The 138,431-nt window shown below is 60.9% G+C and overlaps 2 protein-coding genes, 1 long non-coding RNA gene and 1 pseudogene across 3 annotated transcripts; 1 reads left to right on the forward strand and 3 right to left on the reverse strand.

Moving 5' to 3' along the window:
• LOC139030028 (polyadenylate-binding protein 1 pseudogene) overlaps positions 1 to 4,605 on the reverse strand; it is a 10,857-nt pseudogene extending 6,252 nt beyond the window's left edge.
• Positions 4,606 to 22,239: 17,634 nt separating this feature from the next.
• On the reverse strand, positions 22,240 to 83,727 carry ZFPM1 (zinc finger protein, FOG family member 1). Its single transcript, XM_070451414.1, has 10 exons — positions 82,937 to 83,727; positions 58,946 to 59,056; positions 56,345 to 56,473; positions 37,209 to 37,342; positions 29,964 to 30,066; positions 28,204 to 28,413; positions 24,788 to 25,021; positions 24,499 to 24,594; positions 24,270 to 24,416; positions 22,240 to 24,110 (listed from the first exon to the last, which is right to left on the reverse strand). The coding sequence occupies exons 1-10, from the start codon at positions 82,974 to 82,976 to the stop codon at positions 22,363 to 22,365; spliced, it is 2,952 nt and encodes a 983-aa protein (XP_070307515.1). The 5' UTR covers positions 82,977 to 83,727; the 3' UTR covers positions 22,240 to 22,362.
• On the forward strand, positions 45,661 to 47,229 carry LOC139030058 (uncharacterized). Its single transcript, XR_011482377.1, has 3 exons — positions 45,661 to 45,962; positions 46,566 to 46,766; positions 46,861 to 47,229. It is a non-coding gene; the product is annotated as an uncharacterized lncRNA (long non-coding RNA).
• An 8,652-nt stretch (positions 83,728 to 92,379) lies between the features above and the next one.
• ZNF469 (zinc finger protein 469) lies at positions 92,380 to 106,541 on the reverse strand. The gene is made up of 2 exons (XM_020911696.2): positions 106,486 to 106,541; positions 92,380 to 105,196 (listed from the first exon to the last, which is right to left on the reverse strand). Exon 2 carries the CDS (start codon positions 105,069 to 105,071, stop codon positions 93,702 to 93,704), a length of 11,370 nt encoding a protein of 3,789 aa, XP_020767355.2. The 5' UTR covers positions 105,072 to 105,196; positions 106,486 to 106,541; the 3' UTR covers positions 92,380 to 93,701.
• Positions 106,542 to 138,431: the final 31,890 nt, after the last annotated feature.

Below are 138,431 nucleotides of genomic sequence, written 5' to 3' on the forward strand. Positions count from 1 at the left end.
TTCCAAGGAGCAAGCAGCTTTTAATTTCATGGCTGCAGTGATTTTAGAGCCCAAGAAAATAAAGTCTGCCACTATTTCCACTTTTCCCCCTCTATTTGCCATGAAGTGATGGGGCCAGATGCTGTGATCTTTGTTTTTTGAATGTTGAATTTTAAGCCTACCTTTTCACTCTCCTCTTTTACCTTCATCAAGAAGTTCTTTAGTTCCTCTTCACTTTCTGCCATTAGGGTGGTATCATATGCATACCTGAGGTTATTGATATTTCTCCTGGAAATCTTGATTCCAGCTTGTGCTCCATCCAGCCTGGCATTTCACATGATGTACTCTGCATATAAGTTGAATAAGCAGGGTGACAGTATACAGCCTTGACATACTCCTTTCCCAATTTTGAACCCGTCTATTGTTCCATGTCCGGTTCTAATGGCTGCTTCTTGATCTGCTTGCAAGTTTCTCAGGAGGCAGGTAAGATGGTCTGGTATTCCCATCTCTTTGAGAATTTTCCAGTTTGTTGTGATCCACACAGTCAAAGGCTTTGATGTAGTCAATGAAGCAGAAGTAGATGTTTTTCTGGAATGCCCTTGCTTTCTCTGTGATCCAGCGGATGTCACAATTGAGCCCTTCTTTGGGATTGGAATGATAACTGACCTTTTCCAGTCCTGTGGCCATTGCTGAGTTTTCCAAATTTGCTGGCATATTGAGTGCAGCACTTTAACAGCATCATCTTTTAGGATTTTAAGTACTTCAGGTGGAATTCCATCACCTCCACTAGCTTTGTTCATAGTGATGCCTACTAAGGCCTACTTGATTTCACACTCCAGGATGTCTGACTCTGGGCGAGTGATCACACCATCATGGTTATCCGGGTCATTAAGATGTTTTTGATACAGTTCTTCTGTGTATTCTTGCCACCTCTTCTTAATCTCTTCTTCTGTTAGGTCCATACTGTTTCTGTCCTTTATTGCACCCATCTTTACATGAAATGTTGCCTTGGATCTCCAATTTTCTTGAAGAGATCTCTAGTCTTTCCCATTCTACTGTTTTCCTCTATATCTTTGCATTGATCACTGAGGAAGGCTTTCTTATTTCTCCTTGCTATTCTTTGGTACTCTACATTGAGATAGGTATATCTTTCCTTTTCTTCTTTGCCTTTAGCTTCTCTTCTTTTCTCAGCTATTTGTAAGGCCTCCTCAGACAATCATTTTTCCTTGTTACATTTCTTTTTCTTGGGGATGGTCTTGATCACTGCCTCCTGTATGATGTCACAAACCTCTGTCCACAGTTCTTCAGGCACTCTGTCTATCAGATCTAATCCCTTGAATCTATTTGTCACTTCTACTGTATAATCGTAAGGGATTTGATTTAGGTCATACCTGAATGGTCTAGTGGTTTTTCCTACTTTCTTCAATTTAAGTCTGAACTTTGTAATAAGGAGTTCATGATCTGAGCCACAGTCAGCTCCTGGTCTCGTTTTTGCTGACTGCATAGTGCTTCTCCATCTTTGGCTGCAAAGAATACGATCAGTCTGATTTCTCTGTTGACCATGTGGTGATGTCCATGTGTAGAGTTGTCTCTTGTGTTGTTGGAAGAGGGTGTTTGCTAAGATCAGTACTTTCCCTTGGCAGAACTCTATTAGCCTTTGCCTGATTTCATTTTGTACTCCAAGGCCAAACTTGCCTGCTACTCCAGGTATCTCCTGATTTCCTACTTTTACATTCCAGTCCCCTATAATGAAAAGGACATCTTTTTTCAGTGTCAGTTCTAGAAGGTCCTGTAGGTCTTCATAGAACTGTTCAACTTCAGCTTCTTCAGCATTACTGGTTGGGGCATAGACTTGAATTACTGTGATAGTGAATGGTTTGCCTTGGAAACAAACAGAGATCATCCTGTCATTTTTAAGATTGGACTGAAGTACTGCATTTTGGACTCTTTTGTTGACTATCAGGGCTCTTCCATGTCTTCTAAGAGATTCTTGCCCACAGTAATAGATATAATGGTCATCTGAATTAAATTTGCCCATTCCTGTCCATTTTAGTTCGCTGATTCCTAAAATACCGATATTCATTCTTGCCATCTCCTTTTTGACCACTTCCAATTTACCTTTATTCATGGACCTAACATTCCAGGTTCCTATGCAATATTGGTTGGCTACTATCAGAAAACCAGATAAGTATTGGCTAGGATATAGAGAAACTGGAAATTTTGTGCACTGCTAGGAATATAGAGTACTAAAAATAGCTGCTGTGGAAAACAGTATGGTGGTTCCTCAAAAAAATTAACAACAGAATTGCCACATGACTCAGCAACTCTGCCTCTGGGTGTGTACCCAGAAGAATTGAACGCGGCATCTTTAGAGAGATTTGCACACCCCTGTTCACAACAGCCAGGGAGTGGAAGCAACACAAATATCCACTGACAGTGGATAAACAAAATGTGGTATAAACACACAGTGGAATATTATTAAGCTTTAAAAAGGAATGAAGTGCTGGTGGATGCTCCAACATGGATGAACCTTGAGGATGTTATTTATTTGTTTTTATTTTTGGCTGTGCTGGGTCTCCATTGCTGTGTGGGCTTTTCTCTAGTTGCGGTGAGCCAGGGGCTAGTCTTTAGCAGTGGTGCAGGAGCTTCTCATCGTGGCCGCTTCTCTGACTACAGAGCAGAGGCCCTGGGCTCTCAGCACTGTGGCTCCCAGACTCTAGGGCAGAGTCTTAGTAACTGTGGCACTCCGTCTCAGTTACCCTGCAGCATGTGGGATCTTCCTGGACCAGGTATCAAACCCATGGCCTCTGCATTGGCAGGTAGATTCTTTACCACGAAGCTACCAGGAAAGCCCTTGAGGACATTATATTAAGAAAAATAAGCCAGTCACAGACAAATCCTGTATGATTCCACTAGGGTGAGGTCCCTAGAGGAGTCAAATCCTTAAAGACAGAAAGGAGAAGAGTAGGGAACTTCCCTGGTGGTCCAGTGGTTAAGAATCCACCTTCCGATGCTGGGAAAGCAAGTTCAATCCCTGGTTGGGATTGAAAGATCCCACATGCCATGGGGCAAGTAAGCCCCCCAACCCACCCACGCCACAACTAGAGAGAAGCCTGGACATCACAAGGAATGACCCCACCTGCTGCACCTAAGACCTGATGCAGCCAAATAAATAAATAAATATTTTTTAAAAATGTAGACGGGCAGGTGCCAGGGGCTGGGGAAATAGAGATGGAAAGTTGGGTGTTTAATGGGGACCAAGTTTCGGTTTGGAGTGTTGCAAGAGTTCTGGAGATGATGGGATGATGGTTGCACAACAGGTAAAGGTACTTAATGCTACAGAGTTGTTCATTAAAAAATGGATAAGATGGTAAATTTTATGTTGTGTGCATGTTACCAAAGAGAAAAAAGTTTGTTTATGAAAAAAGGAAGCGTGGTCAGAGGTGCTCGGGTGGGCGGTGCATCACTTCCTCTCTTCTGAAACCAGGACTGGCCACCCTCAGGGTGCTGGGTCGCCCCGTGGGGCCATTCGCAGATGCTGGCGGCTCATGGGGCGCTTCTAGTCACTTCTGAGTCGCATGCGCAGGGTGGAGACGGGGTGATGAATAAGACAGGGAGGGGCCCTCCTGGAGTTCCCACCCAGCGAAGCCTGAGTGCTGGGGCAGGGGCCCAGGGAGAATGCATGCAGACCTGGAGCTGACAAGGCCGATGACACTGAGGTTCTGCTCACAGATTCTGTGTTCTGTACAGCGATACTTCCCCAAGAGGAGACGGTCAGGGTTTGCAGGAGGAGGTGGAGGAAGTAGAGAGCAGGCCTGGAGTGGGGGTAGGGGGCGGCTGGCCATGGCAGGTCAGGAGAGAGAGACAGAGTGGGGAGTGGTGCCAGGTTGAGGGGACAGACCAGCCCAATGCAGGAGCCCTTCACTCGTGTGTGCACCATCTGCACCAGTGCTGAATGGGATGAGCAAGCACAGGCACACCTGCCCAGGTGGAGCCCCTCTCGGCTGTGTTAGGGAGGCCTGTCCTGGACTGGGAGTGGGGGGAGTGGGTGGGGCCAGCCGCAGAGAGCTGCTGAGGGGTCTGTGGCCAGGATACCGGGAGCCAGGTGTTCTCGGGGAGCTGGGGCGGGACCAGCAGCCAGAATAAGGGCTCAGGACCTGGCCCCTGCAGGAGTCCAGCCCATGGCTGTAAACTTACTGTGACCCCGGTTCCCTTCTCTCCCCCTGGACACACTAGCTGCAGACCACTCCTTGCCGCCCCCTCTCCCCCGGCATCTCCACCGCCGGGGGTACAGCCCAGTCTCCATCGTGTCCCCACTCCAGGCCCCCAGCACTCAGCCTGGCCCCCCTCCCCTCCTCTCTCTCTCCCCCTCCCTGGCTCTCTCTGGGTCGCCTCTCACCTTGGGGCTTCCTGCTTCAGATCTCACCTGCCATCTTTCTCTACTGGGCCCAGGCTGGGGATCCGGTGGTCTCCTTCCTCTGAATGCCTGCACTGCCCCAGGACGATGCCCGCCTGGCCCCCTCCCTGGGGTTCTCCCCACCTGGAGCCCCGCTGTGGAGCCAGGCGGGGACTGGCCCCAGTCCTGCTGTGGGACCTCAGCAGGTCCCCTGGGCCATGCCTGAGCATGTGGTCCTAAGACAGGAGAGTCCCTGCCTCGTGGGTCATTGTGAGGCTCACCAAGGATACAGATGTAAAGGTGCTCGTAAATCAAGAGCTGTTCCCATGGGTGGGGCCGAGTGAGCCTGTCTTGGGTCAGGTGCTGTGGAGGCAGAGCCTCTGGTGGCCAAGGGGCTTTGCAGGTGAGGGTCCGCTAAGGACTCTGAAGGGGAGAGATGGTCCTCGCATGTCTAGTGAGCCCACTGTCATCACAAGGTCCTGGCAGGCAGAGGCACCCAGTCAGACCAGAGAGGACAGGCTCTGAGCCAGGGACGTGGCACCTCTGAAAGCTGGGAGAGGCAGTGACGGGTTCTCCCGAAGCCTCCAGGAGGGATTATTCTAGTCAGTTCAGTTCAGTTCAGTTCAGTCGCTCAGTCATGTCCAGACTCTTTGCGACCCCATGAATCACAACATGCCAGGCCTCCCTGTACATCACCAACTCCCGGAGTTTACTCAAACTCATGCCCATCGAGTTGGTGATGCCATTCAGGCATCTCATCTTCTGTTATTCCCTTCTCCTCCTGCCCCCAATCCCTCCAAGCATCAGGGCCTTTTCCAATGAGTCAGCGCTTCACATCAGGTGGCCAGAGTACTGGAGTTTTAGCTTCAGCATCAGTCCTTCCAGTGAACACCCAGGACTGATTTCCTTTAGGATGGACTGGTTGGATCTCCTTGCAGTCCAAGGGACTCTCAGGAGTCTTCTCCAACACCACAGTTCAAAAGCATCAATTCTTCAGTGCTCAGTTTTCTTCACAGTCCAACTCTCACATCCATACATGACCACTGGAAAAACCATAGCATTGACCAGACGGACCTGTGTTGGCAAAGTAATGTCTCTGCTTTTTAATATGCTATCTAGGTTGGTCATAAGTTTCCTTCCAAGGAGTAAGTGTCTTTTAATTTCATGGCTGCAGTCACCATCCGCAGTGATTTTGGAGCCCCAAAAAATAAAGTCTGACACTGCTTCCACTGTCTCCCCATCTATTTCCCATGAGGTGATGGGACCAGATGCCATGATCTTAGTTTTCTGAATGTAAAGCTTTAAGCCAACTTTTTCAACTCTCCTGTTTCACTTTCATCAGGAGGCTTTTTAGTTCCTCTTCACTCTCTGCCATAAGGGTGGTGTCATCTGCATATCTGAGGTTATTGATATTTCTCCGAGCAACCTTGATTCCAGCTTGTGCTTCTTCCAGCCCAGTGTTTCTCATGATGTACTCTGCATATAAGTTAAATAAGCAGGGTGACAATATACAGCCTTGACATACTCTCCTATTTGGAACCACTCTGTTGTTCCATGTCCAGTTCTAACTGTTGCTTCCTGACCTGCATACAGGTTTCTCAAGAGGCAGGTCAAGTGGTCTGGTATTCCCATCTCTTTCAGAATTTTCCACAATTTATTGTGATCCACATAGTCGAAGGCTTTGGCGTAGTCAATAAAGCAGAAATAGATGTTTTTCTGGAACTCTCTTGCTTTTTCGATGATCCAGCGGATATTGGCAATTTGATCTCTGGTTCCTCTGCCTTTTCTAAAACCAGCTTGAATATCTGGAAGTTCATGGTTCACGTATTACTGAAGCCTGGCTTGGAGAATTTTGAGCATTACTTTACTAGCGTGTGAGATGAGTGCAATTTTGCAGTAGTTTGAGCATTCTTTGGGATTGCCTTTCTTAGGGATTGGAATGAAAACTGACCTTTTCCAGTCCTGTGGCCACTGCTGAGTTTTCCAAATTTGCTGGCATATTGAGTGCAGCACTTTCACAGCGTCATCTTTCAGGATTTGAAATAGCTCAACTGGAATTCCGTCACATCCACTAGCTTTGTTCATAGTGATGCTTTTTAAGGCCCACTTGACTTCACACTCCAGGATGTCTGGCTCTAGGTGAGTGATCACACCATTGTGATTATCTGGGTAGTGGAGATCTTTTTTGTACAGTTCTTCTGTGTATTCTTGCCACCTCTTCTTAATATCTTCTGCTTCTGTTAGGTCCATACCATTTCTGTCCTTTATCGGGCCCATCTTTGCTTGAAATGTTCCCTTGGTATCTCTAATTTTCTTGAAGAGATCTCTAGTCTTTCCCATTCTGTTGTTTTCCTCTATTTCTTTGCACTAATCACTGAGGAAGGCTTTCTTATCTCTCTTGGCTATTCTTTGGAACTCTGCATTCAAATGGGAATATCTTTCCTTTTCTCCTTTGCTTTTCGCTTCTCTTCTTGTTTTTTTTTTTTTCCTTCATTTATTTTTATTAGTTGGAGGCTAATTTCTTTACAATATTGTAGTGGTTTTTGTCATACATTGACATGAATCAGCCATGGATTTACATGTATTCCCCATCCCAATCCCCCCTCCCACCTCCCTCTCCACCCGATTCCTCTGGGTCTTCCCAGTGCACCAGGCCCGAGCACTTGTCTCATGCATCCAGCCTGGGCTGGTGATCTGTTTCACTCTAGATAATATACATGTTTTGATGCTGTTCTCTCGAAACATCCCACCCTCGCCTTCTCCCACAGAGTCCAAAATTCTGTTCTGTACATCTGTGTCTCTTTTTCTGTTTTGCATATAGGGTTATCATTACTATCTTTCTAAATTCCATATATATGCGTTAGTATACTGTGTTGGTCTTTATCTTTCTGGCTTACTTCACTCTGTATAATGGGCTCCAGTTTCATCCATCTCATTAGAACTGATTCAAATGAATTCTTTTTAATGGCTGAGTAATATTCCATGGTGTATATGTACCACAGCTTCCTTATCCATTTGTCTGCTGATGGGCATCTAGGTTGCTTCCATGTCCTGGCTATTATAAACAGTGCTGCGATGAACATTGGGGTGCACGTGTCTCTTTCAGATCTGGTTTCCTCAGTGTGTATGCCCAGAAGTGGGATTGCTGGGTCATACGGCAGTTCTAATTCCAGTTTTTTAAGAAATCTCCACACTGTTCTCCACTTCTCTTCTTTTCACAGCTATTTGTAAGGCCTCCTCAGGCAACCATTTTGCCTTTTTGCATTTCTTTTCCATGGGGATGGTCTTGATCCCTGTCTCCTGTACAATGTCACGAACCTCCATCCATAGTTCATCAGGCACTCTGTCTATCAGATCTAGTCCCTTAAATCTATTTCTCACTTCCACTGTATAGTCATAAGGGATTTCATTTAGGTCATACCTGAATGGTCTAGTGGTTTTCCCAACTTTCTTCAGTTTAAGTCTGAATTTGGCAATAAGGAGTTCATGATCTGAGTCACAGTCAGCTCCCAGTCTTGTTTTTGCTGACTGTATAGAGTTTCTTCATCTTTGGCTGCAAAGAATACTATCCTGGTAACACCTGCGTTCTCACCCCATCAGGTCAGCACTGGACTGTGGGGGAGTGGGTGTGGCTCTAAACCCTGAAATTTGTGGTCATTGGTCATGACAGCCACGTGGCACATATGCAGGGACAGAGTCCTGGCCTAGCCTGGGCCTCTGGGTGACCCCTTCAGACACCCGCCCCCTCCAAGCTGGAAACATCTTACATATGTGATGAGGCCGCCAGGATGAGATGGGGGTGGTATCCTGCAGTGATGGAGTGGCCATGGCCAGCCTGGGCTAAGGCCTCTGGAAACACTGGAGCTTTCACTGAGGCCCTAGACCTACTAAAGACCCCCACCACCCAGTCCCTCTCTCCCTCTTAAAGGAGTGGAGGAGACGGCTTTGAATGCCAGCGGGAGTCCCGGGGGTGCCCCCTCCCAGCACGACAACCCATCCCAGCTCTGCACAGCCTGGGTCCTTCTAGCCTAACCAGAGCCTGCAGACCCATTTCCAGGGAAACCTGACTCGGGCTGCAGCCCTCTGCCCAAATCCCACTCAATGGGGAAGGTCCTCTGCCCCACACAGCCCCAATTCCCCAGAAATGACCCTTTAATTGAACACTGATAAGTTCAGCTTACAGCAGCTGCAGTGAGGTGTGTGTGACTTTACTGGGAGACGAACATGTCAATCCAAGTGCCCACTTACCTTGCTCTTCATGGCAGGTTCAAGGGAGGGACATGAAAGCACCTCCCCTGCAGTGCTGGATCTGTGGCTTCAAGAGAAAAACGGGAGTTTTCTGGTAGCCTCACAGTTAGCATTTGGCGCTTCCACTACAGTGGGCCCAGGTTCGATCCCTGGTCGGGGAACCATCCCATATGCTGTACAGCGTGACCAGGATATAAATAAATAAAAAAGAAATATGCTTTAAAAAAGAAAAGCAAAGAAAGCATTTCAGGGACTTCCTGGTGGCCCAGTGGTTAAGAATCTGCCTCGCAATGCAAGGGATTCAGGTTTGATCCCTGGTTAAGATCCCACAGGATCCCACATGCCACAGCGTAACTAAGCCCGCCTGCCACAACTACCACGCCCGTGCATCTCAACTAGCAAAGCCTGCATGCCACAGCAAAGATCCAGTGCAGCCGAATAAATAAAAAGCAGTTTGAAAAAAGAAAGGAGTTAAGAAAACAGAGGAGATGCTATGGATGACTCCTGGGGCCACTGGCCTCTGAAGGCCTTCCTCATCTGTTGTGTAGGGTCCAGAACTCGCTCCCCAGCCATCTGCTGCCCCCCACCCTTGTCCTCAAGCTGTTGCCAAGTGCCAGGCTGGGAGTGTAGTTTTAATGAGCGCAGAAGCCTCCTGCCTGACACAGGAGGTGAAATCCACTTACAAATGATGATAATTCACAGTATTAAATACAAGGCCCCCATGAGCTTCACTCAGTTGACAGAGTGTCCCAGGCTGAGGGCTTACAACACAGACATCTATTCTCTCCTGTTGTGGAGGTGACAAGTCTGGAATCAGGGTGTTCAGAGGCCCCAGGGGAGGGTCCTCCTTCCCTCTTCCACTTCTGTGATTGTTGGTGTCCTGGTCTCCTGGCTGCATCTGTCCCATCTCTGCCTCCATGTCTCCTGGCCACTGTGTCTCTGGGTCTCTCTGTGTCCTGAGCTCTTCTTACAAGGACACTAATCCCTGTATTGGATGCATGACCCACCTAACCTGGGATGAGCTCAGCTTAATTTGCAGACATCTGCAAAGGCCCAGTTTCCATATAGGGCCTCATATGCAGGGGCAGGCGAGGTGGAGGTCAGGACGTGGGCGTATCTTCTGAGGGGACACAATTCAGCCCACAGCAGGCCCCTAGTGAGGGGGTTTCAAGGAAGGAGCGGTTACTGCGGTTCCTTTGTGGGATCCTTGGGAATGAATGGGACTTGGGTGTGGGGAAGATGGGAGAAGGGCGCTCTCAAAGGGGCCAGCATACTGGAAGGTATGGGGAAGAGAGGGGTGAGGCTCAGGTTTGTGGGGTGGGGGCAGGTGGGGACAGCTCCACCTGGGGGGAACGCTGCCGGCTAGGTGTCACTCGATGGCCCTTGGGCAAGGTCACTGCTTCTTGGAGAGATGACATGGCCTGACTCCTCTCACCAGGGCAGGTGGGGCTTTCCTGGGCATCGTCTTAGGGAAAGTGACAGGAGGCAGGTCAAGCCACACAGCAGGCAGAGGGGTGTACTTACAGAGCTCAGCTCTGCCAGCCTCACGAGTCAGAACTGCTACTAGCTGCCACGAGCACGTTTAAAGCAAAGCAAGACAGAAGCCCCTTCCCGGATGGGGTATCCACAGAGCTCGGCCAATACACACAGCATGTTGACCAGGCTAAAGAAGGGGGCTCTGGACACATGTGCGGCACTGATGGCCCCGGGGACACACTGTGTGAACAGGTCCAGGTGCCCAAGGCCGGGGGGTGGGATTCCACTCATAGGAAGCGCCCAGAACAGGCATATCCCTACAGATGGGGAGCAGAGGAAAGGCCGCCGGGGTGGGCAGATGGGGAGGAGTGGGGTGTGAGGGCTGGTGCAGAAGTTTCCTCGGGGGAGGAAGCATCGCCTCAAAGTGGAAACGGGGATGTCTGCACAGGATACCACTGAAATGTCAAATGCCACTGAAGTGTCCTGTGAGTGCCACGTCCATTTAAATAAAGGGGTGGGGGGCTAGGGGAGCCTGACAGACGCCGCTTGGTGACTTAACAACACACGGTCCATCGCCGTTGACTCCTGTTCCCCACCCTGTCCTGTCCTCAAGGGGTTTAGCAGCTCCAGCTCATCTCACTGAGACCAAACTGGGATATTCCGGGATTCCAGTCTTAGGGACGGGGGTGGTATAAGGACCATCTCAAGTCAGTCGATGGCTCCCTGCAGGTCGGTCCTGGGCAGCCTCTCCCCTCTGAGCTTGGACCCGGACTCCGCTCTCCTGGGAGCCCAGCTAGGGAAGAGGGCCACCTGGTGGTGGACACTGGTAATTGGCCAGCTCCAGACCAGATGGCCTAGGCCCCTGTTCTCTTGGGGTGCCTTCTGGAAGGGAGGGAGCACTGGACAGGGAGTAGAGATGCAGCGAGTGTTTTGGGGAGGGGACCTTGTGGGGCTGCAGTAGTGGGAAGTTCCTTTGTCTTGCCTCACCGTGGAGTTCCCAGCTGACCATAACACCAGGAGGAGAGAGCCAGCCTTCATGGGTTGTTGGGGTTGTTGGGGCTCGGCTGTCTGAGGGCCTGGGCTCTGATGTCTCAGCCCAGCCTGACCTTGCCTGGAATGCCCCATCCTCTCCCCGGCATCAGACGGCTCCAGGAGTTCTTGTTCCTGTCTGAATGAGTGTTCATCTGAAAACTAAATTTCTGACAGTCTGACATGGATCCAAATGACTTGCCACTTTTCTTTTTTGAATGAACACTTTAAAAATCAGCACTAAAGTATTTTAGACACCACCATTAAAATCAGAGCACAATGACTCCTTCTGTGAGGCTGACGCTGATGGGATACCTATTTTTAGATTCAGAAATTGACTGCCTTTACTGCACTTTGATATTTCCCAAGCTTTTTGTGCTCTTTGCCATGCAAGTTGGCATGGATTCTGGCTAAAATCAGGGTCCATACGTTGTGACTCAGAGCAGCAGGGGTCCTGCTGGGCGCTGCTAGTGACCCTGTGTTTAACCCCTTGATCCTCTGTTTCCTCTTCTGTGAAACGAAGTCAGGGCGGGAAGGTTCAGACGGGAGCAGAGGTTCCGAAGCCCTGACCTGGGACGGGTGCTCTCTGACAACGTTTCTAAGAGTCTGCAATCAAATGGAAAAAACTAGAGCAAAATCGGGGGTTTCATGAAATCAAACCTGCTTCTTGTAAAAGACTGCCTTTTGTTCTGAGATTATGTCCTCCTCCTGACTTTTGTCTTTTTATGTTAGTGTGTTTTTATGAAATACTGAGATGATTAAACAGTAGTTTTAGAAAATGAATGTCAGTATCTGGGAAAGGAAAGGGGGAAGGAAGGAAGAAACAGAAAAGAAAGACCGGAGGTCATTGTTGACAGTTTTGGTTTGTGATTTTTCAAAGGCTGGGGGACCCTGCTCTGCAGGGAAGCTTTATCCTCTCCAGCCTCCAGCTCCGAGACCTAGCAATGACCCCCTGGGACCAGCCACGTGCTGGGCTGGAGGCCCTGGAAAGGAGCCAGTGGTCCAGCCAGGTTGGAGGTCATGTGCCAGGCTGGAGGCCCTAGGAAGGAGCTGGTGGCTGAGCTGTTGGTCCAGCCAGATTGGAGGGGGTGGTCCTGGTGGGCAGAGCAGGGACCCTCAGACTGGGCCACTCAGGGATTCATTGGCTAGCGATACAGCCATGAGCTTGGGGTGGAGTCAAGGAGGGTACCTGGGATTCCATGGGTGACACTGTGTGGGAGGAAGGGGGCAGTGGCCCCCCTAGGTGACACAGGCCCCCTGCTGCCAGGGCTGGGGGCCTGGAGCCCTTTCTGCCTTCCGTGGGGTGAGCCCCAGCTCTGCTTCTGTCCCCTCAGGGAAAAGTGGCTCACCCCCAACTCCGCCTTCACCTGCTGGCTTCAGGTGCTCGGCTGCTCCTCTGCCTGCACACTTAGGGCACGCTCACGCCACTTGGTCTGCCTTGGGTCCAGAAGGACTGTTAGCTCTGCCCTGGGGCTCCATGTGCTTCACTCCTGAGCACCTGCCATGGCTCATCCTGGTCATCACCCGCTGTGGGCGAGCCCTCACCCTCCTGGCTGGCCAGGGCACTGAAGGTCCTGGAGGCCTGCCTGTGGCCACATGTTTGGAAAGTACCAGGGTGGGATCCAGTCCAGGCATCTGAGGCCAGAGTCCCATCCTGTCACTTTTAGATTCAGATGACCTTCAGCTTCTTCCTTTCAGAGAACATAAAAACATCTTAGGGGTGAGGGAAGGAGTTGCAGAGGCATTTCTCCAGAGTTGTAGGAAAGGCCAGCAAGGACAGGAAAAGACACTCAGCAGCATTAGCCACAGGGAAGTGAGCCGGCAGCGAGGCACCACCCACACCCAAAGAATAGAGGTCAGCTAAGCGGGAGGTCGGGTGGTAGCAAGTGTCCATCTAAGAAGAGGAGGAGGAAGCAGACCCTCTCGCTCTGGGGGTGGGTGTCAAACATGGAGACCGGGCGGCAGGTCCCTCAAAAGCCTAGATATCCAGTTGGCATGGACCCAGCATCCCTCACCCGGTCATCTGTCCAAAGACATGAAAGCATACACCCATGTAAACACACATGTGTGGATGTTCGCAGCCATGCTGTTCACGCTGCTAAAAAGTGTGCATCACCTAATGAACGAGCAGAACACATCCATCCACATGGGGGAATATTCTACTTATCCTTAAAGGGACTGAAGCGCTGACATAGGCTGAACCTGGGTGCACCAGAGAGAAGCTAGATGGAAAAGGACACCCGTTAAGTGATTCTGTGTATGGCATGTGACCTATTTCTCAATAAAGCTGCTCAACAATCGGCTGTCCCCCTCACCCCCACCACCAAGGCTGTCCCGAGGTGACCTGGGTGGTGCAGGGTAGGGGCTCGGCCGTCCCTTTGGAGGGTGGGGGAGGCTGCCAGCACGCCCTCAGCCTTGCAGGTGGGGGCCGCCCCCAGGCCCCTGCACACCCCCAGGACGCTGTGCCCTCCGCGTGCTCGTCTCCAAGGAGAGATTCCCCCAGGTGTGCCCTTCCCTTGAGTGGTGCAGGAGGGTGGGGGGCAGATTGCCTGGGGGGACTTGCAGGCAGGCTCGGAGCCCACTTAGGTGCAGGTGGGGGGCTGTGAACAGAGCCAAGGGGACAGATGACGTGGACACGCCAGCCTGGCTCCCGTTCTGCCATCACTGTCCACTTTCCATCTCTCTGTGGCTCTTCCTGTTTATCAGGCTCTGCTTTTCTCTCTCAGACTGAAAAAAAGGGTGCTCCAGTCTCCCTTGGGGTCTCAGGGTTGATACCATGGTCACCGTCAGGGTCGCTATAGAGCACAGAAATGGCTGAACTTGGAGCCAGGAGGTCCAGACTGGGATCGGAGCCCACCTGGGGCCCAGCGTGAGGACAGGCCTGGGACACATGGTGACCATGGTCCTCAGACCGCAGACCTGTTGCCGCCTTAGCTTCCGTGACTGTGGGGCACTTCCCTCAAGGGAAACCACTGGTGCCCGGAGAGGGGAAGGGATTAATTGAGCTGTTCCCAACCCCATGGGGCCAGGTTGTGGGCATGTGGTCATTCTGACATTTCAGGAGCTCTGGGGAGGAGGGAGGCCAGTCTCCCCAGAGCCATCGGGCATCGGGTCAGTGTCCTCCAAGTTCATGCCCACCTGGAGCCTCATGCTGAGCCCTTGCTTGGAAGAAGAATCTTTGCAGAAATGATTAAGGTAAGGATCACACCTTGCCTTCAGGTGTCACCCTGGGTTAGGGTGGCCCTAGAAGAGATGCAGACACTGAGGAGAGAGGGCAGAGGAAGGGGAGTGGCCACAGCCCGGGGCTCGGAGGGCTAAGCAGCACCTGCCTTGGGGCAAGTCGTCCTGGGGAGCAAGCAGAGTGCCCGAAGGCACTGGAGGACAGACCCTCCCCAGAGCCTCGGGAGGGGCACCCGCCCACACCTTCACCTCTGCCTCGGCATCCCAGCCTGTGGTGCTGTGCTCCTGATGCCCCAGGATACTCACGGGGCGGTGGGGCGGAGCGGACCGGGGTGGGAAGCAGGGAAGAGGCAGAGCACTTCTCCCAGGCTGACTTTCTCTGGCCCCTCCTCGCCTCCTGCTGGCACCCTCGGCCCGGCGGTACGGAGTGCCTGTCACTGGCTGTTGTACCTCCCAGAGCCCGTGGGCTCAGTACTTGCAGGGAGCACGCATGCCCTGGCACAGCCGCCCTGTCCCGGGGAGCAGAGTGCTACCACCATCCATCCAAGGACACCGCCACCTCCGTATCTTGCATCCCAGCAGGCGTCCCGCAGCTTCTCAAATGCCTGTCAACTCCTCAAGGCTCCAGAACTCAGTGCCTTGGTACTTAGATGGTCTGGTCATCTCTCTCCAAATGATTCCCAGGCGCTTACACAGGGCTCCTTTGCTCTGAGGAGGCAGACGGTCTGCCACCAACGGGCCCTTTATAGACGCCACCGCTGGGCACAAGTGGCCCTTTGTGGGAGAGCACTTCTCCCCTCCTGGAGAGGTGACGTGGCAGTGGCGGGAAGACTGCAGCTGGGTGTGGTTTCCATGCGGGTGTCCCCCTCCCTGGGCTGCGGTCCCTTGTCCACACAACGGGACCCCCCCGGGCTCTGGGACTGAGGCTGCAAGTGTGTGGTCAGCGTCTGTGAGGACAGACGGACGGATGCTCCGGAAGTAAGGCTGAGACGTGACGGGGCCCTGCTCAGGAGACCTTCGTGGGTAGTTTCGGGTCCCCTTGGGCTGCCGTGTCCCCCCCTTCACCACAGTGTCCTGTTGTGAACTTTCTGCCTTTTCATTTGGGGTGATTTGTACTCAGTGAATGCAGTTTCACCTCTCGGTATATTATAAACCCTGAGACCTCCCTGTCAGTTTTGAGTTTGACTCTCAGAAAGTTTAAGGCCAGCAGGAGGATGGGTTTCCTGCATCTCCACGTGCTCCTCTCCTCCCGTGGACGTGGGCCCCACTGGCGTGGTGTCCCTTTAGCGCTGGGAATGTCGCTCTCCACTTCTGTGTGTCTTCAAATGACGCTTCCGTCACCGTCCCTGGAGGATGTTCTTGCTGCGTGTAGAGTTCTGTGCTGACAGTGTTGTCTCCTGGTTCACTTTTAAACACACCTTGTCTCTGCATTCCGTTATCTGGGGAAGAGCAGTCGGCAGTCAGGCTCAGCACCTGCCCTACATCTGGAATTTGCTTCCTCTGGTGAGCACATCTCCTGTGTGGTTCTGTGAGACTCCCCCATCGCTGTTAGAGTCACGTGGCCTTGGAAGACCAGCACCTTTCGTCTTCAACCTAGAAAATTCCCTTTCATTAAAATCATCACCGGTCTCTTCAAAACAATCTTAAATATTAGTCAACTCTGTTTCAGGTTTTTAAAAAAGACTTAAATGTAAGGCTTAAAATTGTAAAATTCCTAGAATAAAAAGAAAAACTCCTTAAAAAAAACAATCTTTAAATATTGAGAAGCTGTCAAGCCGACAGTGATGGGCACAATTTCTGATCTCCACTTCAGAGCTCCAGTTTTAACCCTGGCAACAAATGCTCATGGGTTTTCCCCACTAGACAGGCTGATTGCTCCGTTTTCGGGAATCACGTGCCCAGCATCCAGTCTTCCAGCCAACAGTGTTCCCTGGAATCATCAGGGGGTCCATCTTGGGGACTCTTTTTGTCCTCCAGGGTTCTTGGGGCTACCAGCTCACTCTTCCTCCATCTTCACATAGAATGTTAAGGAGATGGTGCTCAGTGGGTGAGATTTGATAGACTTAATGGGTTGTTGTTTTTTTTTTCACTTCTCCATCAGGGACATTCTTAGTTGAAACTGCTTTTTGTTGCTTTCTTGAGAGATGGGGTGGGAGGGGCTAGGTCAGCACCAAGGTTCACTTGTCACAGTTGCCTTGACAACTCACACAACTTTGGTCAAAGGAGGACCCTGCTGGCCCTCTGGAAGGGTTGGGGGCACCCGTGGGTCCCCTTCCGCACCCTCAGAGCTGCTAGTGTAAAAGCACAGGAGTGTGTATGTGTGTCCTTACTCCCTCCCACCTGCCGTCTGTTGGGTGGCAGGAGTGTCCTGGAAGGTGAGCTCAAGCCGCTCTCTCCTGGCCTTGGGACTGAGCTCTGCCCACCGCAGGTTAGAGACGTGGCTCAGGGAACCTCTGGGGAGACGGCTGAGCCCGGGCGCGCCCAGGTCCAGACCTGACGCACAGGCTGTGGGTGGTGGTCCTTCTCAGGGTCCAGGGGCTTGCTCTTCTGCCTGCCTGGCAGTCTGCCGTGCCGGCTGGCCCTGCTCCCTCTGCGCCCTGTCCCCTTGGCGTGGCCTCTCCATCTCGAGGTCATCTGGTCAGCAGCACCTTGAGAAGCCCCTTCACCCTGGAGGGAAACAGGCAGAGGTTCTGGGGGTTAGGACGCGACAGCCTCGTGGGGAACAGGTTTCATTCCTCAGTGTTCTTGGACAGATTGGTGGTCTCAGCTGTATTTCTTGCTGTGAGTCTGATCAGAGGGCTGATGATGGTAGAATTCTGAGAGCTGGACCCAGACCCAATTCTGAGGGAGGACCAGAATCAGGCTACAGTGAGCAGCAATGTCTGGCTGTGGTGGGTACCAGAGTCAAGCTCTAGTGAGATAGAGTCAGGGTTTAGTGGAGACTAGTCTGAGGGTTTATGAAAAGTAAAGTTAAGGTTTAGTGAAGAGTAAAGGTAGCCTTTATTAAGGACCAGATTCAGACTGTTAGTGAGCACCAGAGTCAGGCTGTAGTGAGGGCCAGAGTCAGGTTTTAGTGGGGGAACAGAGTCAGGCTATATTAAAGAGCGGCCTCAGGCTTAATTGAAGACCAGATTCTGCCTTTAGTGAGGACCAGAGTCAGGCTTTCGTAATGAACAGTGTCAGGCTTTGTGAGGACCAGAGTCAGGCTATGGTGAGCAGCAGAGTGAGGCTGTAGTGAGGACCAGAATCCAGTGCTAGTGAGAACCACAATCAGGCTTTAGTGGGAAAAAAAGGTGGACCCGGGAGTCACGAAGGGGCTGCTGGGATCCTCGGGTTTGGGGGTCTGCTGGGGCCTCCTCAGACTGTGGGTGGAACCAGGGCCATCGGGGGCTGCCTGGGCCGGAGATGTGGCACACCACCTGACGGGGCGTCGGGCCTCGTTCAGTGTCTCCCACTGGCTTCCTTGCGTCCGAGTGGCGACACCCCTGGCGGAGGACCGGGTGCCGCGTCTGCAGGGGAGGACCCCTCCCGAGCCTGCGTGGCCGGTGCCCTAGGGTTTGGCTCTGCGTCCTGAGGAGCCTCATCGTGGAGCCTGGGGCCTCCTGGCTGTAGCCTTTGCTTTGACTCTCCCAGAGCTGGGTAGGGGTCCTGGGTGGGGGCGGGTCACCCCCGTGTCCCCCTCCAAAATTTGGTCCTCAGTCTCTGGGGGTCTTCTAAAGGCTCTGCATTTTGGAGCCCTTGGAAATACTGGCTGGTGGCCCCATCTCGGAGACAATGAGCTGGTGTCGTGACACCTAGTGGCCTTGTCCCCGGCCTGCTGTGTAAAGTCCTGAGCTATTTTGAATCTCCAGACATGTTTGAATCTCGAGTTTCCATTTCTAATTCCCTGTTGTCAGCCACTGATGTGACCTGACATATTGTCACGTGGACGTCCCAGTGGCTGCCTCCCTCTGCAAGTGCCCTGGTCAGCCTCCCCGGCATGGGGCGGCCCCTACAACAGAGCAGCATAGGACCCTGCCCCCCACCCCGGCCCCAAGCACAGCATCTGGGCTGCCCGTGTGGGCATGTGCATGTGTGCGCACCTCCTGGGTTTTAGGTGCATGGGGAGCCGGTGCTCAGGCTGATGCTGTCGGGCCTCTAGGTCTCATGTCGCTGTGTGCTGGGGGCAGGCTGGGGGACGCCGTCTGTCCCCCATAGGGTTGGGACGGAGTGTGGCAGCGACGGCTGTGAGGTAGCAGAGGGGCTGCGGGCCTGGGCGCTGCCTGAGGGAGGGTCAGACCGCAGCACAACGTCAGGGCGGGGTCCCTTCTCTGGAGGCTGCTGGGCACCTCCCTCCAGGACCACCACTGGCCGTGGTTCCAACCCGCGAGCAACCTAGTAAACCAGACCCTGCAGCATCCCAGCCACCTGTCCTTCTGAAGGGTGGAGGTCTGGGCCCAGCCCCTCCTGACTGCATCCTACCCCAGCGGAGAGGCCCCTCGGCAGGGCCGTCCTGCACCCGTTGGGCTGATCAGAGAGGCGCGAAGACCGGAGCACTTGCCCTGCAGGCATTTCTCAAACTTGCCAGAGAACACTCTGCTGGCCGCTGATCAGTGCTGATTCCCAGGCCCTGGCCTGTTCAGGGCCTCCACCGGCTTGGGTGATGGGATGTGGCTGTCCCGGAGAAGAGTGCTCTTGGGAACTAGGAGCTGTCACAGAGAAACTCCCTTCTAAGTTGTTCCTGGGGCGGCTGGGAGGCCCAGAGTCAGTGCTCTCAGCTGCTGCCAGCGTGAGCCAGGTGAGGGCAGGCCTGCGGGTGAGGCTGGACAGGGGTCGGGGGAAGCCTGGTTGTGGATGGCGGCCGTGAATGCACTAAGCCACAGGGCTCCCTGCACCAGCTTGAGTATGGCTGGCCGTGTCCCTCCTGTGAGGACAGCTGTGGGGGCGAGGCTGTACCTCCAGGGATACTGCTGGGGCTCTGCCTGGGGACCCTCACCTTCTCCCACACACCCCGACATGCAGGGCCAAACCCTCGGGGGTGCTCCTGCACTGGCCGGTCCCCTCTGTAGCTCCTTCCCCTTTGGTGGAGACCATGCAGCTCCAGACTCGGGGCTGCGAACTGTGCGCTGAAGTTCTGCCTATTCTCCAATCCCTTTGCATTGGGACCCGTGGCTGCTGCCCACCCCTCCCACCCCTCAGGAGACAGCCTGGCCAGCGGAGCTCCTGTCACCTGGCATGCTGGCCCATGTAAATGAGTCGCTGCTGACCCCTGGTGCCAGGAACGTCCATATGCAGTGATTCCTGGTGCCAGGCTGTGCCCAGGGATGTGCAGGCAGCACTGGCCCCGGGGTGCTCAGGGCTGTGGAGAGTAACGAGGGTGAGGTTTGCACACCACTCTGGGTGGGCGGCCCAGTTAGGAGGAGCTGAGGGTGGCCTGTGGCCTTGAACGTGGACCGCACGCTGTGCGTATGGTGTGTGCAGTGTCATCTGGTCAGACCCGGCCTCGGGAGGCGAAACTGGCTCAGTGTGGAGGGGCAGCCAAAGGCAGGAGGGCAGTGAGCAGGGGATGGCCAGGCAGGGCCAGCTTCGTGGAGGCCGTGAGGTGGGGGGGCCTTTCTTTTCCCTGCCGGTCCTTTCACTCCCCCAGCTTATCTGATCACCTGCTCCTCCCCAAGGCCAGGTGGCCAGGAGGCAGCGGTCAAGGCAGGTGAGGCCGGTGGGGGCGGGGGAAGGAGATAAGAAAATAAAACCAGGAGATCCCAAGACTGACTGTCCTTCTGGGGAGAGGACCAGGTGTTAAGATGCAGGGTTAGGGAAGGTCTCTAAGCCACATGACAGGAGCAGCCCTTCACAGGAGCAGATGCGAGGGGGGCTGGAGCAGCGTGAACAGGGCTTTGGGAGACGGCATGGCGGCTACCTCCGTGCAGCAGGAACCCTGAAGGCCTGAAGCCGGGCGTGCCGCCATCTGGTCTCCCAGCCACTCGTCCTTGCAGTGAAGGGCGGTCGGTGCTGGCCGGGGCAGTGGCCAGTCCATCAGATGGGGTGCATCTGGAGGCACCTGTTCCTAGAGGTTGAAAGGTTTGGAATTGGTGGCTGGGGGAGAATGGAGGCGACCTGGGAGCCAGAGCAGGCAGAGGTGGGTTTGGTGGAATCACAGTTGCTGTGACAGTGAGGTGTGAGTAGACATGCAGATCCGTGCGTGCACAAGTGCAGGGCGGAGATAGGGTGGGAGTTCAGTCTTGGATGAGTCAGGGCCTTTGAGGGACATGTAGTGGGGGCACAGGTTGGGCCGAGGGGCATGGCTGGGCTGGAGAGAGGTAGGGTCATGGGAACTTACATGCCCGCCCAGGAGAGTGAATGGAGAGCTGCGAATGGGGGTGGTGGCCCTGAGCCCTCATAGTTGGAGGTTGTTCAGGAGCATCATGGCTTCTGGAGATTGGTGTCCCTGGGTGGCAACTGTGGTGGTGGTAGCGTTCTCAGGGAGATGGGGGTGACTCGAGGCAGGGTGTGGGAAACGGGGGGGTCCTAGGAGAGTGGGTGGACCCAGCACTGGGGACCTTGGCTGGGCAGAGCTCGGCCTGGTCAGCAGTTCAGGCCTGGGGCAGGGGTCGGAGGTCGGCTCTGGGCCCTCAGGAGGGGCTCTGGGATCCTGCAGTGCACCACACTCAATCCGTAGGCATGGACCCTGAGGCCCTTTTCCGAGTGGTGCTGCCTTCCACTCATGCAGTGAGGGGTGGGAGGGTGGAAGATGCTGATCCCATCCTCCTGCTTTGAGCCTCTGTGCTCATCAGCACACAGGGACATTCACCCTGCCTGAGGTTTAATGGCCTCTGCCTCATGTGGTTCCACTCAGAGGCGGCACCTCAAAGTCTGTGAAAGTGAAGCACTGGGCCTCCCCTTCCCCAGCCTGGGAGGGCAGGGGTGGGATGGTCTTCACAAGGGGGGCATCTACCAGGAAGCTAGCTGGCTCCCTGGGGGCCCTGACCAGCAACTCTGGTCACACCCTGGTACTTAGGGTCAGCCGAGAGCAAGCGGGAGGGGGCTCTTCTTGTCCTGACACAGGCTCCTCAGCATTCTACCACTGAGGACTGGGTGGGATGGAACTTGCCTTGGGCAGGAGTGAGTCTGGGTGTGTGGCAGGAAGGCCTTTCAGATATTTGGAGGGAGAAAAAGGCCAAAAGTCAGGCCTCACTTTTTTTTTTTTAATTGCAGAAGGCTGCTGGGTATGTTGTATTTGAAAAAGACATTGTGTACTTCAAATCAAGGGACACCAGGCTGGAGGAAGCCCACAGACACCCAGCTGCCAAGTGCCAAGACCACAGCCGGATTCCTTGCTTGGGTTTGGGCCAGGTCATGGTCAGCCATGGCGCATGCAGCTCCCATAGCACCAGCAGGGCAGACTGGGAGTGGGGTGGTCCCAACCTCATGCCCACTGCCCCAACTTCATGCCCACTGCAGCCCCCACAGGTGCCTGCTGCTCCCAGTCCAAGAGCTGGCTCCTCTCATGACGCACTGTCGGCTTGGGGCGTCGGCTGCCCATCTCCCTTCTGCCCCCATTGGCCTTGGCAAGCACGGTGCTTCCATCTCTGGATGACTCGGCGGCCTGTGACCCGACAGGTGGCATCCAGCGATCAGCACTGAGCATGTGGAAGAGCTGTGAGCTGGCCAGGATGAAGCGCTTCTCTTTGGCATCTGGTGCCCAAACGAGAGCTTCTGGCTGGGTCCTGGAGGGCAGCAGTAGACCAGGAAGGCCAGCACCTGCTCTCCCTGTGCCCCAGGGGCCCGGAGCAGTGCCATCAGGCCCCATCCTGGCCGAGATCCAGCTGTTAAGGCCACTAACCATGTGACTCTGGCCTGCTATGGCCTGTGTGTACTCAGGTGCGGTGCTGGCCCTATGTGCGCCCACCCCGTAGGGCCCTCTGCTCAGAGAACTAGGCTGCTCCACCACTGTGCTCAGCAAACTGAACTTTTTTTATTAAGTGCCAAGGTCCAGGCGGGCGCTGCCCCCTGCAGCCCCTCTGCCAAGGCATGTGCGTGGTTTCCCCGGCCCCTTCAGGGCAGCAGCAGTCGGGCGCTCACTTTACGTGCTCGGCTGCGTGGGAGGAGCAGTAATACTTTTTGTGGGCGATGAAGGTGGACAGGCTGCTGAACCTGATGTTGCACAGGCGGCAGTACCTGTGGTTGCCGTTGGGCACGGGGGCCGGCGATCCCTGGCTGGGGGTCTGCACGCCCTTGTCCGAATGCGAGGGAGGTGCCGGCACCGCCTCCGGGGACGCGGCTAGGGGTGGGCCGGGCCGGGGGCTGCTGGCAGGCGGCTCCTGCAGGTCCTGGCCGTTGAGGCCATCGCGGGGAGCAGCGGGCGAGGGCGTCCGGGCCTCCGCGCTGGGGCCGACTAGGGGCTTGCCCAGCAACAGCCCGTGCGCCAAGCGGAAGTGCTCGATGAGGTCCCCGCGCACCACACCGTTCGGGGGGCAGTAGGGGCAAACGACGGCAGGCGGGTCCTCGGGGGCCGCACGCAGGCGGCGCGGGGCGGCGGGGCACGAGAACTTTTTGTGCGCCAGGTAGGCCTCGAGGCTGTGGAAGCTCACGCGGCAAGCGGTGCACTCGTGGTAATCGGCCAGGGCCGCCAGGCCAGGCAGAGGGCCGGGGACGGCTGCAGCAGCCTGGCGTCGCGGCTTCTTACTTAGGTCGATAGGGCCCTCGGCTGCGTCCAGGCCGCTTCCGCCTCCACTACCGCTTCCGGGCCGCGGCGACGCGGGAGGTGTGGGGGCGGGTCCGGGTGGCGTAGGGGCGGGGCCTGGCGCGGAGGGAGGGGCAGATCCGACCAGGGGCGGGGCGGGCCCGGCCGCGTGCAACTCGTAGAGCTTGCGGCGCCTGCGCGTGCGCACTGGCTGCGCCGAGGGCGCGGGTGTCCCGGCTGGTGCTGGGCGACGCGGCGGTGGGTCGTGGCGCGAGGCGCAGTAGTAACGCTTGTGCACCGTGTAAGTCTCGTGGCGGCTGAAGCGGATGTTGCAGGCCTCGCACAGCGTCCGGCGGGGGTCGTCATCCTCGTCCGCCCCGCTGCCCGGGCTAGGGCTGCCTTCGCTGCCTCGGCCGCTCGCGTCAGCCTCGGCCTCGGGCGTGGCCGCGCTCCCCGCCTCGTCCTCGCGTGCCCCGGGACCCGGCGACGAGCGCGGCGCCTCGGCCTCGGCGGATGGCGGGGCAGGGGGCACGCGAGGCAGGGCGGGGGCCGCCTTGGGCCGGCGGGCTGGGGGCGCGTCGTCGGGCGGCCGGCGGCCAGAGCAGTAGAGGCGCTTGTGCACGTAGAAGTTGTTCACGTTGTTGAAGGTGATGTCGCACTCGAAGCACGTGGCGCCTTTGGGGGCCCCCGCGAAGAGGCCGGCAGGCGCGCCCACCCCCGCACCCGCCTGCAGCCGGCTGTGCACCAGCTCGGACATCTTGGCCAGGATCTCAGAGGCCGGTGGCGCCGCTGGCAGGTGCGGCAGGAACAGTGCGCTGGGACCTGGACTGGAGCCAGGCGTGGGGCTGGACAGCTCTGCTTTCACCCGCGCGGGGCCAGGGCTAGGTGGTGACGGCGTTCGTGAAGGGGCGAGGGGCCCTGGCTCTGCCTCGGGCTCCTCCGCTGCCTCCACCTTGATGCTCCTGGGGGTCGCTGGGGGCTCGCCGCCGCCCCCGTTCTGGGGACCCGCTCTAGCCTCTCCATTGGTGGCCTCGGCCAGGGCCTTCCTGTCCACTCCTGGCGAGGGGGCGGGCGCCAGGCCTAGGTCGGCAGAGGCCAGGGGGCCGTGCAGTGCCGTGTGCTGCTGGAAGGTGGCCAGACTGTCTGTGGGGAGAGCCCAGGGGCCACCTGTCAGGGCTGGAGCAGGACCTGCCTGGGCCAGACCTGAAGCGGGGAGGGTGAGAAGGGAGAACGGGGCCGGGCAGACGTGGTACAGAACCAAGTCTGAAACTGCCACCCCTCTTCCCAGTTCCCAGGGCTCACCTGTGGAGAGCTTGGCAGTGGGGTGGCCCGTCCCTGGTGAGTAGACCTCGGCCTTAGAGCCTGGCTGGCAGACCATGTGGTTGGTCACCAGGTGGCTGTAGAGGATGTCCCTTGTGGTGGAGATGAAGCCGCAGCTGTGGCAGACTCCTGCGAAGGGGCCATGGAGTCAGGGCCCTAGGCGCCGGGCCCCACCGACCTCGCCCACGGCCTCCATCCCCACCCTGCTTACCGGTCAGCGTGTCTGTGTGCACCTTGAGGTGCCGCTCACAGTTGGCCTTGGTGGTGAAGGCGGACAGGCAGATGAGACACACGAAGGGGCGCTCTCCTGGAACACAGGCCTGGTGAGGGAGCCTCACTGGCCAAAGACCCCTAAGCTCTGCCTCCCAGGACCCTGGGGCCCGTGGGAGGCAGCAGGGAGTGGTAAGAGAACCACCCAGGCACACACGTGGCTGGCATGCAACCCCAGGACAGGCACGGTGAGCCTGGGTGGGAGGACACAGCGTTGGGGGGGTGCTCACCACTATGGCTACGCATGTGGATCTCCAGGGAACTGGCGCTCGGGCAGCTTTTGCGGCACTGGGGGAAGGGGCAGACCCGCTCATTGGGGTAGGTCTCCTTGGGCTTCTCTTCCGGGGCGGCCACGGCAGGGGAGCCAGCACCCTGGCGGCTGGCACAGTAGTAGAGGAGATGGGCTTGCAGGTTCCGCTCGCTACGGTACCAGATGCCACAGTCTTTGCAGGGAAAGACGTCTTCTGAGGGGACGAGAAGGCAGGGGAGAGTTGGGCCCAGCCTGAGGGGGTGCCCTGGCAGCAGTGTGGCCACCTCCCACCCAGGGCAGGCATGGCCCTCTGCAACATGAGGGCTGTGCCGTGGGGTCCTCCAGCTCGGGGGAGTGAGGCCTGTGACTTGGGCTGTGCCTTCTCAGGTGTCCCTTGATGACACCGTGTCCCCTTTCTGTGGCACTCCAGGATGCCATGGGGACACGTGGATGGGGTCCTCCAGGATGGCCCCCGCACTGCTTTCCAACAGTGAGCCCCGTGAGGAGATGCTGGGGTCTCGTGGGTGCCCATGGAAGAAGTGTGGTCGGTGGGGACAGGACATGGGGGACGGCCTGGAGCTGGGTGCCCGTGGAGGAAGAGGAGACAGATGGGTGGGCATCCAGGTGCACGTGGAGGGCAGGAGCTGTGGGGGACGAAGAGCGTCCGAGTCAAATACACCCCCCATCTGATGGCTCCATGTGTTACTGGTCAGACTTTGCTGACTTGCCACACTTACCCGCCTGGGCTGCCTCTGCGTTTCCAGTTTATGGGAGTGTGGCCTGTGGGGGTGGACCTGCCAACTGGTGAGGATTTCTCTGATGGGCGCTTCAGCAGCCCTCAGGTTCTCAGAGATCCTTAAGGAATGTCCTGTTGTTTCTGCCCTGCTCTGTGGCTGAACCCAGGGAGGGGGAGGCTTTGTTCTGTGTCCTGACCTTGATGTGGGGTGGAGGAGGCTGGGACCCCTTCCTGGGGTTTTAACTTCTGTAGGTTAGGATGTGTTCCTCACCTCGCTGGTTGGCAGTTACAGAGGGGTGGCTGCCTCCCTACCGCCCGCAGGTGCTGCCAAGTTTCCACCTTCTGCCTCCTTTAAACCAGCAGTCCCCAACCTGTTTGGCACCAGGGGCCAGCTTCATAGAAGGCAATTTTTCCACAGATGGGGGTGGAGTGGGGATGGTTTGGGGATGATTCAAATGCATCACATTTATTGTGCACTTCATTTCTGCTGTTACATTAGCTCCATCTCACATCATCAGATGTTAGATCCCAGAGGCTGGGGAGCCCTGCTCTCAGGAATGTAGTACCTGTCTGTGGGGTGAGGTCATCCTTTCATGCGCAGTATCTGCAGTTTCTCTGGCCCCAACCTTCCCACTGTGTTACCACTGGTTTTCAAGTTCCCTTTTATTTGGGGGCCTCAGAGCAGCTCTGTTCTCTTACCAGCGGAGGCCTGGAGCTGGGATCCAGATCTCTGGGGCTGGTGGTGGGCTTTTGCTATCTGCAAGCTCAGTGCTGGGGGGTGGGGGGCTGGCTGTGGTATGGGGAGGGGTGGGAATCATGGAGCCCCAGGTGAGCCCTAGCCCTGAAACAGCGAGGATGGTCACGGCCCCACTGACCAAGGGTGACCCGAGTCCTGGGTGGACACAGCCCTGTGACCTGCACAGATGCCTTGAGATGGGCATCACCTCCACTCCTCTCACAGTGAGAAAATGGAGGCTCCAAGCGCTAGTCTAAGGAATTAAACTGGGTCTGATTGACTGTGGAGCTCAGGATCTGAGGACCTTTCTAGACCACCAGCTGGAGACCCACTTGAGGCTGGGTTGGGGTTGGTGTAAACTCGATAGCAAGCCCACCATGGCCTCACAGATGAAACATCAAACTCAAGGGGAGGGAAACGGAGGCCCAGAGAGGCTGCCTCTGGGCTGGCTCTAGAGGAAGTCCTCCAGCACTGGGGCTCCTGGCAGGCCCCCCTCCAACACAGAGGGGAGACAGGCCCTGCTGGGCAACGGATGCCATTTCCTGCCCTGGTGCAGTGGCCATCCTGGCCCCTTAGAGACCTTTCCATTCAGCCTCCCTCTTTCCTGAAACTTCGGTGTTTAGATGAGACCCCTCTGTGCTCACCACCGCCCTTAGCCCCCTGCAGGACCCATTCTCCCTGGGGCAATGCCTGGACCTGTCCAGTACAGTCCCTCCATGCGGGCTCTGGGCACGGGGCTCCTGCCTGCGCTTGTCCCCCTCCCCTCTGGCGACACCCACCTCACTTGGCTGCAGCTGTTTGGGTCATGGTGTCTGTTCCAGTGTCCGCAGATGCTGTCTGTCCCTGGGGCCTCATGCTGCCCAGAGCTCCCCACTCTGGCCACACCCTGAGTCCCAGCACAGGTCCACTTAGTGCCCAGCAGGCGCCTCGGGTCAGGCTGCTGGGTGGGCCCTCCTCCCTGCCTGTGATGGACGAACAGTGCACGGCCACGCCGCAGCCCTGGCCTCGTGCCGCTGCCTCCTCCCCCAGCAGGCCTTCGGGCTCCAGCGCCTCTCCAGCCTCTGCCTTGGTGTCTCCACCCACTTCAGGTCATCATCATGTTTGACCTGCTTAAGAAGAAGGCCACTTTTCTCCATCTAACAGCCATGCGATTTTAGAACTAAATTGGATCCCTGACTTAACAACTGCATACACACTGCTGCCTGAAAGCCCTCTGCTGAGGTCATTTCTCAGAAGGGACCCCAGCCCTCACGTGGGACCACTCTCGGAGTCTTGAGCTGTGGCCAAGGTGACGGTCTTGCTGGGCCGCCTGTCCGCACAGCTGCCCTCCCTGGTCTGGGGTCTCCCGAGCACCCTGACTGAGGCAGCCCCAGCCAGTGCCCACGTCACTGTTTTTCCCCCATCGTGAACGTGTCCATGGCCACCTGCCTCTGCCCTGGGGGTGGTGGTGGTTCCCTCAACACAGGCAGGCCCCCCCACTGCTTGGTTTGGTGTGGACATCAAACAAGGATTTGAGGAATAAGCAAGTCCAGACCCTCTGCTGGTTGTGGGGACCCTCTGCTTCAGCTGTTCTCACTGGCGGTTTTGTCCTGGGGACACAACTGCGTCCCTCACAACTGGGAGGCAGGGGGCAGGGCCAGCACATAGTGGGTTCAGGCAGGGCCCCTAGGGTGGGCGCATCAGAGACCCCACCCCAGCCCCACAAGGCTGGCTGAGGAGGAGCTGCAGAACCTGTGTGTCCCAGACATGCTAGGTGAAAAGCCCCCTCATCCATGGGCTGCATCCTGGGGCTTTCCCCGGAACCCCATAGCCAGGCCTCCAGGCCTCCTCTAGTCAGCTAACAGACCAGGTGACTGGTCCCTGCAGATCTTAAGCTGGGCACCCCTTGCAGTCTAGAGGGGGTGAGTGGCAGTGGGTTACTCACTGTTGACGACCGCGGTTGCAAGGATGGACGCCATGCCGGCCTGCTGGGGCAGGAGCTGGATGTCGGGGTGGGAGGGGGCTGGGCTCTCGGGCTCCACCGGCTCCTTCTTCACAGGGTGGCTGGGGTTGCTGGGGGGCTTGGCCACCAGGAGCACTTTCAGCTGTCCACCTGCAGGCACCGGCCTGGTGAGCCTGCACCAGAGGGCTTCATCTGCAGGGGAGGGCAGCTGTGACGCGGCAGCCGGCAGCTCCAGGCCACGACGGCCATGCCTCTGCAAAGACTACCCATCCACCCCAGTCTTATCCTCCTGAGCGCCTCTGCACGACCCCATCTTAGGCACCTGGGTTCTGCAGCTGGGCACGGGGGCTGGAGAGAGGCCACACCAGGTGGGCAGCTGTGGCCAGCTAGTTTCCATGGTGCCCCCTGCCTCCTTGGGGCTCCTGAGTGGTCCCCCGGAGTTTGCCTGCTCTTTGGGCCTCCCTGCCCAAGCCTGTCTGAGTGGGAGGGCCCTTTTCCAGGAGAGGGGAGTCAAGCAGCCCGGAGGGCTGGGTAGCCAGCCACTCACCAAGCCCTGGAAAGGACTCACAGCTCAGCCAACATAGCTGTTTCCACAGCGGCCTGCAGGTGGCAGCCTCGGCTAACAGGACTCAGTCCAGCTCAGAGGCTGCTAGGAGCCTGCCTTCCCTAAGAGGGACGACCCCAGGCCACCTTATGAGACCCTCAGGGACCCTTGTCCTACCCAGGCAGATGTGCCCTGCTGACCAGGCCAGGTAGTGCTAACCAGGCCATGTCCCAGTCAGGTGTCCAGGCCCCTAGTTGGTCACCTGCTGCCAACCTGGGCCCTCCACTGCTCTCTGGGCCCTTAAGAGTACCCTCAAGCAGGGAGGAGGGGTTGGGGTCCTCTAGAGAGGGGTACACGGGGGCCATGTTAGCCAGGTCCATGGGTCAGCACAGGTCCCTGGGTGCTGATCTCAACCACCGCTTGGGCCCTCGTGTCCCGGGGACCCCACATGGGGAGGGGCTAGGGTGGGTGCTGGAGCAGCAGCCCAGCCTGGTCCCCTCTTGCCCCCAGGACACTTAATTCATTGTACTCAGGCGATGGTGAGGGGGACACCCCCAGAACATTCTACCAAAGTGGAGCCCCCTGTCAGGGAAGGAGGTGGGTTTCCTGTGGTCAGCAGGCACATGGCCCTTCTAGGTGTCCACGCTGTGGTGGATGGCCATTGCTCGGGTGTAGAACTTGTCATGAGTCTGTCCCCCCACCCACCCTGGGACCAGAGCCTCCATCTGTAAAGGAAGGTCCCCCGCCTTGACACCCAGATCGTCACATACTGGGAAGGCTGGTCTGGGCAGACCTGGGCAGGCAGGACGAGGATACCAGGGGTGCCGAGGACCCAGCCTGCCCCCCTCCCTTGAGGGCCACTCCTGGACGGCACTGGAGGGACATGGGGGCGAGTGCTTTCCTTCTCCTCACAAGACGGAGACCCCACATGGACCTGCTGGCCCCTACCAGACCCGGTAGCCCACCAGGCCTGGTTCCTCTGCTGCCCTGGTGGTCTCCCAGAGGTCCTGAGGGCAGTCCTGGCCTCATTGGGGGGCTGTTCCTCCATGCCCAGGCAGACGCCTGTCCAGCCTCAGACTAGCATTGATGGGGGCATGGCAGCAGTGGCCCAGGCAGGCTGCTTTGCCTTTAAGGGCCGCCCCAGGGAGAGCATGACCCCCTCCTCCGGAAGCCATGAGGGAAGCGCCAGGATACCAACCCTTCCGGTAGATCTCCGTGTTGGCCTCGGCCTCGGCCAGGGCCTGGGGCAGTGTCCTCAGCCAGCAGGCCTCGTCCTCCAGCAGCAGGGTCAGGGCTGGGCTCTGGGGGCAGGAAGAGGGGTCAGCAAGCACTCAGTCATGCTCCTGGACACAGCAGAAAGAGGTAGGCCGGGAGCATCTCAGGGGCCACGTGGGCAGAAGCTTGAGAGTCCATCCCACAGGTATCTCGTCCAGGCTGCGCCAAGCATCATGCTAGCAACAGGCACACCGCAGGGAGCCGGCGCCTTCCACGGGTCAGGTGTTGGGTTCACTGGGGAACTGAGGCCCAGAGAGGTCGAGCAGCTTGCCCAGGGTTGCACAGCCAGTGAGTGGCAGAGTAGAGGCATGCCCAGACCTCTGTTCGCTGCAGCCGCCCCCTCCCGAGTGGGCTGCTACCCCAGGCTCAGGCTCCTGGCGCACAGGCCCCTGGAGTGAGCAGGGGACTGGCCTGGAGGGGACTGGCCTGGAGGAGACGGCATCGTTTCTGTCCTCCCTCTCAGCCCCGGGGTGCGCCGGTGCACCTCTGTCCGGTCCATCCCAGGGCCGGCAGATGGCGGACACGCGAGGAAGTTCTGCCTGGGCCCAGCAGCCCCACGAGGACCCTGGGCAGCAAGACGTCCCCCTGCCTTGCTGGCTGAGCAGCCAGCCTCCTCGTGGCTCCCAGAGCATGGTCAGCCCCTCGCCCCCACCTTGCTGGCAGCACACTCCTTCCACCTCACAGATGAGGGAAGGGAAGGGGGCCAGCTCACTCCCTCAGCGGCCTGGCCTGAGAGTCTAGTCTTTGAGGCGCCTGGCAGGGAGAAGTGCAGTACAGAGCTCGCCCTGCCTGGCCCCAGGTGGTTAGAGTGACCACTGCCGCCCGTCAGGCTGCAGCCCCAGGGCTGGGTGGGTTCTGGACTGCTCCTTTCCAGTGGGGTGGCCAAGCTCAGTCCCTGGGTGCCATGTGCAAACTGTGTTGAGCTAACTGTAAGACTGTATTACCTGCTGCCCCCAGGACGGGGATGTTTGTGTACCCCGGGGCACACGTGGCAGTTGGCCAGGATGCTACGTGGTGGGATGGCTTGGGCAAGTAGCACTTGTGGGGCTCCTCTGACAGGTTGTGGGCACCACCATATCTGGTCCAAGCCCACGGCTTTACTGGGCTTTGCATGCAGGTACCACCCAGAGCTGGGTACTGGGGCGCAGTCCAGACTCCCTGACTGGGAGACTTGGGAGGGCACTGGCCCTCAACGCACAGCGGCCTCACCACACCCCTCTGCGCCTTGTCCTCATGCTGCGGTGGACTTGCGCAGCCCCGCCAGTGGACCGGCTGCACAGCTCAGTCGTGGAACAGTCGAGCGGAGAATAGTCAGCCAGTGGGTTATGGGAGTGGAGCTGGCCAGCACCATGCCCACCCTGCCTGGGCCTCAGCATCTCTGCAGACAGCGATGCCTGGAGCCCGCCTGCCCCCTTGACCGACCCTGTGCTGCTGCTTGCTCTCGGGGTGGGTCACGTCCCTCTCTGTGACTCGGTTTCCCCTGGGGCACCGGGCAGTCACCGTCGGTGTGGCGCTCCCCCCACTTTGGACTGCGCCTGCCTGGCAAGTGAAGAACAGGAGCACGGCCACCCTTGCTCCTCCATTCCCTCCTGCCGGCAGGACACAGCGGGCAGGGGCTGTGCCTCCGGGCCCAGGAGGCCACCAGGCTGTCAACCGCCAGACATCAACTGGAGGCGAGGGGCTCCACCAAGGAGCTGGCTTTTGAGGGACTGCCACAGAGCCGGGGGTCTCCCCGCTGGGAGGTTTCTGCCGCCCACAGCTGGGGACAGGCCGGGGCCAAAGTGGAGTGGGTGCAGCAGCACGTGGCCAGCAGCTCCCGCATCCTGGCTGGCCCGACCTAGGCCGGCAGCTCGCGGAGGCGGGGGCCTCTCCGCGTCTCTAATGAATATTAATGAGTGGAGGAGGGAGAAAAAAATTAATCTGCCTGATCCTCTGATGGGTGCTGTGGTAACGATATGAAATCTAATTATTCGTCCCAATATTTCTAAACCCTCAAACTGAGACTGACAGCCTCCCGGTCGGTTTAGTGCTTATCACTCCTGGGAGCGGCGTGTTCGCGGCATGATAAAAGCACAGCCCTGCTGACGCTGCAGAACCCTCGATTCTCCACGTCCGTCCACGCGGAGGGCAGGAGGCAGCGCCATGTTCCTGGGGGCTCTGTGCCTCCTGCCAGGAGCCGCCCCTTGCCTGGTGGCTGCCCTGGACTGGCTGGGTGCCCATGAGGGTGGGCGAGGGGCAGGGGACGTGGGGACCCCATGCCTGAATTCCAAGAGGGAGAGGGGCCAGGAGATCCAGGGTTAGGACCCTTCCCCCTCATTCCCTTGGCCCTTAATACTCTGGGGGAGCCTGGCCCCCACTTACATGGGGAAGGCTGAGCCCACCACCCCAGCCTCCCCTCCTGTGCTTGGACCCTAGGGGTGCAGGCACCAGTGCCCCGTCACAGTTCCAGGGAAGGGAGCACGCCTCCACCCACCCTGTCCCAGCAGCTGCAGCTTGCCCCCAACCCAGCCCTGGGCGGTAAGGACAGAGTTCAGTCTCTGACCCCCCTGATGTGAAGGGGCTGACACGGTTCGAGCTGCCCTATTCTATCTTTTCTTCTCCCCCTCTGCCCCCACCCTAATTCCAGGCAGTCCTGGGACAGAGCCCTTTTCTCTGGTGGTTGAAGGTCCTGTGGGCAGCAGGGTGTGAGCCTGGCCCTTCTGCCAAAACTATCAGAGACCGGCTACCTCCCCTCCCCGGGTGCCCCCAGGCTCACTGCTGGGTTTGGGTCTAGCTCGCTCTGGACAGGCTAGGTCCAGAGTGAGCAAGAAGCTTGGTACCCCACCCTGCCTTAGCTGTGGGGGTTGCTTGGTCCCTTCCTGACTAGGCCTCCCCACCCAGCCCCGGGATAGCGGGCGGCCCCTTTAAATTCTCTGGGTGCATCTGAGAACCCTCCTTGTTCCCCCAACAAAGAGGTCAGTGTCTGGGTTCTCTGCCCGCCGATAACCATCAGAAACCCTATCTCCACCGCATCCGCTGTGACAGCCATATCTCAGGCTGTTCCCAAACCTGCCTTGCGTCCGTGAAGCAGTGTCCAGGGGCGGTGGGGTCCTGGTTCAGGGAGCCAGACGGCCCATGGAAGGCCAGGGGCGCAGGCTGTGGTGGGCTCTGATCAGGCCTGCGCTCCTGTCTTGTTGGTCCGTCTCACTCACTGTTGCCAGAGGCATCCCCACCCTGGGGGCGGCTCAGGTGTGTCAGGCGAGAGAGGCACCAGGGACCCATCGTGTGCCTCGCCCGGGCTGGGCGTCCTCCCTTAGGGATCACTCCCTACGGCAGCCGCAGGAAGAGGGACCTCACCGGGAGGGGACTGGACCTCACCGGGAGGGCACTGGTCCGGTGCACTGCGGCACCCCACCCTCTGGCCAGGGCTCATCCTGCTGAAAGTTTGGCTCTGCCTGGCCATGACCACTGATGACAACCTTTGGCGGGGGGGGGGGGGGTGTCCCATGGGGAGAGCCGCTCAGAGGCTGTTGTTCCCGATGGCCCAGCCCCATCTGTGTGGAGCCAGCTGACCTCATGTCAGCCTCATGGGCAGGGGCTGCCTGCCCAGACTTGCTGCTCCTCCAGAGGGTCCCTCCTGCCTTTCACAGATGTCACGGTGGCCTTGCAGATAAAGTGGATGAGCTCTGGGAGGGCAGCTGGACAGATACATGGATGGGCCAGGTTAGTGCAGGTCTGCTTGTTCATTCATCCATCCACCATCCATTTACCCTTTCACATAGTTACATACCTACCTATCCATCCATTCACCTACTCATCCACCCATCTTCTACCTGCCCACAGATTCACTCACCTATCCATCCTTCACTTGTCCATCTATCTTCCATTTATCCATCCACTATCCACTCATCCATTCACCATCCACCTGCCCATCCATCCGGCACTCAACCTTCCATCTGACATCTACTTATACACGCATCCATCCATTTATCCATGCAGTGTCCACTCAACCTTCCATCCATCCTCGTCCATCTATTATCCTTCCTCTATTATCCATCCACCTTTTGCCCATACATCCAGCACTCAACCTTCTACCCAACATCTATCTGCCTGTACAAACATCCATCCATCCCTCTACCTATCCTCCACTCATCATCCTCTTACCCGTCTACATATCTGCCCACCACCCATCCTGAACATTTGTTCTGCATCTGAGTACACGTTTTACACTGCTGGCCTCCAACCCCTGGGTTTTCAGCAAAGGCCACAGTTGCATCCTGGGGTACCTTGAGGTCCCACAGTGAACCGACTCGACTCCTGGCAGGCTCTGTGCGCTGTGTCCTTTCCTCGGTCCCATCCCCAAGGCCCGGCATGTGCAAGGACGCCACCGTGCCTCCCCTCCACTCTGCAGGCAGCCTAGGCCCAGGGTGATGGTGGGAAAGTGCTGCCGAACTCCGGAGTTGCCCCTCTCCCACTTCGTCCTCCAAACAGCAAAGACAAGCTACATGGCGGGCGACTGGACGGTCTGGGGTGGGAGGTACGCGGGGGAGAGAGCTGGGCCCATCAACTGAACTCGATAAGGGGCCCGCTGGAACACTAGCGAAAATATTTAGACAATAAATGAAGTATCGGAGAGGCACGCGTATCTTTAAGAAATCAATCATCTTGTACGTGTGTCTGGACACTTGGCGCCAAGGCGGAGATAGCGCCTGCTGGGGAGATAAGGGTTAATCAAGGATTTAATTCTGCAAGAGATAAAGTCGCAGGCCGAGCGGGCAGCCCTTCCTCCCTGGGCTCCTCTGCGCGAGTCTCAGAGGAGCGCTCCCTGGACACTATCTCCCTGCCTGGAGAGGGTTTCCAGCCTCACGCCAAGTCTCCCCAGGCTGACCTGTGCCCTGGGCCCAAGGAGTACAAGAACCTCTAGAGGGGAGGCTGCCGGCGGGAGGTGAGGGTCGGGGGTGGGGGTGCAGTGGGGATCTTGGGGCTCCAGTCCCCCAGCCCCACCTTCAGGGGTCTCTGCTCTTTGGTCCTGGTGACTGCATCACGTTACCTCCCCTTTTGGGCCTCAGTTTTCTCATCTGGACATTGGGAACAGCAGTGCCTCCCTCCAGCAGGGAGAAAACGAGGGGCCAAGTCTAAAGACGGGCACCTAGAGTTGTGTCTGGAACACCCAGCTGTCCCTTGGAAGGAGGAAGGAGCGGAGGGAGAGGTGGGGGCCCGGCTCAGGACAGACGGAGGGCGCCAGTCAGCCTGCCCTGGTGCCATCACCACTACGGCTTTTCTCGACACTTGAGAGTTGAGATGTGACAGTCACATAGCTCCCACCAACACCCCCCTAACAGCTACCCTCTCGAGGGTAGGCTGCTACTTGCATCCCTCCAGTGACAGGGAGCTTCTTGCCCATAGAAACTGCGGTAAGCACCACAGCCTCAATCACACAGTGGAGCCAAAGTCTGGCTCCTTCCAAGGAGCTGAAATTCACGCTGGAGCTCTCGCTGCTTCCTACCTGCTTGGGGCCTTGGGACAGGAGGGTCACCCTCCACAGGGTGCCGGCCATGCTGCCCTGGTGGTGTGGCCTGGGGTAATCACCGCACGTGTATCACCTCATTTAACCCGCCCAGCAACTCCGGGAAGCTGGCTTCCCCGCCTTACAGACGAGCTGCAGTTCTGCCACCCTCTTCACTGCCGGGAGTGCAGGCTCAGGCCTCAAGGACCCTACAGGACTCCCGTGTGTCCCCCGGAGGTTCCCCGGGCTGAGGAGAGAACAGCTCAGAGAGGTGGGGCACACGGCAAAGCGGCCACAGGGTGGGAGACCCCAGGGTCTGACCCTGTGCCATGGGAATGGCCTGGCCTTGAAGGTGGGCGCCCTGCGTCCTGGGCCAGCCTCCCACCACCTCGCTGAGCCGTCTCCAAGCTCCTGAAGCCCGGGTTCCGATTCTGAGACCTCTGACCCAGCGTGACCCATGCCCAGGCTTCACTTCTCACCAGCATGGCTAGGGGCCGTGAGCCACTGTCAGAAGGGCATGGCTGGGGATCCTGCCCACGCTCCCAGCCAGCCCTGCTGCAGGCCCTGTGCCTGGGCCTGGTTCCCTCTGCAGAGAAACGGGCTCTGTTGGGTTGGAGCTGATTAGGGCTGTGGGGAGGGGGAGAGGGGCAAGCCCACCCTCACGGCCCCGCACTGCCACTGAAGGCCGACCAGAGGCCCAGCACCACAGGGCACCTGCCAGCACCCCGGATCCAGCCTCACCTGAATGCCACACTAGCAATCACAAGGGCCCAGGTCATGGCTGCGCCTGCACGTGCAGGGTGCTGGGCCCTGGACTTGGGTGAGCTAAGCTGGGTGCTGCCTGGCCTTCCAGGCCAGCATCACCATGGCTGGAGGTGTTTCCCGAACACTCATCATGCACAGCCTCCCTCCCCACCCCATTCCCATCACAGCAGGTGCCCACTCCACCGCCCACATACCAACCCACACAGGTTCTAAAATGAGCACTTGTGCCCCCTGCGAGAGGACGCCGCACAGACTCGCCTTAAGGACAGGGCACCTCAGAAGTGGCCCTGAGACAGGGGACATGTTGCCCAGTGGTCATCAGCCCGCACTGGAGGCACTCGGGCACCGACAGGGCCTGCTCCCTGTCGTCGGGAGGACCCACAGGCACGGGAAGGGACGTGTCGCTCGCCCTGGGTGGCAGCTGTATCCAGAAACCCACCTCACTGGCCACTGGGGGTGGCCCCGCCCCTGAAATCCAGTGCCGGGGGCAGCGCCGCCTGCCTGCCTGGGCACAGGCCAGGCCCGGCCCCAACACTTGGTTCCTTGTTGCTTCCTCCCCTCAGATGCCCTTCCCTTTCTCTGCCTCACCAGCGTCTACTCCGTCACCGAAGGCCGGCGTAAAGAACCCTGCCCCTGGCAGCCCTTCCATGGTCACCCTGAGGGCTACAGCTCCACACCGCCCCCCACCAGGCAGCCCTCCTCTTGTCACCCTGAGGCCCCATAGGCCCTGCACCACCTCTTCCAGGCAGCCCTCCCTGTGCTCCCACAAAGTTACCTCTTCCCTTCCCTCCTGGTCCCAGCACCTCATATCTGCATCTCCTGACCTGTTTCAAGTAGAGAGGCAGGAGCTCCTGGGCGGGGGTCTAGCCCAGGCTTGGACACTGCCTTGGCCTATGTGGCTGAGATTGGACTACTTACCAGTTCTGCCTGTCCAGGGGACGAGGCTCTGGTCTGGATGCTCCCGCGGAACGGGCCCCAGGACAGGCCCTTGGTGAGGCTGCACCGAGCCCGCACGCACCTCTGTCCATCTTGCAGCAGCAGCTCCAGCTCGTCTATAGGGAGAGATGTCAGAGGTGTGAGGAAGGCCCATTGCCCAGGTTCAGTCCATCCTTGCAGCCCCCCTCACCCAGGAGCATTCAAGGGACTGAGGGTAGAGGAGGGCGGGCAACGGGTGGGTGGCCCTGTGGCCTGGCCCAGGTTACAAGGGTGGTGCTGGGTCCTGGGAGCCAAGCCAGACCCCATGCTCAGACCTTTTATGGGGGATGGCAGGCTGCAGCAACCAGACAGCGAGGGGCGCCTGCCACTGGATCTGAGCAGGTGGGCGCACAGCTCGGGGACCACGCCTGCCACATTGGGATGCGTGTGCCTTGCACAGCTCAGGACGGGCACACAGAGCTAAGTCACCCCCTCTGCCTTACATGGGGGCGACACTGCCAAGGATGATGATGCCGACAAGACCCACCTCCCGTCCCACCACACAGTCCTCCTGGCTGTCCCGAGATCTGCAGAGCGCACCTGTGCAGGCAGCGGTGGAAATGCTGGTTTCCCACTGTGAGGCAGGGATGGCATACCTCCCACCTCCTGGGGTTGGGGTGAGGTTGAGTGAGTCAGTCCTCTTAGCACCTGAGCACAGGGCCCAGCAGGAGAGCCAGGCCAGGAGCTAAGTGTCCTGCCCCTGAGGTCCTTGGCACAGCCAGACTGTGTGCACCCAGGTGGCACTATCACTCCCTGCAGGACCCCCACCCACTCTCCGGAAAGGTCTGGACCAGATTCCTGTTGTGGCCCTTGGTCAGCAGCTGCCTTTCTGAGCAGTCTGCTGCGCTACTGGGGGTCGAAAGCTCTCAGGCTGAGGCCGCCTGTGCTGTGGCCGGGGCGGCCACTGCAGGGCTCTGTCCCATGGATGTGGACTGCTGGCCTCTGCCGGGAGCCTCCCCAGTCCCTCTCACGGGGCAGGACCTCCGGGCTGCACAGTGTCTGCAGTCAGGCTCCCAGGCTCAGCCGGGCCTTGCCGCACGACCCACATAACCTCATGGGGTGGACCACAGGGCGGCCCCTAAAGACATCTGTGCCGCACCCTGGGGTGGGCCCTGCAGCAAACGACAGGGTCTTCGTGAGAGAGACACAGGAAGAAGCCCCTGTGAAGACGGGGCAGGGACTGGCGTGACACAGCCGCGGGGACACTGTCCCTGAAGCCTCGGAACTGAAGCTCCAGAGCTGTGAGAGAGCAGATTTTGGACATTTCAAGGCACCAAGGTTGTGTGATTTTCCCTGGGCCGCCCTGGGAGAGACACATGTGGCAAATTAGCCGCCTGCTAGAAGCAGTGTCCTCACCAGGGAGGGGATGATGGTGGCCGCGCCCCGACAGGGCGGTCCCTCCACAGGCCACACGCCCTCGGCCCTGGAAGGCAGGGCCACCTGGTCCCTTAGGTGCCACCTGGGCCTACAGAAGCCTCATGTGGCCTGGCCCGGGCCCCGAGCAAGCACTGCCGTGTCGGCCCCACTTCCTGGATCCCTGATCGGGCAGGCTGTGGCCTTAATGGGCCTGATTATCAGATAACTGCCGGCCTAATGGCACAGATAACGTGCAAATACGCCAGGAGGCCTGGCTAAAACGTTCTAACTGGGTCCTTGTCTTCCCCAGGGCTGATAAGATGGCAGGGGACCAGGACGAGGCCAGGAGGCGGTGCCCTTTATCGGCCCTGTGGGGAGGGGCAGAGGCCGCCCCGTTGCTCTGTGGCCCGCCCACAAGGGGCTGTGTCCTCTACCCGCGCACCAGGATGGCCTGGGTCCTAGCCAGGGCTCCGCAGGGTACTAGCCGGCACCTGGTCACCTGTTCCTGCCCAAACGGCCCTATGACATTGGCCCTCCCCTTGTCCCCCCCCCCCACCCCAATACAGATGAAGAAACAGGCCCTGAGAGGTCATGAGGCTGGCAGTAAGAGGGCAGGATCTGAGCCCAGGTCCCTGCTCTCCAGGGTGTACCTGGGTCTCTGGTGCCCCATTAGGCTGGCCCCAGGGGGTGGGAATGTGGGGAGTAGAAGAGGCTGCCTAATGGCAAGCTTGCTGGGCTCTCGTGGGTGTTGCTTCTGAGGCTGGGGGGAGCCCACCAGGGATATACTGCCCATCCCTCCCATTGCCCCCACTGGAGGCAGGGGTCAAGGAGGAATCTTTCAGAACCCCAATGTGCAGACAGCCAGAGCCTTCAAGCCTCACGGGGTCTGCACACACACAGGCCTCTGGAGCAGGAAGGGCCACGCCCCTCCCTGGACTTCAGCTCTGCTGCTGGGGCCACAGACAAGCCAGAGGCAGTCCGCTCACTGTCCGGGGCCTGCTTCTGGCTGGTCAGGCTGGGGGCCCCCTGCAGGAGACAGTGCTGTCCATCCGAGGCCAGCACCCACCTTCCCCAGGGGAGGAGGAGCAGGAAGTCGGTTCAGTCTTCCCAAGAGTGGCCAAGTCCCACCCAGACCTGGGGACACAGCGGGGACGGGGGTGGCTGGCCCAGGTCCCCCTCCAAGGGGGGGATATGGTGCAGCCCTGGGCTCCCAGTCGCCCCTGACTTGCTACAGCTGTGGGATCCTGAAGCCCCTCTAGCCCTGGTGGCCTCCTGGAGGAAGGGGCAGAGCACCCACCCACGCCGTACCACAACAAACTGCCGGCTCCCTAATCGCGCCCCAGGGCTGGCGGCCCCCACTCCCAGATAACAGCATGGCTAGTGCTTCCCGTGGCAGCCTCTCCATCTCCTGGGTATCACGCACCACCAGAGAGGACGGCTCCTGATAAAGACAGCCGTTCAGCATGAGGAGGTAGAACCCACCACTTTGGGCTTGCTGGGGGCAGGCCCAGGCCTGGGAAAGGCACGGAGGCCAGGGACCTGAGGGATGTGAGCTGAGGATCAGGCAACGGTCAATCAGCCCACATCCCTAGTCCAGGGAGGCTACCCCTGAGAGGCTGGGCAATAGAAAGGGTACCCCATGTGGGCAGTCAGGGCCATAGCAGGTGCCTGGCTCGGTGGGGTGAACATGGCTAGATCTCAGCCTCAGCTCACTCAGTGCATTTGTGCAGTACACAACCTGTGCAACTGTCCACGGTGGCCCTGGTGATGTTCTGCATCCAAACACTCAGATAACCTATTTCCAGCTCCCAGTTCCTGCCTAACCCCAAGCACAAGTCAAGCAGGTGTTAAAGCCCAGTTAGCAACTATCAGAGACCCTTTCCCAACCAGAAATAAAACTGTATCCAAAAAAGTAGGGGGAAGGTGGGTGAGGCCACCTACCCCTGGCAGACTGGGTACTCGGTGAGAGCTCCATTCAAAACTGAGAATGAATTAAAGTACGAATGAGCAAGGAAGGGGCTGGGGGTGGGAGCTGACCAGGTAAGTGACAGACAGGAAGACACAGCTAATTTTAAACGGCGCCTAAAGCTCCAGAGGATCTAGACACTGGTGGCCTTGGAGATGGTCAGCTCCCAACTGCACTCACAGGAAACGTGGAGCCTGGGAGGCCCAGGAGTGCTCAAGCCACAGTGTGAGGCCTGGCCAGGTGGGACTGGAACCATCTTTCTTTGAACTTAACAAAACCCCAGGTGGGTACCTGGGGCAGAGCTGAGGGTGGCACATCCTCTGCCGTCAGAACTCCCAGGAAACATGGGTAGCAGTGGCAGCGCCTCTGGTGGGCCAATCAGGGCGGGCTTCCAGGTGGAGGTGTCCTCCGCCCTGGGAGCCTCCTGTGACCATGTCTCCATCTCCTCCTCCCAGCTCCAGAGAAGCTGGAGTAAGCAGAACAGCTAGGACTCCAGCTCCAGCAAGGTCCTGGAGGAGTCCTCCCTGCCTTACCTACCACAGCCCTGTCCCCACAGCTGGACAGTGGGGGAACGATGCCGTCTGCCGAGAACTGACGCGGTCCTAATGGAGTTTCCAGCTTCTGTTTATTGAGCCTTAGCCAAATGCTTGCCATAAATCATAGGGATTCCTCCCAGCCACGCTGAAGCTGTCCCCCCACAGGTGTACAGGGGGAGAGACCGAGGTTCAGAGAGGTTAAAAGACCGGCCCGGGGTACAGAGTTGGCTGGTGGGATTTGGCCAGAGCCCTAGCACGCTCCCAGTCAGGGCCCTGACACCCTCTTCTGGGTTTTTCTGGGTGGAGGCAGGAGGCGATAGAGAAGAGAGGGTGGGGAGAGGCAGCTGGAGGGCAGTGGGGGGCAGTGGGCAGCCCCTGCTTTCCTGTCGTGGGCTGGCTCCTCCTGGTGTGGAGGAGGGGCAGGCCTGGGTGGGCCTCCCCACGGGGGTCGGGCCATCACTACCAGCACAGTGTCGGGACAGAGACTAATTTATTCTGGCAAACAACCCCACACATGTTATTTCCAGAACAAACATGCCACGCTGGGATTCAATTTCACCCCCAAAGCATGTGTGAGAGTCCAGATGAGAAAATTCAGCCTTTGCATATTTACATGATTTAAACATCTATTTAGGTCTCAAACCGCTTCAATGGTGTCCTGAGGGGCCAGAGAAAGGAGGCAGGACTGGGCATGGCCACCCCAGGCCTGGCATGGGAGCCCAGTAGATGGGGTGGCGGCTGGGAGCACTGGGGTCTGGAGTCTACAAACAGGCCAGTCCTGCCACTGCCTGGCTCTCGCTGAGCCTCAGGTCACCTGTTGGGCTGGTGGCTCCGAGAGTAAAGATGGTGCCCATCAGCATGTGGGCCCGGCACACCCCCTCCCCTGCGCCTGGGTGTTTCCACACCTCTGGTCCTGCCAGGGCTGTGAAGGGCTGTCCTCAAACTCGGCCCTGCCCCCAGCTCTGTCCCACAGCCTGGAGTCCTTGGCGGCCTCCTTCAACAGCAGGCAAAACTGAGAAGGTTCTGGTCTCCCTGTGCTTCCCACTGGAGTGGCCCAGAGAGCTCGGATGCTCAGCAAGGGCTGCAGCCATGTGGCCAGACCCGAGCTCCTTCTTGAGGAAGGATCCGGAGCTCCAACCCAGACCATCTGGCCCCGGAGCCCACAAGCCCAGACACCCCCAGGTCCTGCCGAACCACGGCCCACTGGCTGCTTGGTGGTTCTGCCCAAAGGGCCCTGATGTCCTCAGTGAGTGTCTGTGAGCTCAGGCCTGCCCCCTCGCTCTGCTGGCTGGCCCCTCCTTCCAGGGGCTGGGCTCCATTTGTGCTAATGGCCAGTGGCCTCCAGGGTACAAAGGCCAGCCGCCCGGCAGTCCCCGCCCTGAATGGTGGGCTCTGGGATCAGTGTGTGGGTGCCCACCCTGGGGTCACTGCCAGAACCCACTTATCTAATCAGCCTCATCGCTCCCGCCCGGCCCCGCCCTGCGGCTCCCGGGGGCCAGCTGGCCCCGGCTTTGTCGGGAGCGGCCCTATCTCAGGGATCATGCTGTTTGCCTTTGATAAAAGTCACAGAAAAGGGAGAGAAGGAGTGAGAGGGAGAAGAAAACCTCAGAGTGAGCAGGCTCCGCCCTGGCGGGTTCTAGAAGTCTCCAGGGGCCTGGTCCCAGAGCAGCATGTCCCACACCAACGTGCAAGCAGGCACAGAGGGGGCATGCGCCTCCCTCAAGGTCACGCAGCAGGCCAGGTGGTGGGGTTAGCCTGACCAGGTAGGGTGGGCACCACCAAGGCTGTGGGGGCCCATCTAGACACACAAGACCCGGAGCTGGTCACCTTCCCTCCTGCTCTGTGGCCATGGAGTCTCTGGGCTGGGAGGGGAGGGTCTGTCTATGCCGGCGCCGAGGCCCTGGCCGCGTGTGGCTATCCTGTGATCTGGCTGGAGGGGCAGACGGCAAACTCCCATCATCTCCTCGGAACGCTCCCACCCTAGGTCCCACCTGCCGGCCTGTTTCTGATTCCTGTTTACCGACAGGGCAACAAGGCCCAGAGGAGGGGACTGGGGACAGGCCAGGAGGGGGACCCAGGTCCTGCGGCATGAGCAGTGCTGGGGGATGTGCCTGGGTGAGCCCGCGAGGTTGAAGTGCATGGTGGGCAGCCAGCTGCCCCGCAGGAGGCCCACACCCCTGCTGGAGCCATGTGGCTTCTCCCACCTGGGCTGGGGCCCCAGGCTGGGTGGTGGCAAGACTCTCACCCTGGCTGCTGACAGGCTTGGTGGCCTTCTCTAAGCTGTCCCGCCCTCCAGGCCTCAGGACCAGAAGATGGCCTGGATCAGGCCACACCTGGATCCCACATCATGAAACTAAAAGGGGCGGAGCTTGATCCTAACCCTGCAGTCACTAGTGACTATGGTGCCTTTTGGACAGACTTAGGCTCCCAGCTGTGACTCACGAGGATAAAGTGTCAAAGAGACATGGTTAAGCTTTGGGGTAAAATTGGTGGGGTCTATTTCTGCCACTCATTGCAAGGCAAGGAGAACACATCTTGGAGAGGTCAGGGGATGGTCTTAGGTCACAGGGCCAGCAAGCAGCACAGGAGGATGAAGCCCATATCTCCCCGACCCCAACCTGCGACCCGACCCAGGCAGTATGCTCTCGCTCACAGCAAAGCCAGCACAAGAAGAGGCTGAGCATTCTGGGCCCTAGGCACTATCCTGTCCCCGTTCCTCAGGGGAGCTAAGCAGGGTGGGAAGCCATCCTGACACCAGTCCCGCACACAGGCCCAACCCTGGAACCCTGGGCCCACAGCAGCGGCATGGCCAAGATGGAAGGAATAACATGATGCGCGCCTTCTAGATAAGCCAGCTCAGGGAGCCAGCGGCTCAGAACAAAGCTACTTGAGTGTCTGGAGGATTAGTGGCTCTTTGGGGCCGGGTGAGGGTTTCCCATCTGCCTCCAGCCTGGGTGCCCCCAGGGAGTCCCTTGGAGAACCTGGACCCTGGCAGGAGAGCCTAGAACCAACAGAAACAGCTGGAGGGGCTGGGAGGTGGGGACACGTATGAAAATGGTGACGGGCTGCAACGAGTTAAGAATCATATGACATACACCAGGGTCTCTGGCCTCGTGGGGGTGACTGGATGCTGAGACAGAGGGACCACGACCTGCTGGAGCCCAGTGCTGCCTGCCGCCCCTCGGCCTCAGACGCCACCCTATCCCACACCCACTCTGGGGGCTGAGCTCCACCAGATCTCCGCTGTGTAGTTCACGTTACCAAGAGCCTGACTCTGGAGCTGTGGCGGTGACCAAGACGATGCCCGATTCACTGACAGGGAAGTCAGACGAGAGGACTGCTGGGGGCTGCCCCTGTGGAGCACCGCCGCTCGTGGGTCTCCCACTTGTCTGCCAGCGTGGTGCCCTCTTCCAGCACCCCTGAGTTCCAGGCTGGGCAGAGGCTGAGCCTTCCTGGAATGGGGTGGCCTTTTCATTCCAGGCCAGAGGTTTTCAAAGGGCTTCGAGCCCAGAAGCTCCTTCCCAAGAAGCTGTCCACAGTCCCTGCACTCACAGTGGCCAGTGGTGGGGGCAGGGCTGGATCTCAGGCTCAGAGGACCCCTCTCAAGCCCCTCCCTTGGGGTGGGGCACACCTGCCTCATGGGGCCCACCTAGTGCAGGGTGGAGCCGGCAGGCAGGCAGGTTCCCTGGAGCTGACGGCAGAGGGGGCTGGTGGGCCGGCACAGAGGCCCGTCCATTGTGGGCTGGTGGTGCCAGGCACCACAGGGCCTGGGCCAGGAAGGGCCCTTCAGGGGGCAGGACCCTGGACACCCTGGCTGGGGGCCTCTGTTCCCAAGTCCCCTCATGCGTGCAGTGGGGCGCCTCCACCAGCTCACTGTGCCCTGAGCTGTCTCCAGCGCCGAGGGGCCACGTGTGCATTCTAGTGGCTCTCAGTCTCTCCCTAGAATGTACTCCTTGGGCAGGGGGCACTGGCAGCTGGCTGTGCTGAGAGCGTCTGGGTGCAGCCCACCCTGCGGGCATCTGTCTGCAGGATGGTGGCAGGGGGGTGGACCTGGGGCTGAGCACCCGGGCCTGCTGACGAGCCACAGGCCTGGGAGAAGGGGCAGCTGGTCGTGTGGGGCCAGGGGTGGGGCGTGTCCCCCAGCCCGCCTGCACCTGCCCTGGTACCCCAGATGCATGGAGGCTCAGAGCCGCCCCTGGGGCTCCTGCTTCCCATCTGTGAAGAGCTGGCACGCAGGATGGGCGAGGAGGGGGACACGCTGGCCCCTGGGCCTGGAGTCCACTGTGGACTGGCCCCACCCGCCAGCGGGTGACGCCAGCCCCCAGGTGCTGAGCCCCTGCGCCCGCGCCCCTCCTCCCCGCCCCCACCAGCTGGTGCTGTGAACTTCTCTTCCTATCACTGGGACATCACTGGGATTATTGATTTTTTGACACAGAACAACAGCCTATCTCTATCGGGCTGAACCCTGGCCCCGGCTAATGGCAGACTGGGACTGCCTGGGGAGAGCCAGCAGTGCAGGGCGGGGCCGGCCCCACACCAGGGTTCCGACGGACCGCCCTCACCCACTGGCCTGCGGGGCCCCTGGGCCACAAAGTTGGTGGCCGCGTGGTCTCTCCAGCCTTCTCGAAAAGCTTAGAAGAAAAAAAGAACTGTCCTGGTCTCCAGGCCTCAGCCTTCCCACCTGCAGAGTGGGCAGAAGGCCCCAGCAGCTCCAGGCCCTGGGACTCTGATCTCGGGAGAGACCCTGTGGCCTGAGAAACCTGGTGGGCGGGGGTCCCTGGCTCTCCCCAGCCCTGCCTGGTCCTGGAGGGGTGGGCTGGAAGCAGGACCTGTGATAAGGTAAGGAAAATACCTCCTGTGCAAACAGCTTATCAGGCTCCTATCAGCCTGGGCGTCTTGGCCTCGGCCCTGTTTTCCAGGGGCCAACGCCACCGAGGGCCTTTCCTTCCGGCCGGCTTCCAGCTCACCACCTCTCAGTCGGCCCGGCTGGCCCCACTGCCCCCTGTGCCCTGGGCCCACCCATCTGCCCCTTGGGCCCTGTCTCTCTACTGTGAATGGGCAGGAGCAGTGGGCATGAAGGCAGCTGAGGCTCTAGGCCCAGGCTGGGTGGTTGAGAGGGTAAAGGGAGGGTGTCCATCCCAGCCTGGCAGGGGTCCACTCCGGCCCTAAGGGCAGTGGTGGGCACTGAGGTTGGCCAACACCATCGAGGAAGTTGCCACACTACCCCACCCCGCAGGGCCGGCCCCTAGGGAGTAAGAATCTCCTTTGGGAGAAGCACTAGCAGACCCTGTGTGAACACCCTTGGGCTACTCCGCCCATGGAGGAGGCTGAGCCTGGGGAGGGCTGTGTCACCCAAGGCCCCAGGGCTCTGGGGCACTGGCCCGGGGCCCCTGAGGATGACCCAGCATGAGGCTGGTCCCAAGAACTGTGAGCCCCTCTCAGGAGCCGTGCGGACCTGCAGATGCCTGCACCCCGGACGTGGATGACTCAGTCCTCAAGCTACCACGTGCCCTGGGGGTGGCGATTCTCTGCGTTCACAGAGGCGGAGACCGAAGGTCAGAGGAGACCTGGCCACACAGTGCGGTGGTGACTGAGTTCAAGCCCAGCCCCTGATTCCTGTCCAGTGCTCTGTTCTTCCTGCCCGTGTGTTGGGGGTGGGCGGATGGGGTAGAGCAGGGTGGGGAAGGGGCAAGGAAGAAGTGGCTAGAGGACAGAAGGCTCTGCTTCCTGCACACAGCGGGCCCCGGCCAGCCCCAGCTCGACACAGCGCCCTTCCCCGAGCCTCTGCCCAGAAGCCTCCAGGGCGCCGCCGCTGACCCTCCACAGAGCATGCGTGTCTGCACCCCACGGCTGGGCTCCACCGGGTCTCTGCCTCGGGACCTGCACCCCTCTCATTCCCTGAGGTGAGGGCTCCTGCCCTCTCTGCCAGGTCCCGGGCCCGCAGGGGAGGCAGAAAGGCCCAGGACTGGGGAGGCGGCGGCAGCAGGAGGCGCACAGACAGCACAGCAGGGCGTCTGTGCGCAATCTGTTTCTTTGGGAATCATTTCTCCCCTTTCATGTGGACATTTTGCAGAGCAGCAGAAATAAAAACATTGATGGCTTACTATCTTCTGCATGCGGTGATGACTATCCACACCACCACACCACCCTACGCCTGTCTGCGTTTGAGATTATTTTTTCTGGGGTAAATTCCTAGAAGTTGAACTGCTGAGTCAAGGCAGGGGCATCTGAGCGCCCTGAGGGGCTCAGGAGGCTCTGGCCTGAGCACCTGGACCTGTGTGAGCGCTTGTGGGGCTGCGGTGGCCAACTTGGCACCCACTGCACCCAGCAGCTCCCAGCCCCACGGAGACCACAGTGGACCTGGGACCTGGGCTGGCTGGCTAGATGCCAGGGCCACCTAGTGGAAGGGCTGTGTGTGTAGGGATGGGGATGGGGTCAGGGAGGGGTGGACAGAGCCTCTGTCTGGAGGGGGAGGGGTGACCAAGGCAGCAGGACCCCTCCCCACCACACACAATATGCCCTGATAACATCACTCATTTCAGGCCCCGCTCGGCCCCTTCGGGCAGGATATGACCAGCCCTCGAGCCGATGGCAGCCCCTTTGTCCCATCTCCAGGCACCGATCTTATCGGTCGCGTCCACTGCCGTAGTAATGGAAACACGGGTGAGGAAATAAGAAGTTAGTGCGCAGACAGAGCACTAACAATAAATAAATAAATAAGGAGCCCAGCGCAGCGTGGGAGGAGCTCAGGGACACTGTTAGATCGGGAAGGCCAGGGGGCGGCTCCCCTCCTGGTCTGGCCAACCCTCTGCAGTTCACCTTCCTCACCTGTCAGGTGGGCCGGCCAGAGTTGCCCGCTCCCTGGGTTGCGGGGAGGTCCCGAGACAGGCAGAGCCAGGCGTGAGGGTGGCCCTGCCCCGGTCTCCCCCTGCCCCCAGGGCCCCGAGCCCCAGGCTGCCCCAAGGTGTCCCCCGTGAGGGCTTGGAGGGGGCCCCACAGCACACACACCGCCCTGCCACCTCAGCCTCCTGGCTCTTCCAGATGGCCAGAGCGTCCGGGCTCCCGTCCCACAGACGCGCGGCCCAGGTGCCAAGCCAACACCCCAGTAGGAGTGGGACGGCAAGAAGTCAGTCTGTCCTGATGCCCGTGGTCAGTGGCCCCCCAGCCGGGAGTAGCTGGATGGTCACCAGTGCTGGCGGCAGCAACCGCAGCCACACAGGTCCCTCGCCAGCGAAGGCACGGACGACAGTGACAGCCAGCGCAGCCCTGACCTCTGCTGTGAAGCCGGCCTGGCGTCCTGTGTGCGGCCTGCGCGTTCCACGGGAGGTGGGGGGTGGGGGGTGGGGGGTGGGGGGGAGGCGAGCTGAGGCTTCCCAGGCCACGGTGGGCCCAGGAGGACGAGGAAGCATGCTTCCGGGAGGGGCCGTCCTCTCCAGGGGCTCCAGCTGGGGCTGGGTGGCCCCGCAGCCCTGATGTCTGGAGGCCCTGGCGGGACAGGCGGACGCTCAGACGCCCGGCCTCGGGGTTGGGGGCAGCCAGGGCAGGAAGCCGGCGGGAGGGCGGAGGAGGAAGCCAGCTCGATTAGCACCCGCGGCAGAGATAGGCGGCCCAGCCGCAGATAGCCACTCCCGGAAGGCGGTGAGGTCAGTGGCCAGGCCTGGGCCCCCACCCGCTGCTGGGAGAGGGGGATCTGGGCCTGGTCACGCTCCCCGCAGGGCACCCCGTGCCCCCTCCATCTCTGCCGGCACAGGGTTCACAGCCGCCCACCAAAGGGCCCGGAGAACCCTGTGGGGCTGGGCCGGGAGGCGGGACTGCAGGGCCCAGCCCTGGTCCCCCCCGAATCTCTTTGGGCTTCAGTGTCCTCGCCTGAAACACGGGAGCATGGTGCCTGCCGCCACATTTCAGTGTCAGCCTTTTCATGGGTCTCTCGTGTCCACACTGGAGCCCCTATAGTCTACTTGCCACAAGGCTGCCGGGCCAGCCCGTGTGGTCTCCCCGCCAGGCCCGCACCAGCCACACAGGTGGGCTGGCTCCCTGCCGCGGACCTCCTGGTGCAGATCCCCGAGGGCAAGAGGCACGCACCCCTCACCACGCGTGCCCCTTCTCGGTTGCCTTCTCTGCTTAGCTTCTGGGCCCCTGCTGACCGCTCTCCGCATAGTCCGTGGCCCTGGGAGGGCTGGGGCTCCCCCAGGGTCCGTGACAAAGACTGGCACACAGTAGGTGCTCAATGAATGAAAATGGGAGCGAGTGAGTGGACCAGCTGTGTGGCGGGCAAGTCCAATGGGATGATGGGCAAGTCTTGCTAAAGAGCAGCCCGTGGATTGCCAGCCCTGCTCAGGGGTTCTGGACCCCCAAGTGACCCGAGGCCCGGGCCTTTGTCGGGGCGGAGGGTGAAGTCAGAATGGGGCCGAAGGGCGGCTTCTACTAGCTGGGCTGAAGCATCACTGACCACGGAGGGGACTACTCAAGGCTGAAGGGTCAGCAGCCTGGTCTGGGGGTGGTGGGCCATGGCCTCAGCCCCCGCTAAGGGTGGGGGGGAGGTGCAGGCCCTCTGCTCAGGGCCCTCCTGGGGTGTTGTGTGTGGCCTGGCACCTGGGCCTCTGGTGCCCACTGGGCAGCACACGACCCGGCATCCACTTGGGCCAGGCCAGCCAGAAGGAGGGACCTTGGGCTGACGGCCCCAGCTCAGCATTGGCCCCGGGGCTCTCCCACAGGGCCCCGTTCGGGGGACAGCAGCGCTGAGCTGTGCTGCTGGACGCTGGCTGGGGGTTCAGGCCGCTCCCCTAGCCTGGGGACTGATGCCCTAGGGAGGGGCTTGAGAGGGGGTCAAGGAGGAACTCAAGGGGGCCCGTCAGAGTCACAGCCAGTCAAAGCCTGTAACCCTGAACCCCATTTCCATGAAAACCACCTACAGAGGGGGATGCTTTCTGAGACTGTCCTGGTCAGCAGTCCCCAGGCGGCAGCCAGCTCCCCTCACTTTTCTGGTCTTTGCTCAAACGTGGCTCAGGCCACCCTTCAGAGCCGCCCCTCAGTTCATTCCAGAGCCTCACCCCCTCAACACCCCTGGACGTGTGATGCTTTTACTTATTATTTAGTCTCTGTCTCCCTGATCGAAACAACAGTCCCCTGGGGGGCCGGGATGATGCTGGCACTGAGTAAGTGCAGGAAGCACAGGGGTTTGTTGAGTGAATAAACAACCCCCTTCTCTGGCCCACTCCTGGACTGAGACCCCCACTACTTGCTTCTAACGGCCTGCATCACCGGAGACACACCTCCCCTTTCCAGCTGGCGGTGCGTAGTAACCACCTGGGAAGGATGGTGGCTGCGAAGACCAACGACCCCCTCCTCGGTGCGCCCCCTCCCCGCTGCTCCAGTCCTGGTCCACTCAGCTGCGAAGGGGGTCAGGGTGGGTGGAGGGCCCTCTGGACGGGGGGTTGGGGGGCGGTCTCAGGGAGCACGTCTCTCTGGGGACATCTGGCGTGGAACACGGAGAGAAGGTGGCTCCTGGCAGAGCTCCTGGCTCTGGTCTCTGAGCTGACCCCAGGCTGACCCCCACCGCCCGCCGCTGCTCCCTCCTGTGCCCCTCCCCCCCCCCACCCCGGCTAATCTAAGATAAATGGGCCTATTGGGCCGCAACGCCAGGCCCAGTGATAACACAAAATAGCTGAAATGATTTTTCCCACCCACACATGCCGAGCGGGCGGGAGGGGCCGTGTGGCCAGGCCGTATCAGCCCATCTCCCCGCTGTCCATCAGGATGGGCTGTCCTGCCTCAGCTGCCTGCCCACCGCTGCCGCCCGATAACAAACCTTGAGGTCTGCAGAGAAACTCCACGTGGCAAGATTAGTCCATTGAGTGCACCCAGACGGCCAGACCGACACCCTTGCGCGCGCTCCTGGGCGAGCATGCCTGGCCTCCGGAAGACCCTGGGACCCTGCACAGAGAAGAAGTGGCTCCGGGGCCCAAGTGGAAAACAGCAGGCGTCATACCTGCCCTCTGCTCCCAGAGGTGGCATCCACTAGCCCTCTCTCCACGCAGCGGCCAACCAAACACCCTGTTTCACACCCACCCCATGTTACAGCCAAGATGGTGGAGGCATCTCACTACAGTCCATGGCCTTGAGCCCAAACCCTGACCCATCCGTGGCCTGTCCTGTCTCTCCCCAACCCCGCTCCAGCCGCGCCCATGCTGTCCAAACCTCAGGGCATTTGCACTGCCTGCTCCTCACCTGAACACCCTTGGCCCACTCCAATGTATTCTTTAGGCTGCACCTTGGGGGTGGGGTACACCTATGGTGCTGTCGTGGCCTGACAAGCTGGCTGTCCCCTCTGCTGACCTGCAGTGTGGTGGGGACGTGGCCAGCCTTCCCATTTCGGCCTCAAGGGCCTGGGATGAAGCTGAGAACCAAGAAGGTGACACCTCTGTTTGGTCATCTGAATTTTGTCTTGTAAACAGAGGTCACCAGGAGAGCTCCAGGCCCTGATACACTTACAGGTGAAGGGACCCTGCTCCTGGGGCTCTGACCACACTGTCAGGTCACGGGCCTGGCCATCTGTGGAGCCCAGGCCATGCTCAGGGCCACCTGACTAGCCACCAGAACTGGTGGGGAGCCCTGGGGTCCCCTAGGTTCACTCCTTCGCTCCCCAGCTACTCACTGCCCCTGAGGTGGACAGCCCTGCACTCAGGGGTGTCTGGACCATGCTGCCTCCCGGACAGGCATGCAGAGCACTGGATGGGAAGTGCTCACGTGGTCTGCCCCAGGCAAGTCCCTGGGGGGAGGGGACCCCCCACAAGGTCTGGCTGCAGAGGAGGCTCTCGGGTCCCTGGGGGCCCAAACCCAGCGCAGCCCCCACTCACTGCCCTCCGTTTCTCATGCCCCAGCCAGGAGGCTGAGGTCACGCCAACGGCCACTGCGATGGGGGCCACGAGGCGGGTGATAGGGCCAGGACCCTCCACAGTTGAAGGGGACCCCCAGGGCTCGCAGCCCTCCCTGGGGCTGCCTGTGTACCCAGCCCCCTGCTTGTCCGTGTGCACGTTAACTGGGGAGGCAAAGGGGAGCCCGTCACTGGGGCCGAGGAGCAGAGGTAGGGCAGGGCCGTCACAGATGCGAGGTGGGGATTTCAGATTATAGCTCCCAGCCATCTGCATATCGGCACTCTAAACAGCCAGCCCTTGCACAAACAAGGTCATTTCAAAGATAAAAACACCCTGCCATCCGCCCCTCTCCTCTCCCCTCTCACTGGGGCTGGTGGCTCACCAGGAGATGAGGACAGTACCAGGCAGGGCAGTCCCCTGCCCAACACCCACTCCCCACTGCGGGCTGCAGCCGCCCCACAGGCTCAAGGCCGGGGTGGGTCCTCTGCTCTGCTCTCATTCACTTTCCCAGTGGCAGCCCCAAGGGACCCCCTCTCTTGGGACCAGATGCTCCCCCCAGCACCCGGCTCAGCACCCCGGGGTCCTGGCGTGGTATGTGTCTCCGGTGGGCACTCTCCTCTCCCACATCCACGCGGACCTGCTGACTTCAGTGTTGGGGTTACTTTTCTGGCAAGGACCCTCCCCTCCCAGACAGTCCACGGGGCTGGCGGTGTTTGGGCTCCATGAGGATGGGGGTGCCCCTGCCCAAGCTGGTATGGCCTCCGCACCAGTCTCACCCCCAGGGCTGCTGCCCCTGCCGCTCGGAGGAGGGGAGTGACTTCTCTGCGGACCCAGCCAGGACCCCGGGCTCCTGACGGTCAGCGGGGACCCCTGGTCAAGGTGCCCGTTACCAGCAGGAGTTCGTCCCTGCTTTGTGGTCTCACATAGCGGCTTCTCCCCCAGACCCTCCCTGACCCAGAGAGGCCCGGGCCGTCCCGGCAGACTGCCGGCACTGAGTGGGGAGCTGGCTCTACTCTGCGTGCTTATAAAGGCGAGGAAACCAAGCCCAGAGAAGTCAGGCAACCTGCCACAGTCGCTCAGCAAAGCTGGCCCCAGGCCTGGGCAGGCAGCTTCCGGCCCCTCAGCACAGCGGGGGCTGGATGGGGTTCCTGCTTGAAGCAGCTGCACTTGGGAACTAGCCGCTGGCAGCTGACGGCGCTCTTGACGTCTGAAGTGGAGTGACATCCTGAGTGCCTCCCCACCTGTTTCTGGAGCTCTGGGGTCGTGGTGGGGTGGCGGGGGGCTGGCATGGGGGCAGTAACGAGGCTGGAGCTGACAGGCCCCTCAAACACCCTGTGGCCCAGATTTCACTGTGTGTGTGGCGCGCGTCCAGGGCCCCCGGGGAGGAGGGGCTGGAAGGCCTCCCTTCTGCCTGGGGTGGGGGTATTTCCTGGGGTCTCTGCTCAGGGCCTGGACCCCTGCAGGAAGGGCAGCTGCACCAGACCCACGCGTGGCTGGAGAGAGGCATGTGGCCCAGCCTCTCTGCCAGGTCGACTCACCTGCCCTGGGACCTTGCGGTCTCAGCGCCCCCCCGGCATGGGTCTGACCCAGGAGCTGTCCTGGCCAGCAGAAGACAGTAGCCAGGAAGGCGAGGGGTGGGGGGCCACCCCCTGCCAGGGCCGCACCAGATGTGTGCGAGCCCTGGGCCTCACACAGGAAACCGAGGCTCAGTGGACCCCCAGAGCCAGGCAGGACAGGGTGCACGTGGTCCCGGCTGGCTGGTGCCTCTATCCCAGAAGGAAAGGTAGGGCACCACCCCCACCATCCCTGGCCTGACAAGCCAGGTCCCCAGGGTGGCAGTCCTCACGTGGGATGGGGCAGGAGGAACTGGATTTCAAGAGATCCTCGGATGGGGAAGGGGTCAGAGGGACCGTGGGGGGGGGGGCAGGGAACCACCAGGGCACCAGGACCTGGCGAAGGCTTGGCTGCACACCGCTTTCCCTTGGTTGGCCGGTCCCTGGGCCAGGCGCTGCCCTTGGGGATGCCGATCCAGCCGGCCCCGGCGAGGCCTGCCCCCCATCACCAGTGGGGCGGCCCCCACAAGATAAGAGCCCACGGGGCCTCTCTGGCTTCCCGGCCGGGCGATAACTGTGGCCTGTTTGGGGTCTGATAGAGGACGGCCACCACGGCGGTTGGCCAGCAACCGCTTATCGGCTCATCGCTGCCCACTACACAGAAATTCCTATCTGTGGGGGCTGACAGGGAGCCCCCCCATGGCCCCCTGAAGATGCAAATAGCGCAGGAAGCTCCCGAGTGCACCCACCCGAGCCACGGCCCCCACAGCCGCCCTGAGGCCAGGCCCTGATCTCCAGGGGCCTCTGCCTTCCTGTCCGTAGAACATGGATGCGGATGCTAAGAAGGCTGCATGGTGGGCGGGGGCCAACGCAGGACAGCTGGGCCTGCGTCCACACATGCACAGCCAGAGCTCCAGGGCTGGAGTCTGGTGTGCTGCCTCCGGGCGGTGACGTGGACCAGCCCCAGGGCTGCTCTGCGCCTGCCTCAGGGGTTGGTGTGAGGATGGCCCGGCCCCTTCATCTCTGCAGTCACGCTCCAGACTGCAGTCTCAGCCTCTGCCTGCCCACGGTCCAATCCTTGGACTGGTGGTGGTCCCTGGACCACCCTGCAGTGTGGGAGCCATGGGGCCAAGGCAGGGCTAACTTGGAGTCTGTAGGTGCCTTGCTGTTACCTCGTCCTAGACCCAGGGAAAATGGGGCAGCAGAGTCGGCCCCAGCCCCACGGCTCTGTCCCCTGTGTGTGGAGAGGCCTGGCCCTGCAGGGGGGTGTCCAGCTCAGCCGTGCCCGACCGGTGGTGCGGGCTGCACAGACACGTGGCCTGAGGCCTGTCCCTGGCCAGGTGCTCCGTGCGCTGTGGGTACAGCTGGCCAGGGCTCCCGGGGCCCCTCCCCGCCTGTCACTGGGTCACCAGGGTGAGTCCTGACGGCAGCAGAGTGGCTGTGCTAACGCCCCTTCCCGTCCTGGGCTAGCACGGGGGCCCCAGCCTGTCTGACCCAGGGTGCTCCACAGCCCGCCCATGCTCTCAGTGGACTCGCCCCTGGCCTTGAGTCTGTGGTCGCGGTCCCCATCCTGGTTGTGACCAATGGCCAACCCTGCCCTCTCTGGGCCTCAGACGTGCACATACAGCAGAAAGAGGTGTGTGAAGACAGCAGGGAGCCCGGAAAACACACGAGCCCTCATCTCTTTGGTGCCCTGCAGACACCACTAATCAATCCAGCACTGTCTCACTGGCACCTCGGGATCACAACGAGGTTCACAGGGCTACTAGAACTGAACTGCAGGAGAGCATCTCTAACACCCCTGGGAGACCACAGGGGTCCTCTCTGCCCGGGTGAGGTCATCCCGGCCCCCACAAGCTGAGGCCCTCGCTGTACGTCCCCTGCGACCTCCCTCCCCACACTGCTGGCCGCCTGGTGTCACAGTTCCCCAGGAGCCTGTCTGTTCAGAGCTGACGTCCGGTACACAGCAGGTGCTCAGTACGTGCTTGCTATGTGGCCATGTGCCTGGCCTGGGAGTGCGGCCTCCGTCCAGGCCCTGCGTTCACCAGGGCCACGCCCGTCCGCCCTCACCTAGCAGCCCCCACGAGGGGCCCGGCCGGCCAGCCGCACTGTGCTGGTTGAGCCCATCAGCTCCGATTAGGAATCGCAGCAACAGGTGACGCGCCCAGCCCGCCTGCAACTCAAGCCGGTGGAAATGGGGCGCCTCAGGGAGAGCCTAGTGGGCCCCGAGCTCACAGTTCCAGCTACAAACGGGGAGGGGCGGGGCAGTGCTGGGAGGCACAGAACCGCTTCAAAGACACGCCCTTCGTCCAGGAACCAGGGGGCTGGAGCTGCCTCCTGTCTCCTGTCCCTCCCGTCCCCCGAGGCCGGAGCCCCTTACTGGCTGGCGAGAGCCTGGCACGCGGCCAGTTCCAGATCCACACCCCTGCCACCCTGCCTTGGCCCTGCTGCTCCCGCCTGGCGGATACCCTTCCCGTCTTACGGCTGCTCCGCTGTCCCAGCCAGACCACATCCTGCCTCTAAGGAACCCTCAGAGGCCCATCCACTGCGCGGGCCTGGTTTAGCTCTGAGCGTCAGCACAGCTAGGTGCCCCCTCCAGGGAACCTGCGTACCCACAGGCCGGCTGGACTTTGGAACAGCCGCCAGGCTTGGGCCTAACAGCTCACCGCCCACCTCCTGGCCACCGTGCCCCACCCTGCGCCGTCAGCTGGCCGATTCTCAGGACACCCCACTGGCTGGGTCCCAGGGCCGCCTGTGAGGTGACGCTGCCGGACCTGGCTGCAGACACACTTACCTGGCCCGCTCCAGGGGCTGCTGGCTGCTTCCTCCTCCGGCCTCATCTCTGGCTCCTGATGCTCAGGCTCCTCAGGGCCTCCTGGGGAAGTGGGGGCCAGCGGCAGTGGAGGGGGTGGAGGATTAGCGTCTGCGGAAAGGAGACCAGTAGGTTCCTGGAGCCTCAGGACACCAAGGTGTCTGCCCACCCCGGCCCGCGGCCGAGAGGGATACTGAAGCCAGGTGGGTGAGCGTGTGGCCACAGTGGCCTCCTCACCCCGGCTTCTTCAAACTGGGGGTGCGATCACACATCTCAGTTTTGCCCCCCAGCCTTAAAAAAAAACCCTCAGCCCCTCATTAACTGCAGCAGTGATAGGTGCCCTCCCCACTGCTGTTAATAATTAGAGTGTGGATGGCCTCTCGGCACGCCCAGGCCAGCGGGCACACGCGCAGCCCGGCTCCCGGTCTCCTCGCTGGCAGCTGGGGGCCCCTCTGCCAAGCCCCGCACCCAATTCCAGCCCAAAGGGCATATTTGCCTTCCCTGCTGGACCGATAACCACCGCGGCCCCCAATCAATGAAGTCCCATAAAAGCCCCCCCCTTGGTGACGTCACGCACCCGGCAGATTATTAATACCGCGATAAGGGCTGTGATTAACATCGAATAAATCAATCACACGGTATAAAAGTCCTATTATTTTTGGCTATAAATCAACGCGGCTGGCATCTGAGCTCCAGCCACTGCGCGGGAGCCACGCTGGGCCTGCCCGACAGGCAGACACTGCTCCTGCCGCCTTATCGAACCCATCAGCGCGTTATCACCGCAGTCTGTGCCAGGTGCAACCCCGACTGTTTTTTCCAGCTCCTCCCCGGGACCGCCCCGACTCCATGCAGCCCAGCTCCCAGATCAGATAAGGGACCCGGCTCCCAGGGGCAAAGTCCACCAGGAACCAGCCACTGGCCCTGTGGAGAGCGAGGCCCCTGTGAGCTCGCAGCATCTGATGGTGATGGAGATGGTGGTAGAGGCTCCCCGTCATGCCCTGGGCCACTGAGGGGCTCAGGCCCAGTTACATATGTGGAAACCAAGGCTCAGAGAGGGCTGAGGCTGGGGCCAGGCTGGGGTGGGCGGGGCGGGTGCTGGCTGCAGTGCTAAGTGACTGATGGAGATGATGAAGGCAGAGACAGAAACAGCCACGAACAAGAGTGTCAGAGTCCAGGCCTGTGCCCCTCTGCTCTGTGCTCTGCTCAGGTGAGCTGAGGATGATGGGAGCCCTGGCCCTGGGTTCGAGTCCTGCTGGCCTGGCCTCACTGCAGGGGCCGGGACCCTGACGGGATGCGTTGGGGAAGGGCACACAGGCTGCAGGGCTCAGAGGATGGGGCCTGTTGGGGGCCTGTGGTTATCCTGGGGAGACTCTAACACTGGCACCTTAGGGGGCTGGGGGGTCCACAGTGAGAAGCCCCCTCACCTTCTGTCTGGAATCTCTGCCTCTCAGTCCCAACCCTGCTGGGCTGTCCTGCTGTCCTTCTGTGTCCTATCCCAGGGCCTTTGCACGGGCAGCTCTACATGTCCTGCAGGTCTGCTCACAGCTGCCCCCACCCATCTGGCCTTCACTCCCGGTCACAGCACCACTCAGTCCTGTGACTGTCTCCCCATCACACTATGGCCCGGGGGTGACTCTGCCTCTGTGCACCCGGCTTCGTGGCACAGAGTGGGGATGGGAGTGAGGTTTCCACCCACGGCCAGCAGGGCAGAGGGGGCGGGGTGAGGTGAGCAGGACTCAGAGCCCACCCCCAAACCTTCTACTAACTGCCCCCCAGTCTCAGGTCCCTCTTCTGGAAAACAGGGGTGAGGGCGCTGACCCCCCCCAGGGCCTCCATCTCAGGGAGGCCCCTCCTCCTCGGGGTCTCTGGGGCAATCTGAGGATGTGGCTGGCCCGAGAGGCTGGTCCAGCTTTGAGGTCCTTCCAGGGACCTGGCCAGAGGAGACTCCTTGGTGTCAGTTAATCCACCCCTGGGTGTGTGTGGGAATCTCTCCTCCCAAGTCCTGTCCTCAGCTTCAGAAACACATCCCCAACCCCTGGGACGCTGCCACCAGGAGGGCCCAAGGAAAGGTTCCAGGTGCCCAGGGTGGGGTGGGGTGGCGAGGGTAGCCGGCAGAGAGCGCGGGAGTCCATCTGAATCCAGACCTAGGGTGGGATTCTGTTTGGGAGTTCACAGGCAGGGTGAGCCCCGGCAAATCACTTAGCCTCTCGGGGCCTCATTCTCTCGTTTGTAAAGGGAGCCCATGTGCTGAGGCAAGCGTATCTGTTTCACTGAGTCGGGGAGGTCACTCGGAGCCCACGTGACCCCAACTCAGCCTGGACTAGACCTGCCCCCTCTGGGCCTCGCTCTCCCCATCTGCGCCATGAAGGGCCCAGCTTTCTAGACCCCCATCCCCGACCCCCTCCACGCCTTCTCCTGGCCCTGCTGGGCACGGCCGGCCCACGGGCACCTCTCAGCACAACGCCCATTTCACAGGTGTGGAAACTTGAGTCCTCGGCGGGCACCGGCTCATGTGAAGTGGCGAGGATGGGGGGCAGCCCAGGAGGCCGGGGCCAGGCCTGCGGGGCCCATCGCCCAACTCACCTGGACTGGAAGGGCTTGCAGGCTCGGGCTCCAGCGCTGTGGCCTCCCGCTCTGGAAGGCTGGAGTCCGCGGCCTGGGCCTCTTCTTTGGCCTCCATATCTCCGAGGGAACCTGCGGACACAGCCCCAGAGGAGTCGTGAGGTGCTGCCCCCTCACAGTGCACCCACCACCGGCCCCCTGACCCTGTCAGAACCAGCGCAGCCCTGGGGGCCGGCGCAGCGGAACCAGGCGGAGTCTCAGCCCCTCACGCGGTCAGAGGCCTCGAGGGGGCAGCCACGAGCAGGGTGTCCCCCAGGGATGCGCGTACCCCGCCCCTGTACCCACCCCAAGGCCCGCACCGGTTCCCACACCTGGGGGTCACCCAGTCGCCCGCTGCCCGGGCCTGCTCGCCGGGCCCCCCAAGGGAGACATCGCCCCGGCCCCGCGCGGCTGCCCCCATGCCTGGGACCCTCCTTCAGGAAGTCCCCACACTCAGGGTTCCGCAGTCTGGGCACGTGCCGAGGGTGGGCCCCAGGGCCTGGCCCACAGGAGGAGCTCGTCAACCTGATTCAAGCGGCAATGGCCGACGAGGCACAGGTGGGCACGAAGGTGCCTGCAACCAGCCTATCATCTTCCCTCAGAGGCTCCTGCGGGGCGGGGGGCGCCCTGCAGGGCTCTTCTGACAGCCGAGCAGGCAGCCTGACCCCAGATCACCTGAGCAACCTGCCGGGGGTCCCCACGTACAGGCCAGGGTGGCAGAGTCAGGACGGTGCCGGTGCAGGGGGCACGAGACCCGTGGAGAGCAGCTGGCCCACCTCACCCGCCGCCAATCCCCGAGGCCCTCGCCCGCCCCCTTCCCAGCTCTTCCTCGGGACACCTGCCCCGCCCCTCCCCGCCCACTGCTCAGCTGCATCCCTGGATTCTAGCTCCAGGCCCCCACGGAGCTGTAAGGACAGGGGGTGGGCCGGCCGGGGCTCGCCTCTCGTGGCCGTGGGGCTCAGACACAGAACCAACCCCGGGATGAACCCTCATGGCATGGCGCAGTCTCCTCCGTGCGCCCTCAAGGGAGGCTCCACGGCAGGCTGGGAGCCTCCGACTCGTGCCCCTGGGGTGAGTGGGCGGCCTGACCCTCTGTGACCTCCCCCGCCCGTGGGGTTGGCTGGAGCAAGCACTGCCAGTCGCCTTGGGGGGCGCAGCACACAGGCCTGGGGTCAGCCCATTTGCCAGCCTCTGTCTAGAGTCCGGGTGCTTCGGCAGCTTACTCAGAATGGAGAGGGGCCCCCGAAGCTGTGGGCCCTTGTGCAGACAGCAGGGACTTCCTGGCCTCAGTGGCCAGCTCCGGAGAAGGGGTGCGAAGCTCCTGCTTTCAGGGACTGCAGGGACCAGAGTCCTGTGGTTGGGCATTTGCCTCTCCCCATCCCACTCTTCCGCCCAGGTGGGCCTCAGCCACCCAGGGAGGCCCCAGCTCCTGGCGGCTCCATTTATGAAAGAACAAAGGCATCCGCTTGGCACAAAGCGTGACAGGAGCGTGAAGAAAGAGGCTGCCGGCCGCAGCAATTTATCCTAATGGCGCTAATTCATTCTAGCACAATTAATGCTCTGATAACGCAGGAGACAATCGCCAACCAGCAAATGGCTCCAGGCCCACAAGAGGGATGTGATGGGATGTGATGCTGTGAATCCCGCCCCACGAGGCCTTGGAGCTTCTGCTGGAGCCTCCCTGCTGCCGTGACACCCCAGGGGCCACCTGGGCACCTGGGTCTCGACTCCACCTGAGGGGGCAGGGGGGCAGGAAAGTTTCTCCACTGACCGGAGGGACACTGCTGCTTCTCCAAGTGCCCTGGGCCAGAAAAGACCCTGCTTATCCCTGAGGAACCCTTTCTGCCCAGACACCCCAGCAGCCGGGCCAGGCCAACCCTCGGCCAGGCAGGCGGGGTCCTTGCTGTGTGACTTCAGGCAAGTCGCTCCACCTCTCTGCGCTCAGAAATCGTAATAGCTCCAACCCCGCATCATGAAGTCTGATTTCACCTGCATGGAGCCATGATCAGGGCCTGACACACAGTAAGTGTGCAGGAAACACCAATATCACCAACATCAACATCACACCAACATTAACAGTTATTGACGCCCCGCACCCAGCAGGGTCTGGGAAACGGGGCCAAGGTGGGGAGGCATACTGCTCCTATGGAGCTTCACATGTCTTTGAGCCCTGCGCTCAGCATCTACAAACGTCTCCCCCTCAAGCCCTCCCTGGCCTCATAACCCAGGGGTGGAGGACAGTGGGGAAGGTGTGAATGGGGAGCAGCAGCGGGAGGCAGGCCCGGATGTCAGGTGCAACGGGCAAGTGCCTGGGGGCCTCCCAACGCCCCAGAGGTGAGCCCCAGTCGTGGCCACTTTGCAGGTGAGTCAACAGAGGCCCTCGGCCAGAACCCCCCAACACTGCAACTTCCTGGCTGCTGCTCAGGCCTCCCCTGTGACCTGGGGTGAGGGTGACACCAGCCCCGTTGCCCGGAGGGGTGGAGAGCGGGGTCCAAGGCCGAGCACCTGTCTGGAGGCATCCACGGGGGACGATGCTGGTCACCAGCGCTGGGCGCAGCCCCCGCTGCCCGGAGCCCCTCAGTTATCACGGCAAGCAGACGCCCCGCGAGCCGATCTGTCTCCTGCTCATTAAGCCGGACGCCGAAATGGAAATGAAAACATAATAGCTATTTGATTGGGGGTGAGATATTTTGCATATTGGCTTGGTGCTGATAGTGGAATTTCATCAACTCCCTTTTTTCATGCTTTAAAACTGAATTACTGAGACAGACTCTGTGTGGAGGAACGATCCCTGCTCCTTCCAAGTCCTGGGCTGCCTGGTCCTCACAGCTTTGATGGTGAGACAGCTGGGGGTCCTTTTGAATGACTGCCCAGAAGAAAGTTGGAGCTGGCGGCTGAGGGGGACAAAAGCCCCCGAGGTGGCCCCAAGGGGGCTGGCGCAGAGTCGGGAAGTCCAGAGGCCCCGGGTGAACCCCGCCGGCCTCTGCAGACCGTGCTCACCCCCAAGGCCACTGGAAACATTAAGTGGAAGAATTGGGGCCAAGTCCGGTGGCCTCGCACCTGGACTCCACGCGTGACCCTGATGTGGGCCTTTCCCGAGACCCCCCCACGGCTGCTGTGTTACACAGTCATTCACAGCTCTGGGGTGGTCCTCTGTGTCCCCAAAGCACAGAGGAGGAGGGGAGGTGGGACTGCCAGGCCTCCCTCAGTGTTGGGGCCAGGGCCTGGTCATGCTCACAGGCCCACTGGCCCAGGGGTGGGATGGACACTGGTGGGCACGCGACCCTGCTCAGGTCCCCACCTGGAGTGCGGTGGACATGAGTGCCCACAGCCTCCTGCTCAACCGCTGTTCACTCCCTAGCTCTCCATTCACTCATGAAACCTCCCCTGAGTCCACCTTCCTGCACCAGGCCCTGGGGACCCTGCAGCCAACACATGGCCCGCCCCCCATCCCCCAGGAAAAAAAAGATGTGAAAAATGCAAGTGTGGCTACTGCCACCAAGGAGAGGTGGTGAGGCCAGTCAGGGAAGGCTTCCCGGAGGAGGTGACAAGTAAGCGGCGATCTGGGATGGGACAGGAGACTTCTGCAAGTGGGGCTGGGGAAGAGCACTCCAGGAGGAAGGAAAAGCAGAGGCCTGGGCCTTGTGTGCCACCCACCCCTCCAGCCCAGGTCCCACATGGAAAGCAGCTCGTGAGAGCAGCTTGTGTCCAGGGCTGGGGTCACGGTTCAGTGAGGTGGTGTCGGTGGGTGCTGAGCACAGGCCTGACTTTATTACAACTGTTGCTATGATTTCAGCTCCCCAAGGAGGGGCCCTATGGACTCCTCTGAGGGGGTTTCAGGGTGCATGGGGGTGGAGACTGAGGGGCGTGGCAGAGGGAGGGGTATGAGGGGCTGGGGGCTGGGCAGGGCATCGTGGGCGGAGAAGAAAGACTGCCCCCCAGGCTGGTGGAAGGCCTGGCCCCCTGTCTCGCTGGCTCTGGTCAGCTGGCGGGCAGGAGAGGCACAGGGCTGCCAGGGAGAGACCCTGGCCTCTGGACGGCACAGTGACCAGATAAGGGCCCGATAACAGAGAGAAAATAGCAACAGATTCAGACTTTCCCATTGCTGGGCAGCGGGGCAGCTCAGGCCACGGTGGGGACAGAAGGCGGTAGGGACAGGCCCGCTCTCCCCGTGGGGCTGTGCTGTGTCCTGGGGGCTCGGGCCGTACTCGCAGACTGAGTGGGTCTGAAGCCTGACCCCTGAGGGGTCCGTGGGACCTCTGGTGACCCACCCCCAGCAGGAGGGGCTCTGGCACAGCTGTGTGGAGGGGGGAGCCTTAGCCCTGAGTGCAGAAGCTGCCCCGGCCCCTTGGGGCCACATGACCCCTCCTTCACCCCCAGTTCTCAAAATGAGCCAAGCCAAGTTGGATGGAGCAAAGCGAGTGAGAAGGGGAGCCCTTGGCTGGGGCGGGCGAGCAGGGCGGGCCTGGCGCATGGGGCCAGGGTGAAGGGCAGGGCTGTCCCACGCCTCGGAGCCCGGGCAGGAAAGGGGCACAGCGGTAGTCAGCGGGGTAGAGACAGAGTCTCGGGCCCAGGGAAGATCACCAAGGCCTGGAGGGTCCCATTAAGTCAGGACTTCTTACACCTCTGCCAACACTCAGCAGGGAGGTGGGTCCTGGCCCCTAGGCCCTAAGACGCTTGCACGGCACAGGGGCATAAGCCCCTTGGAGGAGGCTGGGAGCCTAGGCGCCCGTGGGTCCTCCCACATCCACCCTCCCGCCAGAGGCCCTTGGCCATGATGTCCCACCCCCCACCCAGCTGAGGCCTCCTCCTCCCTCTGTGAGATCCCCCCCACCCCCAAGTCCAGGTCCGCCCTGTAGCCTCACATTTGTCTGCAGTTCTCCCCAGGGTGGGGTGCTCTGATGCTTTGCTGCCCCGCAGTGCCCCCAGTAGGGAGACCCCCGACCCTGCCACAGACCACATCTCGGAAGACGTTGCTGCAGTCGGCCCAGTGGGCTGCTTCTCCCAGGCTGAAGGTGTGCCCACAGCCTCGATGATGGGACAGCTCCCTGCAGAGTGCAGAGAGGCCTCTGGTCTTCTGGAGGCTAGGACTGGGAGGGGTGCACACACCCCCGCGGTGACCCGCCAGCGGCCTTCATCAACCCAGGATCAGGCCCCGCTGACAGCCAGGGCGACCACAAAGAGGATGTTGGCGAGATAATCTTGGCTTCTTTGAGTGGGCAGCCTGCTCTGCGGATGGGACAGTGAGGGGCTGAACCTCTGTGCGCTGGGGGCCTGGGCCCAGCCGCCCTCCTGCTCTGGTCCTGGCACGACCCCCCCACCCCGCCCCGCCTCGACCTGCCCAGGAAGGGCATGGCCCTGGGACAGAGGAGACGGGGGTCGGGGGGACAGACTGATTCCCGCTAAGGGTCAGCAGGACGGCACTCAGGCGCACTGTGCACTGGGGGGCTCGCAACTCCTTGGTGGGAGTTGCACCCTTGGCGCAGCCCCCCTCCATGGCTATAAGCGGTGGGTCACCTGCCTCTGCTTCCAGGCTGCGAGCTGGACTTGACCCGTGAGGCCTCCTAGCCCCCAGGGCACCCAGGCTGACCCTGGGGGTGCTGGTGGGCACGGTGTCCCCAGCGAGCCAGGCCCAGGAGGTGGCTGGCTGCTGTCACAACCCACTCTGGGTCACTGGAGGGCAAGGAGGGACTTGGATGCTCAGAACCGAGCTTAGCAGAGCCATACTCTCTAGGAATGGGGGCCCCACACTCCTAGGAATAGAGTGCTGTGATCTACCCCAGCTTTTAACGAATTAAAACATTGTAAGGAGATAGCCTTCGCATACAGTGACGTTTGTCCTTTTAGGCATCACTCAACTTTTGAAAGCCTGTTCATTTAAAGACATGTTTCCCTGGTGGCTCAGAGGGTAAAGCGTCTGCCTGCAATGCAGGAGACCCGGGTTCGATCCTTGGGTCCAGAAGATCCCCTGGAGAAGGAAATAGCAACCCACTCTGGTACTCCTGCCTGAAAATCCCATGGACAGAGGAGTCTGGTAGGCTACAGTCCACGGGGTCGCAAAGAGTCAACAAACTGAGCAACTTCACTTTTCACTTTTCCCTGGGGGTCCAGTAGCTAAGACTCCATGCTCCCAAAGCAGTGGGCCCTGGTTCGATCGCTTGTTGGGGAACTAGATCCCACATGCCACAACTAAGAGTTCGCATGCTGCAACTAAAGATTCCTCACGCCACAATGAACAGGGAAGATCCCGCATGCTGCAAGTGAGACCCCCTTGTAGTCAAAGGAAAAGAAAGAGGAACAGGACAGTCCTAAGTAATTCAAATGAAACCCGGGCCTCCCGTGGCTCAGGCCTGTGCAAACAAATACTCCAGCAGCCCAAACGCCCACTGGCTTCTCCCCAAAGCTCTGCAGGGGTCAATCAGGATCTTAGCCCCTTTACGGCATTGACCACCTTTCTCAGTCACTTCTCCACACCCCCAGCTGACCCAGCCTCTGGCCACAGGGTCCTGATTCCAGCTTCCTTGTCTCCACTCCCAGGACCCTCCGACTTTGTGCTGACGCCCTTACAGGAGGTCTGCAGCTAGGCTGTCAGCTGTGGAGGGAATCCCTGGGTGCCCAGAAGACAGCAAAGGGGGCAGATGGGGGGTGCAAAGTGAGCCCAGCAGGCACACTCCTGGAGATCCCCTGTTCCCCAGCCCCGGACATGGGAGCCCCGCTGTCCGCTACAGCTGCTGAGCCTGGAGGACCACCCCAGGCCTCCTCCCCAACCTCGGCCACACTCGTCAGCTCCCCCAGCCTCTCTCTTGGGATCATCAGCACGGATGCTGAGTGACTGTCTTCACCTGTTTCCCTGTCCCTGGTTCCTGGTGATGCTCACTTAGACCTCCCATGGGCCATGGCCCACTGTGACCACACCAGTGCCTGCCTGCCCCTGGCTCTGGCAAGGCAGCACTGTCTCCTCATGGCACACTTGCTCCATCACCCCTCCTCTGTCTGAGCCCCAAGATTGGGACACCCTCAGCTCTGGCCCACAGTTGTTGCTCAGGGATTCTGGTGACCACATGATGGGTGGGGGAGGGGAACAGGCTGGGGGCCACGGGGCCCCCAGGGGAGGAGCCGGGGCACAGTGGTGGGGCATGGGGGCATCTGGTTAGCCCTAGAGGGGAGCCTTGGGGCTGAGCCTACTTGTTGGGGTGTGGGTGTGACCAGGGAATGAGCCCCAGGAGCCCTGAGCATGCCACCTGCCCCCACTGGCGGAAGATAAGCTGGCCGGCCCTGCCTGGGTCTCTGAGTCCTGGTGAGTGGGGGGCTCCAGGCGGGCAGGGAGGAGCTGTGGGAAATAGGACACCAAGACCCACGGGGCCCTGAGCCCAGCCACCACCACTTCCTCCTGCAGCCAGCCTGGAGCTGACAGGTGAGCTTGGGCGTCTTAACTGCCCCTGTCCAAGGACCATGACTGGACACCCCCCCCCCACACACATCACCCCTCAAGGCTGCACTGGGCAGGCAGGACCATGGGCAGCTCTGGGATCTCTGCCAGGGAGGAGCAATGCCACAACCATCATGACACTTGTAACGACCCTTGATGTGACCCAATCCTCCTGGGAGGGTGGGGGAACCAGGACACACAGAAGTAAAGAAACTTGCCCAAGGCCTTGCATCTGGGGCAGTGGATAGGCTGCCATGTGCTCTCCCTTCCAGAGTCCTGCATTCTCCCCAAGGCCCAACGCCTTCAACCCGCTGTCCCTGTTTGTAGAGACAGGGGGCCACTCATGGACCTGGAAGAGCTGCCGTGAAGGTGGACAGGAAAAGGCTTCTCAGGAGATAAAGATGCCCCCTGCATGGGGGTGTCCTTCCCAGGAGCACCATGATTCCTTCCACCAGGCCTGCCACATGTTGGGTTAACTGTGGGCAAACAGGTCCAGACCAGGGGTACACCTCGGATACCATGAAGGGCCAGTAAGGGTGCAGGAAAAAGAATGGTGGGTGGGTATGGAGTGGTCACCAAGGGCTTCTCGGAGGAGGTGACATTTAAGATGTGACTGTGAACAGGGAGAACTGCCTGTGCAAAGTCCCGGGATTGGAGAAGAGTTTGGTGATTTGGCTGCTGCAGCCGAGGATGCAGCACCAGGCCGAGAGAGAGGTGGAGAGGCCGGCCAGTCGGGGTTTATTCTCAGCACCGTGGGACACAGCAGAATGTGGACCCTGGACTGCAGGAAGGACCCCAGGGTGCGGCTGCCATGGCCCGGCAGCCACCTTCAGGCTGCCCCTGGTTCTTTGCCACCTCCTCAGGCCAGCTCCGGGTTCTTCCCTGCCCGGAGCCTGTCCCGTCTCTCAGATCAGGGCCAGTGGGCTGGTCCCCCACCTCGGTCCCTGGGGGCAGAGGCCCAGGCGGGTGAGGCAGAGGGGGCGGGAAGAAAGTGCGGGGCCTGAGAAAGCCCAGCCTGGCTGATAGAGGAGAGATTGGTTTCAGCCAGAGCCGCGCCTGCCAAGTCCACATCCTACCGGCGGCCTGCACTTACTCAACATTCATCACCGCTGAGCTCGGAAACTTTATCAACGCTAGAGGTTGGCGCCATCTCTGGGCCTGGCCACTCCCGGCCCTCCGATGGGCCCGATAGCTGCTGATAGATTACGCGAGATTGTTTCACTCTGGAGAACCGATTATGGACGCTCCTGGGGGAGGGGTGCAGACCACGTGGCCTGGGGGTGGGGGTGGGGGGAGGGCTGGGGTTTTCCAGAACACACTGGCGTGTGTGACAGAGACCCCACGGATGACTGGTGGAGAGGAGGAGGGCATGAGGCCACTCGCGGGGCAGGAGCGGCGGTCAAGGCCATGGTGCGTGGCAGGGCGACCGAGGCTGTGGCACAGCCATGAGTGGGCAGGGAGGCTGGGGGAGGACAGGACAGGAGGAGCGCCCGAGGACGAGGACAGGGCCGAGGAGAGATTCTCTCCAGATGGGCTGATAAGGCTGACAGATGGGAGTGGGGCCGCGGCTAATGGAGCCATCGCTGTGCAGCCTGCGTCAGACGGATAGAGGCAGACTACTTCCCGGCTGGGGCTCCGTGTGACAGGCCCTGCCATCTGATGGGGGGTGGGAGACCTGGGGGCACGGGCTGGGTGCCGAGCCCTCCTCAACTCTCACCCCTGGGGGCTGCGGCCCCAAGGGGCCCATGGCCAGACCTGCCCCCGGGCACAACTGCCTCGGTCCCACACTGCAGAGGGCCCTCTCGCCACAGGGACTCCCGCACCCACCTGGGCTCTGGGTTCCAGGAACCCAGAGGGCGGGGGCAGGTGTCTCCTCCTCCAGGCAGGCCCTCTGGATGCTCAGAGAGCCAGGACCAGGATGCGCATTGGGCCTGTGAGACTCTAGTGTCCGGACTCGAGGCCAGCACCATGGGTGTCTCTCCAGCACCTGGGGACGGCATGCAGTGAGGGAGGAAGGAGCACTATCCTTTGGGGGCGGGCCCTCTTTTCCTACTTGGTGTGCCTGGTCAGAAGTAGCCCAAACCCCTCTGCCCCCACTCCACAGATGGGGAAACCAAGGCCCGAAGTGGCGGGGCTCTGGGGCCCACGGGGAGTTGGTAGCTGTGCAGGGCCTGCGCCCCGACCTCCTGGCCAGTGCACCCCTCGTCCCTGTGGGGCCTGGAGCCACAGCATCCAGGAAGCTGGGGGCGGGGACACCAGACGGCCACTCACCACCCTGAGCCCGGCTCCTCAGGTGTAAACTGGAAGTTAACCATCAGCCTCAAGTTCACAGATGAAAGGAGGAGGACATTCTGGAAATGGACAGTGGTGATGACTTGTGAATGGCTTACTGCCACTGAGTTACTTGAAATGGATAAACGGTGTTTCACATTACGTGAATTTACCAAGCACAGACACACATACATGGGGGTCTGCCACCTATCACCACAAGCAACAGTGGGGCTCCCTGAGTGCCCGTTCCCTCCCTTAGGGATTCAGACACACAACTCTCCACAGCCTGCCCCACCATGCTGCCCCAGGCCACTTGCTAGCTTGGGAGACAGGCCAGGGCTTGGCGGGGTCTGGTCCTGCGTCCACGGGTAGGGGCCGGGGATGCTGGGGAGGGCATCGAGTCCACGAGGGCGGTTGGGTGCTCTGACCGGTCCTGGGCAAATCTCTGTGGCCAGTCACAGCCCAGCCCTTCTGGTCTCTCCTAGAGGGGCCAGGCTTCCCTGGCCTGGCTCCACCCCGTGCAGCCAGCAGCCTCTCCCCTCAGCCAGCTGTCTCTCCCTGTAGGGCTGCTGTTCCCTCTGCCCCACACACATTGTGCACCTCTGCGTGTCTCTTGTCCATCCCTGTCCGTTCCCGGGCGTCCTGAAGCAGCGAGCCTCAGCCCTACCCATGACCCACGTGTCCACATCCCAGGTGGCCATGACCCATGACAGCTCCCTCTTCCAGCTCTCTTTGTTCCCTGGGTTCACTCTGCTCCCCTGGGCCAGGGAAGCTCAGTTGAGGGAGCATGTATGGAGTGCCTGCTGTATGCCCTGTACTGTTGGGGGAAACAGAGCAGCTCTGCTGCAGTCACCCGGCGGCACTCAAGTTCTGGTCTGAAGGCCCCCTCCCCGCTTCCTTCTCCTTGATCTCAGCCCAAACTCCTTCCCTCCTCACCTCAATTTTCCACTTAAGCATTTTTGAAAAACACCCACGCCTGTGACTGCTTTTCAGGTCATGGAGCCCTGTGGGTGCCGTGGGAGCCGGGGGGCCTTGGCCGGACTCTGGGCCCCATCTTGCCAACGAGACATCCCAGGGGATGCAAATTGCCCTCAACACGGTGAGAATTCCCCAAAGTTTCTTGACTGCTTCCTAGAGACATTGTCCATCGCCGTGTAAATTTCTAGGATGGGAGCTGTGGGGAACCCCAGTTTCCAGAATATACTCAGCCACAGACAGGAGAGAAGCCCCCACACCAGACAGGGTACTGCGTGAGCTCTCACTGTGCGGACAGGACAAGCCTCAGGGAGCACACAGACACCCTGGAGGCAGCCAGGCCAGGTCTGCCTGCCTTACGGACCACTTAGCAGTTTTGGCCAAAGGGTTGGTCTGCGATGCGTCAGGATGATGCTGAGGCCCCTGCCTCCAGCCTGGGGCTACATGGAGCTGGCAGAGTGAGAGTCCAGATGAGGATCCCAGTGGGCAGTGTGGAGGGAGAGGGGGCAGCTCACACTGGGTCTGGAGGTGCCCCAGACACATGGAGTGGGAGGAGGAGCTGGCCGGCCTTGAGCTGTCCCGCCCTGCTCTTGAACTCCGTGTTCCCATCTGGGAGTCAGGGCTGGCTGCCCTGATCCCAGGAACACCGAAGTCCTGGGCCCCCAACTCAGGGTGTGGGGGTCTGGGCTCTGTGGGTCAGCAGGAGGTCACCCAAAGGCCCGCCTGTCCATCCTCCCTGCCACATCCAGACTAATGTGAGGCCTGGACTGGGGTTTCCAGCACGGGGTAAAGGTCCTGCCCAGGACAGTATTCCCCATATTAAGGGCTCCTCTGGAGGAGGCCCCGCCCACTGAGGAGGCCGCTCCTCCCACAGTGCTCAGCCAATCCCCGGCGCTCATTCCTGGTCATTTGCATGCCGCGTTTCCACTGGCTGAGGACACACAGGTTAGGATCTTGGTTACCTGACTGTAGGGACAGGCGGGTACTGGGGGACCTGGCAGGTTGGAGTGGGGGCTACATCTGGGGGAGGCTGTCTCTGCCGGGCGTTCTGGGCAGCCTGAGTGCTAAGGGCTGGGGCTCTGATGGGGGTGGGGGAGCAGGCTCTAGGTGGGGTGGGTGGGTGCTGGGCTCAGGGTGACCTTTTTAAACCTCAAGTCTGGGTCCCAAAGGGCCACCTGCTGCATAAGAACTCTGGTTATGGTGCAGGCTCTTCCTTAAATCCTCCCCCTCCTACCCATTATGATGACTCAGAGCAGGAAAGATACCGACCCAAGGTCACACAGCCAGGACGCAGCAGCACAGCTGGGACCTCACTTCCAGTCTGGCTCCCACCGCAAGGCTGAGTCCTTCCCTCCAGGGAGGCCCTCTAGGGCCAATCTTATTTTTAGCTGCCTCGTCTTGTCTCGGGGAGGGCTATATTTTGGCTTCCTTGCAAAGTGGTGACGACACTGATGACGGCTTTATGAGGACCCAGTCCCCCGGCTTTCACCTTAGATCTGGTGGCACCATGTTTGTGGCTCTGAGTTGCAGGGTGGTGGGCTGGCGGGTGTGTGCATGTGTGTGAGCCTGTGTGCACAGGCTTTGTTCCTGGCATTTTGGTGGGTGAGATAAGAGGAAACAACAGAACCGCTGGGAGCGGCAGGCAGATAGATAACGCGATAGGGCTGCTCTACCACCAGGCCTATCGGCTCGTATCGCAGTTCCCTTTTCTTTCTTTCTGCTTGGGGGGCAGGGCGGAACACACCCCCACCCCACCCCCATGCTGGGACCCGAGCTGGGGGCCTCCCTCTCAGGCGCGCTCCCTCTGCATCTTTAACACACCCAGTGCCCAGGCCCGGAGCCCCTGGCTGGAAGGGGTTGGGGTCCCCAGGGTCCGTGTTAGCATTGAGGTGGGTGACGAATGCAGGGGAGCACCCACTCTCAAGAGAGGACCCAGTTCGCTCTCACCAGCCACGCCAAAAGGGCCCCGAGGAGGCTGACCCCCATTCTAGGATGAGGGCAGGGAGCCCAGAGAGATGACACGGCTGGGCTATGCTGGGGCCCAGGATCTGGAGAGTGGATACAGGGTTCCTTCCTTGAGAAGTCCTGCCAGCCCTGGGAGGGGAGGGCTGGGTGGGAGGGGAGGGCTGGGTGGGCACAGGGGCCCTCGGGGAGATGACCAGAGAAGCCACTGACTCCCAGCCCAGTGCCTGCAGGGCAGGCCTCAGTGTCTTCAGCCTTGTTTTTGTAGACGTAGAAACAGGCTCAGGACAGGGAAGTGCCTATGAACACAGCGATGGGCAGACTGGATCCCCTCCCCACCCCCACATTCTCTCTGGCCCTGGTGAAAGCAGAGGGTCCGAGGGGAGGACTGCTGGGCCCACGGGACAGACGTTCTGGAACCCCCAGACTGCTGTTGAGAGCACCCCGGAAGGATGCTGGCAGGATGGAGGAGGAGGTGCTGTCATCAGGAGGCTTCGGGGACCCTGGCCCCTGCAGGTGCCCCAGGGAACCCCACATCCGGCTGCATGGGACCCAGGATGCTCTCCCTACCTCTCTCCCTCTCCTCCCTAGAAGGCCGAGGAGGCTATAGTGCAATCCTGCCTGGCGCATGGGTGAGGAAGCAGTGAGTCACCTGCCCATGTTCCCCTCCACCTGGGGGCAGGATTCAAACTCAGACAACGCCCACCACTCTGGGCCCCCTCCCCCACATATGCATCCATTTTACTGGAAACAGCTGACTTCCTTTAGAATACTGAAACGAAATAAAACCCAAAGACAGAAAGAAACCAAATAATCACCAAAGGGGCCTATTTTCTGAGGACAGATGAGATGACCCCCACATGGAAGCGGGAGCAGTCGCCCTGTCGTCCCCCACCCACTCTTGGAAAGGACTGTGCAGCCCTCACGCTCTCTGTGTCCGGGCACTTCCCAATTAGCAGGCAGCCCCCTTAGGGCAGGTGGAAGCCCATGGGTACCAACACCCCGAGAACCTCCAGGTTGGAGACCCAGACCTTGACCAGGCCTCCACCTCAGGTCTCTACGGTTCCCTCCTCTGCTGTGTGATCTTGGCTGGGTTACGGAACCTCTCTGAGCCTCGAGTCCGCTAAGAAAAAAATGAGGTCGCTGGGGCCCCTGCCAGGATGTCGGGAGGATGTTATAGGAGAACACGGGTCACGTCCAGGCCTGGCATGCAACAAGCAGTGAATGGAGCTGTCAGCTAACAAGGGTTCCACTTGGATGGGAAGTGGGGAGCCCCTGACTCACCAAGAAATGTCACTGACTATCCCGTCAGGCCTCCTGCCTCTAGGATCTCATTTCTCAAGAGTTGCTTAAAAAATAAATGCAAAGAGCAGGGAAGACAGCCAGCTGTCCCGTGTCTGCCAGGAGCCCCAGGCAGCCCCTCTGCTGGCTTTCTGCGTGGAGAGGGCGGGGTGCCTGGCCGCCTCTCCCCGCCCCCGCCTCCCCCACGGCTGCCGCACCTGTCCCTCAGCTGGAGGATTAGCCCCAAGGCGGCCCTAATCGCGCTCATCGCACCATCAGCGCTGGATCTCGGATCAGCTGAAGGAGGCGGCTTTATCCAGACAGACGCGGAGATGGCACCTCAGCCCCACCTGGGCGCCAACTGTCACATGTGGCGGCCGGCAGGCCTCTGAAGGTAGGATGGGGAGACAGCTGCCCCGCTGGGTCCCTCAACATTTACGGGGCACCTACTATATAACCAGGCATGGCCTGTTCCAGGGGTCGGGGAGAGAGAGCAGAGACCCAGACAGGCAAATTTCCCGCATTCTCACCCCACACCTGGCCCACTGGATAGAGGAGGACACTGAGGCCCGGAGATATGTCCCAGGAGTTGGCGCCAGGCAGACGGTCCAGACGTCCAGCTCTGGCGAGGAGCTGGTGAGGACTCCGTCCCCATGAGGGCGCCCCTCGGCCCTCACTCCCCACAACACCACTCCTGCTACCCTGGCCCCGGGACACTGTCTTCACAGAGGCCTGGGAGGTGCAGGCCGGACATGCCAAGGTTCACGGCCCGCGGGGGGGCCAGGAGAGGCTGGGAGAGATGGCTCTCGCCCTGCCCACCCTCCTCCCTACCTTCTTTTTCAAAAACATAATTTATCTGTGTATTATCAAGAAATCCAGACACTTTAATCAGTGAGCTATGAAGTCAGAATTTCCATTCTTATCTGCGGGAGGAGTGGAAATGGAGGAGATAGCGCGGAGGGATCGCTGGTGGGGAATGTTAATGGGTGGAGAGGCTGGGCTATTGGCCACGGAGACGCCATATCTCCCCCATTATCAAGGCTGTATCTCCCCAACCATCTCGGCGCGGTAATGGGGCCAGTTCAACTTTCCGAGTTATCACAGGAGCTGAAACCTGCGCCCGCCAGAGGCCTGGACCAGGAGACAGTTCGGGCAGCCCAGGCCCGGGCCGGCAAAGCCGGGATGGAGAGGAGGACCCGGCTGGGGCCCCCGGGGACCCCTGACCATCAAGGCCCCTGCAGTGAGTGGAGGGGGTTCCTCTGTTCTCTGGGAAAACGTCCGGTTTTGGTGGAGCGGAACATAGACATCCTGTGCAGGAGGGGAAACTGAGGCAGCAGGCCACCTCAGGGTCCCAGTGGGGCTGGGTGGCTTCGGCCCTCCTGAGCCACACCAGGCCTATGACATGAAAAGGGTGGGTGTGTGGAGGCATAGCAGGTGGGGACGGGGTATAAGCACCCTGCCCTCCTGCCTGCAGCCCTCAGGGTCTCCACCCCAACCACCCCCAAAGCCTTCTCCAGGTTCCAAGCCCCAGGAGCTGGAAGCATCAGTAATAAAACAGCCCTGGTGGGCTCTACCCCTGCCAGTCCTGACCTGGGGTTCGGGGTATGCTCAGCACGGCCCTAAAATGTTGAGGGCTTGCCACCTGCCTGCAGATCCCGATGTGGGACACCCTGGGGGATGGGGCACCAGGGCTCATAAACAGAACACCTCTGCCCATTCAAAAGCAGGGGTCCCCACGGCCACTCACTCCTTGGGGAACACTACAGCCGAGGTGCGGAGCAAGGGGCTCACCCGGGGGCCCCGTGTGACTGGGAACTGCCCCAGGCGGGCTCAGTCATCAGGTGCCAGTGCAGTCCGGGCTCTGGTCTTCCTCCTGCAGCTGGGGGCTGGGCTGTGGCCTCTCTGGCCCAGGAAGGGAAGGGACTGGCCCAAGGTCACAGAGCCAGCAAGGAGACCACAGCTGGATGCTCTCTGGAACTGCGGGAAGGCCTCAGTTTCCTGGACTTGAACACAGTGGCACCAAGCCCTGGTGCTATCCCAGCAGAGGCAGCTCTGGACTGGGACACCACGACCATCACCATCCTCTGCTTCCTCCAGGGTGGGAAGCTCGAGCTGCCGTCCGGAGTATGACCTTTCAAATCTCTAAGCCTCAGTTTCCCCTCTGAGCACTGAGCTAACTGCTGAGCCCAGGTTGTGAGCTCACGGCTGCAAGAGCTGGGCACCCAGCAGGGGCTTAGTAGGTACTCAGCTAACGCCTGCTGTCATGACCAGTGCCCACACTGTTGCTGGTCTCAGGATGAGCTTGGGGCCCCATGAGCGGGGGTCACACGAGGATGCTGTGACTTTCTCTCCCATTACACGGGGCCGAGTGCCTGATGCCAGGGGTGCCTGAAAAGCAGAGCGGAGTTGAGAAAGCAGCAGTGTCCTGGATGACCTGTGGGGTGGGCCCTTGGGAAGCTCTTCCCCGTTGCCCACCGCAGGACGGAGCCGAGACCCCTGTCCGGTGGCCCCACTAGGACTCCACTCCTGCTGCATATTGCAAGGTGGAGAAAAGGGAGACTAATGCAGGAGGCTGTGGCAGGTGCACGTGGCAGGTCAGGAAAGCTGGACGGCTTTAAGTGAGAAGCCAAGAGGAACTGGCAGGAAGCAGGGCAAGGGAGGTGGGGGGCTGTCGTCCCCCTCTTCATTTTAACTTTGCCAGATGACACAGACGACACAGGGGCTCTGGCCCAGGCTGGACTTCTGCCGTCAGGTCTTGCCAGCCTCAATGCCCTGTGAGCTCAGCACAATGGTTCTACTGACAACTTGCAGGGGTACTGAGGCTTGGGGCAGGGGCTGGGCATGCACTCAGCCCAGCGTCTCCATGGCATCCCCACGTTGCAGAGGTGGACACTGAGGCTCAGGAAGGCAGCATGATGTCTGCGGACCTGCAGAGCCCAAGAGCCCCGCCCCCGGGGTGCTCCTGCTGCCACCTGCATGCAGAACCCCCACCATGGCCAGCCCCTCCTGCCCAGGGTTCAACACGCACCCTAGTTCTGGGGGTGCCCAGGAGCTGGCGTGGGGTTACACAGACTGCCCCTTTGATCCCCTCTCCACATCATTCATGTCCTGTGTGACCCTGGTGCAACCACCCACCCTCTCTGATCCTCCATTTTCTGGTGCAAAATGGTTTGAGAACCCCAGTTGAGTCTGTCTGGCTGGGTCTCTGTCCCTGGATCAGCCTGGGGACCTGGGCCAGGGCTGAGCTCCAACTGTGTGGGGCTCACGGAAGCTCCCATTGCACCCATCACCTCTTTCACGGGAGCAGAAACCGTGACTCCCTGACCAGCAGGCCCAGGAGAGGCAGAACAGAGGGACAGACGTGGAGGGGAGGGGCCTGCCTATCTGCCCAGCTCTGGCCCAAGGTCAGCCACCACATTCCTGCCCGAGCGGGCGCTGCCTTCTCCCAAACAGGAGACCAGAGGAGGGGGGAGGCGGGGCTGGGCCAGGAGGACACAGGACAACTCAGGAGGGCAGGGCGGGTGGCTGGGGGCTATGTGGGCACTGTCCAGAGAAACCTGGGCCCACCTCTGGGGCCCACAGACCTCAGCTCCTGGGTCACAAGGTCTTGAGCATGTCACTGCCTCCCAGGGCCTCAGTTTTCTTGCCTGTAAGATGGGTCAGTCCATAAGGCTGATGATTGTTAACAGCAGGTAAGATACCTGGGCTGGAAAGGGACTGAGGGGGCCTGAACCAGCCCTGTCCTGCAGTCAGGGCATGTGGCCCGTGGCTCACCCCCAATGCAAAAACTAATACATGAAGGAAAAGAAGACAGGAGGCAGGACTCTGTGTGACACGGCCAACCCTGGGGAATTCTGGCAAAATAGCAGTGCAGCCAGCAGCTCCCAAGGCTGCCACGTCCACCCAAGACATGACCCCAGACAGCACTTTACAATTTGCATCTGGGATCTCACGGACCCCACATACAGGCCCCAGGAGGAAGTGCTCTTATTAAGCTCCCACTTCAAAAGCAGCAACTGAGGCAGGAGACAGGCCCCTGACCACAGGGTCACAGCAAGGCCAGGACTCAGGCCATGTGGCAGCCCACGCAGAGTCAAGGGCTGGCCAGTGGCCTGGATCTCAGAGCTCCCATGCCCTGCTGTGGGGCACTGGGTGGGGTGGGGTAGAGATGGAACCCCTGGGACCCGGAGTGAAAGGGTCCTGTCCTCAGCCCACATGGTGGCCCCAGGGACGGCTGGGGTGGGTGGCAGCAATATGCCACCCAGCAACAACAGCCCCCCTCTGATGTGGGAGCCAGGTGTGCCCCACATGCATTGCTCATCGCCTCTGTGTCCCAGCCTTGTGAGAGCATGTTCACACTCCTTCCACAGGTGAGAAAACACAAGATGCCTCCTGAGGCCCCTGGGCTGGTGGCTGTGTATAGAGCTGAAGGCAGGCCCACAGGGCTGGAATGGAAAGTTGGGGAGAGGGGCAGGACTCAAGGCCCAGCCTCTTGCCATCTTCATCGGGGCGCTGGGCTGGGATATGCCCACTGAACCAGCAGGCAAACTGAGGCAAAGGTGGGACACCACACTGATGCTGAACGGGTACCTTCGGCAAGACTGTTCATTCCAGGTCTCCAGCTCCTCATCTGCGAAGTAGGTACAGGGATGCAGGAGGCTCTAGGGTCCTCTCATTTGGTTACCTGACCCTACAGCCCTTCAACTCTGGGCTGGCTTGGTCCAAACCCATCCAGAGCTCAGGCAGGGAGGGGAAGAGGGGCTGGGGGAGAGGGGGAGGGGTGGGAGAGGGGGAGGGGGGTGGGGGAGAGAGGAACGTTGGTGCCAACTGCCCAGTGCAGCCCTTCTTCTCTGATGGCGAAACCTCAGCTCAGAGAGGACAAGTGATGTCAGGTTTGCACAGCCTGGGCATTTGTTCGGCAAGCTGTCATTGGAATGGCTGGAGGGAAAAACTAGCCACAAAGAGGAGTGATGGGAGTGGGGGAGGCTGGGGTGCCCACTTCCTGGACAGGGTCCTTGTATGTGTTTTACTCTCTGGAGACAGTTTGGGAAAAGAGATTTGTCCCTCACAGATAAACTGGAAACCACAGATCTGACTTGACCAATGGACCACAAAGATATCTCGGAGAAGGGGGATGGGGATGCTGACAGCTGTCTGAGGTGATGTGTATTTCACGTTGATGCCCAGGGACCACCAGTGTCATCATCTGTATTGCGTAGATGGGGAAACTGAGGCCAAAAGGGGGTAAAAAGAGAAGCCAGAGAGAAACCCTCCAGATCTTGGCTTGAGCCCAGGCCCCAGTGAGGGGTCAGCCCTGATGGGGGCTGGCCCTCCTCTCCTCACAGGACCATACACACTGCAGCTTGAGGGCAGCTGAGTCCTTACACGTGGGGCCACCTGCCTCCCGTTGCCACAGTCGAGGACATGGAGGCCCACTTGGCAGGTGTTGGCCCTCACTTCTACAACCCTCCTGGGGCCAGGCCACTCCTGCCAGAGAAGGGAACAACGGGCAAGGTCCAGAGAGCGAATATGTGATGGTGGCCTCAGTCTCCCCCTCTGTGAAATGGGGACAGGGCTGTTACAGGAACGGGGAGCAGGGCCAGGACAACCAATAGGATGGTGGCTGGTGGGCAGGAGCCAGCCAGGCGCCCAAGCGCTGCCCGGCCGGCCTTCGTGCGGGGCCAGGCCTGGGTCTATTTGGGGGTGGGGGGGGCGATACCCATCAGCAAGGCAACAACTGCCTCCAGGAGGAGGCCTGTCGATGGCAGATAGGCTGCCGGGAGTATTATTCACGAGCCCGTCAAGCCCCAGGAACGTCTGGTTGGCATAGAAACAGGAGATAAGGGGTACAATTAATGGCATCGTGTTCCCTCCTCCTTTCTTCCCCAACTGACCCATTTAAATCCCTGGCGGTGCTGGTGCCATGCTGGGCTCCCAGTGACCTCTGGGGAGGGGCTGGTCAGGTGGGCGGGATAAGACCTGGGCTCAGGCCCCAGGCAGGGCTGGCTAAAGCCTCCTGGGAGCCCACTCCTGTCAACGTGAACATCTCAGGAAGGAGCCGTGGGAGACTTGGCAAGGGCAGGGCTGGGGAAAGACTGCTGGGCACCTCTGCTCCCAGGGGCCCATTGCACAGCTGTGGAAACTGAGGCTGGGAAGCCCAGAGGCAGACAGAAGTAAGGAGCTGTGGTTCCTCACTCCTCTGAGCAGTGTGCTGCTCAGGGCAGGGCCACGCTGCCAGCCTTCCAACTCCAGCTGTCATTTTCTTGGGTGAGAACTTCTGTGCACTTCCGTTTCCCCACAAGGTAAATGGTAAGAATGGGACCCACCCTAAGACACCGTGTGGCCTGGCGCAGTGTGAGTAGTAGCTACTACTGGTATCACTGTTACTGCCTAATAAGCAAAAGAGCTGTCTTCCCTCAGACACAGGAAAACCAAGAACTGCTTGGAGACAGTGTGAAGGCCCAACCTTAGGGCCTGCGAGCCCAGTCTGGGTCGCAGCCCACCAGCTGGGGCTCAGTCAGGGGCAGCTGTGTAGTCAAAGCCCCCTCTCTCCCTGCTTCTCGGCCATCATGGTGCGGTGGTGGGTGTTGCAAGGTGGCCCCCAGAACCAGGCGACTCCCTCAGCCTCCTATACCTGGAGGGGATGTGCATGGCTCTGTGAAGATGATCCCTCTTAAGTTCCTAACAACTCAGATAGAGACCACCTCAGCCCCTTCTGGCCCCACCCAGGCTCTCCCTGGAACTGGCTCAGCCAGAAGATGCTGCCAGCCCCCAGGTGGGCGTTGGGCTGTTAGGGGGAGCGGGGAGGTAGCTTAAAGCTCGGAGTGAATGAGTCATCCTGTGGCCACCAATAATTTGCTTAATCAAACTCTGAGGATGTGTGAAAAACACCCCCACCTGTGATGGAGCGGCTGCTAGGGCATGGACCGGCTGCTGGGGCATGGACCGGCAGGGCTTCTTCCGGGAGCCCCTTGCCTGGCTGGCCTCGGTTTCCACTCGCCATCTGGAATCATGGCCCCCAGGCACCCTCCCACTGCAAAGGGGCTCAGCACCCCCAGTCTGACCTGGGGGCTTTCTATGTCCTGTGTTGAGAGCTGGAAACTGAAGCTATCCCATTGTCCCTGGAGGCACCCCCATGCTGGGCTCTTTCCTGACCCCTGCTGGAGGTCCCCCCTTGCAGGCAGAGCCCCATCTGCCCCCTCCCCCATTTCCCACACTGCTCTCCCTCTGCCTCTGGTTAGCTTACCCCACCTCTGGCTCCCAGGGCAGTGACTGTGACCCAGTGCTTGCATACAGCAAGTGCTCAATCAAGACCTGCTGAATGAATCAAGGCAGGTCCGAGTATACCTTCTCTTCTGATTTTCAGGACCCGTTCAAAAAAACCCTAGTACTCTGGGCTCCCCACAACCTCAACCTGGCAGTGAAAGCCACTCTGATTCTTTTCTCAAAAACAACAACTACAAAAACTGCAAGCAGGTTATACCTAACACTTGCTAGGAAGACCCCCAACCCCAACGTGACTCAAGGGGCAAAACATCCTCTCTCGTTCCGCCTCTGACTGTATCTCACACCATCTAATAGGAATCAGGGTTGGGTGTCCCCCACCTCCTGGCCGCTGCAAAGTCAGTTTTCTTTCATTTTGACGGACTGTACCACCCGCAGGGGGAGGATCAACTTCTTGGCAATGAAGTGTGTTTGGGATGAAAACTCGCCCAAACGGACCCAGGCACGCATGCCCCTCCACCCCTCTCCGGCCTTCGGAGGACCCCACTCGCCCCAGCCGCGCCGCCCCCGCGCTGTTGTTGCCTCCAACCCTGCCGGGCCTGGTGGCCGTAGATAAGGCGTCTTATCACTGTTGGAGATCGCCATCCGGCCGACCGGCCCCGGCGCTTATCTGAGCTCCCATCGACCCGGGCGGGAGGAAACCTCGGCGGGCCGGGGGCGCCGGGGGTCCCTAGCTGCGCTCCGCCCCGTGTTCCCCGCCAGCGCGGCCCGGCCTATCTTCACAGCCATCTGGCCGGCCAAGGCCGCGCTCCCGCCTCGCCCTCCCCCGCTCCCACGTTTGAAGTTAATAAATGGGAGCGCCTATCGCCTCCGCCATCGGTTGTGCGCCTTATCAGCGCGGCACATCTATCTGCGCGCGGAACAAAAGGCGTACAGAGGCTCGGGCAGCTGCGCCCCGGCTTTGGTGGGGGCACGGGGGCGGCGCCCCAAGCGCTCTCCCCCCCCCCCCCCCCGCCCCAGCTCGCGGCCTGGTCGCAGGTAAGGCCAGTGGAGCGGGCACACAGCTGCGACGGCCCGTACGCACAGCCCCGGGCAGAGGGCGGGCGTGCGGGCGCCGCCGCTTGGCGACAATCAGCGCTCGCATCTTAACGCGCCTAGATCTGCCCGGGGGTGGAGGCGCCCCGGGCAGCAGGCTGAAGGGATGGTTCCCCCGCTCCACCTCCCAGGGTCGGCTCCCTCCCTAGCCTGGTTCCCGGGCGTACTGAAAGTGGACAGCAGGGCTTGCCCTCCCGCCCGCTTTGGTCCCTTGTCCACAACGCGCTCCGCTCAGCCCACCCAGCCCAGCCCGGGCACTCGCCTTGCTCTGGGCCTTATCTGCACTGGCATCGGCTCCCAACCTGCAATCTCCCTGCCCGCGTTATCTGCATTTCTCATCACGCTGAAACACAGACACACGCACACACGAGAACAGACCCAACAGAAATACACAGGGGAGGAGGGGAAAAAGAAACCAGAGAACCAGCGCAGATCGGGACCTGTGGGTGGTTTTAATACTTGAGTTGACTTGATAGAAGGCGACTTTCGGAAAACAGTCCCGCTTACACGCTGAGGAGTCAGGTTACGGGAACCCGGATTCACGCTTGCCTTCCCCCTCTATGGGATCTGGGGACTAGACACTCCCCCAGGAGCACTCACAAGGGGTCCTGAAGGCACAGCTCACGTGGACAGAAGAGGCAGTGCTCAGGGGCATGGGGCTGGCCACCTCTTTGCCCCAACGACTTGACTGGCTGGCCCGGGAGATGTAAGCCAGGTAGAAAGCCTTGAGCCCTGGCCCTGGCTGCAGAGGCGTGAAGTTATTATTGGCGTGGGGTGGGGAGTCGTGCTTCCTGTGCACTGCCCTCTTTCAGCCGAGTGGCCCCAAGAGTTCAGGGCGCTCTTATCGCTGGGGCAGGGGGTTGGGGGCTGGGCATCAGCAGTGACTGCCTGGCCCCCCTGGGGAATGGCCTTTGGTCCAGATGGGTGAGAAACTTGGACGACTGGCCCAGGACTGAGTCCCGGGAGACCCCTCCCTGACTAGGAGCAGCCCCTCGGATAGAAGGTGTGTGACCGCAAGCCAAGGAGCGCATGAGCCCCTGTGGTCCTGGCTGGGACACAGGGAGAAGGCCTCCAGGAGGTTGTTCCTGGCAGGGAAAGCTGGAGTTGGAGACCTGGTAGACAGGGCTGGAGCCCAGCTCATGGGCTGTGGTAGCAGCACCCCCGCCCCCCACCCCCAGCCAGGAGGTTCTGTGGCCAGAAGGCATGGTGGTGGGCACCCGCGGGTCTCTGTTACTTGGCCTGCACTTCCACGCGCCCTGGGTGCCCCTTCTCCCTCTCAGGTCTCTCTCTCTCTCCCTCTAGATACAAAGCCTGGGAGAGTCAACCGCGCGAGATAAGATCACAATTTCAGCCCGTCCCGACAGAGAGATCTTATCAGGATGGGACTTGCAGAATGGAATATTTTAAACTTTATCTGAGCCCAGATCGGGTCCGCCTTATCGCTGCACCATCTCTGGGATGCGGGGGAGGGGCAGGCCGCGAGGTGGCCGCGCCCCCAGCCACCCCGTTCCGGCCCTCTGGGCGGACACCCCCTCCAGGCCGGACCCCCGGTGCTACAGCCCAGACGCGGGGGCCCGGCCCGCCGGCAGAGATTAGATTACGGCGCGCTTGGCACACAGCGCGGGGGGCGCGGCGCGGGGTGAAGGTCGCGGGCGCCTCGGGCAGAGCGGGGCGGGCCGGGGGACGGGGTGGGGGGGGCGGCGGGGGTCGGGGCCGGCGGGCAAAGTTTGACTTACGCTTGATCTGCCGGGGGTTGCTCTGTTTCCTCCTGGACATGTCTCCGGCGCCGCGCGCCCTCCCGGCGGCCGCCTCTAGCCCCTGCTGGGCGGCGGCGGGCGGCGGGGGCGCGGCGGGGCCGCGGGGCGGCTCATGCCCCCGGCCCCTCGGCTCCACGGCCGCCCCGGCCCGCGCCCCCAGCCCGCCGCGTCCGGCCCGGCGCCGCTGAGGAGGCCGGAGTCTCAGCCCTGCTATGCGGCCGCGCAGACTGCCGGGGGCGGCGGGCGGCGGGCTGCTGCCGGCTTCTCCGCTCCCGCGCAGACGCCGCCGCCGCCGCCGCCGCCGCCGCCGCTGCTCGGCTCTTCTCAATGGAACCTGCGGGTAGCGCGCGGCGGACCTGGCGGCCTCTGCCTGGGCGCTCGGGGCGTGCGGGAGGGGCGTGCGCGTCACGGCGCCGCGCCTCCGGGCCCGCCCCGCCCCTGGCCCCGCCCTTAGCCCGCCCCGCCGCCTGGTCCAGCCCCTGGCCCAGCCCTGCCCCGCCTCTGGCCCCGCCCCCGCCCGCGCAGCGCGCGCCTGCCCCCGAGCGGTCTTGCTTCCTCGCGGCTTTGGTCTCTCCCCGCCTCGGCAGGCCCCGCCCCGACACCCTGGCTCACCCCCTTGCTTCCTCGCTGAAATGGTCCCGCCCCGCCTGCCGGCCCCGCCCCGAGGGAGCTGGCCCCGGCCCTGGGGGAACCTGTGGCCTCCTCCACACTTCTTTTGGCCCTGCTGCTTTGTCCCCAGGCTCAGGCTCTGCGACCCAATACACTCCGCCGCTCCGGATCACCGTGCCCGACCCGGCTCAAGCTCTCTCTGGACCCGCCCCCCGATGCCAGCTCCGCCCCCAAGCCTGACTTGACCTGGTTCGGCCCCTAAACTCCAAGGCCCCGCCCAGAGCACACCCCAAAGCCTGGGCTCCGCTCACCGCTCTATCACTCCGTCCCACCGCTCTATCACTCCGTCCCGCAGCTCTATAACTCCGTCTTCAGGGCCTCTGACCTGCCCATAACTCCTAGGCTCTGCGACCACCCTCCTCGGCCCGCCGGGTATGAGACAATGAGGGCCGGGTCAAGCAGCCCGAGGCCTTGACGTCCCACATTGCCTGGGACCAGATTTGGGGTGTGGAGCCGGCTCTGGCACGGTGGGGATTCCACCCAAGATTGGTGGAAGCAGCATCCGCGGGGTTCGCCGCCTCCGGTGACCAGAGCCCCAAAGGGAGAGCGAGGGACTTCGGCCCTCCTCCCTTGGGCTCAGATCTGGCTGGAAATCCGGGAGGCCGCAGAAGCCAGAGGCCTGTGCCTGCTCTCCGCCCCCGCCGCGGCAGCCCCTAGGCGTTGCCCCTCTGGGTCTCTCCTTCCCAGGCCATGCCTCTCCAGGGCGCCCCTGCTGGAGGCCCAGGAAGTAGAAAGGAGCGAGGTTCCCACGGTTAGTACTGCCTGTTCCAGCCGTGGACACGGAAGCCAGCCCTTCTGTCCTTTGGAGTATGTTCATGGGATCCCAGAGGCCATCCCACTTTCCAGGAGGCTCAAGGTTACACAGCATCAGAGTGGTTCCTGGGAGCTCAACTGTATTCCTTTAATATTCTTGGCCTGCATTTGGTGCCTGCCCTCACCCCGCCGTCCCCAACCCCATATTCACAAGAAATAGGAAGTTAGCAGGGGCCAGAGGCTAAGGGGAAGAGCTTTGCAAACAGGGTGTCTGGATGCTTGTCTGCTAAGCTGGACCCACCCACCTGATGGCAGGTGATCCTCACAGTCATGTGTGGGGGCTGGCTGGGTGCTGAGCACTCTGCCCTTAGACCACCTCATTCTGACTCCTGTTGCCTTTGCCCTTCCCCATAGAAGATGAAGAATTTGCCCCCAGGACCTGGGCACTCTCCCCTGCTGCTGCTGCTCTCAGGAGGGCAGGAGGTTGGCAGGTGGGGCAGAAGGCTGAGGTCCCCCCAGGATAAGCCACTGCCCCCGGACAGGCCAGAACACTGAGGCCAGGAGGCCAAGAGACCTGTCCGGAGTCATGAGCTTGCCCACTCTTCCCACTCCCTGCCCAGGCTGTGCCCAGTGGGTACAGCCTTCCTGCAGCTGCCGTGGTGCTGTACCCCTTCTCTGCGGAGTACGCGGCCCATAGTTGACTGATTCACTCAGCCCAGGGCTCCCACTATGTCTGTCAATGAGACAAGGGACTCCACCTGTCTGGGTTTACCATTGGGCCTGCTGCTTTCCCAAAGTGGGGAGCCTCTTTACAGGATGGGCACCTGGCAGTCAGGGGGATCCCTGGAAGAGGTGGCCACGAACTGGACCTCTGCCAGGCTTGAGGCTCCATGCACAGCAAGTGGCACCCAGGTTGGTACCACTGCTGGAGTGGCAGGAGGTCTGTGTGGAGGAGGGTTCTGAGGGTCAGCAAGAGCAGAACCACAACCAGTTAGTGATGCCTGATCCTTGCGGGGGTTGGGGGGGCTTCCCTTGTGGCTCAGTGGTAAAGAATCTGTTAGATCCCTCAAAGGGAAGATCCCCTGGAGGAGGGAATGGCAATCCACTCCAGTATTCTTGTCTAGAGAATCCCATGGTTAGAGGAGTCTGGCGGGCTACAGTCCACGGGGTTGCAGAAAGTCAGACACAACTGAGTACGCATGTTGAGGGTGAGGGGAGAGAGGACTGGCAGCACTTCAGACTGCTCTAGGCTCCTAAGACCCCCATTGCCCAGGGACTTAGGGGCAGGGGCAGGTGAGAAACAGAACCTGCTGACCAGGACTCACTTCACAATTCTCAGGGCTTAGTGGAAAATGAAAATATGGAGCCCCTTGTTCAAAAATTAAACATTTTTGTGCAGCCTCAGAGGAACCTTAAAACAAGGCTAGGGTTCCGTGCACCTGTGCCAGTCACCTGCCTGTGAAACGCCATGACAGCCTTGACTCAGGCCCGTGCTGGGGAACTTTGCTTCCATGCTCTGCCCCCTCTGTCTGCCTTGCAAGGGCTGTTATTCCCACCACTGAAAAGATAATGACACTGCAGGTTGCTCGTGACCGATGGCGGGGTCACTGGACCTGACTCATACAGGCCATGACACCCTCTACAGAGCTCTATGGATCACGACAATAAACTGAGGAAAGAGGAGCAAGGAATACTGAAGAAAGGAAGGCCCGGCTTAGGACAGAGCAGGAGTCACCACCTTTGCCTGGGGAAGTCAAAGAAGGCTGACCGGAGGAGGCGTCATCTCTGTGGGGTTCAGCAGGAGTCCCTGCTCAGATGGCAGAAGGGGAGCTGGGAGAGGGGCTGCTTCAGGGTCCTAACAGCCACCTGCATACCTTGTGGGAGTGTCACGATTCACATGCAAACATCACTGGTGGTGGAAACAGAACCGTACTCAGTGCACATGGGCATTTGCAACACGTGTCCTGGAGCTGGGAAGGGCTCAGCATGGAGCTCGGCTGCCCTGACCACGGCCTGGTTGTTTCCTGCTTTGCTGAATTTCAAGCCCTAATAGCCTGGAGGCCCTGGAGAAGGTGCCAAGGGTATCTGGGCCCAGGAAAGACTACTAGGGACAGCTCTGGGTGACCACACTAGGGTCATATCATTATCAGCACCTCTAGCCTTTCCCTGGTCCTTTTTGGGACTGGCTCATGGTCTCATGGCATCTTGTCCTAGCAACCCTCTGTTGGTCCCTTGATAGGAAGTGGCAGCACTGCGCCTGGGATACAGCATCAAGGCTGTCATGATGGTAATGACACTGAGGCTCAGAGTGGCCCTACAGCTCAGAAATGGTCATGATTCCTGTATCCCAGGCAGCCGCAGGGCACAGCCCACGTTCTTAACCCTGGCTGGGCCCTGGGAGAACAGGGTTCAAATCTTGGCTCTGCTACATAGGAGGCTGTGACCCTGAGCAAGTCCTTAATCTCTTGGTTTCCTCATCTGTAAGTGGGGTGGGGCAGGACCCTCTAGTCTAGATGCCACTGTGGATCCCGGCTCACATCTGCTCCACCTCTGCCCTGTGGGCCGGCAGTCTGGGGGCCTGGCTGTGCTGATGGGCATGCTCTGTGCTGCCCTGTCCCAGGGGGACTGCCCGGGAGTGGGCAGTGGCTGTGGGTGGGGTGGGGGCTGATTGTGGCACTTCCCACATAGCCAGCTCTGCACTGGTTGTTAGGCCAAGGGAGCCACAGAATGTTCTAGAAACTTAAGCTGAACACTGAAGGATGAAGATGATTCAGGAAAGAGTGGCAGGAGAAAGGCATTCTCAGCTGAGGGAGGAGCAGGGGCAAAGGCTGGGAGGGCTGGACAGACTAGGAGGGGCGTGTCCCTAGCTCAGGTCAGGTAAGGGGCTCTGACTGCCAGGCTGCACCAGAAGTCCTCTTTCTGCCTCACTGTCCCCCCCCCCCCCCCCCCGCCCAGTGTCCCTGACTGCACCTCCTTATAGCCCTGAGAAGCCCCTTGGGGACTCTGCCATCATCCCCACCCAGCTCTAAGCCTCCCTCACCCACCACCCTGACCGCTGCTGGCCCCGCAGCCACTCCTGCCCCCACTGCAGGCTGAAGCCAGTGGGACCTCCTGAAAGCAACTGTGATAATCTCAGCCCGCCCCACTCAGTCCTCCTCTGAACCTCCCCGAACAGGTCCAGGTGTCCTGCGGCCCCACACGCTGTTCCCGCCACTAGCGGCACCCTTCCCTCCCACTGCCCGCCCACCTTCCCTTCCTTGTGGAGGCCCTGATTGCTTCCAGACCATGGTGAGCCTCTCCTCTCTGGTCCAGCCAGCAGGGCCTGGGTGCCTTTTCTGTGGTTCTCAGCACTCTGTTACCTCACACATGGGGTGAGGGCAGAGAGCGGCGGATGGCTCCTCAGTGCCAGGCCTTGCGCCAAGCACTGTCTGAAGGGACTCTCAGAATTCCTATTTGCCAGACAAGGAAACAGGCTCAGAGAAGTGAAGTCACCCCCTCCCAGGCCACACAGCAGGTGAGGAGCAGAGCCTCCCTCGGAGATCCACACCTGCTGCTCCAGCATGACCCCTGGTGGCTGCCCTGCGGGGAAGGGGGGCCCAGGCCTCTCTCCCCTGCTACCCATCAGCCCCAGGCCATGGAGTGCTGGGCAGCCATGCTGGGGGCCCACACCGACACTCGACACTCGTCATAACACTGGCTCTGTGAAGGGTTTAATTAACTTCCTGTTTCAAGTTGGGTGGGGGGGATAATGAGTTTTAAGCAACACGTGATACCACAAGGAGGTCACACAGCATCAAGGATGTCAAAATAAATTAAGCTAGGGATCAGAGGCAGCCTGCAGGACGGGCAAGGGAGGAGCCGGGCGATGCCGGGGACAACTGGATGCCACCCTGAGGTGTCGGGGGCAGGCTGCTGCGGGGGGCTGGGGCTGGCTCTGGCCTGGGGGATGGGCTCAGGTGTTTCCTGTCTGAGGGGAGCAGAGGGTGGGACACAGCTGGTCCCCTCTGGGCTCGGCGAGACTCTCTGAAACAGCATCTCTAACAAGCCGTGCCCTCAGAGGCCCTGGGACACACGGGTTCTGCCTGGACACTGTCGTGAGGGGTTAGTGACCCACCCACTCATGCAGCTGCCCAGGTGTGGCCTATTTACCAGCCTGGTGCAGACAGGAAATATTATCTGGACGTTTCCGAAGGAAGAGAGTAGGGGTCAGGAAGCTCACACTTCCCCGTCCACCTCCTTCCTTCTCCCTCCCCCTTCCTCCCACACCAGCGGTGGTGGTACAACTGTGGACAGCACACAGGACGAGGCACTCGGAGTCCAGCGGCAGGACAGCAGCCAGGACTCAACACTCGGAGTCCAATAGCAGGACAGCAGCCAGGATTAAGGAGTGGGCCATGGGCGCCCCAGGGCAAATGCGTCTCAGTCCCGCAGCCTCAGGCCTGGGCACTGGGGTGCAGCTGTCATCTTAGCAGGTGGTTAGGGAGGCCGCAGATAGGAGGTGCCATCTGAGCAAAGCCCTGAATGAGGGGAGGGAGGGAGCCAAGTGGACAGCGTGGGGAGAGGTTCTGGCCAGAGCCAGTGAGCCCCAGCACTTAGCCCTCGGAGGGATCCCAAGAGTCAGGGCTGGACAGGTTTCTGATGACTGCTGCACCCAGGGGGGATGGTGAGGCCCCGGGCACTTGCCCTCCTGTCTGGGCCCAGCAATGGGCCTGGGTCTCTTGGCAGCTGAGACAGAGGTGTGTTCAGGCCCAGTTAAACCTAGGGAGGGCCCTGTCTGCATCCTCTCTTGGCCGGGGGCTCCAGGGAGGAGGCTGGTGGCCTTGAGCTTCAGCCCACAAGGCCAGGCCAACTGGTCAGGGAGGCAGACATTGGCCCGTGGGAAGGGGCTGTGGCCTTGGGTGCCCAGGCCCAGGCCGGAACGCTTGGCGTGGCTGCTTCTGGGCAGCGGTCCTGTATCCACAGTAGGAGGACCCTGGGCCCGCTGGCCACCCACCAGTCAGGCAGAGAAAGGTGTCTCGCGGGGCGCAGCCTCAGGTTCAAGACCAGAGCCCACTGTGGCACATTCTCAGGTGACACGGACAGGACCCATGGCATCCAGGTCCTGACCCCCCACAGCGGTGCTTGGGGGGATCCCGGTGATGTGGACCTGGCCCATCGCTGGTGGCCCTCTCTGTGGGACCCCGGACATGCGGATTCTTCTGCCTATGTGAGCGTGGCCTTCTACACCCTCTCCCTGGGAGGCTGGGTTCTCTGAGCTGTCTGTGGCCCCGAAGCCTAGACAAGCCCATCCTAAGGACATTCTCCAGCCATTCCTGGTGGACATGCCCTCTGGCCGCCCAGGCAAGCCTCCCCCTTCACGGGGTCTGGGGACGGGGCCTGGGGACGGGGCCTGCTGCCTGCTCCACCACCGGCTCTCTCCCTCCCGCAGCCCTGTCCCACGTGCCTGAGCAGAACCCCACGTGCTCCCCGGGCTGTCCCTGCCACCTGCCACTCCTCACCTGCTCCCAGGCACTATCTTCTCTCCGGGTCCGTGTCTGGACTGGTGGGGCCAAGGGGTCACTGGGGTCAGGCTTTGGGACCTGGTGGAGTGCAGTTGTCAGATACAGCGTTCACGTGACCTTGCTGCTGACACTCAGGCTGCCCTGCTCTTTGCCCCCTGCCTGGCAGCTCTGGGGGATCTGGTAGTCTCGGGGTGAGGGGCACTCAGGCTTCTAGAGGGGGCGAGCCAGGCCCTTGGGGCCCAGGCAGAAGGGCTCTGCCTGAGGATGGTGGGCCTGTGGGGGCTGGGCTCTGACTCCTCGGGTCCTAAGGGAGCCGTGGCCCCTGAACAGGGTCTGTGCCCACTAAACCCTCTCCCACCCCATCTGGCCCGCTCCCACAGCCCACAGGGGCCCTTCAGGATGCCCACCCCGGACCCCTCGCTTGGGCCGGCTCCCACAGATATGCCCAGAATCAGTCAGGTGTGTGGTTGTGTGTGTGGGTGCTCGTGTATGGTTGTGTGTGTGGTTGTATGTGTGCTGTGTGTGTGGCTGTGTGTGGGGGTGCTTGTGTGTGGTTTTGGGTGTGTGTGTGGTGTGTGTGGTTGTGTGTATGTGGTTGTGTGTGTGGCTGTCTGTGGTTGTGTGTGGCTATGTGTGTGGGTGCTTGTGTGTGGTTGTGTGTGTGGTTGTATGTGTGCTGTGTGTGTGGTGGTGTGTGTGGGTGCTCGTGTATGGTTGTGTGTGTGGTTGTATGTGTGGTGTGTGTGGTTGTGTGTATGTGGTTGTGTGTGTGGTTGTATGTGTGCTGTGTGTGTGGCTGTGTGTGTGGGTGCTTGTGTGTGGTTGTGGGTGTGTGTGTGGCTGTGGTTGTATGTGTGCTGTGTGTGTGTGGTGGTGTGTGTGGGTGCTCGTGTATGGTTGTGTGTGGTTGTATGTGTGCTGTGTGTGTGGGTGCTTGTGTGTGGTTGTGTGGCTGTGTGTGCGGCTGTGGTTGTGTGTGTGGTTGTATGTGTGCTGTGTGTGTGGTGGTGTGTGTGGGTGCTCGTGTATGGTTGTGTGTTTGGTTGTATGTGTGGTGTGTGTGGTTGTGTGTATGTGGTTGTGTGTGTGGTTGTATGTGTGCTGTGTGTGTGTGGTGGTGTGTGTGGGTGCTTGTGTATAGTTGTGTGTGGTTGTGGCTGTCTGGTTGTGTGTGTGGTGGTGTGTGTGGGTGCTCGTGTATGGTTGTGTGTGGTTGTGGCTGTCTGCGGTTGTGTGTGTGGCGGTGTGTGTGAGGCCTGGGAACAGTGCACCCCTGTGTGCTGTGAGCGTGTCTCTGAGCCCTTCGGTGAGGACGAGGGTGCCCCGCGTACCCGTGATGTGCGCCTGTGGTACCTGAGCTGCCCTGGCCCCGCTGGGCTGGCGAATGCTGCCACCTGCTGGCCAGGCTGCTACTGTCCACACACGGGCTCGCAGCCCCGCCGTGGGCTCAGGACCCAGGAGGGCAGGTTCACTCATGTCCCTCCCCGAAGACTAGAGCTGAGGGGTCCCCGATGTCGTGAGCCTCAGCACCCATGGGCACGTGACCCTGCAGAGCGCCAGGCTCATCCCTTCCCCCGCCAATCACAGCCTGTGGCAGGGCCTGGACGCCCCATCGTGTTTCCAGAGATGTGGAGGCTGGCCCGAGGCTGACCGAGGCATGGCGAGCTGGGCAGGGGCACCTAGTGTTGCAGACCTGGCCGACCCCACAAGGTGTCCACCACCAAGCCCCCAGATGGTGTTTCTCAAGTACGGCTCTGAGCCCACTGACTCCACCCACTGCAACCCCAACCCCCAGCAGGCACCCCTTGTCAGCTGCTGGCTTGCTCTGCCGCCCACAGTAGGTGTGTAAGTGCCAGATTGAGGGAGGCAGCCTGCTGGGCAGGGGGCATCGATGGGAGGGGCAGAGACTGAGGGCAAGGACCTGGGCAGGGTGTCCCTGGTGGATGAAAGTGTGGGGCCAGGGCCGGGTAGGACGAGGGGAGTGGCAGGGTGGGTGGGGCTGTGGGCAAGGTGGTCCTGCGCCATGTGCAGGACCCGTCTCCCTGTGGATGGCGTGGCTCCCCTCCCACTGTCCAGCAGCAGGTGTGGTTGGGGGCCTTCTCTGAGAGACGCTCCCCAACTCTGCCCCCAACAAGCCCAGGCAGCTGTCAGGGGCCGGACAGGGATCTGCTGACCTCCAAGTGCTTGTCCCCAACACAGAGGTCTCTGGAGACATCTTCAGGACTCGGGGTCCCTAGGGGTCAGAGCCTGTAGTGGGGGGCGGTCTCCGGGTCTGGTCCCCCCTGCTGTCTGTGCTGACTTCCGGTTCCCTAACCCAGAGGGGCCTGCAGCAGTGAGGCGTTATCTTCGCCGTGTTAACAGATCTGGGACCTGGTGGGACTGCTGCACTGCCGGTAGGCTCTGCAGGACCAGCTGACTCTGGGGCAGGACGAGGGTGGCGGCTCGGCGGGGCAGCAGGGTGGGGCTGGTGGGAGGACAGAGGCCACGGCGGAGGCACCCTGTGACAACAGTGGGCATATATTTGACAGCACGGATTGCTACGGTTTTACAGTACAACCTCAGAGCTCCCCCCACCCCGGGTTTATTCATCAGCACTAAAGAGGCACTCTGAGTGGCACACACACCTTCTACAAAAAAAGGCAGTTTGGGCTTGATTTGGTCTCTTTCAAAATATCAAAATTAGAACTTTTGACATACACACTGTACCTAAGGTTAAAATGAAGAAACAACAAAACAAACCGCAAACCTCAGAGACACCTAAGGACAGAAGGTAGCCTCTCCCCACCTCCTGCCCCCGTGAAGACACGATTCTGTTAAAAGGACACGTGTGCCGGCCCCTGGGTCGGGTCAGTGCATGAGCCGGCCTTGAGGGTCCCATCTGGCTGCTCCGACCTGACTGTGGGGCTGGAGCTGCACGCAGGCGGCTGGGAGCCAGTCAGGGCTTTTTGGGCCGCTGGTGCCTTGGGCAGCCTGCGCGACCCCTAGCGCCTCTTGGTCCGACCCCATCTCCCAGGTAAAACAAATCAAGGAAGCCTGTATTCACATTACATGAAAATAGCACCAGAAACTTCAGAGTAAAATTGCTCATACTTGCAGCAGAGAGCTCCGTGTAGGAGGCAGACTCTAGAGAGGGCAACTGCGGAGGCTGGGGTGGAGGTGGTGGGGCTGGAGACAGAGGACCAGGGGTCAAGGTGCACTAGAGACCAGCTTTTCTGTCAGCAGCACGGACAGTGGCCGCACAACCCTGTGGTCAGAGGCCTGTTGTTCTCTATGGGGCTGGGCAGCTCAGAGATGGCTCTTTGGCCCCCATCTGATTTCTAGGGTCGCTTTGGAATTCCAGCAACAGCAGCAACGACACTAAGATGGAGGCTGCCACCATCTGACTGGCAGCTGCCTCAACTTACTTCATGTTAGATGACAAGGGTGGGGGGGCCCTGTGGAAATCCTCAAAGCGAGGGGTTCTGTGGCATATTGGGCCTTAACTGTGGGGCACATGGGGCTGGGGGGATGAACCACTCTCTCCTTAACTTCTTGGTACTGGATAAACAGCTGCATGGCCTCAAAGAGGCTGCAGCTGGCCCAGCCCTCACCCTCACCTACCAGCTATAAAGGGGTTGCTGTCCACCCCAGGCTCTGCTCAAGGCATCACAGTTGCAGCTCTAGCACTAAAGTCTGAGCATTTTCATGGTACATCAGATGGATTAAGATGTGGCCACCAGGCAAACTCTCAGACGACTGGAGCCCCTCAAAAAAAGACCAGGGTCCCCCATTTGTGAGTTTGTCTCCAATCCTACTCCCAGGCACTTGCTGGCTCCTATAAATTACTCAGAAGAGTCCTTTTTCAAAGGGATCTTGAAACTGGTTAGTCTCTGACCAAACAGCTGACTGAGGAGGTGGCTCTGGGACTCGGCTGTGCGGCAGGCCCGGGAGTTAGGGGGTTCCGCACTGTGGACAGCCCCACCCTTCCTGGGGGGCCTGTGTAGAGGTCTTGTCTGGGGGAGGGCCTTGCTCAGCCCCTCCTTGCTGCATCTGAGGTCCCCGTGGGCATGGCCAGGCTCCCGCTTCTGCACCTCTGAGGATTGAGGGAGCATCGAGCTGTTCTGGCTACTGGGCTTGGGCTTGGGCTTGGGCTTGGCGGGGATCACGCGGCTGGGAGTTGCCTGCTTCCGGGGAGCCCGGGGGGGTTTGTTGGGGGCCGAGGGGCCTTTGCCCAGGCTCCCCACACCTTCGCTCCTGGCTGGCTCTGGGGCCCGGCCTTTTCTCTTCTTCTCACTGCTGTCTGCGTCCTCCCTGGGGCCCAGGCTCCCTCGCAGCCCCTGGCCACCAGCTTCCCTTGGCCCCTTGGGGTAGCCTTTGGCTAGGGCACGAGGGAGGGCCTTGTTTGGGGCAGGGCCCTGGCCTGGGCAGTCAGGCTTGGCTGGGGTGGTGGCTGTCTCGCTTTGGAGCCGTCCACTGGCTGGCTGGGGCTGGCTGCCGCCCACTGCCTTGGTGCCCTGCCGGGGGCCTCCAGCACCTTGAGAGCCTGGCTTGGCTTTGAGGGGGGTGGGCTTCGGCCTCTCCTCAGTGCCACGGGGGAGTTCACTGGGCACTGGGCTGGCTACCGCCTTCTTCAGTTGTCCTGGGACCTTGGGTGCTTTGTTGGGGGTGGATGAGCTTGACCTGTCCTTTGATAAACTCCCGCAGCCCCTAGGCTTGGGGGCACTGCCTCTGTGGGAGGGGCCCCCTGTCGCCCCTGCAGGCACCGCATGACACGTGGACACCTGCTTCTCCTTCCAGAGCAGAGAGGGGGCTTCCGGGTGATTGTCAGGGGCACATCTGCCAGGTACACTTGGGGTCCTGTGTTTCCCTGAGAACGGGCCAGCTGTCCTCTTTTCCTCTACCTCTTGGTCTGCGGCCCCCAGCAGGGGCAGAGAGCCTCCCGGCAGGAAAGCCTGCTGGAGGAGGTGCTCAGGGCTGCCTGGGGAGGCCTCATCCTCGGAGCTCTCCAGGGCCTGGTCTGGCTTGTGGCCATTTTTGCCATCAGCCGAGGCCGCTGGGAAAGGAGACAAGGATGGGGGCAGGAGCTCTTGGTGGTCTAGAGGGTCTATGGGCTTTTCTGGGGTCCCGGGCCGCCCGGCGGTGGTGCCGGGAGCTGCCTCTGGGCAGGGCTGGAGCAGGGCTGGGAGGGACCCCTCACTCCGGGTGGGGCTACTGCCCTGGGACAGAGGCCCATCCGCGCTGGACCTGGCGGGGCTGCTGGGCGCAGCCACTCTGCGCCGTTTGCTAGGCAGCGTGCCCTCTCGGGTCGAAGCCTTCCTCCCGGGGGCGCCGGGCCTCCTCACGCCGCGGAACGTGAAGGGCTGCTGCCCCTTCCTCCGGTGTTTGTCCATATGCCGGTCGAACTGCTCCTTTTTGGCGAAGGTGTAGTTGCAGGAGCTACAGACGAAGGACCGCTTGCTGATGTGCGTGACGTTGGCGCAGAGCTCGCAGGCGTACAGCGGAGTGTGCGCCAGCTCCAGCTCCCCGCTCAATCCGTGTTCGCCGCCCAGGTGCGCGCGCAGCTCCTGGTGTTCCGGGTAGACGCGCGGGCACTGCGGGCACAGGTAGACGCGCTGCGGGCTGTGCACCGCCAGGTGGCGCTGCAGCTTGAAGGGCTTGGGGAACCGCTTCCCGCAGTGGTGGCAGTCGCGGGCCGGGTCCTTGCAGTTCTGGTGCACCGGGACAGCCGGGAGCTGGGGCTCGCCGTGGGGATGGGCTTCGGGGGACGCGCCGCCGGCCGGGATGGGGCGCGCGCAGGCGGAAGGGCTGCCCTGCGCCGAGGCGCCGACCGCGTCGCAGCCGCGGCTGCGGGCCTGGGGCCTCCGCCGCTCCCTCGGGAACGCCTTCCAGGCTCCCGCGTCCGGCCCCGACGCCTCTGCGCAGCCCTCGCCTGCCTTGCCGGAGACTGAGCGCTTGCCCCGATGGGATCTGGAGGCCTGCCCCGCGATGCCGCTCAGGAAGTGCGTGACTACGTCGCCGCCCTCCCAGCATGAGGGCAGGTCCCCCAGCGACCGCCGCGCCTGCCCCTTGCGGGCGAAGCGCACGGCGTGTTCTCGGAGGTGTTCGTTGTACATCCAGACGTCGGACACCTCCCGCAGGCACATGCCGCAGGCCCACAGCCCTGCCTTGCTCTGCACGTGCTTCTCCAGCAGGTGCTCCCGGAGCAGCTCCCGGGAGCCGAACCTACGCTCCACGCACATATAGCAGGTGGGGGGCGGGGAGGGGCTGTGAGCCAGCTTGTGCAGGTCCAGCTCGCCCAGGCCGTGGAAGCGCTGGAAGCACACCCTGCACTTGTAGGACGCTCTCCTGGCCTTGGCATGCTGGCCTTCGCCTGCGGCCCTTCTTGCCCTGTCCGCCTCCTCTGTCCTGCTCCGTGGGCCCTGGGAACCGGCCGTGGCCTTGACATCCAAGAAGCTGGTGCTGGGGAGACCCACAGGGTCTTCACAGGGTCCCAGGAAGCACAGGTCCTGTATCTCCAGTTTGGTGCCAAGTGTCTCCAGGTCCATGACACCCCTGGGCACCCCACAGTCGTAGTGCTCCCGCTCCAGGTTGGGGGGCTCAGGGCTCACATCTCCTAGAGAAGAGGTGACCTCGTCTGCAGGGGCCTGAAGCTCCAGGCCTCGCCAAGCTGCCGGGACCATGTGTAGCTCGGGGATGTTTTCCGACGGGTGGTCCTCAGAGCAGCAGGGGTTCGCCTCCAGGTCCCACAGGCTGGGGCCTGGGGCCCAGGGGTCGATGCCCGGAACCTTGCTGTTGAGGAAGCCCTCCAGGAGGAAGGACTCAGGCAGCTCGGTGGCCTCATCACCCCATGGGTCCTCGTGGGACAGGCAGAGCGAGCCAGAGTCACTGAGGTCTGTGGGCAGGCGGGCAGAGGACAGAGTGACACTGCCCTCTACCTGGCCACTGGGCTCCGCCCGGGGCGGGGGCTCCGACTTTTTACAGCGCTTCCCATAGACACGGGGGTTCTTCTTCCGAGCCAAGCGGTCTCCCAGGGGGAAGAGCTGGGAAAAAGAGGCCTCATCATCCAACAAGCTCAGAGGGTCCCCACGCTCCGGGCTGGGGGCTTTAGGAGCCATGCCCTCCTGCTCTGAGACACCCTCTCCTGGGCTGTGCAGGGGGGCCTGGGGGCAAGGACTGCTGATGGTGCTGCCTGCTTCAGAACCATGAGTCTCAAGGGGGTCCCGGGGGGCCCAGGGGGGCCCCTGCCCCTCCCAGACACCATGCCCTGATCTGCTGTCGGCCTCTCTACTGACCCCTGCAGGCTTACCCCCATTCTCCCTCAGTGGCTCTTCACAGATGCCAGATGTCCTGGTCTCTCTGGGTCCCCCACACCCTCTTACCAGGGCTGCCTTCTGCTCCCCTGGCCCTTCCCCCGGAGGCGTCCCCTCCACCATCCTTGGACGAGCCACCCAGTCCCCAGGTGGCTTCTGTGCAGGTGTCTCCTCCAGGTCCGTGGCCTTGGTCTCTTGCTCTGTTTTGGGTGAGGGGCGGCGGCAGCTGGCAGCGGAGGTGGATGGACTCCAGCAGCTTCCATCTGGAGTCACGTTGGCAGGGACCTGGGGACTGCTCTCCTCCCGGAACCTTCTTGCTCTGGGCTTCCTCGCTTTCTTGTTAGATTTCCCCTCTGACTCGCTGGGGAAGTCTGTGGGCGGTCTGCCGCGCCTCTGGCCCCCGCCTCTCTCTGCCTGTTTGGGTCGGAGCTCTTCCCTCCCCAGCCGGTCCTGCTTCCTGGGCTCTGCAGGCCTCACGTCCACCCCTTGCCTGATTGTATCTGGGGTGTGTGGCTCCCAGCTTGGGGGACAGCCTGGAGCTCCCAGGAGGCTGAGCCCCTGCCTGAGTCCCTTGGATGTCTCGGGACCCAGGGCATCCTCAGGAGCCATAGAGCCATGAACAGTGGGCGCTGCCCGGGCCTGGCTGGGGTCTCCTGCCAAGCGCCCAGGTTCCTCCTTCCCCAGCGCTCTGCGACTCTTCTTCCCGGGCCGGTGGCACGTCTGGGGAGCAGGTTGGGGCGCTCGGCTTGGCTGGGACGCAGCACCCTTGTGCAGCCCATGCTTCCTGGCTCGGTGGCGGCTCAGGCCCGGCCTGGAGCGGAAGGAAGCTGAGCAGACCTCGCAGGTCACCGGCCGCCCGCTGGGGGCTCCGCCTCTCCAGTGGCCATTCTCAGTGAACACTGGCTTCTTTTTAAAGCCACGCGGCTTCTGTCTGAGGTTCTGGGGACTGAGGGCATCTGCCTGGGGTCTCTGGTGGAGGGCACTTTGCGGGGAGTGGGCTCTGGAATCGTTGGTTGTGCTACCTGGGCAGAGCTCTGTGGAAGGGCAGGTCACCGGCACACCCCTGGCACCAGCCTCAGATGCCTTGGTAATGGCAGGGGGCCTGGCCCCAGGCGTCTCCAGGCTCTTCTGTCCCTGGAGGCTGGCCAGAGCCTTGCCTTCTTGGCAGGTTTGGGGATCTGGCCACATGGCCTCCTGTGTGGAAGGGTCAGTGGGCACAGTGGTGACACCCTGGCCTTCCTTGTTGCCTAGGGGTTCAGAGGAGGAGCCTGTGGGCACCCCATCTGGGGGCATGATGGGCAGGACTCCCCTGGGGTCTGGCCACTCAGCCCTGGGGCCTCTGAGTGCCCCCAGGCCACCTGTGGTATGGACGCTGGGCAGGGCAGCAGACTTGACAGTCACTCCCGGGGTGCTGACGGTAGTTGGGTGGGGAGGGGTGGCACGGGCAGGGGAGTCTCTTGGCCTCTCTTTTCTGGAAGCTTCTAGGGTTTTTGACACATGACCTCCAGGGCGGGCCCCTCTGTGGGCGGCACTGACGATGCTGATGAAGCTGGGCTCCTTGGGAGGGTCTTCCAGGGGGCTGCCGTCCCCCAGGAGAGGGTGGTGAGCCGGGCTTTCCTTGAGGCCACAGTGGCTTGTCTTCAAAGAGGGGGACACTGCCAGGGGTGCCGCAGTGCCTGTGGGTGCTGGGCTGCAGTTGGCCCCTTCTGGAGGTGTCCAGGTGGGAGAAGAGGCCGACAGAAGCTGAGGGCTGGCAGCGCCCCCATGGGATGGAGACGCTGGGAGCAGCTCCCTGAGCTCCTCTGAAGGTGCCATGGGAGGGCCTTCCTGCTGTAGGGGCTTGAGGCCACGGGGATCGGAGGGGGCTGCAGAGGCAGACGAAGGGGTGCGGCTGGCCAGGTCCCTGGTGGGGGGCTCTGGGCTTTCCCCAGTGAACAGCAGATGCTTCCTAAAGCCTGGGCCAGCTGCCACCGCATCCAGAGTCCAGTCCCCGGGCCTGTCTGGGGTGTGGGCTGCCACCAAGGCTGGGACTGAAGAGTCTGTCTCAGAGGAGGTGGGGCTTGGGGTGTCCTGTGCCTCGTTGCAAAGGCCCATGGCTGCCCTGCTTCCCTGGAGCTGTGCCCCCAGCTGGTCTGCAGCCCTGACCAGCCCAGCCGGTGTGGTTTCAGGGTCGGCACTGGCTGTGGTGCAGCTGTCCAGTCTCCCTGGCCTCCCTCGGTCACCTGGCTGCAGGTGGCCAGCTTCGGCTTGGCCCCTGGGCTTCTCCGCCTGGCCGTGTGTGCCTGCATGTCCATCTTTGTCTGGCTCCAGCTGACATCCGGCCACGGTGGTCATCTGCATGTCTCCCAGGGAGCCCAGGGCAGGGCTGTGGGCCACTGTCCCTCCTTCCTTGCCATCACCTCCCAGATCTGAGGGATTGCTGTGCAGAGGGCTCTGGGTGTCAGCAGGGGGGTTTGCCCTTGAGCCCTGGGCATCATCTCCCCTCTCAGCCGCTCTGGCCACCAGGAGCTGCAGCTGATGAAGTGGGCTGGAGGCTGGGTCCTGGAGCCTCCCGCCCAGGCTGGGATTGGGCGCAGAGGCACAACTTGGAGAGACTCCTACTGGCACAAACTCCTCCTTGCCCTCAGGGCCAGAGCCTGCTGCGACAGGGGGTAGGAGCCCTGTTCCTCCTGGCTCACCTGTGCTGCTCACAGAGTGTCCCCTGGGGGCGCTGCTATGAATGGCAGCAGAAGGTGGGGTGGCGCCCAGAGGCAGAAGCTCGGCACCCCGAAATGCCAAGCCAGGCGCTAGATGGGCAGTGGGGCTGCTGAATGCCTCCAGCTCCAGAGGATCTTGACAGGGCCCAGGTGCCTTGCGGGGTCCCGGGGAAAGCCCCCCTCTTGGTGGGCAGGGAAGGAGCAGTGGGAGGCTTTGGCCATGTTGTGTTCTGGGGGCCCCGTGACCCTTAGGAAGCGAAGGCTCCAGGCTTGGGCTGCGCTTCGCTAAACTCCCCACATCTGACATGGGGTCTGGTACGCAGACTTCCTGGTGGGCCCTTTGGCCTCCTTCGGCTCTGGGGGGCCTTGTCTTCAAGACTCTGGCTTTCTGCACTAATTGGAAACTGAGGCTGGCCCCCACGGGGCTGGAAGGACCCTGAGGAACCATGTCCTTGTGGGTGCTGGGGGCCAAGGCTCCTTCCCCCAGGGTCAAGGGTGAGGGCCACTCCTCCTGGGGGCTCGCCAGGGTGCCCCCCGTGGTGTCCGTCCCCTCCCCGTGTGGACTCGACCCCCCGGGACCTGTGGTGCTGGCCCTGCACGGCTCTCCCGGGGCCCCCTGTGGGCCTCTGCTCTGCAGCTGACTCTCCAGTTCCGTGACCAGCCGTTTGATCTCCAACTCCTCCTCGGACAGGTCGCGGGTACCTGTGGTGCTACACTCGACAGCCCTGGCGGGCAGAGTGCTAAGGCTGGCGGTCACGGGCCCTTCACTGGGACACTGCTGACTGAGAGTCTTTTCCCCCAAGAGGCTGGGAAAGAGGCCCGGATGGCTGGGTGGCACCGGGGACACTTCCTCCAGCAGGGACCAGCTCCTTTCAGGCAGAAGAGAGGGGTACGGTGGGTCTAGCTGGGGTTTCCTCGGGGAAGGGGCAGCACACGCACGCAGCACAGGGGTGTCCCTGTGCCCAGAGAGGCTGCCGTAGGTTGGCGGGTGGAAGTTGTCCCTGGGCAGCCCCGAGGGGAGGGGCGTGGGCTCCAAGGCCAGCACCGATTGGTCTCTGCCTGGGTCTGTGACGCCTGTGTAGGGCGGACTCCTGGGCAGCTTTGGCTCTGGGGAACTGGCATTGTGGTCATCCTGGCATAGGCATGCCCTAATGGCTGGTGGGCTGTCTGGGGCTGAGGAGTGGGAGCCCAGGTCTTTGTGGAAACAGCCGGCCAGGTCTTTGGGTCCGAGGAACAACTCACTGCGGGGGCTGCTGTAGGGCTGAGGCCCCTTTCTGGCAGCTGGAGCCTCCATGGACTCTCCAAGACCAGGGGTCTTCACAAAGAGGGTGCTGGGGTCCAAGTGGACCGTGTGGACAGCGTTAGCAACAGGCACCAGTGATTCTCCGGATGGAGAGGCAGGCAGGTCCTCTCTGTCCTGAGAGGTGACTGGCTCCAAGCACCGATGTGCACCCAATGTGGGTGAGCTTGCGAGGGGCAGCACTGTGTCCTCCCTGTGGAGCTGTGGTTGCTCGGGAGCTGGGGGGCAGGGGCCGCCTCCCCTGCAGGGAGCTGGAGAGGAGTCTGGAGCCTCCTTGTGAAGTTCCGTGGCATCAGGGGGAAGGTCATCAGCGATTTCAGGGGTCTCAGTGTCTTGAGGGAAGCCCGGAGGCGGAGGACTCTCCTCTGGGGTCTCGGCACCAGTGAGATCCTGCAGGAGAAGCTGGGGGCCTTTCTCCTCCGGGTCCACTCCAGCCTCTGGGTTGTGCGACGGGCCCTGGGCCCTGGGACTCTGGCTGGGGCCTGGCTCAGGCCTGCCCAGCTCCTTGGGGCCCGGGTAGCCCCCAGACCTCGCAGCCTCCTGCTTCACTACCTTCCTGGGTTTCTGCTGCTGCCCATCCTCTCTGGGGCCTGGGGTCAAGTCCACTTCCTTCCTCTTCTCGCCCCGGCGCCATCGCCGGCCGCTGGGGCGGGGCCGGCCTCTGAAGCGGGAGCCCGGGGCTCGCGGTCCGTCCTCCTCCTCAGACTCGGAGGCACAGTCGCAGTGCTGGGGCCTGCCATCCAAGGCACCTGGGGCTGGGCTGCGCCCACCTGCCCGGTTCTTCTGCTGCACGATCTTGTGGATGAGCTCCTTGCTCCAGGTGCCGCCCCGTGCCCGCCTCCGCCTGCAATCCTGGCTGGGGGACAATCGGAGGCGCCGGGAGCTCCTGGTCTCCACCAGCAGGGCCCGGCCCCCGGGGTCTGTGTGGCTCTTGGGGGCCTGGGTTCTGAGATCCCGCGGGCGGGCCTCAGCCCGGCCTTTCCTCCGTGGCCTCAGGCGGGCGGCCCTGGAGCCCCTGCCAGGCCTCTTGGTGGTGTTAACCGTGTCCAGCTCTTTCCGAAACAACTTGAACCGCTTTCCTCTCCTCTGCTGGCCAGCCAGGCTGGCCCCATCTGTCTCTGCAGGTGCTGGGCCCAGGGAGCGGGTTTTGGGCCTGGGGCCGGCTGGGTAGCCCCCATCCCCAGGCTGGCGGGGCTGGGTCTCCAGCGGGACATCCACTGCTGGGGGTGGGGCTGGGGCTGGGGCTTTGTTATCTGGTGTTGCCCCCAGCCTGGCCTTGGGGGGCTGCCCGGCAGCGGGGCCCTTGGGCCCAGAAGGTTCCTCGTCAGTGAAGACATCAATGAAGCTGCTGTCGATCTCGGGGTTGTCGGACTGGTACTCCAGGCCATTGAGTGCCTCCGTGATGAGGCTGTCCAACTTGGCAGCGTCCTCCAAGTCCAGGTCCCCTGTGGGGAGCGGGAAGGGGGTGGCGGTGGAGCCGGGCAGGAAGCTCGTCCTCATGGGGTCATCTCTGCCTTCGGGCCGGAGGTCTCCGCCCAGCAGGAAGGGAGCTGTCCTGGTGTGGCTGAGTGGGCTTGGGGTCCTGCCGGCGGGCACTCTGGGGGTCGCAGGGAGACCCGGGGGCTGTTGGTGGTTGTCCTGGGCCCTGGCTGGCAGCAGGCCGCAGAACTGCCGGTGGCCCAGGAAGGCGGCCAGGCTGCTGTAGTTCCGGTCACACTGCCTGCAGGTGAGCAGCACGTCCAGCTGGTCCAGGCTGGCGCTGCTGAGGGGGAAGTGGTGGGCGGAGTAGGGGGGCGGGCCCTGGGGGAAGCCCTCCAGGCTCGCACTGCCCGCCTGGAGCCCCGAGTTGGGGAACGAGGTCTCCTCCAGCCCCTCTGTGGGGAAAGGGAAGGTCTTGGCTGGCTCTGGCTGGTAGTGGATGGGGAGGCTGTGCGAGGGCTCGGGGGATGGGAAGGGGCTGCCAGCTTCCTGGGGGTGAGGGGCTGGGTGGAAGAAGGCAGAGGGCGCGAGCGGCCCAGGCACCTGGCTCTCATCCGAGCTGGGGTTGGCTGGGCTGCTAGACAGTGGAGAGAGTGATGAGCAGGTGCTGCTGGCCGTGTGGGTGGCCGGGGAAGGCAGGGGGGACTCACTGGGGGAGGCTCCCACCACCCTGGGTGGGGGCAGGCCGGGGGGTCCCCGGGGTGAGGCCTGCGGCTGGGCTGCCCCAAAGAACAGGGGCTGGGCTCCCGGGTCCTTCAGCCCGTTGTAGGCAAACAGGCCAGGGGAGCCACTGCTGTGCTGGCCCGGGCTGTTTCTCAGGACAGCCAGCTTCTCGCCCGGCCCGGCTGTCTTGCCCATAGCACCTGGGGCTCCCTGGCTGCCCCCCTGCCACTCGGGGGTCCCTGGGGGGAAAGGCAGTCGGTTCAGCATCTCCATTCGGTGGGGGCCAGGTCCGGCAGCAGGGAGCACCTGGGTCCAGGGCAGCGGGGGGCTCTGGGGCAGGCTGAGCCGCTGGCCTGGGCCGGGCTGGGCTTCGAAGAACGTGGTGGCTGGGGGACCCAGGGGAGGTGGAGGGTAAGAGGCCGGGGCGGGGTCCCACAGCGGGGGCAGTCTGGTGGTGGGAGGCCCTGAGGCGGCCAGCTCTGTGTCCCGAGGCCCTGGGCTGGTGCCCACTCCACTGGCTCCGGGGCTTCCATAGGCCTGCCCGGGAAACTGCCTCTGGGACAGGGAGTTTGGGGGCCCCCTGGGGCTCCCTAGCCCTTCATGGGCTGAAGGAGGTCTCTCAGGGAGCACTTTGGTCATGCTCTCGTGCAAACTGTCCCGGAAGGTGGCTGTGCTCTCCGAGAAGGGGTTGGAGGCCGGGTGAGCAGCACTAGAAGGAGGGAGCACACCGCCAAGGTCGCTGGGTGCCTCCAGGCCGCCGGGTCGGCTGGAGTAGCAGGGTGGGGGTGGGGGGGCCGGGCGGGCAGCCAGGGGGTAGGCCGGGCCCGTGCCCACTGTTTCCGGCCACGCTCCCCGAGGCTGGTGGAAGGCGAGCACCACCGCCCGTTCAGGGTACTTGGGCCCAGCCGTGTCCTCTGGGAAGGGTCTCCGGCTGGCCCCCTGCAGCTCCGGGAAGGGGTACTGAAAGGCCACCACCCCGGGGCTGCCGCCTTCGGGAAAGGGCTCCGGCTCAGTGGGGGGGACCCCAAAACTAGCACCTGGGAAGCTGTTCTCAGCTGGGGGAGGCCAGGCGTCAGCCCCACTGGCCTGGAATTCCAGGTAGGAGGCTGGCCGACAGGGGCTGGTGCCCCTGCTCTGGGGGGCCCTGAGGGGCGGGGGCCCGGGGGTGGCACTCGGTGAGGTATAGTTGGTGGAGGTAAAGCTGGAGGGGGTCTCCTGGAAGCACTTTTGGAAGCTGAGCTCCTCCGGGGCAGGAGAGGCCTCGGCCCTGGGACGGCCGGGCCTGAGACCGGCTCTGGTCCCTTGGCTTGGGGGCATCTCTGCGTCTAAGGGCCGGAGGGCCTCGGGCTGCAGGCCCTCAGGGGTATTCCCATCCAGGGTGGGTTTGGGCCTTGTGCTGGCGATGCTCAAACTGTAGAGCTGCTGGGGGCTGCTGGCTGCCCTGCCTGCCCGCCGGACACGAGCCTGCATGAGGTTGCTCCCCGCTGGGGTTTGGGGGCCGCTGCCCTTGCCGGGGCCGCTGCTCAGGGCCTGCACTCTGGGCAGCGGGGCCTCGGCCACCCCCTTCCCAGCCTGCTGCACCTGGGTCTTGGGGTCATCCCTGGCCTGGGTTCTGCTGCCCATGGCCTTGGTGGTCCTGTTGGCCAGGGCACTGATCTCTCCGGGGGGCCGCAGGGGGCCCCCCGTGCCACTGGTCGCCGGGCAGGGCTGCAGGTCTCCAGTCATGGTTGGGGGTGGCGCTCCGAGGGGCTGCTCCCCAGGCATGGCCCCTCCGTCCTGGGCGCTAGGAGGATGCTGTGGTCCGAGGAGGGCCGCAGAAAGCGGGCTGGGCGGCCATCCTGGCCCCTCGAGGAGCCCTGGAGAAGCCTGCTCGCATGGTCCTGACAAGCCTGCAAGAAAAGGACAGAGTAAGTGGGGAACAGTGGCTCTGTGGCTCTGTGGTGGTGTGGCAGGCTGGAGCAGAAGTGGTGGGCACACAGCCTTCCCTTTTAGGGGTGGCGGCTTGGCTCTGATGGTCCCTCGAGAGATGAGGGAAGATGAGCCAGACTGAGGAAGGGCTTAGTGGGTGGGTGTGGGCTGGGGGTGGGGAGGAAGAAGGCAACGAGAGTGAATGCTGCTGGGGGCCGGAGGTGTGGGAAGACCCTGGCCACCCCCGAGCAGCCCTGCAGGGCACCAGCTGGGCCCTGAGCAGGAAGGCCCCATGTGGCACGTTGCTTCCAGACCTGCAGAGGCCTCACAGTGGGGGTAATGGGCACCAGATGCCAGGGCAGACAGCCCAGGAAGGACAGAGGGCGGGTCTGGCCGAGGCTCCCACCTGCTGCCCCTGCAGCGGACCCTCAGCTTCCGGAAGCCAATGGCTCCTTTTCCTGGGCCCTGAATTGACCTGCTGTTTGGGGCACACGTGTCTGCCGTGTGTTCATGACCCTCAAGCGAAGCTCAGCCCCCACAGGCCTCTGGAGAAAAGCCCCATCCTGAACGCTGAGCTTCTGGAGTGCAGGGAGATGCTGGGTGAGGGGAGCCCCAGGCCCCCCCTCTTGTCTCTGTGACCCCACAACCCTACTCCCACCCCAGCAGCTCTGGGGGTCTCATTCTCAGAGGAAGCCTGGGGCTGGCTGGTCACCTTGCTTATTTCCTTGGCTTTCCTGGGGCAGTCCAGGGAGGTCAGCCGCCAGCTCTGAGGTCAGGGCAGGGACTCCTCGACTCAGGGGGTGTGGTCCAGGTGCCGGACAGCAGAGGGCATCTTGTCACCCACCTTGCCCCTTCCTCAGCCAGGCCAGTCCTGCCTACTGGGGAGGTCCTCCCTCTGAGGTGGAGGCCTCCCCCCTGCTCTGGGCTGCATTGCCCCAGGTGAGTCCTCAGGTCCCCTTTCAAGGGCTCCAAGGGTTGAGAGCCCTTGGGGGCAGGGCTCCTGGGTGCCGTGTGCTGAACGGATAATGATGGCAGAACAGAGGCCTGAGCTCCCGTGGGCCCTGCTGTGGACCAGGGCACAGAGTGCTTCCCATCACTCCTCTCGTTCTCTCAGTGGCTTGAGAGGTCATAGCATTATCATCACCCCTGATTTATGGGTGAGATGCACTTCCCGAGTGAGTGAGCGAGATGGAGGGAGACAGGGCAGTGGGGCAGGTGGGGGCCAGGCCAGGCAGCTCCGGTGTCCACGCCGGCCATCCCTTCTACAAACCTGGGAGTCGGCCCTCAGCTGGATTGCTGCGCAGCTTCCTTGTGGGTGGGGATTTCTTGGCTGCAAAGAAAATGGGGAGCATGTCAGCATTACTCTGGTGCTTGGCTGGGGACCGAGAGCCCCAGGGGGAGTTGGTGAGGGAGCATAGATCTGCAGAGCCCCCGGAAAGCCGCTGAGGGCAGGGCTGTGGGGAGCTGGGTGAGCTTGGGGGACCCCCAGCCTTGGTGGGCTGGGGACAGGGCTGGGCTGCAGGGCTGGGGTCAGCTGGAGGCCTTCGCACTGGGTTAAGAGTGATTTTACGTTTCTTGTTGTGGTATTTCATGTGCATAGATCACAGGTTCCTGTGGTTCGAAAGTCTGAAGTGAGACGCTCCACAATGCCCCCATCTCCACCCCCAGCCCACGGATACTCTTTCCCTGCCTTGCTGGGTCAGCACAGGAAGCAGCTTCTTGTGTTTCTTTCCAGAGTTTCTTGATGCAAATACCAGCAAATGTAAATAAATATTTCCATTTTCCCCCTTTCTTCGAGACAGTCCACTGCACACACAGTCCATTGTGCGTTACTTTTTGCATCTGAACATTGGTGGTACCTCCACAGCACCCCTAAAGCAACTCCTGGCTGATGTCTGTCTATCCACCTCTCCACCAACACGCGGCTATGGGACATTCTGCGGAACAGCTATGCCTACACCCAGACCCTTCTGGGTGGACAGATGCTGGGTTGTCCTCTCTGGGCCTTTATAAGTAGTAGAGCAATGAATATGTGTAAGGAGACCAGCAGAACAAACCCAAGGAAGAAACAGCATGGTCAAGGGCAAATGCACTTGTGATCTAAAGACACTGTCAGGTTAACCACTGTTGTGGTTTCAACATTTGGCCACAAATTCTTTGATCCTCCTCCCTCCAAAAGGTGGAGCCCAAGTCCCTCCCCTGCAACAGGGGCTGGACGTGGCGACTGGCGACCGATGAAAAGAATACCTGCCCAAATTCCGGACCCACAGAAACCCGTAGATTTCAAGCTGCTATGTGTCACACAGCATTAGGGAACTACTAGGACAATTCTTGGTGGTTGTGCTGACTTGCATCCGCCCCCCCACCCCGAGATGTGGAGACTCTTGAGATGTGGAGATTTCTGGCAGCACAGGGCGGGAAGCATGCCCTTGCCTGGAGTGGGGCAGGCCAAGTCCTGGGGAGAGCCTGCAGGATGCAGAGATCTTCCCTGCAGCTTTCCATTCACTCACTCACTCATTCATTTATTCATTCACTCAGTCATTCAGTCACTCACTTCCTCATTCAGTCACTTACTCCTTCATTCATTCAGAGAGGTTCACCATTTTTGCCAGACACTAGGTCAGGCGTCTGTCACATGGTGGTGAGCAACTGACTCTGCCTCTGCTGTGAAACATCAACAGGAACCACAGATGAGGAAACTGAGGCTCAGAGAGGTCATGTGACGTCCAAGTCACATAGCATGCAGCGAACATGGGGCGATGTGAGGCAGGGCTCCGGGGACCATGCTTGCCCCTTGCAGGACCGAGTGGCTCTGCACTTTGGCCCCACCTCAGGGCCCCTCTCTTCTTGAGGTGGCCCTGCTCCATGTGCAGACCTGTGGGCAGAGCTAATGGGCCCCACATTCTGCCTGCAGCACCCAGGGCACCCCAGCCTGGCTGCCCCTTCAGGGACTTGACGGCCTGTCCTGGGTGCTCAGACAGTGGGGCAGGCAGGGGGCAGCATATGCCTGGTCTTGGGTTCCCATCTCTGCCCAGGCTCTTGGCAAAGCCCCCTGGTTCTGGCCGGTGTGGGTTTCAGCAGGCCTGGGGCCCCTTTGAAGTGGGGAGATCCAATCCCCCAGACCCTGGCCTGCCCCCGGGAACTCCAGGAGTGCAGGCGTCTCCTTTTCACTCAGAAACACCACCTGGCCCCAGCCTCTGGGTAACTCAAGCCCTTGGTGGTGCTGGCTGGCTCCAGCTGGGTATGGGTGGCAGCTCCTGGTGAGGGGTGTCCCGCTGCAGGCCTGGGCCCCTGCCCTCCGGTGCCCCCTCCCCATGGACCCCAGGCTGCAGCAGAGTCCAGGCTCTGCTCCTGACCCTCTGCCCTCACCTCTCCTTTCAACCTGCCCCATTTCAGCTATGGCCTCTCGTCCTTGATCTGGGCCCTCCTGCCCACTCCTGCCCACTCCCCCAGACCCTCTCAGGCCTTTTTCTAAGCAGTGCCCCTGTGCAGATGCCCCCGCCTTCTCCCCCACCTTCCCAATTCCCACTCACTTCTAAAGGGAGACCATTGGCAGGGGGTCAGCTCGGCCCGGACTTGAGTCCTGGCTCTAGCACTTCTGGCTATAAAATGGGATGACCACAGCTCTGGCCTCAAAGGCTTGTGGCTGGGAGGCTGGACGTAACCGCACACTAAGCCCGCAGACGCCGACTCTGAATGCAGTCACTGCTCCTCCAGACTCCTCTACGGCCTGCCTCTTCCAAGAAGCCCTTTCAGTTATGTGTGTGTCCACCGGTGAAGCAGGAATGATTTTGGGAGCCCTCGGCAGGGGGCTGTCCCCCAACACTGGGTGTCTGGGCAGCTCAGCACAGATGGCCCTGCTGGGTCAGAGCTTTCTGCTCCACCACCCCCCTCGCCGCCAAGGCTCCCCGGTTCCTCCGGCCTCAGTTTCCTCCGCTCTAGACGAGGGGCTGGGCTGCTGACCCCTCAGGCCGCCCATCTTCTGTGACTCGGGACCTCTGGCCGGCAGTAGACCTGGTTCTGGCCCTGCGGTCTCCTCGGTCTCCCTGCTGCCGACCTGCCCAGATGTGGGTGTGTTTAACTTCCCCGTTAGAATGTCTGTCTTATCAGGGTGGGGCCACACCTTCTAAACAGGCAGCAACATGGCCTTCTGGTTTCCACCTGTGAGGGGCGAGGCCCACGGTGAGGTGGGGTAGAGGCGTCTGCCCCTTCGCCCCCTTGTCCTGTCTTGGCCGCGTCCCTGGCCCCCAGTGCCCTTGGGAAGTGGTCAGCGTTGGACGAGGTTGTGAGGGTGGGCTGCACGCTTGCTCCATGCTGGCCTTGGCCTGGCGGCGCCCGTGCGTGTTCTCTGCTGGCCGGGCACTGGGTGACCGGACGGGCATGGGGAGCAGGTGTGGGCGGGGGCAGGCTGGGCAGCTGTCCCCTCTCCCGTATCATCTGTCCCTCCCTGAGGAGCTGGCAGCTTTAGGGGATGGTGCAGAGGCAACGGCAGTGACCACAGAGGACCGTGTGGACACCACCTTGACCTCATGGCCCCGCTTCGTGGCCAGCACTCACTCCTGTTACAGGTGGGAACAGAGGCTTGGAGAGAGGCTCGGTCCCCATGGGGTGAGGGCAGCACGGCGTGACGCCTTTTGGGACGGAGCTTGCAGTGGCCGGTCGTGACCAGGGCAGAGGGAGGGAGCAGGGTCTGGCTGAGGGTAGCGGGCACAGGGGTCTGAGAAGCCCCTCCGAGGAGGTGACCCTCGGCCATGTGTGGCCAGGCCTTGGGTAAGGGTCCCTCAGGTACGGTGTGGGGGATGGGTCCCCTGGCCAGGAGGCGCGGTGGAACTGGGTTGGTGAGCAGGCTGTCGAGGGTGCAGCCACCTGGGGTCTTACTGGCGGATCAGGGATGCCATGGACACACACCCCCTAGGCCCACCGCCCCCCCATCCTAGATACCAATCAGGAGGCGAGACGTAGGTGCTGCTAGGTAGACCAGGCTGTGATGGGCAGCCAGGCTCCAGCCTGACCAGGTGTGGATGGGGAAAGTGAGGGTCCCAGGAGACTGGCCTGTTTAAGGCAGAGCCTGGAGTAGGACCCTGCCCCCCACCCTGGCGTCCCCTTCCACCCTCTGCCACCCCCAGACACAATGCTTCCCTGGGAGGCACCAACCCGGGCCCCTTTATAGACCCCTGCCTGCCTCTGGCTGCCTGTCCAGGCCAAGTGCCCTGAGCTGTGTCTCCCTAGACACTGGCCCTCTGCCTGGCCACCCTGTGCCTGCGCCACTGCTGGCCCGTGGCTTGGACCAGCACCCCGCCCCCTCAAACCCCCCCGCCGGCCTGCTTCCCTATGGACACCCTGCACGCCAGCTCAACCGGATCATCTCCGCTCCAGGTCATCCCTGACTAGTGTGGCTGGAAAAGCATGAGGGGCACAGCCTTGGGCACCGCCCCATGACTGCCCCCCACCAGCCTCCCCCACTGGCTGCTCTCTTGTTCCCCCTCCATGCCCAGCCCAGCTCCCTTCCCAGCCAGCCCCACGACGGGCTCCAAATCCTGGCCAGCGAGCGGAGCAGGGTGGCCGGCCCAGATGAGGCGGGGTCTCGGTCGGCACAGCCCACACTGAGGGGCTGCCGTGGCGGCTCCATGTGACATTTATTTTACAAACATTCCCCTTTCCTTTTGCTTCAAAAGCTGCCGCTTTGCTTAAAAACTATCTGTTACCCGAGCACTCAGATAAACCTTAGCAGGTAAAATTATATCTGAGATATGGCCCGAGGGTCTGTTTAAGAATCCTGGGCAAATTATCAGCTGCATTTATCTTAATTACTTTTGGGGAAAGTGGAGGCTGGTGTTGGATGGGACTGGGAAGCGGGGGTGCGTTCCACCTTATCGGGGTGCATATTTGAGATCCTTTAACAGGAGGCAGATAAGAGGAGCACGTGGGGAGAAAACGATGTCTTCACAATTGACAGGGAGGAGGCCGCAGGGCTGCCAGGGGTTTGTGCTGAAAGGCGGGACCCATTGCCCACGGAAGCCGCGAATGCCTTCATCCCTCCTGTTCCTCTGAGACCCATATTTGGGGGATGTGAAAAGGCTCCCGACTTAGTTCTTGGCTGATTCCTCCTAGAACAAGTCCCACAGCCTGCTGACACCACATGGCCGCACTCTGGACATGACGCAGAACTAGGACCTTAACTCTGACAGTGCTGGGAGCCCTGGAAGTCCAAGCAGGGCCTTGAAGGAGGATGGAGCAGGGGGTGCAGAACGATTTGGGGCAGGGTGGATGCAGGAAGAGATGAAGGCTATCTGTCCACGCCTGGCTCTGCCCAAGAAGCCGCGCCCTGGCCTCAGCTGCCAGACCGCGTCTCATCTGGCGCATCCCAAGGGCCTGTGTGGATATGGACGTGCTTGCTGGTGCAGCTGACCGCCTGGCTTCAGGAGAGCCGCCGGATCAAAGGTGATTCTGGGCCTGGCCACCACTCCCAGGAAGGGCTACCCCTGACGCCTGTGCTGACCTGTGCTCTTTGGACGCCAGCAGTTTTCCAAGGACCTCGGTGCCCAAACAGCAGGATGGGAGGGACCACACCGGCCCACAGGCTGAGCAGGGAAGGGCCAGAGACTCAAGAGGAAGACAGGTGCATGGTCTGCAGAGGTCAGGACACTGGGACCCAGGCAGGAGCCCTCAGCACTGCCCAGGGCCATGGGGGATCTCATGCCATCATCCCTGAGCGCCTGCTTCAGTGCCCACCTGTCGAGGGGGCTACACAGGCTGCCTGGACCCTCCCCCCCCGCCCTCTGCTCTCATCTGCCACCACCTCCCTGGTACCTACTCACCCCTGCCACCCTCTGTGCTGCTGCATGCCAGGCAGCTCCTGCTTAGACCCCTGCACAGGCTGGGTCCTTGGAGATGTCTCTCCTTCCCTCCTTCTGGTCCAGCTCCAAGGCCACCTGTGCCAGGAAGCCTCTGCCCTGAGGCCCATCTGTCAGTCTCTTGGGGAACACGCTTTCCCCCTGCCATTTGCCTCTGACACACCACACGTCTCCGCAAGCAGGCTGCCCGATGGGTGCCCAGATCATGCTGCTCAGGCCCCACTGTCTGCCCCTCTGCAAACCCCCCCGGGAGACCAGCCTGGCAGCAGAGGAGCTGGGTCTGCCCAGCCCGCCAGCTGACCTCGCCAGGCACCTCCGGGAGCGCTGCGGTCACTGTTAGCAGGCGCGCCCCCACCCACCTAAGCACAGTGTCACGGAACAGGACGAAACACGCATTGGGGACTTTGGGGCCCAGGCTTCACCTGGGGCTCAGGGTCTGGGGGGCCACCAGGGGGTGTGCAGGACACATAGCTGCACATGCGTGGGCCCATGGGCACCCACAGGCAGGTGAGTCCACAGACATGGGGACACACACCCTCACATACAGATTTGCACACACGCATGAATGTATGCACACATGCACATGCTCACACCACACGCATGCCCCCACACCCCTCCCAGGGTTGTGCAGGGCTGCCCGCTCTCTGCCTCTGGCCGCATTTCTAGATGGGGCCTCGGGATGTTCTGTGTGCAGCAGCCAGCAGGTGAGGAGTTGCTGGGGGGAGGAAGGTGTGGGGGTGCACAGACAGTGCCCTCGGGCTCCCCATCTCTCCACATAGTGCCCGGGTCCAGGAATGTTTGTTGATGAGGCTGATGTTTTAGGAGCAGGTCTTACACCCTAGAAGTTAAGTGTACCAAGCTCTGCCCAGGGAACTCTGGTTGCCCCTTGCCTGGCCTTGGAGGGTCTCTCCCCCCACCCCACCGCTGACAGGACTGCCGGGGTCCCATCTGCAGGAGCATACTGGGGCTCAGTGGCCCCGGGAAACCCCCACCCAAGTCCCAGGTGAATAAAGTGAGCGCCGACCATCCCAGAGCCGAGAGGCAGCTCGTCCAGGCCAGGCTGCTCAGGGCAGGGAGGGCGGCAGGGCTGCAAGCACAAGAGACAGTGGCTGGGGCTCCACAGAGGCCACCTTGAAAGCCATACTGAATGGGGCACTTTCTTCAGAGGGACCTGGGGGCAGCTTGGTTCTGGAACTCCACACGAGCATCCCTGGGAGCACCTTGTGCAGGGAGCTCCCTGCACAAGTGGGGAATGGCAGCTCAGAGAGTGGGGAGCTTGCCCAAGGACACACAGCAGCAGAGACTGGGAGGGCAGCAGCCCAGCGACACTCGAATCAGCCGGTAACAGAAGCTGAGGGCCAGAGGAGGCCCAGCTCCTGGCCTCCCGGAGAAGGGAAAGGCGACATCACTCTGAATGGGGTGTAGTGGTTCTGAAAAAGCCCCTGCAGCTCCAGGGCCTGCCGTTGTCCTGGAGCCCGGGGTCACGGCCAGGCTGGGACATTCTGGAGGTTGAAGGGTGTTCAAGGCTCTGAACACTTTTGATTTTGTAGGAAAGGCTGTCTCCATCCTTGCCTCCAATCGACCCTCCAATCATCCACATGTGACTCTTGGTTATAAACATTGGAAGTCCTCTGTCAACCTGTGACGCAGAGTCCGCGGGCACTGTCATTACAGCGCCGGTGCCTGGAGGGGCTCTGTCCACACCCTCTCCTTTCCACAGCCCTCACGTGAGAGACGGGCTTCCAGAACTCCGCTGTTCAGGGTGGGTCGAGGACCAGCATCCAGAGGCCGAGTCTTGGTCTGAACCCTGGGCTGGGGCCAGAGTGTGCCTCGGAAGCTTGGACACCCTGTGACCCTGACGTGTGACAGAGAGCAGGGACCAGGCTGCAGAGGGGGGCTGGGACCCTGGAATGCATCGGGCCTGTTTTGTATGTTCCATGGGCCTCCCTGGGCCGGGCTTGTTCCTGGCTCTTCCAGGCCTCGGGACAGGGCGCCCCAGGCCATCATCTCACCTGCCAGCCAGCCTGGGGTGGAGTATACATCAGACCCATTTTACAGGAGAGGAGGCTGAGGCTGAGGGAAGTAAATGAACTGGGACACAACCTTGGAATTCCCACCCTGTGCCTGAGACCCCCAAACAGGGCTTGGAAGCCTTCTGGCTTTTGGAAGCAACCATGTCACCCCACACGGGGCCTTCCCGTGAGAAGCAGGGGCCTGCGGAGAGGTCACTGTGCTTGGCGGGGATGCAGGGATGGCGGGCTTTAATGAGCTGTCTCCTGGGTGACAAGATTAATGAGCTTCCTCGGCAGCGTTAATTACTGTCCTGTCAAGTTCAGAATCCTATCAGCCTCCTTTCTCAATTAAAAGTGATTATGATTTCATTCCTCAGAACCAGAGGGTTAGTGAAGCCCACTGGGCAGCAGCCAGGTGGGGGGCCCTGGACAGTTGGGGATCTGCTGCATCGGGGGTTGTGCGGGGCCGTGTGTCAGGTGAGGTACCCCGGGCAATCGGTCCAATGAGATGCCTGCTGCCCGCTGGGCTCATGGCCCCATGGCTGGGAAGCAGGCAGGCACTCAACCCAATTTACAGATGAGGAAATCGAGACTTGGCATGTGGGGGCCTCAGCTCCTCCATGCTGAGGGATGGGTGCTCTGCTCCGGCCACTTCCAATCTCTGCCCACTTTCCTGTTGCCTTATCATCTGCGGACAAACCAGGCTGTGTCCTGAGAGGAGCCGGGGGGCTGGAGTCCCGCTGCGGGTCCCAGCTGCTCCAGGGGCTTCCTCAGTGGCGAGGGACGTCTGCCATCGTCCTGGTGCCTAGATGGGACCAGCCATGCCCACACGGCTGGCGGTGGCCCGGGAAAGGACAATCCCCTCACGTTCCCGCGAGCCTGTCCTCTGATAGCGGGGCCTTGGCCGTCTCTGGGCAGCTGGGCTCCAAGCGCTTGGCTGAGCTCTGCCCTGGTCAGCCGGACCCGGCTGACCAAGCCCCTCTGAGAAGCCTCCCCCCGGGTGCCCTCGCTGTGGTGGGTGATCAGAGCTCAGAAGGGACCGATCGGGGTGGCTGTGGGCCTCTGGCTGCAGCGGCTTGGCACCACAGAGCCCCTGGTCCCAGGGGTGGGAGGCTGCCCTCCCTGAGGGCATCTGCGGGGCTTGGCTGTTCCAGAGGGTGGAGGGCAGGAGGGAGAGGTGGCCCTGCAGGCCCCCAGCCTCCCACTGCAGCCGTGAGGCCTTCTGTCCTGCTCCCTCACAGGCCCTGACCCACCTGAGGGCCTTGTCACTACCACTGTCTGCCCGTCTCCCGGGAGTTGCCGCCTGGCCAGCTCACTCCCCACCAGGCATCACACCTGCACTCCGGGGGCCCCAGGCTCCTCCGGCGGAGGGGCAGGGGAGGAACACACGCTTCCTTCTCATTATCCCCGCCAGGCCGGCCACATCTGTTCCTGGCTCCTGAGGCCCACTCCACAGGTGCCCATGTGTGGGGAGCACTCTGCATGTTGGGGTGAAGCGTGGGCAATGGGGAGCCATGGAGAATCAGACTCCAAGGCTTCTGGGGGGAATGAATGCCGGCAGGGGAACCAGGCAGGGAGCCCCTTCCTTCCTCCCGGCGACCCTTGGGACTGACGGTCGAGGGGCCCGAGGTGTGACAAGTGCAGGGAACCAGAGGCCCCGGCGTCTGAGGCTGAGGGGCCTGGCAGCTCCTCCTCAGCCTCAGGCTGTTTCCCCGTCCGTGACTTGTGCTGCCCTGCCTGAGCTCAGGGTCCCCGCCTCGCCAAGACCCCCTGCACCCACCCTGCCAGCCCTCCCCTGGTGGCCCCTGTCACCTCCCCTCCTAGAACATGGTGGGGGTGGGGCAGGGGGCAGGACCAGGGTCCCTCCCCAGCCTGTTTGTCCCCAGAGCGCATCCAGGGCCGGCTGCAGGGGGCACCGCTGTCCACAGAAGGGAAGGCCGAGGCCACAGAGCCAGAGGCAGCGCTGGCCGGAGCCGCGCCAGCACCAAGCCACCCGCCCCTGCCTGGGCACGACACCCTGGGGCAACTTCACCCGGAGCTGGGCAGGGAGGCCCCGTCTTGCACCCACCAGCTCTGCACAGAAGGGGCAGCTGAGACCCCGAGGGTGGGCGCACAGCCAGGGGTTGTGGAGCAGGGGCTGCAGGCCGACGGGACAGGCACTCACTCACACGACTCGGTGCTGAAACACAGGGCTGCCGGCCGGCCCCCGCGGGCAGCGACAGCCCTTCCCGGAAGGCGCGGTCCCAGCCTCTCATTTACGGCTGCTCCCTCGCTCAGCGCCTGCTGTCCTGTCCGCACCCCTCTGAGGGTGGAGAAAGGGAAGGGGGGCTTCAGGGGGAGCCCTCTGGGTCTGTCCCCTGCTCTGCCTTGCCCCTCCCCAGGTCGGGCAGTCCCTGGGCTCACCTGGCTGTGTGCGATTCACCACTCAGTCCCATCCTCTCGGACACACTGTGGATTCGGCTGTTTCTCCCCCTGGACCGAGCTTTTCCTTAGTATAAGCATTTCCGTGCCCTGGAGCCAAGCACCCTGCCCGCATCAACATGTGTTTCTTCACGGAGGGGAAGAGGCCAGACCACCGGCACCCACTCTCCTCCCCGTGGACGGGTCCATGGCTGCAGGAGCGCCTGGCACCCACCCTGCCTGCCCCGCCTGCCGGGCAGCTGCTCAGCCAGGAAATCCAGCACAGAGGCAGCCCTCTGATTTTTCAGGAAAAGCCAGAAATCCAGGTTTTAAAGTGAAATCTCCCCATTTTAAAACTTTGGCAGCAAATTCACCTAAGACAAAATAAGTACTGTGGGCTGAAGCGGCTGGGGAGACTGGGGCTGTGGTTGGTCTGCCGTGACCTTCCTGTGGGTGGAGGCCCCCCCAAGACTGTGCCCTCAGTGGGGGGATGGGTTCGGTCACTGGCTCCCTCACTCATTCATCTGTGGCCAGGCTCCCCACCAGGCGCCAGGACAGTACTGTGGACAGAAAAGATGGACACCTTGCCCCTCCATGTCCCTCCTAGGGGGCCGGGTTTAGGACGCTCAGGATGTGAACTCAGGTCTCCTGATGCCACGTCTGGTGAAGGCCTGCGGCGCCCTGGAAAGCTCTAGGATGGCTGGAACCCATGATGGAGGGGGAAAGCCCTGCACTGGCAAAGTGGGGGTCAGAGAGGTTAGGCCCTGTGCCCCAGGTCACACAGCAGGTTGCAGAGAGGGCCAGCTGGGGGAGGCTCTGCAGACCAAGGGCAAGCTGAGCACTGTGGCCTGAGGGAGGGTGGGGGTGTGCCAGGCCTGCACCCGGGCATCTTCCTGGCCTGAGGCTGGCCTAGGTTCCAGGAGGGACAGACGTGTTCAGGTTCCCCTCCCGGGTAGGAGGTGCCAGCGGCTGTCTGTCACCCGAGCGCCCACCACAAGCACCCAGGGCGGCCCTTTCCAGACCCGCTGCTGGCGGCTGCCTGTAAGGGTGCGGTTCCTCCCCAGGGAGGGCAGGGCTGGCTGGTGTAGGGGTCTGCTCGGTCTCCAGGACACTGGGGGTGGGGGGGCTGGTCTGAAGTTCTGGATGACACAGTGGTCCTGTCCAGCTGTGTGACAAGAAGGGGACCTTCATCCTCATTGCAGATGGGCCGGGAGGGGCTGGGACACTTGCCCGTGAACACACAGCTGACAGGCCGCAGGCTGGGAGACGTGGGCTGGTCTCCGTCTGGCTGCATCCCTGGTGCCCCTCTCTCACTGTACCAGGCGACCATCTCCTGTCTGCAATGCTCTGTCCCCAGCTTCCCTGGGGCCTCTCGCACTTCCCTCTCCCCAGAGCAGCCAGGGGGTCTTTCCAAGCACAGATGGGGGCCATATCCCCCTTTGCAAATGCTCCACAGCTTTGCTGGTATTGGAATCAAGTCCCATCCTGGCTGTGAGCCCCTGGACTGTTGGGGTCCTGCCTCCTGGGCCTTCTAGAATGCCTTGGGGCCTTTCCCTCCAGGGTCCCTGTTCTGGGAACGTCCCTCAGAGACCTCCCCACAATGGCTGCCTGGGGTCTGGACCCCTCCTTGCAGAGTCCAAACGGGTGTGATTCTCCTTCAGGTCTGTGTCCCCTTGCTTTGCCCAGGCAGTGTGAGTGGTGGGAGGTGGGTGGGCTGGACTGTGTCCCCTCAAAGACGTCACCAGGTCCTGACCACCCACCCCCACCTCCGCCCCGGGCACCTGGGAATGCAGCCTTATTGGGAACAGGGTGGTCAAGATGGGTCATCCTAGGTCAGGGTGGCCCTGTCCTTAGAAGAGAAAGGAGAGACAGACCTGGAGGAGATGCTACGTGAAGGTGGGGGCAGACTGGCCACTGCGGTCACCTCCCTGCACCCCTGTCGCCCCCTCCCCAGTCCGTCCTCCCCACAGCCTCCAGGGCAGGGGCGCTACCTGGAGCCCTCACTCACCCAACCCGGGGCTTCACCTCAGCCTCCTCTGGCTGGAGCCCTGCTCCCCAGACAGCCACAGACAGCTCTTCCCTGCCCATGTGCTGGCTGACCAGCGGCACCTCTGACCACTGGGTCCTTTGACCACCTTGACCTGGATCCCTGGCACTTTCTGTTAACATCTCCTGGCCCTGCTTTATCCAGCTTTATTTTAAATTTCATCATGAAGTGGATATACGTATAAAAGCGTGTATTTACATACATTCATAAAGCATGTATGTTTTTATAGCATGTGTGCGCATGTACACAAGACGCACAACAGCACATGAGAGGGAACATCGCCGCCCTGAGGACCCCTGTGCTCCCACCGATCTGCAGTGACTCCCCACGCAGACAGGCCGCCAGCCTCCGTCACAGACAGTGGTTTTGCCCGGGTGACCTCAGACTCCACAGTCACGTGTCCCCACCTCTGTCCTCCACCCATGTCATGTGGCGCCCCCTGGGGCCCTGACACTGCACCTGCAGAGCTGGTCAGGGACGCCCGAGCCCAGGGTCCCCCAGGGGACCTCCACGGACTGCACTCTGGGGGTCTCTGGAGTCATAACCCCTGCTGGCAGCCTGGGAGACACAGCCCCCATGCCCCTGCCTCCCTGCAGAGGTGCCCGAAGTGGATGGCAGGCCAGGGAGGGGCCCCGGCCCTAAGGGGTGCAGCCCAAATAACGCGGATATTCATCCCAGACAAGTCCTGGCTCTGTTGGCCTCCGAGGGTGGCGCTGGCTGAGACCCGCAGAACGCCCCTCCCTCCCCAGCCCTAGGGCTGTTTTTCTTTCATCAGCTGGAGAAAAGGATGGTGGAAAGGAAGACAGTGGAATATTTTGCAGGGACTGAAAAGGCATTGTGACCATGTGTTTCTTTGATGGCCGTGGGGAGCCCGGCCCCAGAGTCCTCTCCCTCTGGCCTTCGAGGTGGAGATGGAGGGGGCCGCCTTTGAGCCAGTGAGGGTCTGCAGCGGTTGGAGGAGGGCAAGCCCCATCCAGGCAGGAAGCCTGTGTGAGCCAAGCACTGGGGACTGGAAGGGGGCCTGAGACACACACGCATGTGCACACACACACATGGAGGAGAGAGAGAAGATGCCGGAGACAGTGCAGTGCATATAGCTGGTGCTCACGGGTGTGTGCAGGAATGACTCTGGCTGACTCTGAGCCCCTGGGGTGTGCTGAGCCTGACTGCTGGTTAGGGCTGTCCCCTCACACTGGTCTGATGGCAGCAGCCCCTGCCTCTCTTCCTCCATCTTTAATTCCCCTCCCACCAATTTGTTTCTTTAAAGCTTGTAATTCTGCCCCAGCTAGGACTAAAAGGGGCACAGGAAAAATGGTGCCTACACCACAGGTTGTCAGGATAGAAGCCAAAATCTGTTGGGAGGGCCAAATTAAGCTCTGAGCTACCTGGGCGCCAAGCTACAAAGGGAACAGGACGCGGTGAGCTTGTCTCTCCCATTCTCTTACCGGGGCGGGGGGCGGCATGGGTGCGGTGCATGCGCGGTAACAGTCTTCCTGCAGCCCTGCGGACCAGTCCCCACCTCCCAGCACTGTGCTGAGACAAAAGGAGATGCCAGGTGTCCCAGGCCTGGTGCAGTGTTTGCTCAGTGGCTGTGAATTCCCTCCTCTGTGTTACAGGTGAGGACGCTGTGGCTCAGAAGCTACTAATTAATACCTGGCTTTCGAGATTACGGCACAGCCAGTGAGAGCAGGAGGCTGGTGCTGACATTGGTGGCCAGGACTTATCCTCCTTGCTCCCTTCTTAGGGAGGGGAAGCCCCAGTCCAGGTGCTGCCTGTGTCTGACTGTGTGCCCGGCCGAGGTCTCCGAGCTGCTGTGGGCCTGAAGGGGCAAGTCATCCAGGCCAGTACCTCCCCAGAGCATGAGGGGCGCTCTGGGGCTGTGGGCACAGGGCCCGGTCACACGTGGTCCTGCCCTCCCAGTCCACTGGGGGCTTCTCCTCTCATGAGGGGGGACCCTTGGAGACCCAGCTTGTTAGAAGCTCTTGAGTGGGGAGAGTGTAGGGTAGGGAAGGCCAGGGCAGTGCACACCTTGCTGCAGGAAGGTGGTCTTCCTGGGGGTGGCCATGACCTGGGTGACCCTGGCCTGGGGGTGACCCTGGCCCGGGGGTGACCCTGACCTGGAGGTGACCCTGACCTGAGCCGACTCTGACCTGGGGTGACCCTGAACTGGAGTGACCCTGCCCTGGGGATGACTCTCACTTGGAGTGACCCTGCCCTGGACCGCTGCTCTGGGGTGAGGGATCAGAGCCTCGGGGGTTGAACGATGCAATTGCCATGGGCTCCGGTCCAGTGGACAGAAGAGGAAGGGGAGACAGTGTGTCTGCCCCATCGCCTGCCCAGCTAGCATGTCCCCATGGTCCCCTCTCTGTCTCCTGGGCAGTGGGAGGGAGCCCAGTGCATGCACTAAGAAGCCAGACACTGCCCTTGACCTCTGGGCTCTGTAGCCTCCCCTGTGTGGGACCACCCTGGCCATTATCTGTAGGGGAAGATGGTGTGAGTGGCAGCCCAAGGCAGGTCAACCCCAGAGAGAGGGGTCCTGGCCCCACTCACAAGCTGGGGGCCCAGGTCAGTCAGCCCCCTCTTGGGAGAGTGGGACCAAGGCATTATGGTGTCATGGTGAGAGCACATGCACCACCACTTCTTTGCTGTGTGACTTCAGGCAACTGACTTAACCTCTCTGAGTCTCATTCACCCACCTGTAAATGGGTCATCCCTACCTCCCACGGTCTGTGGGGTTACATCAGACACTGTGTGGAAACCAGTGAGCTGGTTCTATGCCTCAGTGACTGAGAGCTATTATTCCATTATCATTATTTTTATATTAGTTAATCTCTCCCATTGCCCTGAGGGTGAATGGACAGGCCTGACTATAAGATAAAGAAAGTATAGATGTTTTAAAGTGATGTTATGAAAGCATCTTTCTGGGACTCCACTTCCCCACCAGAAAAATGGGTACGACACCACTGGCCCTCCCACCCCTGGGGCTCTGCTTGTGGCGGGGGTGGCAGTGGTGCCTTGGCTGAGCCGGTTCTTGGAGGTCTGGTGACTCCCTCCACTGGCCCAAGTGCCCAGCAGATGGTGCCTGTTACAAGATTCCTGCTCAGGTAGGCTCTAGGGGAGGCGAGAATCAGGGCAGTGTGTGTGTATGCATCTGAGTGTGCACACACGGGCGGGGGACTCTGGTGTGCATGCACACGTGCAGGCAGGTGCACTGGCTCATGCACACGGGAACTCTGGGCCAGCTGTTTCTGCCTGGGGACATGGTCCCCTAAGGCTCTGCCACTCACCCCGCTGAGGCCGACTGCCGGCACCCGCTGGGGTCACAGCGGCTGAGGAGCAAAGGCCGGGCACCATCCCAATAGACTGCCTCGGGCATTGGTAGGACTGACTGATGTGTGCAACCACCTCCAAGCCTGTAGGCACAGCCTGATGATCCCCCCCACCTCTTTTTTCTAAAATAACATGTTTATGCTAAGATTGGAAAGGTTATGCAAAGATTGGAAGAAACAGAAAAGCAACCTGGCAGTCCCAAACGCCACTGACAGGATTGGTCACTGCAGCACAGACTCCCAGGTGCTCCTGGGGGGCTGTCGCAGAGATGAAGGTGGAGCAGCGGGGGGGCGGGAGTGTGGGGGGATGGTTTGGACATCTCTGATGGCAGGACACTGCCTCACAGCCCGTTGGAGTCAGGAGGCGTGTGAGAACAAATGCACTCGATGGGAGCAGTACCAACCCCGTACCACCCTAATGGAGAAGCAAGGTGCCCATGGTGTGCACGCAGTGAGATCTATCTTGTAAAAAGCAAACAGAAGCCAGCCTGTGCTCATGGAGAGAATTCTGGAAGTCTGCGGTGGGGATTGGAAGGGATGGGGCCTCACCGGCTCACTTTTTAAACATCTGTGTCTGACATGGAGTGGCAATTGCTTTGATGATGAACAGGGTCCAACAGGGACCTTCTGAAGAAGCTCACTCTGCTCCTCTGAGTGCAAGCTGCGGGGCCCCAGCCCCCGCCACGGGGGATGGGGCTGTGGGGTGCTCTGCAGAGCACCCTCAGGGAAGGGCAGGACTGCTCCTGAAGCCTCAGCTGGTGACCCCGCAGGCACAGAGGTGAGCAGCCTTGTGGCCCCTCCGCCACTTCACCCCGACCCCCACACCCTGCCTTCCTGCCTCAACCCCACGTGCAGCTCTCGGCCTTGTGCAGGGGCAGTTTCCTGGCTGGTCCCTCCTCTGGCCAGGCTGGGCTGTCGCGGGGCCTGGCTGGACACTACGGCTGGCGGTGGCAGAGAGTTGGCTCCGGAGCCCCATGGAAAGTTGTCCCTGGCTCCTGCCACCTTCCAGCTTTTCACATCTCAGCTGGTTTTAATTAGCTTCCTTCAAAGTCCCCAATAGCAATTCAGCCACGTTAGCGCTCGCCAGCTGCCAAGATGTGTGTGTGTGTATGAGTGTGTGCCTTTTGGGGAGTGGGTGGGAGGAGAATGTAGGAACCATCTTGATCTGTTGAACTGCAGGGCTTTTCTGCTTCTGGGGCCAAGAGCTGCAGGCTGGAGAGCGCGTTGGGCCTGGGCCCTGGAGCAGACCAGCAGGGCTTGACTGGGCAGGAGATGGATGGCCAGGACACGGTGGCCCCGTTGGGTGGCTGGGAGGAGCTGGCCGTCACTGCCTGGATACTCTAAACTTTGTCTGCATTTCCTGGGGGCCTGTTGGGGCCCCCTGCACCCTCTGTTCTGTTCCTGTTCATGCTACCTGGCTGGGGCCCTGGGCCCACACTCTCTCAGCCTCTCCTGCCCTTGGTACCCCCTTTAGGTCCCGAAGTGCAGACGCAAATGCCCAAATGGAAGGGGTGAGAACACAGGCAAGGCGGGTGTTCTGGGGGTGGGCAATAGGCAACGCTGGAGACTGTGGCCAGCAGGGGCTTCTGGCTGCATTCCCTGATCCGATTGTTTTCCTGGTGGCATCATGGGCCCAGCATGGATGCATCTCTTGGTTTCCACCAGAAACTTGGACAGCCTTGTGGAATTCTATGATTTTAAAACAGCTGTAGGCAACTACACACACCAGGCGGACCTGACCCAGGGTTGCCAGTCTGCGGTGCCCATCTTGCTTGTGGCTGCACCCCGGGTTTGGGGCTTGACCCTTCTGGCTCTGCCCTATTTCTAGCCCTGGACCACCCCTGGACCTGTGAATGTTCCCGTGGTGAGAACACCTGCTTCCTGCCTGCCCAGCACCCATCCTCCTGTTCCTGGCAATAGCACCTTGGGTTTTCTCTACCCACCCCCAGCTCTGAATGTGTGACTTTGGTGGGGCTGACCCTCCACTGTTCTATTAGACTGGATTCTGATGCCACTATTTGAGCACCTGGATCCAGCTATGCCTGAAGGATGCCCTGCATAGTCAGTTAGGTGAACCAACAATCTTCTTTTTATTTAACCTATTTTGAGTTGAGTTCTGTTCCCCGGTAGCTGAAAAGCATCCTGATCAATATAAACTCATGGGGGTGGGGTGGGGGACTCACAGACTACCCTGCTGGGCGACAGCTTTGTTCTGGGCATCAGCTGCTGGCTCTTGTGAGTGGCCCAAAGCACCCTGTGATCTGCTCGTTACCGCTCTCCTCACTCAGCCACCTGGCCTCGCCTCTCTCTCCCCATGGTCCAAACCTCCTTCCCACAGCTCCCTGCTGTCCCCTACCTGCCAACTCAGAAGAAACATTGCCCTCATCCAGTGCATTTGTTTACACACTGGCACACACCTCCTGCCTCCAATGGGCTGCAAGGCAGCGTCCTGCCACCAGAGATGTCCAAACCATCCCCCCACACTCCTGGACACCCAAAGCTCCGGGGGCCCAGGCCTCCCTCTGTGTAGGACTGTGCACAGTTCCTCTGAGACTGTGCAGGGATATGGCAACAGGACAGCCACTGACTCATTCTCATTTAGGTTAAAAAGGCAGACAACCCTTCACACCAGAAACTCAATGACATGCTGATTGAAATGCCCCCACAACTGAGCACCCCCTTGTCTCATCTCGGAAGGACCAACTGCTCTTCTTGACACCTTCGAAGATGAAATGGTGCTGTATCTGGGATTTGCTTCAAAAACGCAACAAGGAAAACCGAGGGGGTAGGCGACCAGGTGTCAGTAACCATCGCAGTGGCCATGCCACTCAGGGTGCCTTTATCACTACCTTTGTTGACATTTAAAAAGGTGCAACATAAACACCTGAAAATAGCCATCCTATAAAATAACTACTGCCACACAAATTCCAACTATTTTTCTAAGGACCCCAGGATTGCCAGGGATCTTGGGCTACCTGAGAGCACGTGTCTGCTTTGTCTGCTCCAGGAGGAAATGTTTCTGGAAAGAGGGTCCCTCAGTGGGGGATGGCAGGGGGCGGCAGGGGGTGGTTTCTTCCTGGCCTCCTCGATGCAGACCAGAGAATGTATAGTCCAAACTGGGTACTTCTCAGAGTAAAAGGGTACTAAAAGAAAAAGAATCCAAATGATAAATTTATAATAATAGCAAAATAGAAAAGGTCCCCTACTGGGGTGCGCCTCATTCTCGGTGAGATCTACAGCTTGAGGGTCCTGACTCCACCCGTCCCCAGGACTGCCCTCCATGGCCAGCTCTGCAGTGCCCTGACCACATCCGCCCTCCCCTCCCCATGTCTGGACCTTGTAAAAGCTGAGTGTCCTGATCTACACGTATCTCCCACATATCTGAGCTCTGGTATGTGTGGCTGGGTGCTGGCATTTATGGTCTTATCTTCTTAGGGTAAACTGGCCTTTTTATGGTGCCTTTCTGTTCCTTTTGGGCTGGTCAGATGAGAGAATCAGCAGAGTCCTAAAAGCTTAACTGGCTGCCTGACTCTGGGCGCCCCACCCCCCACCCTGCCCAGATGTTTCTCCACCAGGAGAGGAGACTGGGTGAGGGTGATGGATGGGAGGTGGGCCAGGTCAGACAAAGGGACTCAGGAGAGTAAGGCCCTGAGGCAGGTGTGGACACCCTTGTACCCTCTGCTCCTGGTAGGGATGTGAGGACTCAGAGAGAGATGAACGCTGGAAGCCTGGGGTACAGGTGTGGACCCAGGTTGACTGTGGATGAGTCAAGACTGACTAGGGGCTGGGCCCCACTGGGATGTCTGCATCCACGGGACTCTTCAAACCCCACATGTCCATCCGGCACCCTCATGCCACCACACCCTCTTTCAGGGAGTTGATCACTGTGCCTCAGGGCAGTGTCCACTCCCAGTGCCCAGAGCCCTCCAGCCACCCGTCCACCTGGTCACTCAGCTTTCTGAGCCAGATGGGAAGCTCTTGGAGGGCAGGGACTAGCCTGAAGGGTTCACCCTTGTGTCTGCTGCTCAGCACAATGCCTGGCAAAAGGAGTCATCCATCTAGCCACCTATCCATGCACCGTCCATCCACCTACCTACTTACCATCCATCCATCCACCATCCATCCAATATCCATCCATCCACCCACCATCAATCCAGCCACTCACCACCCACCCATTTACCATCTATCCACCTATCATCAATCCATCCATCCACCCACCATCCATCCATCTACCTACCATCCATCCATCATCCGTCCACCTATCCAATATCCATCTATCCATCCATCCACTCACCATCCATCATCATCTAACCACACATCCATCACCAGGACTAGAATTCCAGTCTTAGGGCCCTGAGTGCTGTATTTTACCCCTGGCTCACAGCAGGACTGATGGTGCTGTGATGCTCTGGATGCCCCCCTCCCCCAAGAGTGGACCCACCATGACCAGTGCTGCATGGCACAGGTGCCCGCAGCAGAGACATCACCTCTGTCACCGAACACTCTGTCCCAAGGCTGGGAAGGGGATACACCCCCCTTCTCCCCAGTGACTCCTGGTCAGCTCTGTGATCCCGTGGTGGAGGGACCATACAAAACCACTGAAGGTCTGGACCCCTTTTCTGCTTGAGCCTATGGAGGGCCCCAGGGCCTTGGGGGCTAAAGACCTGGCAAGGGGCTGGGGGTTTGGGAGCCTGACTGGATCTGGGACCTGGCCTGTCAGAGGGCCCAGAGGGACAGATGGCCTTTCTGCCTCCAGGCCCCTTCCCAGCCTCATCTCACTCCTAGTCCTTCCCTGGGCCAGCTCAGCCCCCGGATGCAGTAACTTGCTATGCTAAGGTCCTAGAAGACCCTCTTGCAGCACCCAGAGAGCAGGGCGACTGCCAATTACCAAGATGCCAGGAGATTCAGATGGAGCTGGGGTGCGATCTCAGCTCACTGTCAGCCTCTGACTGGGGTCCCTGCACTGCAGCCCCCAGCTGACCCGGGGCTGAGCCAGCTCTCCTGTGGCCGCTGCTCTGTTTTCACAGCTGAGAGGAGGGACTGATGGGAGAGGCGGGGTTCCGGGCCCCAAGGAGGCCGCTGAGCTTGGAGGTTCCGGAAAGCAGGCACCAGTGAAGTGCTTCCGAGAATCACAGAAGCTGTGGGACCTGCTCCTTCCGTGCTGGCTGGGGTGGGGTGCGCCTGGGAGAGCAGAGGTCACCCTCAAAGTCAGAGTCTGCACCCCTCTCCTAGCAAGCAATGCCTCAGTACCCCCCCATCTGGAAAGTAGAGCCAATTTTCTAGCTGCCAGACCCAGGTGGAAGCTAGGATCCAGAGGTCCCTGAGGTTCAGGGGCTGCCGTGGGCTGGGACAGAATCCAGGCTCACGAGTGCTGATGCTGGCGGTCAAGGTCGCTCGGGGTGCCCCAGTCCCTTTCTGCCATGAGGGCGGGTGGCTCTGGGCTCCCAGTGATGGCTACCACAGCAGATGCTGCTGGAAGCAGCTCACTGCACCTTCCGCTCACCCCACCTGCCACGTCCATTGGGGGGGGGGGCGGGGGCGGGGGGCTGATTCTCACACTAACCTGCAAGCTGCCAGGATGACGTCATCCCCAGCTTCTCATGGAGGACTCGAGGTCCAGGGAGGTGGTCAGAACTGTCTGGGGTCACACTATGCTTGTCACCCCAAGTCCAGCAGGGGTGGGGACTGGAGTGTGGTTCCCACCTCCTGGGTGCTTTGCCCTGGGGGTCCCAGGGCGCCTGCTGGCCTGTGAGCCCTACTCAGCCCTCCCCCTTAGGTGGCCCTGGGCTGGGTCCTAGAGAAGGAACACCCAGGAGAGAGGTGCTGCCCGGCTGGGGTGTTCTCAGCTGGCCTCTGCCCAAACCACCAACCACCAGCCATGTGAGCACCAGCAGCCGGGACCGGCTGGCTGCCTACCAACCCACCAAGCCAATGCTGCCTCTGAGGGGCCTGGGTGGGACCAGCAGAAACCCTGCTGCCCACCCCCAGAAGCACAAACACGGATAAATCACAGTCATGTGAGTCCCCTAGGCTGGGGCTGCTTGTTACACAGCAGCGGGTAGCTGTAGTCCTCAGCATTTCTCAGCTTTAGCTTTCTTCTCTAAGTGGGGTGTGGGGTGGGTTAAACAGGAGGGTGCAACTCAAGTTCTCGGCACAATAAGCGCAGCCCAGTGACAGCTGCTGTAACTTTATCGGTTTTGTCCCAGGACCCGTGAAAATGATCGTTTTCCTGTGGGAAAGTGACTTGGGTCCCAGCTGACCGTCTGGTCACAATCCTTGTCCCAGACGCTCCGGGCCGCTGCCAAGGACGCAGATCCAAGTTCATCTGAGAACTCCTGTCCCCCTGCCTTGGGGCATCGGTCAGCCTGTTCTCCTCCCCGATGACTGCATCTTTGCACCCAGATGTGTCCTGAGCAGGGAAGCAGGGGGCCTGAGAGAGATGTAGGGAGGGCCCCGCACCCCACTTGCTGCCCCCCACGGTCACTGCAGGAGCCCCTGTGACTCTGCAGCGGGAGGCAGGGATCAAAGGCCTGTCCAAGGGAGAGAACACTAGCTTCCTCTGGCACTCTTTATTTGCTGAGAGAAAGTGCTTTCTAAGGCCTTTGTTTTGTTTTCTTTGACACAGCTTTGCCCAGTGTGCCGATGAGAGGGGTGCCATCTGCCATGCACTACCCAGCTGGCCGGGACAGGGATGCCTCTGACTTGTGCCCGGGCTCTGGGCACCCTAACACCCAGGGGCCTGAACCCCAAACGGGAAGGCTGGGGTATGAGGGCCGGGATCCTCTACTGACCATCACTCCCAGACGCCCGGACGCCAGCGTGTCTGCAACAAGGGTCTGAGGTCATCTGAGCCTGGGGTCTTCCAACATTTGTAGCCACTGAAACCTTGAATTGTGTCTAAGAGAAGTCTCCTAGACAGAATCAGTCTATCTCACACACACATACAGGACACCTATATAAATATTCGGATTCGTGTTTATGTGTCAGAGCAAAGATTACTAACTTAGGAGGGTGCACAGCTGTGCCCTCCTCACCTCCCTTGTCCTCACCCTCTCTTCCCCAACAGCTGGGAGAGGGGCAGACCCCACGATGAGGGCTGGAGGATGGGGAAGGGAGAGACACAGGCCGCTCCCACCGCCGGTCCGGGGGAGGGCGCACGACCCAGACCTGCCCCGGGGCATGCTCAGACCACAGAGACCGGGGTGTGGTGGGCACACCTCCACTAAGGAGAGGCTGGGGTGGCGGGTGGGACAGAGGCCTCCCTGCTCCCTCAGGAGGGTCTCCTTCAAGGCCCACGCAGCAAAGATAGAGCCCAGAGGCAGAGAGGCAGACTTCTGAGATATTGCCCAGGAATCCTACCATCCCAGGGCCTTCTCGGTCCCACAAGCCAGTCAAGAGTTGTTCTGCCACTTGTGTACTCAAGGTAATTGGTGCACACAACATGGTCCAACTAAAAGTGGGATGATGAGGAGAAGGTGCTCAGAGAGGGGGTGTAAGACGGGAACTGAAGATGAGTGAACGGACAGCGGACATCCCTGTGGGTGACGCTGCCTGTGCAGGGGCTCGGGTGTGAGATGACCAGCAGGGACTGAGGTAGCGTAGTCCACTGGGGACAGCCCAGGGCTGTGGCCTTCGGGGACAGGTGTCCAGAGAGGAGGGACAGTCTCCGTGCGGTGATGCTCTTGGTGGTGGGGGCCGCATGGTGGGGATGGACAGACAGCCTCCCGGAGCTGACACCTGGTTCCAACCCCAGCTCCCTTCGACGGGTGTGCGAACTCAGACAAGTCACTGTAGCCTTGGAGTCTCAAGTGGCAATTATAGTGTCTTAATCCGCCCAGAGGGGTACAATGAGAGAAACATCAGTCTGCGGGCAAAATTCTAACATGGTGCCTGGCAGGTGGTGCCTGGGAATGGCACACCATTCCAGGAGCCCCAGTGTGCAGTTTATAAACATCAAGTATATACTTAAAGGCATGGTCCTACACTTTGCATGATACAATGTATACAATTCTATGTTACACATGGTGCTCTATTGTAACAAAATATCATCCATTAATACAACCACCCCGTACCTCTGCCTTCCACCTCCAGACACCTCACACTCCCTGCAGCGCTTCCCCACTGGCTGGCTGTGGCTGTCAGAGAAACATCCTCCTTGCCACAACTTCCTGAGGCCCTGCCTGCACGATCTGCCCCAGGTAGGGTCTAGGCTGAGCCAGGCTTGGGGAACTGGCTGGGTGGAGGTGATGTCCAGGGGAGCAGGTGGGGCGGTAGGCGGGTGGGAGGGGGTGTGGGGCAGGCTGAGAGGTGTGGGTGCCTGGGGCGGGCACAGCAGCCTGAGGGGACCGTGAGGATGGAAACCTCATGGAAACCACGGGGCTGGGAGTCCTTGAGCCCCGAGACCCCTTGGACACAGAGTGTCTCCTTCCCTTACCCGCCAGAACCTGCCAGTCCCCTGACGTCTGGGGCCATGACCCCACCAGCCACAGCCGGGCTCCAGGACACGTGGGGTGTGATGTCCCAGGGGAGCTGGGACAGGAGCGTGACCCCCAACCCCGCCTCCCAGGCTGCTCTGGGCACACACAGTGCTGTCCCCTCCCCCGCTAAACCCAGAGAAATGAGAAGTGCCTCTGGGGTCGATCTTACAGACCACAGGTAAGACATGGGTCAGACACACGGTGGAGGCTGGCGCCACCTGTCCCCCTCCTTGTGCAGCCACCAGGACGTGGAGCGGTCCCCAGGGCTTGCACCACGTTCCAGCCACAGGGCTGTGTTCCCAGGCCCCATCACTGCTCTACATTCTGGGGCTGGCAGTCCCTGCCGAAGGTGTGTGTCCAAGAGGCTGGGCTGCCGGGAGGCGTCCACTCCGCTTTTGGGGAGCACGACGCCGGCTGCCGGATACCAGGCCTGGCCAGCCAGAGCCCTTTCAGACCCACTGCGGGCCATACAGGTGCTGGGGGGCAAAACCGTGAGTGGGGACTGCGGGCAGGAGGGCTGAGCATCCAGGAGGTGATGCACTGAAGAAGCCCAGGTTGGCTGACCCTCCCCCAGACCCCTCGTCCTGCCCGACGCACCGGAGTCCCCTGATGGGGCTCAGCTCAGAGCCACCGGACTATAGCCCAGCTTCAGTCTCTTCTCAACAGACTGCATGGAACAGGGGCCTCGGGCCTGCGCACACAGACCCAGCACCTATCCAGGGCAGGCAGGCCCCTCTGGGAGTCTCTGAAGCTTTAATTACTCCCCAGGCACCAGCCCGGCATAAACACAGCCTAGACGTCCAAGAAAAGCACGCTGCCAGCACGGGGAGCCTCTCTCAGAGCTAAATGCAGCCTGGGCACTAGCCTGCCAGCCAGTGTGCTCAGATAACAATCGGATGCGCTGGGCCCTGAGCTGACCCCGGAGCGGACACGCTCCCGCTCGCTGGGAGCGACCACCCTGGCCAGGCCTGCAGGGCCGCCGGCTGCCTTTCTTCCGCTGGGAAGGGCACTCCGGGGTGGGGAGCAGGAATGCACGTGGGCTGGTCCAAGTTTAGAATGTATTTATAGACAGTTGCCAGCCGAGTGGTACCCTTGAGGTCAACTTCCTGCCAGGCCCTGTGGCCAGATGTTTACTGAGATTTCAGAGACCAACCCACCCACGCATGCCCAGATTTATTCCACATCCATGCTTGGAGGTCGCTTCATGCTGCGGGCCCAGCCAGGCTCTGGGAGCATGGAGGAGAGCTGGGACCAGGTCCCAGCACACCAGGGACTTCAGAGGTAGACCCATCACGCACAGGGTGGAATTAAGAAGGAGGAATGGAGGGGAGAGGACTCATGCTTCCCCAGGAGGTAAACCTCAGAGGAAAGGCAGGGCAATGTTGGTGGTGGGTTTAGAAGGATGAATAGGAGCTTTCCAAAAGTCCCAAAGAGAGAAAAACAGCACGTGCAATGATATGGCAGTGGGCAAGGAAGTGCTGTGTGTGTGGACAGCTGCTGTCCGGTGTACCTAAAACATGACACCTAGGAACACAGAGATAAGGGCTTAGGAGGGTCTGCAACTTCAACGTGGGTAAAGCCTTCAAGTCGCCAGGGGAGCTTATGAACATGGAGGCCCCAGGTCCTCCTCTAGTGATTTTTGATTCAGCAGGCCTGGGTGAGACAGGGTCTGATCCGGGGTCACAAAGGCCAGAGAAGGAAATGCAGTCTGGAGAGACCTCCTGGAGGAAGCAGGTGAGAAGGTGAGGTGGGCTTGCAGAGGGGAGGGCCCTGTGCTGGGGGTGGTGTCAGGCGCGCCACAACTGCAGGGCACCCGGAGAACAGCAGGGCAGGGCGGCTGCCAGGCCTCAAGAACCTAAACTGCCTCACTGATCGTGTATCGACCTCATGCTGGAGAGATGCCCTTTTGGACATAGCGCATTAAATATGATCAATTTCACTCCTGTCACTTTTTGTTTTTAAATGTGGCTCTCAGAACAGTTAAACTTACCCCTGTTGAGTAATTACTTTGGTAACGTTACTCTGGTAATGTTATATTATACGTGTACATACAGCCTCACAACACACTGTCATGCACGCACGTGACACATATGCGCACACAGGCACACATGTGCACACACACACACCCGCACACCCCTGTTCTGATGGTTGCATGGGGCCTCACGCGGCGACACGGGCAGGCCATGGTCTACAGCTCCCTTGAGCAGAACACGGCACGCGTGGCAGGGGTGCGGGCTGTGGAGCTCTGGCTTCTCATGGACTCTACAGGCCAGGAGGTGGGCTGGGCACACAGGCTGGTAACCTGTCGCCGGGTCCTGCTCTTCTCTTCTGGGATCAGCCCCGGAACACCGTCTCCTCCTGGCCTCCCTGACCCTGCACAGAAGTCCCCTTCGAAACTTTGCCCCAGATACGCTGAGCTCCTGTGGGGGCGAGGACGGGGCAGCCCGGGCGGCCCTGCACAAACGCTTGTTGGACGAAGGCACGAGGCACAGAGGGAGCCCAGCACCCAGCGGGGTCGCGGGGCCGCCAGGGAGGACACCGCCTGCTCCCGCTCCCCAGGTGTCCCAGACGCCACTAGTTGTCGGACTCGTCTTTCCGGCTGTGTGTTCTGGAACTGTGGAGACAACCGCAGGACGGGGTCCACTTTGGGACGGACCTGAGCTAACACTCTACAGGTTCACCTGAGTTCAGTAAGTGACGTCGGGCTTTCCTGGGATTGGTTCAGAGCTAGTGGCCCCTGAGTCATGGGCTTGGTCTCTCTCCAAGGGCACCATTTTCCCCCATCCTGAGAAAAAGCCCCTTGGGCAAGGTGGTGGGAGTGGCGAGCAAGTGCACATTTCTGGCAGAGCAGCAGGGTTCCCTGGAGGGGCCTGGGTCTCCCCTTAGTTCAGGGGAGACATCTCAGGGACTGGTGGGGCCAGAGGACAGAGCCTCCTGCAGGACAGGGCTGCTCCTCAAAGACATGGCCTCAGGGTCATGGTGGCCACCCTTGGCCTCCATCCCGCCTTCGCGCCCAGGCAGAGGCTGAATCTGGGCCCCTCTTCCCAGCACGTGACCCAAGTCAGTGCCCCCGCCTCCCGGCCCTGGATTCCGCGTCATAGGAAGAGGGTCGGGGTCCCTACGGCCTTACCCACAGGTGGGAATAGGAAACGGTGTGGCTGCCATGAGGAATGCTCAGGCAGCTCCTCAGAGTGACAGGTTAGAGTGACCACCTGACCTTAGGGACGTCTAACCACGAGAGATGAGAACACTCGTCCACACAAACGCCTGTGCCCATGTGTTCATATCGGGGTCATCCACACAGTGTGGTCATCCAGAGTCTGGAATATTATTCAGCCACGAAAAGGAACAAAGAGCCAATCCCACCTACAACATGGATGTGCCGGGCAAGCACCCAGTGAAGAGAGTCAGAAAGATAAACATGGTGTGGTTTTGTTCGTGTGAAACATCCAGGATGGGCAAAGACAGAAAGCAGCTAAGTGATTGCCAAGACTGGGGGAGGGGCTGGAGTGACTGCCAGTGGGTCCAGGTTTCGTTTTGGGGCGACGAGAATGTTCTAGAACAAGATGGTGGCGATGGTTGCACAACCTTGTGAATATACTAAAACCCACTGACGTGTATACTTTTTAAGGGTGAATTTTATGGTGCACGAATTATGTTTTGTTTTTAAAAGAAAAGGTTCCTGCTAGGCTGATGGACACAGGACACCAACCAGCCCACAGCCTCCACCAATAGGGCTGCCTCCTCCAGTACCAGGGCCTGGTCCTGGCTCCCTCGCCCCGTCTGGCCATGGCCGTAGCCATATGACACTGACCACTCCCCCAGCCCCCCCAGCCGGGAACCCAGAGAGGCTCCATTCTGCAGCTTCTCTGCTGGACACATGCAAGGCCCAGAGGAGCAGGCCCTGCTTACACATGGCCACCTTGGCCCGGTCATCCCAGAGGAATTCGGAAAATGCAATGGTCACATTCTGCAAGGCTGGGCCTTTGGGAAGACTCGAGGCTGCTCATGAATGTGGAGTCTGTTCGGCCGCTGGCTGGGATGCAAGCCTGTGAACAGCCCAGAGTCGGGACAGAGGCCGCAGCAGACGGCCTGCTGCTGGTTCCCGCTGGCCAGGAGGGCCCGGGGATGGCAGAGGAGGCTGCCTGGGCGTGGGGCCCAGTTCTGTTCACCTGTGGCACGTTCGCCTCCTGCTGTCACCAGCACGGCCCTGCCCTCCTCCACCAGTTGTGGACCCCAGGTCCAGGTGGAATGGCCAAGACCAGGACAAATAGCTGCATTCCACACCTTGAAGACCACCTCCCCTGGCCCTCTCTGGGCTTCCAAGGGGCCACTGCCTCGTCTGGCCTTGGGGAGGCTGAGTGGGACTTGACCGTAGGCTCTGAGTTCCCTTTAAACTCATTTCTTCACTGGAGGGTCTCCCACCCCCACCTGGGAAGGGGGGAGCTGTTGGTGTGGACACACAACTGCTGGGCTGCCAGCTCCTGGGTGGCGGGTGGTGGCCCCTCTTGCTTCAAGTGCTGGGTGATGGGAAGGCTGGGGCCTAGGCTGACGGTGTCAGGATGTGGTAGGTGACCCCCAGGGTTCCCCAGATGAGCCCTGCCTGCTCACCCCCCTCCTCAGGCCCTCCCCATGGTCATAAAGGGAGCTTATATTTGGAGCTGTGCTCTGAGAAGCTGGCTTTATTTAGACAAGGATATAATTCTCAGAGACCACTTCAATCCTGACAAGAGCTGGGATGAGTAATTGCAGGAAGCCTACATTTTGACGCTGGGGTCACAGCCCTGAGTCCTGCCAGTTCAGTCACTGATCTCACTTCTGGTCTCTGGGACTCAGGACTGGCAACCGCAGGCCGTGGTGTGAGGGGCGGGGCCGTAGGCTCCAAGGACCATCTGGACGCAGGAACTCTCTGTGCTGACCGCAGCCAGGCCCTGGCCCCCCAGCACATCGGTTGGGGGAGGGTCCCTGAGTGGCCCCACCCTGCCTCCTATGCTCCCTCCAAGTTGGTAGGACACACCCAGGCCAAGAGGGGCCAGTGATACAGATACCAAAGGAGGCTGAGGGGCCTAGAGACTTGACAGCATTTGAGGAGGGAAGAGGGAATCCCAAGTCAGAAGGCACAGAGGCCTTGGTCCTATGGGAGGGCAGCTTCCAGGCTGCGCATGTGACTGCACTGCGTGTGGCCTCCTCGGGAACAAGGACAGCTCTGCGTGCACTGCTCACACATCTAACGCGGGGCCACCACTCACGCTTCCAGATCCTCTGAGAATTTAGAACAGGCACCCCCAGGATGGACACAGCCTGGGCAAGCAGAGGCCTGGTGAGCGGAGTATAGTATATAGCTGGGTGCCCTTGTGCAGTGAACAACCTACCCAACCATACAGGCCCACCTTTCCTTCCAACCAGGGAAATGATGGAACTGAATGAAGTACAAGATTGCAATCAGTCCCCAAGGACAGTGTCTGCCACCCTGGCCATGGTCACTAAGTGAAAGGTGAGGATAAACTAGCCAGGGAGGGACCCCAGGCACCTGCAAGAACGTCTCCCAGTGCTCACTAACCCCCCCCCCCCCTTTCACCATACTCAGTTCAGCCCCCAATTCTATCAGAATGAAGCTGGCAATAGAAGCTGGGAGTGCTGAGTGCGCTGTACAGCTTGGAGGACAGAGGTCTGAGCACCAGCATCAGCTTCCTGTTCACGGGGGACAGGCGAGTGGGAGACAGGCAGGCCCACAGGTGATGGCGGGGGTGCCAGGAGGAATGGGGGCAGAGCAGAGGACGGGGCACCCTGATGGGGAAGGTGGGCCGGTGGAGATGAGAGACCGGATGCCCAGTATCCAGGCCAGGAGTGGGGAGGGGGAGCTGGCGTCCTGTATGCTGATGGACCTGGAGCGCCTTCCAGGGGAGAGCGGGCTGGACTGTGGCCATCCACAAATGCTGGGCTCCAGCTCTGCTCTGTCTGCACAGGCAGAAGAGCGGGCTGCTCCTGTGCTTACCCTACCTCTTCCCTACCGCGCAACTAGGATGAACAAAGCCAAGGTGGGCGGGCCAGCGGGGATGGGCTGGGAAGTGGGCCCACCAGGAGGACCCAGGCAGCACGGTTCCCTATGACCTCCCTTTGTCCGGGACTGGCAGCTAGCACTGTGCACTCCTAAGTCTTCTGCATCTTCCAGACCCTTCCCACAGGCCCCGTGGAGTCTCTGAAAGTCTCAGGCCAGTGACCACAGGGCTGGGCATGCCCACCTGTGCCCCCACGCTCTGCACCATGGTGGGTCCCATGAGGCCCTGCGAGGTCCCCCATTGTGCTGGTGACTTGCCCACACAGCCCCTGGACAGCTGTCTCTAGAGCCTGCACTCTTGATCTGCATGGCCTGCCCCTCGCTCTCAGCTGGCCCTTTTGAACAAGGAAGAGGAGGGTAATTGAACTCTTAGAGTCAAAGCCAACAGGGATGGGGTGTGCTGGGCTGGGCAGTCTCAGGCTCCAGAGGAAGCCACCGTGTGAGCGGCGTCCAGGGGCACATGCATCTTTGGCACCATTGGTGGTGGCAAGGTTTCAGAAAAAAGGAGGTGAGGGCAGGTCTCTGCTTCTAGGCCACCTTGGTGCTCACGAATGTGAAGCTGGCGGAGACCTGCCAACCTTCTCCGAAAGAGAAAGAGAGAGAGAGGTGCGAGGGTACCTGGCCTGGAAGTCAGTCTGAAAAGGTGCAGGCCCCAAGATTAGACTGAAAGGGGAGGTAACCTCTCTGTTAACATTCTCCAGAGGCAACTGTGTGTGTTAGCCCGAATGCCTGGCTCCCAGGGGGTAGGACTGACTGGGGTCGATAGGAGCCACAGGTGGGAGGTTTCTGCTCTACCTGCAGCAGGGCTGGCTCGGGGCTCTCCAGTGGGTTTCAAGGGTGGGACCTCGCTGCTGAGATAGGAATGAGTTTCCCATCACTGGGGGTATTCAAGCAGAGTCGGTAACCTGGAGGCTGGGTCTGGTGGAGACTGAAGGCTGGATGAGGGGGTTGAAGTTCATGACCTCTAAGTTCCCTCTGACCCTGAAATCCTGGGACTTGCTGCTTCCACATTGCCTGCCAGGGTGGCCAGCCGGGGATCCAGGTGGGGATCACGCATCCTTTACCTGTTTTTCCCACGCTGAGACGCTGGAGGGGCCACGGTGCCCCTCCAGATGGCCCAACCTTCCTATTTGCCTCAAAAAGGACTCCCCCTCTTCCTCCTGCAGGGAGGCTCCAGGCAGGCTCTGCTGTGTGGTTCTGGACCTGCCAGGCTGGGCACAAGGGACATGTGGGCACGCCCTCCCAGGCCACCTTCTCAGAGGCAGCCTGGCTGCCCTTCCTAAGACCGTAACTCCGCCCCACTCCCCCGCAGCCAGCTCCCTGTCTGACACTGCCTGTTACCCTGCTCCTTCTCGGGAAGGCAGCGGTCTTTGCTGGGTCAGGGGGTGCCTGGGACAGTGTGGGGGCACAGAGCGGGCTCAGGACACACTCGCTCAGCCACGACGCCGATGTGGAGTCTATCTGATGAAATGGAGAGGGCTGTCAGCACCGCTGCTCACCAGCCGTGCTGTGCTGGCCCAGTTACCTAACCTCTCTGACCCTCGGTTTCTTCATCCAGGATACAGCACACTTCGCTCAGGACAGAAGGACCAAGCACAGTAACACGTGGCACAGTCCCGACACAGTAAGGAGCGTCTGCTCCAACGCCCGTCCAGAAAGGGTTAATGGCTCAGCGGTTGCCACTTCGAGAACCCCACCACCTCCTCCGCACCCAGAGGCTTGTCCCTCAGACTCTGTTGCCCCTCGAGTGAAGAGGGTAGGGGCAGGGTCTGGCGGCCGCGGGAAGTCTCTGCGCGCCTGGCTGGCTTTCCCTTCCGGCTGCCGCCGCGCGGCGCCGCGTCCCCACGGGTCCCTCTGGCTGGGTTCCCCTGGTGCCCTGAGCCAGCCAGGGGCGCGGGCCGGGTGGGGGAGCCGCGTGGCCTCCCCCGCAGCAGCACAGCGTCGCAGAGCCCCCCAAGACCGGAAAGACCCCACCCCGCTCCTCCTGCTGCCTCTGCTGCCTGACCGAGGGCCACAGGGCCAGCACGCCCCGGGGCGAC

Source organism: Odocoileus virginianus, chromosome 20 (assembly GCF_023699985.2).
Source record: "Odocoileus virginianus isolate 20LAN1187 ecotype Illinois chromosome 20, Ovbor_1.2, whole genome shotgun sequence".
NCBI lineage: Eukaryota > Metazoa > Chordata > Mammalia > Artiodactyla > Cervidae > Odocoileus > Odocoileus virginianus.

Coding starts and splice junctions, on each gene's coding strand:
- ZFPM1 (XM_070451414.1), bottom strand. CDS start 82,976: ATGTCCAGGAGGAAACAGAGCAACCCCCGGCAGATCAAGC. Junction 25,022..28,203: donor TGCAACCGCGGTCGTCAACA/GTGAGTAACCCA, acceptor TCGTCCCCTCAG/AAGACGTCTTTCCCTGCAAA. Junction 24,417..24,498: donor GCACACAGACACGCTGACCG/GTAAGCAGGGTG, acceptor GCCCCTTCGCAG/GAGTCTGCCACAGCTGCGGC.
- ZNF469 (XM_020911696.2), bottom strand. CDS start 105,071: ATGCCTGGGGAGCAGCCCCTCGGAGCGCCACCCCCAACCATGACTGGA.